This window comes from Schistocerca nitens, chromosome 1 (genome assembly GCF_023898315.1).
Source record: "Schistocerca nitens isolate TAMUIC-IGC-003100 chromosome 1, iqSchNite1.1, whole genome shotgun sequence".
Classification (NCBI taxonomy): Eukaryota; Metazoa; Arthropoda; class Insecta; order Orthoptera; family Acrididae; genus Schistocerca; species Schistocerca nitens.
The window spans coordinates 468,356,275-468,500,453 of record NC_064614.1 but is presented as its reverse complement, the minus strand read 5'-3'; the positions used below and the strand labels follow the sequence as shown (position 1 = coordinate 468,500,453).

At 42.0% G+C, this 144,179-nt stretch overlaps 1 protein-coding gene across 2 annotated transcripts; it reads left to right on the top strand.

Annotated features, from left to right (window-relative positions):
* The first annotated feature begins 49,811 nt into the window (after positions 1-49,811).
* Positions 49,812-95,408, top strand: LOC126236015 (fibulin-1-like). Of its 2 annotated transcripts, none has more exons than XM_049945040.1 (3): positions 49,812-49,938; positions 70,099-70,313; positions 92,336-95,408. In XM_049945040.1, the coding sequence occupies exons 1-3, from the start codon at positions 49,848-49,850 to the stop codon at positions 93,269-93,271; spliced, it is 1,242 nt and encodes a 413-aa protein (XP_049800997.1). In that variant the 5' UTR covers positions 49,812-49,847; the 3' UTR covers positions 93,272-95,408. The 2 variants fall into 2 exon arrangements, with proteins under 2 accessions (XP_049800997.1, XP_049800987.1); XM_049945030.1 differs by having other exon boundaries at positions 70,099-70,337.
* The last annotated feature ends 48,771 nt before the right edge of the window (positions 95,409-144,179 follow it).

Sequence of the window (144,179 nt, the reverse complement as noted above, 5' to 3'; positions counted from 1 at the left end):
GGCCTGTTACGGACCCGTTTGCGTGCTACGATCATACCTGTTGCATACAGTTGGCGGTAGATGTTTTGCAATGTGCGGCACGTTGGATGCTCTCTGTCCGGGTACCGTTCTGCATACACCCGCAGGCTTCAGCTGCATTTCGTCGACACTCGCCACAGATGAGTATCATCTCCGCCTTTTCAGAGTTCGAATACACCATGGTCACAGTTCCTACAACACTACACTATCACAGACGTCTGGTAACACGGTGTACTACAGTTGGTCTGCGTGCGGAGACGAATGCAGAATAACAATAGCAGCAAGCGCTACGTGCGGACACTGCGACAGCTAGACCAAACCACAACAGTGCACTACAGCCACACTCGTAAACACGGTCGTCATCGTAAACATGTCCCTGCAGATGCTGCTCGCCGACCGTGGCCCGTGTTTGTTACAACACGCAACTGAACGTCGGAGGTTTCAAGCGTCAACTTTGGGTTACAATGTCTCCGGATGTAATTAACATTTTACAATGCAACAAACGGCACTGATTACGTATTTGTTTATATGTTCAGATGTGCTAACAAAACTAACGTAGTTCCATTTAAAAAAAACGTAGGTTTGTGTTAAAAAACATACTTCCGTGCATTTTTGTATGGTTTGTATTAAACAATTACACTAGCCCCTCTCCTCACGTTCGGTCTGTGGAATCGGTTCGTCAGTATTTGATGTGGTTTACGAAATATATCCATCGGTAACGTTAGGTGACTCACCCTGTGTAGTGCCAGTTGCCTAAATCTTGATAGACTGTCTCTTACTTGACCTATTTTCACTAACGGGCTTCGCCCCGCCCGTCTCACCCCCACCCCTAACCCCCAGTTCGCCCGCCACTTCTCCAACTCGACCTATTTGAGAGTTCATTTGTCCAACGTTAAAATTTAGGGAGTCGCTCTCAGCCTCTGTTGTCTCTACCCCCCCCCCCCTCCCCCTCCTATCTCCCCTGTAAACGCACACACACACACACACACACACACACTGACGGAGAAAAAGGGTTATGCATATGCTTGTATCGGTATTCGGGTTTTTATTGATTCATCTCTCAGAGACTTTCGCTTACTTGCCTAAGTTGAAGTTAGGATCAGATCCCATTCGTACATTGACTGTAAGCTTGGGAGTTCCTTGGTTCAAGTCCTGAAACTTGCATTTTTAGTTACTTAAACTCTTGGCTCATTTAACATGATAGTTTCCTGGGTATTGTAAAAAAATGGTTCAAATGGCTCTGAGCACTATTGGACTTAACATCTCTGGTCATCAGTCCCCTAGAACGTAGAACTACTTAAACCTAACCAACCTAAGGACAGCACACAACACCCAGTCATCATGAGGCAGAGAAAGTCCCTGACCCCGCCGGGAATCGAACCCGGGAACCCGGGTGTGGGAAGCGAGAACGCTACCGCACGACCACGAGCTGCGGACCTTGGGTATTGTACCGAATCATCATTATTACTGAGGGAATCAATGTTACAGTCAAGGTTACGGTGGCCGTCTTCTGCGTCACTGTAACCGTGATAGAAGCACTGGGTTCATCAGTTAAACTTATTTACAATGTAACGGGGTACAATACGCAAAAAAAACTTCTGTTAATTGACTGTGATTAATAATTATATTACTGGAGATCACCCTAGGGACAACTTTTGCATCACATTTTTCTTCTCAATTTGAGCAAACATGGCATTTAGTGATGAGACAGACATCGATCAGCTCACTTGGATCACAATGCACAGGGCTGTTTACTGGGAACATGTAGCAGACTTGAGGCTATTTTATTTGGGCAGTGAGCTGCACCACAGTAATCTGTAGTTTGGCTTTCACAAACAAGCATTTTTCAATGAATTATTTACGAAACAACTTATCTCTGACACTGTTTCTCTTTACAATTTTAGTGAGGCGGTGTTTAAGAAACTACGTTAAACTAAGGAGCGGTTATTTTCAGGGGAGTTGTCTCGCAAAGCTGAAATAGTAGCCGAGCCGAATAGCGTAGTGAGGCTGTAGAATGTTTGACGAATAGTAAGCCCACTTTGAAAGACGGAAACGTAATTATGTAAAAATGTATTGATCACTGTGTTAACATATCTTCTCTTTATTCGTGTTGTCCATTTGCTCTACGACAGAAAACCAATATTTCGGAGGTCTTAAACCATAAATAAAAAAAGATAACTTCTCTCTGCTAGGAACAATGTTCATTTGAGGTACACTGAGCAGAGAAAAATCTACAGATATGAATTTTTAACGTTGAAATAACGTGGTAGTTCGCCTTTCTGGAAGAGAACACCCGTAAACCTGTCTCTGAAATGAAGATTTAGTGGAGACGAGAAACATTTCGCATCTGGGAAAAACGGGTGAAAGGAGAAACCGTAATCCATACATTCGTAACGTTTGTCTGTAGCAACGCAAAGTTTTGTCCTTCCTAAATGCTGGACTGCACGAGTTACTTAAGCGGCATTTTGGATAACGGTTATTTGACATAGTGTAGCAGGAAAACATTCCGTAGCCTCGTGTTATATTGTTTCTTGATTTACATAAGGAAAATACTGAAAACAATGGAACAATGGCACCGTCGCTTGTATCGGTCTCGGCTTCAAGATGACAAGACGCATCTACTTCCGATTATGAACCGATGGAAGCCCACGGTTTCTACGGTATGAATGATCAATAGAAGGAGCAGTTAGTGAAGTAGAGCATCTTTGGTGATGTTGAGATTAAGGATAGTATCAGAGAGCCGCAGACTCCATGCTAATTCTGAGTCGAGGCTACGATTATCCCTCAGAGTCGTTACGACAATGGTGACTCTTTCTGAAACGTGGTATTTTATGTATTCTAATTCATGCATTCAAGGTTTATACGTTGTGCAGTGCCGTGTGGCGGATATTGATGACAGGAAAGAAATAAACTCCAAGAAACTAGCGTAGACAATGTTTCCCACAAGTAGCATAAACTGTGTTAGTGAAACGTATTCAACAAATTCTTAATGTTTACAGTTCGCTGCCATTTCGTGGCCGTAAGACTTCCCGTAAACGAAAAAAAGGTGTCAAACTTCTCTTAGAAGATCTGCTGCGGGAAATGAAGATACTTCGCTACAATGGTAAACTCGAGACCCGTGTAAGTTCGCTTTTCAAATTTTGTCTCCATAATTCGTAGAAATTATGTCCTCATTTAAACAGACTTCAGAGATATTGATGTTATACCAGAATTTTCCATAAATAAAATAAAGAAAAATAAAGGAAAGAAAGAAAAGGAAAGGAAAGAAAGAAAAGGAAAGAAAATATTATTTATCTTTTGGACAGAAACATTGAGAGAACGTACACTGGACTTCCACATGATCTTTTGTTTGGATGTATTGGAAAGAAAATTTACGGTCTTCGTAATACACTGCTTAAGTGAAAACCGAAGGAGAGTTTTTTCTCAAATTGTTACTACATAACGTTCATACTACACAGCAAAAATCGCAAAAGCTGTTTATATTTAAACCCGCTGTCCGTTTCCAATAATTTATGAACAGTCATAGTGAAAGTATTCAGTGGTTGTGTGCGGGCCTTATAGATGGAAACAGAATAACTGCAGTTTGGGTAAGGTATCGTAGCAAAGGAAAATCGTATTTCATAGATACCAAATCTTCATCTCGATATCATCCACCTCGCATGGTACCAAGAAATCACGATATATAAAATGAGGAACAACTGCCTTAGAAGTGATTTGAAATACATAGTTCTTTGACTCGACAATCAGATAATTCACCCTCTTACAAGAGGAACTAAAGTGTAGGCATTCCTCATGTAATCGATGTTTCTCAAGCTTTCTAGTTCACCGAAACTTGATCATGGAGTACCAATGAAACAACGACGAGAGGCAAAACCGTCTCGTAGTTTAGCTTTCATAGCAAATGGCGCTCTGAAAATCGAGTATTACCGGTATAGCCGTAGGACTCGGAGAAGAGGAACTTCTGTACCAGTCCTCATTAAAGAGGGAGCTAGAATTTCAAGTTTGAATATTTGCTTCATCACCAGTGTTAACTGCTCTGTGCTGTAATTTATTTTCATTTGCGTCGGCTTTTGGTGTACATAGAACGTAGTCAGCATGACGTTACGCAGTTGGTAAATCTGAATATTAAAATGTATTTAATGTACAAAAGGTACGCTACTAAAGTAGCAGGAAAATCTAATTCTATCAAGCTTCGACGAAGTATTCCGTTAAAACAAATTTTTATAAGTGCATACAGAGCACATATTAGCTGCTAACAGTTCGTAATAACACATCGTGAGTAAAGAGAACAAGCAATTTAGTCCTTTTTCTGGGTACATCAAGGAAAAGGACAGTACGAATATTGCGACGTTATCTACTAGTTGCACGACGCCCCCCCCCCCCCCCTTTTTTTTGTAACAGCTGTGGATTAAGCGTTGTGTAAAAATTATTACTTGAAGTACAATGTACAATCCATAGCGTGGTGGAAAAGATCTCTGTGGCAATGGACAGTCAATTTTACATGTAGATTGCAATATCTTCTAAAATCCGTGAAGATTATGTGTTAATATTACATTTACAGTTGTACTTACAACACAGAAGAAAGCCTTAAACATACCCGGTGGGTCATACAGAATATAGAAATAGCGATGAAGTACACACGAAAATCGCTTTGTTCAACTCTTAAAATAGCTACGCTGAACGTGGAACAACATCAGATAAGGATTAAGTTTTATAAAAAAATATTGAATATCATAACAACAGAAAGAGAAACGAAGAGAAAATCCTAGGAACAAGTTTGGTCGAATTTTTAACTTGTGAAATAGTGCAATAAAAAGTCGACTTAGTATCCGTTGGGGGAAAAACCTTGTAACGCAAAACGTTTAGTTACAGCCAAAGTAATGTTCGAACAGAGACTTCAGGACGTCACGAGATAGCTCAGACAATGTTTCTAGTTTCTTGTGTTCAGTGGTAACTATCGCTAAATGCAGAAAAATGTAGTTAATACAGGTGAAAAGGAAAAAAAAATCGTAATATTCGGATGCGGCATTAGTAGTATGCTGCGTAACACAGTGACGTCGATTAAATACCTGGGCATAACGTTGCAAAGCGATAAGAACTGGAAGGCATCGAAGCAGTTCAGCGGTGGGCTGCTACCTTTGTTACCGGCAGGATCGAAAAGCACGAAAGTATTATGGAGATCCTTTGGGAACTCAAATGGGAATCCCTGGAAAACTAGAACAATGAAAAACACACCTATCACATTTGACAGACGCCCAGAGAAGCCTGAACAAAAATATTGTTCTGTATTTAAACGGTAAATTACCATTACTAATAATGACAAACTTTCGTGTCCAACCGGCCGCTTTGGTCGAGCGGTTCTCGGCGCTTCAGTCCGGAACCGCTCTGCTGCTACGGTCGCAGGTTCAAATCCTGCCTCGGGCGTGGATGAGTGTGATGTCCTTATGTTAGTTAGGTTTAAGTAGTTCTACGTCTAGGAGACGGAGGACCTCAGATATTAAGTTCCACAGTGCTTACAGCCGTTTGAACCATTTTTCGTGTCAAAACAGGGTACAGTCGAACACCACTATTTTTAACACTTATTTGGACAAAGCCTAGTATTTACGCTGATAGAAGCATTGCTTTAACCTGTTCGCTTTATGGAAATGGTGGCAAAATTTTGGCATCCACAAAACGTCACTTCAAAAAATTGTTAGGTCCAAGGATCTGTAAACTGGTAAAATAGGCAGTTTGGTAGGACGCTAAATCTGTAAATTGGTTAATTGGTTGACTAACTGGTAAACTGGCGTCACGACACGATACATACGCCACACACGCCGCAACAACACGTCAGTTACGCCTGACGTGCGCTCAGCTGCGTCCAAATACAGTGTTCATACACAGCACTTACGTCATACATAAGTCGTATATACTTTACGGTAAGATGCTTTGACAGTATAAAATAATGACGTCGTAGCATGGTCTGTAAAAATGTTAGTCATGTGGCGCCAAATTTGAAATTGGTAAAATTGGGTGTAAAACTGGAAATTTGGTAGGATGCCAATTCGCAAATCCGTAAAACTGCTAGAATAGACCAAAATGCTTATGCGGCAACCAAAAACAAAATTGGCATATGCGTAAATATAGCCATTCTTGCGGATGTGCATTTACATTAAATATTCTAATGCTGTCCGTTAATGATTGCTGAATCAGTGGCGTCCATACGCGCCTTAGTGAAAAGGAGAGTTTTAAAAAAAATGTGAGTTGAGATACTTTGACACTGCAGTGTATGTGACGTCGTAGCACACTGCGCCAAAAAATAAGATACTGTGAATTCTATGAAAATGTCAGTCCTCTAGGCGAATAGCATGTGACTGAACCTTAAAAAATGGTAATTCATTTTACCGTAATTAACAGTTTTCGTATCTAGCAATAAATTATAGGACATATTTGTATAAGCACTTGACAAATAATGAGATCGTGTAACGCTTTTATATTAAATATCTGTGTGCTATGAATATGAAACATCGATCAAGTATGATAGATTATTTGTCCGACATAATATCTCTACAAAGCAACAGCGTTTTTGCTACACACTTGCATTTCTACCGAGTCAGTGATGTGTTGACTAAATATTTTTGCAAGGCCCAGTTAGTCAGCCGAAAATTTTGTCTATTGCCCCATGTAAACCAGCACCTACATCACCTACCAATTATTATATTAATGCAGCAGTAGAAACATTTTTTTTACCACAATACCGTCAAGCAATATTATTTCTTAGTTAAGGAAATAAAAGAACCGGTGTATCAAACACAAAATATTATCTACCTGTCTGGAGTTTCAGTATATGGCTGATTATTTCGCGTGCTGAGCTTGCAACCGCAATATTTTCTCTAGATGATACTGTACTAGTGCACTGCAGTTGTACAGAAAATGACGATAACATATCCACATGTTACCCTTGTCAAGTGTGACCAGCCGTACAGAGTTCTGGAATAGACCAAAATGCGTCAAAGAATTGTAGAATTAACTGCCTGACGTTAAGAAATACATCTCCTTTTGAGCCATTGCATGGCTACTTCCTAAAAGATTAGGAACACTGTCTCAGCTATAATGTGCTCTAGAAAGAAAGACAAACATTTACTTCTCAGCAGAGTCGATTTGTTGTCTGTAAGCCCTAACAAGCATGATTACTGCCCATCTTTTACATCCTCACGCAGAAAAATGAAACCTATGGCAAAAAGGTATTACCTGTATCTACAACGTGAGTAGCCGTGTCTCACGCTGCTGACGTAATGATCACCATGGCTGACGAAATTGCCAGCTGAACCACCCACTGTAGATGGCCTTGTAGCCTTTCAGATGAGTTAGAACAAAACGTCAGTTTAGATTTCATTTTCTTTCCCAGGATACTGCAATAATGTGTGTCTTGCACCCATGTATGTGTGAGCATCACATCTTAACATTTTTCTGTAAATTAAGATAGAGAGAGACTGTGGGGCATTTCACGAAGTCCTGTCTCTCCCGCCTGTCTCATCTCGCCAGCCATGCTACACGCACACAGGGTTATCACCAGCCTTGACAGCACGTGTCAAACACAATGCACAACCGGTATGCATCTTGACCCATTGTACTCTCCATCCAATTTAGAAATGTGTAACACACAAACTATGAATCTTGGAAGACTAATATCAGAATTAAATCCACTGCTCGAATCAAAGCCTTTGATATACACATGATGTGGAGAATTGTAGTTTGTGGTATGCTTTTGTGGTGGCGCTGCATCTCAAGCCCCAAAAAACACGAGGAATGTTTGACATGTATGCAGAATTAGCTGGTGCTTCAGTATGATAATTATTTGTACATTTGCATATGCAAATAATGGACTAGTTCACCATCCCAACTGCAAATGGGCCTCCATTACATTACACAGTGATAATTAGACGCTACATCTATTAATCCAATCTGGTAAGTGCTCTTGTTGAGGTTCAAATCCCGTATTTTGCACATAACATACCACGAAAATCCGAATCGCATTATGCAGGTGATAAATAATTATAGACTGAATCTAACATGACGACTAATCAGGAATAGTTTTTACGTACACATATTGACACTACACTGTAGGAAGTTCTGCAACCAGCCACAAGTTTTCTTGAAGTGACTTTACTTTACCATTACTGGTTTCGGACCTGGGTCCATCGTCAGATGGTAGGTCAACTTCTTGCAAGCTTTGCATTTGTGTCTTCCTGAAAATCCCTCCTTTACATATTATAAGATAGAGGATTTGTCTTCTTTTACAATTCATACTGATTCATGAACTGAACTGCTAATAAAACAAACTTTCAAGAAGTCAACGCTACCATCTGACTATGGGCTCAGACCCGAAACCAGTTATGGTCTAATGAAATCAGTTCAAGAAAACTTTTGGCTAGTTGTAGTATTTCCTACAGTGTAATCTGCGAAAACAGCTGTGGTATTCTCCAACCCAAATGGATAATATATTATTGACATTAGCATAGCGTGGTGTAACTGTATCACATTTGCAGATATAACATTATCTGTTGTAGGACTAAGCTAACACAGCAAAAAGTGATGTGATGGTCATGTGATCAGCTTGTATGCCCTTAATAGGTAATGCGTTAAATCTGTTCGACGCATTGACTCCTTTAGGAATATTTTTGTCAGCAAGACAGTCAGTTCTGTAGAGATGTACAGATATTCTTTGCATTCCCACAGTTACTGCCACGGAAACAATAACACTTACTAGACTTTTTTACTTATTTTTAATACTAGCAAAGAAAACTGCATGGAAGGTGTTGCTTTTGCGCTGCATAGTAACTGGAAATACCCGTGCACTGGCGTACTGATTGTAATTCCGGGGTCACGACTGTTTAGTGCATTACGCAACATACAAAAGATCTGTTTGTAAAGCCCCATTTACTTATGTATCTGCTTAAAATGTATTTTTTGCATCGCATCTAAATGTACTAGACCAGATGTATGTAGCAACATAACAACTGTTAGCAATGTTTAAAACGGATGGAATAATATCTTCTACAGGCAATTCGCTTGCAAAATTTATACATGGCTATACGATGTTGGAAGTGAAAGCAGTCCACAGCAGCCTGCTGTCATATTCCAATATGTACAGTAAAATGCCAAACTGTGAGTTGTTTAACAGTGTAGTGTAGTTTGTCGAATGGGCTAATAAGTCATTAAACACGGTTAATGTGTTACGTATACGAAAAACTGCAAATGAAGGACATCAGGGTCAAGAAACGAAGAAACTGGGGTATATGGCTAATGAAACTAAGATAAAGGAAGAATATAAACTTCAGTTTTGGAAGAAGAAGAAGGTATTGGACATCCACAAGCAAGGTTTCCACATTGCTTCAAAGGCATGGAATAGAGGAATCTGGCTACAACTGAGGAATATAAGATACCGTATTTACTGTAAATAGCAAATGTAAGTAGCGATATTAGTCGAAAATATCACATTTAGGATCTTTTACTGAATTAAGGCACACACGTAAAAATGTTTTCCAAATCTTCATTCAAATCAGGATGTGCTTAAATAAAGGACTGTTACGTTATACACTACTCTGGAAATGCATAGATGTATCGGTGTAGCAAATGGATAGATACCTACTGGTTTACGTCAAAATACAACCTTATATCTGGGAACAGAATATATACTGTGTTTGACCCTGTATTTAGAACGTGCTCCTCTGTACTCAGTGCCAGTCACTTCCATATATTGTCAGTTAAATGACTTATGGAACAGATGCTCTGTGGTGTTTTAACAGCTTTAGGGTAGTTTTTCCGCTTCGGTGACAAGCGCTTTAGCACAGTTAATCTGTTGTGTATATAAAATAACTGGAGAAGAACATAAAAACAAGACACGAAAAAAGTAAAAGGAGAAAGCAATTCCAAATGCGCAATCAAGATTTACAGATTGCTGATATGGAGAAATTTGGCCTCAACTGGGGAATATAAGGTATCAGCATTTACTGTAAATAGCAATGGTAAGTAACGATCTTTGGAGTACTGGTGGAAAATGCCCCGAATCGAGACCGTTAACCGCATTAAGAGAAACATGAAAAGTTTGTTGACAAAAGTCCATTCACGCCGGGATCTGTTTGAAAAGGGATGATTCCATTCCATGTGGCGGACGAAATGTGGTACACTCACACTGTACGTAAAATTGGTTACATATGTTGAAATTATTTTTGTCCACTGTGTTGGAAATTTTGTCTCCAATTTTCAGAGTTTAATTCGTACTGGAAATGATGTAAAAGCCATCTTGTTTCAACCATTTCATAGGGCCACACCTTCTATTCTACACGACTCCGTCCTTGTTTGTGATTTTTTATTATTTCCTGCAGAGAAAGAAGCATCTGAAGAGTATAGAAGACAGTAAGGCAGTTTGCGATGCATTATCTTTGCCCGCCGTTAGTTGTCTTTGCCTGCTGTTATTGTCTGTGGTGTACAAATACAAACATTTATTGTTGTGGTGTTACTGCCGGAAGCACGAGAGTCTGTAAACTTTACGGCTGAACTATTGTTTAAAATGCCAAGGTAGAGCGATAAGGTGCCACACCTTTCATCATGGTGTTTCGTCAGTCATATCTTGATACTGGAAAAGTTTTGGATTTGCAGGTGATGAGCAAATATTGTACTACTTTTGGTTAAAGAACGAAATCAACTCAAAGGGAAAAGAAGAACGTGGAAAATGAAACACAAAATGATTTTCAGCATAAGAATTACGATGGATCTGCTGGTGACATGAAGCAGGCACAAATGAAATTAATATTTCATCAGAGTGAAATGAAGCGTAGAGTTGTGAAATATCATGGTGATGTTGATTTTAGTGCATTCAAGTCAGTTATTGGGAAGTAAGCCAGAATACAGAGGTCTAAAACTCAAAGATGGAAAGCCACTGTGTGGGCCGTAACATGTGGCTGATAGAGATCCACAGTTTGCATATAAGTTGTGGCAAAGATCTGAAGGCAGTACAGAAGGCAGTATGGGATTTTTTTTTGCAATTGCCAATTGATGAGATGCCTGTACAGGAACTCTGTGATCATCCTGGTGAAAATATAAGCAAGCTTAGCCAGAAAAAGAAACTTCTTCACATAAACACAGTCTTCCTCAAGAAGTCTGAAAAGTCATGAAGACAACATTTCCGTTTTTAGCTCACCCAGATTTATTTTTAAAAAATACACACGTGGTAAGAATCAAAACCCGAACGAAAGCTTTAATAAACTCATTTGGAAGAGATGCCCAAAGACAACGTTTCGCTAGTCTGCTATTGTTAAAATTACCTCATATGTCTGGTGCTCAGTGATGGTAACACTGGAAGAATCAAGACCTTTACGAGACTAGGATTTGATGCAAGTTGTCAGAAAAATCAGACAAGAAGAAAAGAGCTACATGAGAACTAAGAAGACCAAATGTATGGCTATGACCGGCATTAAGGCACCTGTTTATGGCATAAACACTAATAAAATCTTCTTTTTGCATTTCCCGCAACTTACATTTTTCAGAGTATAAAGAATTTTTTCTGTTAAACCAGTGCATATAAAAGGATGAGTTTGGTGCAGACTTAGTAAATACTGTAACATAACTTTATATAGTACAAAATTTTTCAAAGTGCATTACTACCAAATTTATTTAGAATTTTGTGAAATAAAATTTGCTATGCATTACACATAAGTTTAGAAATTGACTGTGAGAGTTCTAAGAATGATATTAAAAGACTGGCACAAATATTGTTTTGTCTAAGCTCTAAGAATAACCTATGACATTGTGAGAGTGATAAGTAAAATAATATTTGAGAAAATGTCTCTAATGTGGTAGTATGCGTTCTAAAAATATCCAGCATCATTATGGTCACACTGACAAAAAAAGAAAAAAAACTGCCAATTATAGCGAATACCCTAATGACTACATGTCCTAAATCTGGTTTACTTACCTCTCAAACAGCAAAAGTTACGTTCGCTTATAGCAGGGGCGGGCAGGAATCCCGCACGTGTGCAGTGCACTAGCACGCGTGCAGATAACATGTGTTCTGCGTGCACACAGGGGCAAGCTGGCCACCCGCTTCTCTCCCCTCCCCACCATACCGCCGTATCTCCGCTCCTTCCTGTGTAATGAGTTTTGTTTCCTAGCTTGCTTTATTGAATGAATAAATAAGGTTAGCAGGAGTGTTTGTAAGAAATCATGGTTTGAAAGAGTACCTATTACCTACCATACGTTTTATTTAATTATCACAGTTGTTTACAATACGTTTAATGTCTGGAACAAAATTTCTACGTACAGACAGACGCAAACAGTTACGTAAACTTTCATAACAGAAAAAATCTCTCACAAATGTATGTCGAGCCAAACATTGACATTATATTCGCGGCTCCACGATGGAGACGAGGAAATTCTTGCTGTGGAAAGTCGTGATAAAAGTCAATTACACGTCTTGCCGAAAGGAACTTGTCTCTCGGATGAGAATTACACTGTAGATTTATTAATTCCATTTGCAAATTGGGATGAATATCATCTGCAGAAACAGAAAATGGTCTCGAGAACCATTAAAAAGTTTGGGATAAATATGAAAAATCCCCAGATCGCTTGAGAAATTCCTCTTTTATTGCACTGAGCACGGAAACATTCTTTGCAATTCTGTTCTCGCACAGTAGAGAGAGACTAGGGAAATGCACTGCGTTCCCTGACGAGAGCTGTCCTTCCCATAGGTGAAGCTTGCTAGTGAAAGCTTGCAGCTTTTCAGCCATTTCACAAATTAGCTCATTTTCTCCTTGCAAACTTGTGTTCATTGCATTCATGTGTCCCGTAATGTCCACTAAAAATGCAAGGTCGGCAACCCACTCTGGATCTTCTAACTTGGGTCGCACCTTCCTTTGTCCTTTAAAAACTGATTTATTAGTATTCTCAGCTCAAAAAATCTTCTGAGTACATTACCGCGGTATTCTATGTCACCACACTCTTCCTCAATTTTAGCTAAAAATGTGTGAAACTGTCTATGTGTAAGCCCTTGGGCTCTGAAATAATTAACTGCCCGAATAACCACTTGCATGACGTCCCCCAGTTTTCCTGCTTTTGCACAGATTACTTCTTGGTGCAAAATGCAGTGGATGCTGTACAATGATTCTTCTGTACACTGTAGCTTTTTTCTTAGTAATCCAACAAATCCCATTTGTTCTCCTTTCATTGCGGGTCCTCCGTCTGTTGTCACTGACACCAAACGTTCCCAGTTTAAGCCAGCTAAATCGACAGCTTCTTCAACGGCTTTTAGGATGTCCGCGCCGGTGGTCGTGCTTTTTAAAGATATCATACCTAAAAAATCCTCTGTTATGTGCAGAGCAGTGTCCACGCCGCAGACAGAAATCACTAATTGCGCGGTGTCTGAAATATCTGTGGACTCATCAAGGGCGATGGAAAATGCAATAAACTCCTGTACTGCACTCCTTAATTGACGGTAAACGTCAACTGCCATGGCACTTATACGACGAGAAAAAGTGATAGCTCGAAACTGATTTGCAGCGTCATTGATGCACTCCATTATAAACTCACCTTCAGCAAATGGTTTTCCAGCTCTCGTTATATTAAGCGCAATCTTATGACTTGCACTTACCGCTGCGCTATCATTGTTGTAGTCCTGAAAAATTGAAAACAGTGCTCCATAAAATGTTAAATCAGTTAGATGAGAGATATGACGAAAGAAAGTCGCAGATCTCTCGTCACAATAGAAACTTACGTCAGATTCATCTAGTATCGTCCGATCGCTCTTCTTAAGCTCAGTCAATTTCCCCATCCGCTCAGAATCCGACAATAAATTGTACTCGTTCTTGTGAAATATATTATAATGGCGTTCAATACTAAACTTCCGCTGACCATAGAGAACACTGCCACATATTAAACATTTCGAATTTTCACGTTTTTGCACAGAGAAAAAGTGATTCTCCCATTCCCTTTTAAAAGATAGCAAATGTAGGAAATGAATCACTTTATTTTTTCCGGTTCTTGAAATACAACGTTCACTACGTAGTGGTCGCTTCGCATCGACGTCCGCTGCTTAGCCTGGCACTACACTGTCGGAACCTGCCGGCTGTCGCCACTGCCCCGGTCGACGATTGCACGCGAGCAGCACACTGCAGCGCTGTGCGCTCATGAGCCGCGTGCAACGTTTGCCCGCCCCTGGCTTATAGTTACCCATACATTTTCCCCCATGTCCCCCCTCAACTGTATTCTGCGGTTTGCCTACTTTCGTAATATGCCGCTAAGTTAGCGTGGCATGCATACAAAAAGAAAACCGAAAATGGAGGCTATCGAAGTCGATACGATAACGTGGAGTATAAGGCGCAGACAGCTGCCATATAGAAAGAATATAAACTGTCACATCTGGATCTGCTTAAAAAGGATGGGTCCTTTGGATCTAAATCCGGCAGACTGGTTATTGTACAATTAGCAACATGGTAACCGTTTCCAGAGTTTGAAATCGATGATATATCAGCTTTTAAGGGTACTTCGTTTGGAAAAAGTTAACAACTTGAAGTCCTAAACGACGACATGAGTACTGAAGCGACAGAGCTCCATGGCAACCTGCTGCCATAATCCATTCTCTATATACTGTAAAATGCCGATCATTCACTACTCGATTTGATGTACACTCCTCATGCAAGAAAGTATACTCCTTTTTCTAACCTCCACGTTCTACGCTGGTAGTCCGAAGTACGCGCAGTCCAAAGCACGAATGCAGATCACCTAATCTGCCCAGTTCCTCTTCCGCACGATACTGTAAATGCTGCACCCACAATAACGCGAATGCTGTGGCACTACTCCAGTTCCCCACATTATGCGTGAGCACATGGGTGACAGGTTGGCAGCTTCTGTGCCACAAAATAACTTCGCGCGGTCATACCTTTTGCAGGACCGTACCTGGCAACAGCTTGCATACGTGTAATTTCAGGAACTGGAATCACGCCAAAGTGATTACATTATTGACACTGTGGCGTATGCATTTGGCGTGGAAGTGGGGCAGGGTGTAGTCGGTCATCAACATTCGTGCTACATACCCAAACATACACCATACCCACGAGAGTGTAAAGCAACGAGATTAGGGAAAACAGAATACTTTCAAGATAAGGTGTGTGCGTCAAATGACATATTAAATGATCGACATTTTGCCGCACACAGAGAGGACTTGCAGTGAAATGTGAAAGGCTGCTATGGACTGCTTCTGCTTCCAACATTGTATAGCCTTGTAGTACTTCAGGTTAATAATTTTTTGCAAACGAAGTGGCTTTAGAGCTATTTCGGGTTTTAATCTCTGCAGATGGCTTTTACGTTAAAATTCCTGGCAGATAAAAGTCTATTCCTAAAGCTCCTTTCACCTATGGCTTTTTTTAAGCAAATCCACATGTGAATAGAGCTTTAGAAACAAATTTTTTGTGTGTTCCTTTTGCAGTAAAGGCTTTCGATATTGACATTTTCGACTAGCACTCCAACATATGGCCGCTTACGATTTCTGTTTATAGTAAATGCTAATATTTTATTTTCCTCAGTTGCAGCTAAATTTCTCCACTCCCCGTGTTTATAGCAATATGTAAATCTTTCTTGCGCATTTGCAAGAGATTTTTCTTTTTTTGTTTTCGTTTCTTGACTTGGATGTCCATCTTCGTTTTTGTTTTTGTATGCGTAACATATTAATCATGCTTAGGGGCTTATTGCAATAGCAGTGAAACTACATAATGATGTTAGAAACCACACAGCAGCTGCACCATAAGCTGTCCGTCAACTGAGAGTACATGGAAGAGATTAGCACTGCGTACATTGGAACATGTAAATACTGTTTTTTGGTCTTTGAGTAATGTCAAACACACGATCCATTCTGTTCGCAACTATAAGATTCTGTTTTGACGTAAATTGGCAGGCATCTATTCGTTTGCTGAACTAATACTTGTATGCTCTACCATATTTAGATGCAATGTATTTTCTTTTTAAGCAGATCCAGATCTCAATGGAGCTTTATAAACAGATTCTCCTTTCCCTTAATGCACTAAACAGTCTCAATTCTGACATTTTCGGCCAGCTTTCCAGCATATGGCTACTGGCCATTACCATTTGAGGACCAGCTTTTAAAACGCATAATGCTGCGAGGTAAAATTTTTAGGGTAAGCGAAACACGATGCAAAAAGTACTTTATTAGTCCTTTTTTTAAAAAATTTGCATGAAGGACTTATATAGGACTGACGACAAAAATGTGTTTATTAAAATATAAATACTTTCTTTTATTTTCGGGATATGAGGACTTTCATGGTGGACTAAATGCGGTTTGGGTTGGGTTGTTTGGGGCAGGAGACCAGACAGCGAGGTCATCGGTCTCATAGGATTAGGGAAGGATGGGAAGGATGTCGGCCGTGCCATTTCAAAGGAACCATCCCGGCATTTGCCTGGAGCGATTTAGGGAAATCACGGAAAACCTAAATCAGGATGGCCGGACTCGGGTTGAACCGTCGTCCTCCCGAATGCGAGTCCAGTGTGCTAACCACTGCGTAAATGCGGTTTGTTGTGGTCTGTTAGACAGTATGACGTTTGATGTAAACTATTTTGGACATCATGCATTTTGATCAGTGTCAACACATAGAAGTGGTAATTATGTTTTATTTTTTTAAAATTCACCATTTAGTATTGAATAAACAGTTCAACACAAGCAGTAAAAACAATAACGTAAATGTGCTACTTTTCCTATGACGATGTTCATAATATTTTTCTAAGACCCCTCTTCTTAAAATCACAAACAGTGACGTAGGCAATAAGTTCGTTACATGGAAGACTGATATCCTCGGTGAAACATTTAAGTACTTCATTTTCTCTCCAATATTTTAGAAATATGAGTAGTTTTTGTCTACATCGTCTTTCTTTTCCTGTTTAATCCTGCTCAGAAATGACACTTTCGAGCTCTTTGCCACTTCACTAAAGATGTTTCCACGTCCACCCAGTAGCAATAAACGCTTTGAAGGATCATCGGGAAAGCAGTTGAGTTGGTTTTTGATTTTCACATCAATTACCCTGTTGTCAACTATATTTTTGTTGAGACGAATCGCATTTACAGACTTCAAATTTTTACATAGTTCATTGTAATCAACTATTACTCAGTCTTTCCCGAAAGCAATTGTTTCATGCACTTCTGTATAAACTTTTTAGTATGTTTTTGGATTTAACATTCCTCTAATTTTACATTTCTTTTTTATTCGACCGAGCGGGCAGGAGTGGCCGAGCGGTTCTAGGTGCTACAGTCCGGAACCGCGCGACTGCTACACTCGCAGGTTCGAATCCTGCCGCGGGCATGGATGTGTGTGATGTCCTTAGGTTAGTTAGGTATAAGTAGTTCTAAGTTCTAGGGGACTGATGACCACAGTCGTTAGGTCTTATAGTGCCCAGAGCCATTTGAACCATTTTTTATTCGGCCGAGAATTCTGTCAGTGAGTAAACAGAAGTGTTTTAGTACTGGAAAGCAGAAAAGTATATAAATGAAGAATGAGCATCCATTCTCTGTTATACTCTTCATCTTAACAGAACTAAATTTTACTCCTATATCTCTAACAGTGACAATGAAAAAAAAAAAAGAATCATTGTCTGTTGGTTTAAAGGTTTCACTTCAGTCCAACTGTGTTATATTGTAACCAAAGTTGCTAAATAAAACGAAATAAATTAATAGAGGTTGATTGATTCATACATGAAGACAAAATGACATTTGAAGTATTTGTTACAAAACTCCTTTTGAAGCCATTAAAACGTGTTTTGATGAAATTTGTTTGCAGTAGTGTGTAGAGACCAGCTCAGGAAATACGTGATTACATGCCGAAGACAATTTTGTCCACCAGTGAACGTTTTGCGTTTTGAAAAAGTGCTGTACTTTTACAGTAAGTGGTAATATCTTATATTCCCAGTAGTAGCCGATTTCTCAGTACCTTGTGTTTAAAATATGTAAACCTTACTTGCATATTTACGATAGCTTCTTTTTTTCAACTTACGGTTTATGAGCTTCCTGTTTGGTAATTCTTTTCGCCATATACTCTCATATTTTGGTTTCTTGGTTTTAGTGTCTACCATTTACAATTATCTTTTAAGGGGACATGATATTTGAACCATGCTTAGGGGCTTATTGACACAGTAGGCAAACTGCAAACCACTTTTACACACCTTACACTTTGGCATTTTATTGTTTAAGAAGTGGCCCCAGTTGGAATGTGGCAGCAGGGTGCTGTGGACCAGTTCCGCTTCGACTGTCGTATAGCGAAATAGAACCCCAGATTAACAATCTTTCAAACGAGTTACTGTTAAAAGCTGGGACTACATCAGTTTTACAATCTGAAAGTGGTTATTATCTTGCTAGGTGTACACCATCTATTCTACCATATTTAAATTAAATATAACCATACTTTTGAAGCAGATACAGACATGTTCCAAGCTATATAGACAAATAATCTTGGTTTCCTGAGCTTGATGACCTCCATTTCCAGTTTTCTGTTGTAGTATAAGTAACACATTAACCGTCCTTAGGGGCATAGTACCCCCGTGGACGAACAGTTGAAGGCGCTTAAACACCACGCAGTAGTAAGTCCATAAAGTATTCATTAATTGCCACTACATGGAATTGATTACCACAGAGTACAGTGAAGCTCAAACACATGATCCATTCTGTAACCAGTTATACGATTCTACTTCAGCATGAACTGGCAGACTCCCAGTGGTTTGCTGAACTGCTATTTCTATGCATAGTACTAGGTGTACAACATATAAGTAGAGGAACAAGGTTCGCATCAGGCCACGCTGCATTGTTGCCAAATTTATTCAAGATGGCGGCCATGACGTCACCCAAGATGGCGGCAAATAGGCTTGGCAACATCGCATGACATCATCCAAGATGGCGGCTTTTAGGGGGAGAATAGTCCAATTGTGCTACGTCCACTAACCTAACCTCAAGAAACAATGGCGGGAAGCTTGACTTTTGGCGGGAAAATAGTCCAATTGTGCTATGTCCACTAACCTAAGCCTCCAGTAGGAAAAATGGTGGGAAGTTTGAATTCCAACAGGATAATGTAGGCAAAGACCGTACTCATCTTCATTATTATTGATTATCATTTATTAACATTCATTATCATTCATTGTCATTTATTATCATTCTTTATCATTTATTATTATAGGCCTACCTCCACTAGAAAATTGCGTCAAATTCAAATTCCAACACAATATTGTCTCGAAAACTATACTTCTATTTATTAATATCATTTATTATATATTCAAGATGTTCGATTTTCTCGGTGAGAAACCATTTTCCTTACATACCTTAACAAAAATCTATCACAAGTTCAAATCCAAACACCGTAATCGATCACACGTATGAGCTTTGTCTGTCACTTATCTTTTTTCACTGGTAGCCTATCATAATCGCCACAAATAATAAACTGCACTTATAGTAACGTAAGTCACGTCCTTTGATTTTGCAACGGGGAAAGGACTGAAGACTTTATTTCAAGCAGTACGGTCATCACTTGTTCTCCAACACTGTCAGCACACACATCTTTGATATCGCAGTGCAGTCACCACGACGTCCGTGCTCCAACTGAATTAGTTAAAATCCTCGCCACCCCCTGGCCAGTGCGCGGAGACACTGCCGACGCCTGTCATGTGGGACAGCCAGCCACTAGGGCTGGGGGCGAGCCCAGCGATTGCCCCCATGTCGTAAACATGTTTTCACTGGACATGCTGGAACTTGCCGAGTTTGATGTCACAGTGGCCCCTTGTCCGCTCACCACGTGTATTCATCGCCTCCACATGTTTCCCGCCAAAATTGTGTGACTCGGAGGTGAATCACACAATGGTCGGTCGTTCGCTTCCAAAGTTGTTTTCCTGGGCACGTTCAAACGTGTCGACGCCGACCGCTCACCGTCCACCACATGTCCGTGTGCGAGCGAGAACACAGTGCTACACTTTTGGCGGCAAAGTTTGCTTGACAGTGGAATCCGCCATGACTATATAACAGCACGTTTGGCCCGCACTAGAACGCCCGCTAATTGTCTCGCTCTTTCGAGCGCGTAATAACTGTACAATCGTTGCGCCGCCACAACGCTTACGTCACACACCCTCCATACACGTGGTGGACATAGCCTTCTGTAAATACCTGGAAAAGGACTCTTCATTTCAGACATTACGGTCATGCAGGTGTGTCTCAACTGACTTCTCCATGCCCACACATCGAAACTACAGAGCGCAGCTGACGTACGCGTAGCCAGCTGAGCCCGCTCCATCGGCAGCTCCCTGGCCGGCTGACGTCAAGCGGCCAGCGGTGCCCGCACACTCCCAGGGCCAGCGCGCCAGGTAGGCGGCGAGCGGCGCCTCACTGTCCAGCGTGACTTGGTTACATTTCGAGAACTGTGGTGCACTTGGATGGGTAAGGACTAGGAACGCTCTATTCAGTCAAGAGAGGTGGAGTGTAGCGGGAAGATAGGTCAATGCCGAGGTGAGGATGGTCTTTTAATGTAAGAGGACTAGATAGCTCTGTGACCGCCATACGCAGAGAGATTGATCGAGTACTATGCACAAGGTCTTAGAAATATCTATAGCGTTGTCTGGTATAATTTGATCATCTTCATATGTTCGAGAATTAAGTGTGAATGGACGTGCTGAGCAGTCATCTATGAATGGTCGCAATGATACTTGCAAAGTAGAGGATGTATGGTTTAACTATGATACTGAAATTAAGAAAACAAGCTGTCACATGATTGGTCAGTGTTGGACTTACTGTAACATTTTTCGCGATATCAGCTGTGATGGATAATATTACAGTAGATTGGTGGTGTCTTATCCATCGCATCCGTGCATTGGGTACGAGATAATGATTGACTGACAATGTTTGCTTGAGTTGGTGGAGAAATTTTGGTTGCTGGACCGCAACTTCCAGGGTTGCTAGCACAGAAAATGGTGATCCTGTACTTGTGTGCAAAAATGACCAATCACTAGAAATGGAATGCAGAGTTATAAACTATTCCGTCACTGCGACATATGAGTTTAAATGTAGAGGTGGTCAATCACTTTCGAGGGAAGTCGCTACAACGCCAGCAGGCTCTTCTATTTTCCTTGTGTTGTGGCTGTCCTTTATTTAAAATGATTCAATGTTATGCTATCGACTGTAAGAATATCATTTATAAGGAGCAAGGTATAGTTTCCTGTGAGAGTCCATGTTAATGTCTGTTTAGAATCAGACAATGACTTCGAAGTCGCAACAGAAAGACGAAATGCTCGGCAGTGTGCAAAAGCATGTTAGAAAACACTGTTTGAATAAGGGCCAGATGCAGCTTCTCATTCACTTAGAGTATGGGTGATCAAACTTTAAAGGGGTCTCTGCAGCGCGTGTGTATATTTAATATGATCTTGTTCATATAGGCATCTGTAGTTTGAGGTGTTGGATTTGGAGAGCTGTTAGGAATTCTCGGATGGTTGCACTATGAGATATTCAGGGGGAGTATTGTGAATTCCGTTTGTTCACGCTGGAGGTGCACCACATTGGTGCCTTCATGACTTTTTCACTGTTTGATGGTAGAGGATAAAGATGATAGGGTGTTGAGGAACTGTTGTACTTGTACCTAGTTTGTGGCGTACAACATTGCGCGCATTTCCGGCGAATGGTCAAAACAAGGTCCTGTTGTAGTAGCTGAGATCGTTCTGTTTATAGACAGGTTGCAGAAGGTAATAGGTATGTCTTTCTCCAACTTAAGTTGCAGGGATCAGATGGGTGAAGATAAATGCATTCTCATCTATGCTTAGAAAAGGAGAATGCTTTTTTATTATTAAGTGAGTTTTTGCAGGAGTGGATATGGTTTTATATATGTGAGTGGAAATTGTCAGCGAAGGGTGAATGATGTCGGGTTCGCTGGCTGGGGGAGGCACTGTTTACATGTCCTGTTGGAGATGCAAGGGGGAGATAGAGATCTACGCTAATCAGGAATCCATTTGTGCACTGTATGTCGTTAGACAATAGCTGGATAGCAGGTATAGGGAGAGCCCACTTCATCATTCTGGTGCTGGGGCTGAGTGGACAGCTGTTTAGATGGACAGCTATGTGGCTTTGACATGCCGCCGGCGGCGCTCGGACACTCGCTTTATAAGGCGCTATGGGATTAGTTTGAGCATTTAGTACTTATTTCTGTTGTTATTGGATTAAGAACTGTAATATTTAAGGTCTTGTCCTCAGTGGGACCGTTGTGTAATTGAGTAAGTGTGTTTACGTATTTGAAGATACGTTTCGCGAATGGTGATGTTAAGTTGATGGCAAAGTTTAGCTACCACTGTAAAAAAACAGCTGTCTGCTGCAGAAAGAAAGAAAGGGATGACCTTGCCCCCAGACCTGATGGATGAGTTATTAGATAAGAGCAAGTGATAGTTGAATGATACTATGTATTTTGATATAGTAGTCTCTAAACGGTGGGGCGAAATTTTTTTTATGTGGAAATTTATGCAATCTATAGATAGTGATATTCGACCTCTAGTGACAACAGTTAAGAGCGGAAAAATAGGTACAAATCGAGCGCTGGCAGAATGTTGCAGCAATGGTCATAATATTTAATTGAAGGTGGAGGTGGTAAATATGGACCAGGCTTTGAATATTGGTGTGAGTGTCTTATGTGCTTGATGCTCTGTATAAAAGTTTGACTCTTTAATTGCGTTTGGTATTTCTGGGTGTGTGTAAAATTAATTTTACTGTTGAAAGTGCGAGAAAGATGAGTTGATTGGTGTTTAGATAGAGGCTACGTTTGTAATTCGAAAAGAGGGGATGAGTATGGTAAATTGATTGATGGGCATGGTTTGTGGGGTGATATATGAGTGTCAAGATAGGGTTGAGGACGTTTTGGATGGGTGTGAGGTTAGGTGCGGTGGGAGGTGTAAATTAGACCTTATTTTTTTTAAAAAAAATGTTGTAAAGTAACAATAATATTGAGAAGGTCTTTAGATGGCTGGTAACACGACGAGGCGAGAGCAGGGATGTGTAGTTATGTTTAGTTAATGGGCCGTGTAATGTGGTGTGAGGAGCAATGTGCAGTTTGCTACAGTGTCATAGGAGGTGAAGACATGTGCTGCTATGATGTGTCTAGCGTATGGAGGCTGCGCTTTGGATTTATGCTACGTTGATATAAAGTTTACTTTCACCCAAGTTCGGTGGTCGCGGCTCGGTATCGCGGTCCTGGACGGACGTATGTGTGTGTGTGCTTTGACTGCTGTCGAGCGCGTTGACCGCGCCAACTCTAGCTTGCGGAAGCTGAGCAGGGGCTGTGCCAGGTCTGAAATCAGACGGATGGGTGACTTCACGATCCTGTGGGCAGGGTGAAGAGTGGAGGTACCTGCGCACGTCTGCTGAGCTATTTTGCGAGCGGATCAGCAGGCTCTGCTATGCGTTATAAGGATAGTTTACGAGTACTGAGCGTATCTACACATCTTTGTGATGTATTATTTAGTAGCAGTTTGCTATAGTGTGTACTGAAATTATGATTGGGTGCATGTCTGTGGGCTGTGCAACATGGCCCAGAGCACATCTGGGATTGGTGTTTTGTGATAGCGTGATAAATATATCTACATCTACATCTACATTTATACTCCGCAAGCCACCCAATTGTGTGTGGCGGTGGGCACTTTACGTGCCAGTGTCATTATCTCCCATTTCTGTTCCAGTCGCATATGGCTTGGGGGAAGAACGACTGTCTGAAAGTCTCCATCCGCGCTCGAATCTCTCTAATTTTACATTCGTGATCTCCTCGGGAGGTATAAGTAGGGGGAAGCAGTATATTCGATACATAATCCAGAAACGCACCCTCTCGAAACCTGGCGAGCAAGCTACACCCCGATGCAGAGCGCCTGTCTTGCAGAGTCTGCCACTTGAGTTTGCTAAACATCTCCGTAACGCTATCAAGCTTACCAAATAGCCCTGTGACGAAACGCGCCGCTCTTCTTTGGATCTTCTCTATCTCCTCCATCAACCTGATCTGGTACGGATCCCACACTAATGAGCAATACTCAAGTATAAGTCGAACGAGTGTTTTGTAAGCCACCTCCTTTGTTGATGGACTACATTTTCTATGGACTCTCCCAATGAATCTCAACCTGGTACCCGCCTTACCAACAATTAATTTTATATGATCATTCCACTTCAAATCGTTCCGCACACATACTCCCAGATATTTTACAGAAGTAACTGCTACCAGTGTTTGTTCCGCTATCATATAATCATACAATAAAGGATCCTTCTTTCTATGTATTCGCAATACAGTATATTTGTCTATGTTAAGAGTCAGTTGCCACTCCCTAAACCAAGTGCCTATCCGCTGCAGATCTTCCTGCATTTCGCTACAATTTTCTAATGCTGCAACTTCTCTGTATACTACAGCATCATCCGCGAAAACCCGCATGGAACTTCCGACACTATCTACTAGGTCATTTATATATATTGCGAAAAGCAATGGTCCCATAACACTCCCCTGTGGCACGCCAGAGGTTACTTTAACGTCTGTAGACGTCTCTCCATTGATAACAACCTGCTGTGTTCTGTTTGCTAAAAATTCTTCAATCCAGCCACACAGCTGTTCTGATATTCCGTAGGCTCTTACTTTGTTTATCAGGCGACAGTGCGGAACTGTATCGAACGCCTTACGGAAGTCAAGGAAAATAGCATCCACCTGGGAGCCTGTATCTAATATTTTCTGGGTCTCGTGAACAAATAAAGCGAGTTGGGTCTCACACGATCGCTGTTTCCGGCATCCATGTTGATTCCTACAAAGTAAATTCTGGGTTTCCAAAACCGACATGATACTCGAGCAAAAAACATGTTCTAAAATTCTACAACAGATCGAAGTCAGAGATATAGGTCTATAGTTTTGCGCATCTGCTCGACGACCCTTCTTGAAGACTGGGACTACCTGTGCTCATTTCCAATCATTTGCAACCTTCCGTTCCTTTAGAGACTTGCGGTACACGGCTGTTAGAAGGGGGGCAAGTTATTTCGCGTACTCTATGTAGATTCGAATTGGTATCCCCTCAGGTCCAGTGGATTTTCCTCTGTTGAGTGATTCCAGTTGCTTTTCTATTCCTTGGACACTTATTTCGATGTCAGCCATTTTTTCGATTGTGCGAGGATTTAGAGAAGGAACTGCAGTGCGGTCTTCCTCTGGGAAACAGCTTTGGAAAAAGGTGTTTAGTATTTCAGCTTTACGCTTGTCATCCTCTGTTTCAATACCATCATCATCCCGGAGTGTCTAGATATGCTGTTTCGATCCACTTACGGATTTAACGTAAGACCAGAACTTCCTAGGATTTTTTGTCAAGTCGGTGCATAGAATTTTACTTACGAATTCACTGAACGCTTCACGCATAGTCCTCCTTACGCTAACTTTGACATCGTTTAGCTTCTGTTTGTCTGAGAGGTTTTGGCTGCGTTTAAACTTGGAGTGAAACTCTCTTTGCTTTCGCAGTAGTTTCCTAACTTTGTTGTTGAACCACGGTGGGTTTTTCGTGTCCCTCACAGTTTTACTCGGCACGTACCTGTCTAAAACGCATTTTACGATTGCCTTGAACTTTTTCCATAAACACTCAACATTGTCAGTGTCGGAACAGAAATTTTAGTTTTGATGTGTTAGGTAGTCTGAAATCTGCTTTCTATTACTCTTACTAAACAGATAAACCTTCCTCCCTTTTTTTATATTCCTATTAACTTCCATATTCAGGGATGCTGCAACGATCACTGATTCCCTATTCTGCACTTACAGAGTCGAAAAGTTCGGGTCTGTTTGTTATCAGTAGGTCCAGGATGTTATCTCCACGAGTCAGTTCTCTATTTAATTACTCGAGGTAATTTTTGGATAGTGCACTCAGTATAATGTCACTCGATGCTCTGTCCCTACCACCCGTCCTAAACATCTGAGTGTCCCAGTCTATATCTGGTAAATTGAAATCTCCACGTAAGACTGTAAGAGGCTGAGAAAATTTATGTGAAATGTATTCCAAATTTTCTCTCAGTTGTTCTACCACTAATGCTGCTGAATCGGGAGGTTGGTAAAAGGAGCCAATTATTAACCGAGCTCGGCTGTTGAGTGTAACCTCCACCCATAATAATTCACAGGAACTATCCACTTCTAGTTCACTACAGGATAAACTACTACTAACAGCGACAAACACGCCACCACCGGTTACATGCAATCTATCCTTTCTAAACACCGTCTGTGCCTTTGTAAAAATTTCAGCAGAATTTATCTCTGGCTTCAGCCAGCTTTCTGTACCTATAACGATTTCAGCTTCGGTGCTTTCTATCAGCGCTTGAAGTTTCGGTACTTTACCAATGCAGCTTCGACAGTTTACAATTACGATACCGAATGCTGCTTGGTCTCCGCATGTCCTGACTATACCCCGCACGCTTTGAAGCTGTTGCCATTTCTGAACTTGCCCGAGGCCATCTAAACTAAAAAACCGCCCAGTCCACGCCACACAACCCCTGCTACCCGTGTAACCGCTTGCTGCGTGTAGTGGACTCCCTACCTATCCAGTGGAACCCGAAATCCCACCACCCTATGGCGCAAGTCGAGGAATCTGAAGCCCACATGGCCGCAGAACCGTCTCAGCCTCTGATTCAGACCCTCCACTCGGCTCTGTACCAAAGGTCCGCAGTCAGTCCTGTCGACGATGCTGCAGATGCTGAGCTCTGCTTTCATCCTGATAGCAAGACTGGCAGTCTTCACCAAATCAGATAGCCGCCGGAAGCCAGAGAGGATTTCCTCCGATCCATAGCGAAACACATCATTGGTGCCGACATGAGCGACCACCTGCAGATGGGTGCACCCTGTACCCTTCATGGCATCCGGAAGGACCCTTTCCACATCTGGAATGACTCCCCCCGGTATGCACACGGAGTGCACATTGGTTTTCTTCCCCTCTCTTGCTGCCATATCCCTAAGGGGCCCCATTACGCGCCTGACGTTGGAGCTCCCAACTACCAGTAAGCCCACCCTCTGCCATCGCCCGGATCTTGCAGATTGAGGGGCAACCTCTGGAACAGTACAAGCAGCCATGTCCGGCCGAAGATCAGTATCAGCTGAGACAGAGCCTGAAACCGGTTCGTCAGACAAACTGTAGAGGCCTTCCGTTCAGCTCTCCGGAATGTCTTTCGCCCCCTGCCACACCTCGAGACGACCTCCCACTCTACCACAGGTGAGGGATCAGCCTGAATGTAGGCAGTATCCTGGACAGCCAGTCGTAGTCCGATCGAGGGATGCGTGGGACGAGCTGGCCGTCCCCAACAATCCCCCATCCGGACCCCCAAAGTGATGCCCATTGGCAACAGCCTCAAGCTGTGTGACCGAAGCCAACACTGCCTGAAGCTGGGAGCGAAGGGTTGCCAACTCAGCCTGCATCCGAACACAGCAGCTGCAGTCCCTATCCATGCTAAAAACTGTTGTGCAAAGAATGACTGAACTAATCTACAGAGAGCACAAACAAACCGACACAAAATTTAAATGGTTATTAAAATACAAGATTGCCTAGTAAATATAGTAATGCTGCTACTCGCGCACTGCTGACACACTGCTCGGCGGCGGAAGGACACTACGCGATTTTACACTATTCAGGTACTAAAACGCGATGCTACAACTCTCAAATACTATAATACGACAGAAATTTATGAATTGAACAATGCAAGTACCAAAAACACACAAAGAAATTAAGAATTAAACTATGTAACAAATAAGTGAGCTAGGAGTATACGACTTTCTGCTGGCAGCTGCTTATCCAACGGCGACAGGGAGCACAATGGCTGTGACCAACCGACACTGGCCGTTCAAAACAAAAACAGAAGACAGACGACTACGTGAATTTACACCATTTAGGTACTAAAACGCGATGCTACAACTCTCAAATATTGTAATACGACAGAAATTTATGAATTAAACAATGCAAGTACCAAAAACACGCAAAGAAATTAAGAATTAAACTATGTAACAAATAAGTGAGCTAGGAGTATACGACTTTCTGCTGGCAGCTGCTTATCCAACGGCGACAGGGAGCACAATGGCTGTGACCAACCGACACTGGCCGTTCAAAACAAAAACAGAAGACAGACGACTACGCGAATTTACACTATTCAGGTACTAAAACGCGATGCTACAACTCTCAAATACTGTAATACGACAGAAATTTATGAATTAAACAATGCAAGTACCAAAAACACGCAAAGAAATTAAGAATTAAACTATGTAACAAATAAGTGAGCTAGGAGTATACGACTTTCTGCTGGCAGCTGCTTATCCAACGGCGACAGGGAGCACAATGGCTGTGACCAACCGACACTGGCCGTTCAAAACAAAAACAGAAGACAGACGACTACGTGAATTTACACTATTCAGGTACTAAAACGCGATGCTACAACTCTCAAATACTGTAATACGACAGAAATTTATGAATTAAACAATGCAAGTACCAAAAACACGCAAAGAAATTAAGAATTAAACTATGTAACAAATAAGTGAGCTAGGAGTATACGACTTTCTGCTGGCAGCTGCTTATCCAACGGCGACAGGGAGCACAATGGCTGTGACCAACCGACACTGGCCGTTCAAAACAAAAACAGAAGACAGACGACTACGTGAATTTACACTATTCAGGTACTAAAACGCGATGCTACAACTCTCAAATACTATAATACGACAGAAATTTATGAATTAAACAATGCAAGTACCAAAAACTCGCAAAGAAATTAAGAATTAAACTATGTAACAAATAATTGAGCTAGGAGTATACGACTTTCTGCTGGCAGCTGCTTATCCAACGGTGGCAGGGAACACTGTATGGTTAAATAAGTTGTTCGAAAAAAATAAATAGAGTGTTCTCAATGATACCACGCGCCTGCAGCGCAGATCAGAGTGATTGGTTTTCCGTTACCATCTCGGTTCCATGCGAGTAGTAAATGTTTTCCCGGCCGAGTTAATCGTGTGTGTCAACGAGCTATGAGCTATTCTGACAATAGACGTGAAGGCAGGTCCAGACCTGAGACGCCAGCGGTATACATGAGAAGAACAATGCAGCTTTCACATGTGTCGGCTGTCACGAGCGCTCGGAAGCTGAACTTGGCTGGAGACTCTGGAACCCCCTTCCCCGCCGACCGCACGCGCGCGCGGCCTGCCTTGGAGCGTAATCTAAGGTGCATAGGTGATATAAATTTCTCCGCTGTTAGGTGCGAATGTGACTGTGTTGAGGTCATGTTTGGAGGAGGCCGAGCAGAGACTTTTGGTCGGTTTGGCAGCTGGTGGTGTTTGAGTGCGTCTGTTGCACTATTTTGCGAGCATGTCCGTGCACTGTGCGGTGCTTTATTTGGAGAGTTTAAGAGTACAGAGCTCGTCTGCTGATATTGTGTACTGCATTATTTAAGAGCTGTTCGCTATTGTGTGGTGAAATTAGGAGTTGTTTACGTGTTTTTGGCCTGTGTCAGATGACCACAGTCGGATCAGTGCGGGTGTTTTGTGACAAATATACTCCACGACTAAATAAAAGGGCTCCAAATAAGTAGAGTGCAGCCCTTCCTTACTTCCCCGAGCAGCACAGCGCAGTCTGAGCTGTTTTTGCGCAATAACGGCAATCTGGTCAGAATGTGAGTGAGTAGACAAATAACTGGACAAATGTATCTGTAGGGGAGTTACAGGTATGGATTGGAATGAATATCTTGATGGGTGTGGTTGTGTTGCCAAGTGTAGTGCACTACTGGAGTTCAGAAACTGCCTTATGTCAGCCTTACATATCGAAACCTATGAGAAGTAAAAGTTTCAAAAAGATATGTAGCAAATAAATAAAGTACACTCGTTCTTCCTTCCATCAGCCTATGCACTATAAATTAATTCCAAAAATTAGCAGTTGTTTGGCAGTTTGGAGGTAAATGTTTTGCATTATTTACGAGCGATTCGCATGTCTGTAGGCTGTGCTATATTTTTAACTGTTTACAATTGGCAAGCTTGTGTCTAGAACATTATAAATGAGTTATGTAGGAGTGTTTTGCAGGTCTGTATGATGTGGGACAGGTAGGTGTGATAAATATACTCCATTACTAAATAAAGTAAATTCGTTCCTCCATCCATGGACCTAGTGCAGGGTGAGTCCGTTTACCAGAAACGTGTAGGAAGAGGTTGAGTGCTGGTGGCTTAGTTTGTAACCATTTTCTTAGGTTGGTGGCGGAAGCTCAAGTGAGCTTTGTTTACTGGCAGATTTCAAACTTGTTGCTGTTTCCTAGGAGGAGGAGGAGGTGGTGGTCTGGTCCCCGAAATGGAATTGAAATTAGGGGGTTGAACACGTTTGCATATGTATATGAAATTGTAAATTCAATTATTTAATATAGCGGGGTGGTGAGAGTGAATCAGCGAGCGTTTTCGTGACGAGCAAACGCGCTGTGATACGGTCATGGTGGATTCCACTGTCAGTCAAACTCTGGCGCCAAACGTATCCTTTGTCCGGCACGCGGTCGACAGGTTCCATCCTCTCCAGCGTTAAGTGCTTTCGGGCGCAGAAAGATGTTTACGTAGTCGGACTCTGAGGCGAGCGCAGCTGACCGTTTGTGGCTGGACGCTGAGGCGCCGCTCGCCGCCTACCTGGCACTCTGGCCATGGGGGTGTGCGGGCACCGCTGGACGCTAGACGTCAGCCGGCCAGGGATATGCCGATGGAGCAGGCTCAGTGGGCAGCGCGTACACCAGCTGCGCTCTGGAGTTTCGCTGTGTGAGCATGGAGAAGTCAGTTGGGACACACCTGCATGACCGTAATGGCTGATAGAAAGAGTCATTTTCCAGGTATTTACATAAGGCTATGTCTGTTGCGTATATGGAGGGTGTGTGACGTAAGCGCGGCGGCGGCACAGCGATTGTACAGTTATTATGCATGCGTGAGAGTGAGTCAGTTAGCAGGCATTCTAGTGGAGTTAAAACGTGCTGTTGTATAGTCATGGCGGATTACACTGTCAAGCAAACTTTGCCGCCAGAAGTGTAGCACTGTATTCTCGCTCACACAGGGACACGTGGTGGATGGTGAGCGGTCGGCATCGACAGGTTTGAACGTGCCCAGGAAAACAACTTTGGCAGCGAACGAGCGACCGTTGTGTGAAACAGCTCTGAGTCACACAGTTTTGGCGGGAAACGTGTGGAGGCGACGAACACACGTGGTGAGCAGACAAGGGGCCGCTGTGACGTCAAACTCGGCAAGTTCCAGCATGTCCAGCGAAAACATGTTTACGACGTTGGGGCGATTGCTGGGCTCGCCCCCAGCGCTAGTGGCCGGCCGCCGCACGTGACAGGCGTCATCAGTGTCTCTGCGCGCTGGCTAGGGGGTGGCGAGGATTTGAACTAATTCAGTTGGAGTGCGGACGTCGTGGTGACTGCACTGCGATATCAAAGATGTGTGTGCTGACTGTCTTAGAGAAGAAGTGATGACGGTACTGCTTGAAATAAAGTCTTCAGTCCCTTCCCCCTTGCAAAATTAGAGGACGTGACTTACGTTACTATAAGTGCAGTTTATTATTTGAGGCGATTATGATAGGCTAGCAGTGAAAAAAAGATAAGTGACGGAGAAAGCTCGTACGTGTCGTCAATTATGGTGTTGGGATTTGAACTTGTGATAGATTTTTGTTAAGGTATGTAAGGTAAATGGCTTTCTCACCGAGAAAATCGGACATCTTGAATAAATAATAAATGATAATAATAAATACAAGTACAGTTTTCGAGACAATATCGTGTTGGAATTTGAATTTGGTTCAATTTTCTAGTGGGGGTAGGCCTATAATACTAAATGATAGTGAATGATAATAAATGACAATGAATGATAATGAATGTTAATAAATGATAATCAACAATAATAAAGACGAGTACGGTCTTTGCATGCATTATCCTTTTGGAATTCAAACTTCCCGCCATTTTTCCTTCTGGAGGCTTAGGTTGGCGGACGTAGCACAATTGGACTATTTTCCCGCCAAAATTCAAACTTACCGCTATTTTCTCTTTAGGTTAGGTTAGCGGATGTAGAACAATTGGATTATTCTCCTGCCAGAAGCCGCCACTTGGATGACGTCATGCGATGTTGCCAAGTCTACATGCCACCATCTTGGATGACGTCATCGCCGCCATCTTGAATTAATTTGGCAACAATGCCGCGTGGCATGACGCGAACCTTGTCCCTCTACTCACATAGTCTACCAGTTTACAGGCAATGTAACCATCCTGTTTCAAGGAGATGCAGATGAGAATGGAGCTTTATAAACAGATTTTTCTTGTGTATCTTAACGCTGTAAAGAGTCTAGATTGCGACATTTACTACCAGTGCGTCAGTGTATGGCTATTTCCGCACACCATGACAGGCAAAATCACTGTGTTCCTAGCGGTTTTCTTTGCTAGTATTACAAAACAGGCCGAAATCTAGCAAGAGCCATTGTTTCCATGACAGTAACACCTAAATTTACATTTACATCTATACAGATAATTCGCAATCCACCGTATGGCGCATGGCGGAATGTACATCGAACGTTTAGTAATCATTTTCTTTCCTGTTCCGCTCGCAAATACAGCGAGGGAAGGACGACTGTCTATGTGCATTTGTTTGAATCTTAATTTATTGTACTTTATCCTTGTGTTCCTTACACGCAATGTATGTTGGAGGCAGTAGGATGATTCTGCAGTCAGCTTCAAATGTTGGTTCTCTACATTTTGTAAATAGTGTTCCTCAAAAAGAATATCGCCTTCCTTTGAGATATTCCTATTTGAGTTTCCTAGGCATGTCTGTAGCACTTGCATGCTGTTCGTGTTGTTCGAACCTACAAGTAACAAATCTAGCATACCACCTCTGAATCGTTTCGATGTCTTCCTTTAATCTTCCCAAACACTCGAGCAGTACTCCCGAATACGTCGCACTAACGCCTTATACGTGGTCTCCTTTACGGATGAACCACATTTTCCCAAAATTCTCCCAATTAACCGAAGTCGACCATTCGCCTTTCCTACCACAATCCTGATATGCTTATTCCATTTCATATCGCTTTACAGTGCTACGCCCAGGTATTTAAACGACGTGACTGCGTCAAACAAGACACTACTAATACTATATCCGATCACTACGGCTTTGTTTTTCCTACTTATGATCATTAACGTACATTTTTTTTAAAATTTAGAGTTAGCTGTCGTTCATTAACAACTGGAAATTTTGTCGAAGTCATCGTGTATCCTCTTATAGCAACTCAACTTCGACACCTTACCGTACACCACAGCATCATCAACAAATATCCGCAGACTGCTGCCCACCCTATCTGCCAAATCATTTGTCTATATAGAGAACAACAGCGATCCTACCACACTTCCCTGGTGCACCCCTGACGATACCTGTCTTTGATGAATGATAGGAATGCAAAAAATAGGTACACATCTCTAGATACCTGACTGTCTTGCTGACAAAGATGTATCTAAAGGAATCAATGTCTCGAGCAGCCCTATTAGGAGGTAATAAGCGGGTCACTATCTCATGACGTCACTTTTTGATGTGGTAGCTTAGTGGTGTAACGCTACAACAGATGACATTGTATGTGTAAATGTGCTAGCGTTGCATTACACTCCGCTAATGTCAATATGCATTCATAAAAAAATAACCGTCATTATCTGTTATCTTCAACCCAATCTATAAGTATTGTCTCCTACGTAACAAGTTACGGATATTCGTGGTCTGTTATGCGTAAAATACGGTGTATGTTCGTCAGCCTGGGACACTTACCAGGTTGGATTAATAGATGTCGGGTATAATTATCACAAGAAAATATAATGAAAGACTGTTTTACTGTGGGAATGGCAAACCAGTGTTTACATTGTAACCTTTTTTAATAAAAAGGTGAATTTTGTGAACTAAAAACCAAAACTGTAAATTAAAGGAACGGTCCTGTGGAATTCTGTATTGTGTAGTGCAGTGAACAGTGGTACAATGCATGACACTACAATAAGTGACTTGCAATGTATGTATAAATACATACAAAAGTAACAATAAAATTTCTATATCAAATAACAAAACAAATTTTGAAAGGATAAATAACAAAAAAGAACTTCTATAAAGTGCCCTGTAAATTTACTTGCACAAACTGGCTAAACAAAATTCCAAACGTTAGAAAATACACACGCAAATGTAATACTGCACTGTAAGGGCACTGCATAAGAAATAAAATCTGAACTGAACTTTACCTAAACTGAACCTGATATTAATTTTGAAATGCTTTGTATCCTAACGGATTTTAAACTGGCACCAATAAATTTTCCTGACTTACCTGTGGCTGAGGAAACTCCGTACTCCTCGAAAATGATGAATATAAAAATTTCAGTGCAGCAGAAAACCAGCTATGTGGAAGAAAATCACTGCACAGTGCAATGCAAGGACACGCCGTAATGCATTTCTTCAGAAATGCTTTTCTTGCAATTTCCAGTCTACTTTTTAGATGCTCTCCACTACGGCCATCATCAGTTATTTTGCTGCCCAATAGTAGTAGATGACTAGTACTGTAAATGTCCCTTATCCTAATCTAGTTCCCTCAACATCCCCTGATTTGATTCGATTACATTCCGTTAGCCTCGTTTTGCTTTTGTCCATGTTCGTCTTAAAATTTCCTTTCAAGACACTGTCCATTCCGTTCAACTGCTCTTCCATGTCCTTTGCTGTCTCTGACAGAATTAAAATTTCATCGGCAAACCTCAAAGTTTTTATTTCTTCTCCCTGAACTTTAATTCCTATCCCAAATTTGTCCTTGGTTTCTTTTACTGCTTGTTGTTACAGATTGAATAACAGCGGGTATAGGCTACAACCCTGTCTCACTCCCTTCTCAACCACTGCTTCCCTTTCAGAACGCTTAATTATTACAACTGCCACCTGGTTCCTATTCAGGTTGCAAATAGCCATTCACTCCTTGTATTTTACCCTACCTTCAGAATTTCAATGAAGTATTCTAGTTAACATTGTCAAAAGCTTGCTCTAAGTCTACGAATGCTACAAACGTAGGTTTGTCTGTCCTTAACCTATCTTCTAAGACAAGTCGAAGGGTCAGTATTGCCTTGCGTGTTCCTGAATTTCTCCGGAATCCAAACTGATCTTCTCCGACGTCGGATTCCACCAGAGTTTCCATTTTTCTGCAAAGAATTCGTGTTAGTATTTTGCAGCCATGACTTATTGAACAGAAAGTCATAAAATGTTCATACCTGTCACCAACTGCTTTCTTTGAAACTGGAATTACTACTTTCTTCTTGAAGTCTGATGGTTTTTTGCGTCTCATACATCTTGCACACCAGATGAATGTCGTATACCTCCAGGGCCTTGTTTCGACTCAGATCTTTCATACCTCTGTCAAATTCTTCTCGCAGTATCATATCTCCCATCTCCTCTTCATCTACATCCACTTGCATTTCTATAATATTGCCTTCAAATTCATCTCCCTTGCATAGACTTTCTACATACTCCTTCCGCCTTTCTGCTTTCCGTTCTTTGGTTGATATTCATACAGCTGCTTCTGTTTTCCCCAAACCCCTCTTTAATTTTCCAGTAGGCGGCGTCTTCTTTCACCTAGTGATACTTGCTTTTAAATCCTTACATTTGTCCTCTAGCCATTCCTGTTGAGCCATTTTGCACTTGCTCTCAATTTTTTAGATGTTTGTATTCCGTTTCGCCCGCTTCCTTTACCGTATTTTTAAAATTTTCTTCTTTCATCCGTTAAACTGGATATCTTTTGTGTTATCCACAGATTTCTACTAGGCCTTGTCTTTTTACCTATCTGATCGTCTTATGCCTTCACTGTTTCAGGTCGTAAAGTCACACAAACGCTTCCAAACACCATCAAAGTATTAAACAAAGTTAGCCAGTAGCTTACATTAATATCAGAAGTTGACAAGTATTTGAGTACTAAACTATAGAGCTAACCGTTTAGTGATTTGCGTTCTTCCTTGGTTTCATATTACGAAAATCCACAAATCGAGGCAATTAATAAATGGCAGACGCTGTAATTCTTGCGCTTGTTGTTCTTTAGATAGTCCAGACAGCACATTCAGCAGTGGAGAAACAGCTCGTAATCCCGATGGAAAACTAGCTTGCACACCAAGCGTAACACTTTTCTCCAATGTTCGGTTTGGACACAAGAAATAAGTTGAAGTCCTGCTTCATTTTCTGGTGACGCTGGGAACATAAAAATAATGCCACCGAGTTTCCGTCCAAGTAATATTACGGCGACCATGCGGTCAATTCCAAGTGCACACAGCCCCTTGCTGTCTCTCGTGAGTCACTAACACCTCCATTCGCTGGAGATGACAGGACCGTGCATGAGCCGGTCCGCGTGCAGCGCCTTGCATCCTCTCAGCCAGACACCCCTACCGCCCACCGAGACGCCGACGTAAGCGTTGCCTGGAGACGCGGCCTCGGTATTGGATATCGATAGCACACTGGCTCACCCGTTACAAACGAAATTATTTTTAAAGCGCAGTTTTACGTGCCCATTCGCTAGAGCGGTCCCAAACTAGTCTAGTGTGATGTTGGTTTTATCGATATGTATTAAGAGGGACAGTGAAAGACGATGAACAGCCAGGCTACTCATGCCGCGGCAACAGTACTCTGGCATGCACTGACTGCTACCGCCATTTAGCAGTGCTGCTCACTCGCTACTGCACTACTGATCAGTCTTTGTGTTTTACACTCGCTGTCAATACATATCGATAGTGGATACACCGGTTCCCATCATACACCGGCTCCCATCAGATCACCGAAGTTAAGCACTGTCGGGCTTGGGCGGCGCTTGGATGGGTAACCGTCCGGCCCGTCATGAGCTGTTGCCATTTTTCGGGGTGCACTCAGCCTCGTGATGCCAATTGAGCAGCTACTCGGCCGAATAGTAGCGGGTCCGGTCAAAGAAAACGATCATAACGACCGGGAGAGCGGTGTGCTGACGACAGGCCCCTCCTATCCACATCCTTAGTGAGGATCACACGGCGGTCGGATGGTCCCGATGGGCTACTTGTGGCCTGAAGACGGAGTGCTTTTGTAACGGGAAATAAACCGACACTTTCCATCGACACAGGGCGTCGCACGAAAGATGTGACGAGCAGTATTTCTTTGAAATGAATTCAGCTACACGTTGGAAAAACGAAGCTGCAAATATCTGCCTAAACATCAAAGAAAATACGCCTATGACACTTACGAGGGACACCCGGCATGCATCTATAGGGCGAAACAGAACTTCACTGACAAACTTTCGGAGGTGGCAGTACGGAGCATAAGGGACATTCATTCATAATTTTTTTGTCTAGGTAACATAGTTGAGTATTAACGTTGCATAATTACATGTGAATGTTAGCACGAGATAAGCCGTTACAAATGTGAAATACTGATACATTAATAACTGGTGTAACCACCAGAATGTTGAATGCAGGCATGCAAATGTGTGAGCATTGTGTTGTACAGGTCCCGGATGTCAGGTTTTGCGATTGAGCTCCACGCCTGTTGCACTTGACTGGTCAACACAGGGACAGTTAATGCTGTTTCTGGATGACGCTGGAGTTGTCGTCCGATGGTGCCTCATATGTGGTTGTTTGGAGAAAGAGGTGGTGTTCGAGCAGGCCAAGGTAACATGTCAACACTGTGTAGCGCATGTCTGGGAGAACGTTATACCGTTGTTCATGAATGGTAGCAAAAGACGTTGAATCAAAAGACTGACGTACAGTTGTGCACTCATGGTTCATAGAATAACCACGAGAGTGCTCCTGCTGTCACACAAAATTGCACTCCAGACCGTAATTCAAGGTTTAGGTCCAGTGTGTCTAGGCCCAAACAGGTTGAGTGCAGATTCCCAACTGGCCTCCTCCTAACCAACACATGGCCATCCTGACTGCGCTGGTGTGGGTGAGAGCTGGTGTCTCAGGATGGGGCAGGATAAGGCTACGATTGTGAATGGGGCAGTAATTAGTTACTCTCGGTTGCACAACAAATACGTAAACTTTATTTAAAGAAATTAAAATTTTAAAACAATCTCTTAACACAGTTGACTGTATGAAGGCTGAAGGCCTTATCACCAAAAATTCTTCAATTTTGGGGCCGACGCCCACCAGCAATAATCTCAAACACCAAACGGCTCAAGGCCTGAATTAGAAGTTAGAAGAACAATTCCATATAGCACATATTAAGATAAATACTTCATTTTAAAACAAAATGTAACACGGCTGAAGGCCTTATTATGAAAGACGTGAAATTATTGCTCAGCGGAAGGCCACACACAACTTCAAATAAGAAATATCTGTAAAACAAACAACACAATCTAATGAATCAGGACAAGTGGTTCTCAGCAAGTGTTCCAAGGGTCGGCCTGGGAAGGTAACTCAAACATACGGTAAGGTGAGAAAGGCAGCCAAGATGGCAACTCAAACTAGGGGCAGCTTAAGCGCCGACCGACCGACAAACCAATCCGTCTAACGTCCGATCACCGGTACAACGATGGAATACTGTTAGGCAAGGGCGAAGAGACAGTCAACACTAAGTCTTCAGAAAACACCCAAGGCCAAAGGAAACACAAGAACTAGAAAGACCTCCCAAAAAATATGCACAGTACAATACAAGAGGCTTTCGAACTACACGGACAGCATCAACTCAATGCGGAAAGGTACACTGTCAGAAAAGTATACTGACCTCCAAGTCAGGTAACTGGAGCGTTAGTCACCACAAGGAGGAAATAAGAAAATAAGAATCATATTAAATTCAATGATGAATAACGAATAGAGAAAGACGGCTGCAATATTTCACCACCTCCAAACACTTCAGTCGTTGCCGCCAGGCTCAGCGGCCTTGGGAGCAATAACCTGCCGACCAAAGGCGAGATCTCAGAATAGTCAGGGTTGCATTAGCAGTTAACTCCTCACTCAGCTTAAATGTCCAGGGTTCTGTGTGCAACGAAGTCGACGCTCTCGTAGCTATCCCTCCTCTATCTGGCAGTGGCAGCACGCACGCTGCCAGCGGCCCCGGTTTGCATAGCGCTGCACGGACCTGCTCGCTGCTGCACCCCAACCGAACTATAGTCCGTTCGCAACGCCCTCCAAATCCAGTATGCAGACTGCTCATTCAAACGCGCAAGATACACACGGATCCGGGAAAACAATTCCACCGACAACTCAAAATACTAAAACCAGTCACTGTGAAACAACACGGTCGAATTATAAGTCGACACAAACACAGAGAAGCCAGAAGCTGTCGGAAGACCAAATGCACGTCGACTGCTGCGACGACCGACCGAACGACCTACCAACGGTCGTCCCCACTCGAGTTAGGCACGGGAAAGATCCCAGTATAAATCGTCGACTGACAACTTATTGCCATGAGGGCACTTCGACGGGCGGACACACACACACACACACACACACACACACACACACACACACACACACACACACACACAAGTGAGAATTGCACTACTCAAATATAACGGTCCATTCAACCAAAACTCGCTGAATCCGGTCCTTGACGTGGTCGTGCACCCTCGTGACCACATCCTTTTGTCGCACAGTGCATGTGTCGCCAGCGGTTGGGCGTGTACTGGCTGTCCGGACCTCACTGCTGCTCGAACACACGACGAACCAGAAATATTAGAAGCCGCTCCAAAGATGGCACCACAGTACGCGCTCTCGATAAGCGCTGCTGCTGCCACTCACGGACAGACAAGGCGAGCAAACGTAGTGGCGCCAGTGAACACACTAAGAAAACGAGTGGCCACTATCACTATTACAAGATGTCAAGCTATGAACGGCATCAACGCGACCCGCACAGGCCTCAGGGGGATTAAATGAATGAGGCCCAGTTCTTCACCAACATCAAAGAAGCTAAAAAGAGAGATGTTACTAGACCAGGAAAACATCAAAAGGACTGAGAAGTTTAAGTATCTCGGCGAAAGACTGAACCCAACTTATCAAAAAAAAAAAAAAATCATTATCCATGAGAGTCAACAAGTTGGAACCAGCCTATCGACTGACTATGAACAGCTACAACAAAAAACGCCTGTCAGGCAACCTGAAACTCAAGCACTAAGCATCAGTCATACGACCAGAAACCCTGTATGCCATGGAATGTCTTTCCACGAACCGATGGAGAAATAGAAAGACAGAAAGAGGAGAATCCTCAGGAAGATCCTAGGCCCGGTAGAAGAAGATGGGGAATTCAGGAGGCGACATAACTGGGAGCTCTACGTACACATCGAGAGGGTCTGTGACTCTGCAAGAAAAAGAAGGAAAGGTTTCTATAACCATAACCATGTTGAAATATTGCCTCCAAACAGATTGACCAACCGTCTGTTCATCTTCGGGCAAAACAAGAAGGTTCGCAATGGAGAAAATATAAATAATGCAGCAAATGAAGCAGGCGAAAAGGAATACAAGCGTCTAAAAATGAGGTTGGCAGGAAGGGCAAAATGGCTAAGCATGAATGGGTAGGGAAAGATGTAAGAATTTAGAAGCGTACATAATTAGGGTGCAGATATATACTGCCTACAAGGAAACTGAAGAGGCCTTTGTAGAAAAGAGGAGCAGTGGTATGTATATCGAGAGCACAGACGGAAAACTAGTCCTACACAAAGAAGGGAAAGCTGAAAGGAATATATTGAGGGTCTATACAAGGGAGATGAACTTGCAGGCAATGTTATAGAAATGGAAGAGGGCGTAGTTGTGTATGAGATGGGAGACGTGATACTGCAAAAGGAATGTGACAGAACATGAAAGACCTAAGTCCATACAAGGTCCTGGGGTAAACGACATTCCGTCAGACCTACTGAAAGCCTTGGGTTAGCCAGCCATGACAAAACTCTTCCATCTGGTGTGTAACATATACGATACAGGCGAAATACCCTGAGACTTTAAGAAGAATATAATCACTCCAATTACAAAGCAAGTCGATATGGACAGGTGTGAAGAGTACCGAACAATCAGCTTAGTAAGTAATGAGTGCAAAATACTAACACGCAATCTTTGCAGAAGAATGGAAAAACTGGTAGAAGCCGACCTCGGGAAAGATCAGCTTGGATTCCGGAGAAATGTAGAGACACGCGAGACAGTACAGACCCTACGATATCTCATAGGCAGTGTGGGGGTAGGCGTTATCGTAGGACAAGATGATTCCGTCAGACGGCATTCATGGGCGTTTTGACTTTATGGCATGTCACAGTTTCTGCAGAATATCTTCATAGCGCTACGCATTGATTGTGGTTCCATGCTTTAAGAACTCGTCGAAGCAGATGGTCGTCATGGCTTCATCGGAACTTGTGTGACCAGCTTTGGATTTCTATGGCGGGGGAGACGTGGAATGATTCCTCTGTTGGCTTTGGCAACTGGGACTGTTGGAATGCTGTCGGACGGAATCATCGTGTCGCACAATAATACTCGTTCCCATCCTGCCAATCCGACGAAGGTTAAGCTTAAGCGATTCGGTCAGGGAACACTGCAACGTCCTTCGTACGGACCGGATCCTTCAACGTGTGATTTTCACAAATTTGGCGACCTGAAGAATGACGTGCACGGTCGTCTGTTTAAGTCGGACTAGGAAGTGCAGAAGTGGGGGCGGTTGTGGATAAGTCAGCGGTTGACCACTTGCTGCGAAACAGGAATTGATCGTCTCGTCTCTCAGTCGGATAAATGCCTTAACGCTTGTGGTGATTACTTTTGAATGAAATTACTCCATGTTCCCGTTGTGGCTGGTGTTCGATTTTCAGTTGACTGCCCCTCATATAGCGTTTGTTATCGTGGGTACAAATGAAAGGAGCGAGTAGACGACTATGAAACAACCAAATAATCCTAATAAACATAGGTATGGAAACCAACCGTTTTTCCGATACGACGTGCGCCGATGGACAATCGTGCCAATGTCTAAGGTAGGTTTCGCGCGTAGTTGTTTATGGCAATGGGATGTTTAAGTGGTACATGCATGATGGTGGACTCTTTCATATCGCTATCAAAGTATACGCAACTAAAATGTTCAACAGAAATTTTATGGGTGTGGTTCGCCAGTACCATAGCCTAGCAGGTGGCCCGACTTGAATATGTTGGATATATTTGGGTAGATAGTTACGAGTAAAACCTTTAGTATATTTCAACTCTGGTGATAGGGTTAATGAACTCCAGAATCACAGTGTGAACGGGTGTTAATGCATTCGGAACACCAATGGGATTTTTTAGCGTGTACGGGTACTGATAAAGAGACGTACTGAAGCCTGATTTCAAGTGAAAGGTCGCCATTGAAATACTTGTTGTTATGCATTTATCCTCAAGTACATACCTGACGTCTGGGCAATCTGGAACTCTATTGTAAGGTCTTCATGTAGTCAATCGTAATACGTCATATCAGGGAAACCATTGTTCTACATTTACATGATACACTGCAGGCCACATAATGATGTGTGGCGGAGGTAACTTTTTGTCTCCTTAACTGAGCCCTCCAACGCTGCTACACTCGCGAATGGCGCGTGTGAAGAATGACTGTCGGTAAGTCTCTGTATTGGCTCGAATTTCTCGAAATTTCTCCTCTCTATCTCTTTTGTCAGTCCTATCAGGTAGGGATCCCAGACAGACTCAAGAATGGATCGAACAAGAGCCTTATAAGCCACTTCCTTCGCGGATGAGTTACATTTTCTTATGATTCTTTCTATAAATATGAGTCTGGCACCTGCTTTTCCAACTATTTATTTTATATGGTCATTCCGCTTAAGATCGCTCCGGATAATTACTCCTAGATATTTTACAGTAGATACTGTTTCCAGCGGTTTGTCATCAGTAGAGTAGCTACACATTAGTGGATTTCTTTTCCTAGGTATGCGCAATATGTTACATTTATTTACGTTCAAGGTCAACTGCCGCAACCTGTACCAAAAATGGTTCAAATGGCTCTGAGAACTATGGGACTTAACATCTTTGGTCATCAGTCCCCTAGAACTTAGAACTACTTAAATCTAACTAACCTAAGGACATCACACACATCCATGCCCGAGGCAGGATTCGAACCTGCGACCGTAGCGGTCACGCGGTTCCAGACTGAAGCGCCTAGAACCGCACGTCCACATCGGCCGGCCCAACCTGTACCATTCATAAATTGTGTGGAGGTCATTCTACAAATCTTTACTATGTTCTGGTGTTGCTGCTTTGTTATAGACAACTGCTTCATCTGCGAACAGCCTTAGAGAGCTTCCGACGCTTTCTACGAGATCATCTACATACGCAGTAGCGGTCCTATCACACTGCCTTGGGGTACATCGGAAATTACCTTCATATATGTCGATTTTGTTTCGTTAAGGCGACGTGTTGAATTCTGTATGCAAGGAAGTTTTGAATCCAGTCGCAAATCTGCTGCGATGCTCTATAAGCTCTTATTTTTTTCACTAAACGTCAGTGCGGAACTGTGTCGGATGGCTTCCCGACGTCAAGGAACACGGCATCAACCTGACCGCCTTTGTCTACGGTATTGTGCATCTCGTGGAAGAACAGAGCGAGCTGAGTTTCGTAGGATCTCTGTTTGCGTAATCCATGTTGATTTTTACAGAGGAGGTTTTCCTTCTCCAAGAACATCGTAATTCTTGAGCATAAAACCTGTTCCATAATTATACAACAGATTGACGTCAACGATACAGGTCTGTAATTGTGTGTATCTATCCTACCACCCTTCTTAAAAACGGGAATGGCCTGCGCTTTCTTCCAGTCGCTATGTACTTAAAGGGTTTACGGAAATTACTGCTAGAAGGGAGCAAGTTCTTTCGCATAATCTTCGTAGAATCTTACAAGTATCTCATCTGGTCCTGATGTCTTTCCACTACTAAGCGATTGTAGTTGTTTTTCTACTCCGCGATCGGTTATCTCAATATCTGTCGGTTTGACGTTCGTACGACGATTGGAAGGAGGGACCGTGTTACTTTCTTCCGCAGTGAAGCAATTTCGGCAGACCGAACTCAGTATTTCGGCCTTCTCTTGTCATCTTCCGTTTCGGTGTCAGTGTAGTCACTGAGTGAATGAATAGTTGATTTTGAGCCACTTACTGTTTTACATACGACCAAAACCTCTTATGATTTTTACTCAGATCGACTGACAAAGTTTCATTGAACGTTTCCGTCATTACTCTCCTTCCGCTCATTTTCGCTACGTCAGCTAGGTTATTTCTCTTGAATCTGAGGTGAAGTTTGTTTCTTTACGTAGCTGTTTTCTAAGATAACTATTGTACAGTGGTGGGTCTTGCCCATCCCTTAAGACCTTACTCGGAACATTTTTGTCTGTTGCATATTGCATGACTCCTTTGAATTTTTTCCATTTGTTTTCCATATCCTCGTCCTCATCACCGAATAACTGATGCTTACTGCTCAGACACTCTGAAATTTACATCCTGTCATTCTTGCTAAGCAAAAATATCTTCTTACCTCTCTTAAGGCTCTTTGTCAGGCCCGTTTTCATAGATGCTATCACAGCCTTATGATCACTGACACCTTTGAATTAACTGATTCGATAAGTTCAGGCCTCTTTGTTGCCAGGAGGTCTAAGAGGTTACCTTCACGAGTTGGTGCTCTAACAATCTGCTCAAAGTAATTTTCGGACAAGATATCCGGAACAATATCACACGGATCCCTGTCTCTGGCACTAGCTTTGATAGCATGACATTTCCAGTCTATACCTGGGAAGTTGAAGTCATTCCCTACTACCAGGAAAATTACTGACGATATTCTGCTAGTTTTCTCTGAAGCTCTCTTCCACTAGAGCTCCTAATACAGGCGGTATATAAAAACATCCGATTACCATTTCTGACCGATCTTTGATACTTAACTCACCCAGATTACCTCACAATCGGAATACGTGATGAACTTGTTATATTTTATCTAATTCTTTCCTGCAGTTAAGACGCCGCCACCATTGGCCGCTAACCTATCCTTGCGATAAATATTCCAATCTGAACTTAGGATTTCGTTGTCATTAGCGTCCGGTTTCAACCAACTTTCTGTTCCTAATACTATCTGTGCTTTACAACCTTCGGTAAGCGACACTAATTCTGAGACATTTCCTTGGTTGCTCCTGTAGTTTACTAAAATGATATGGTCTGCGACGATGAACGTTCTCTAAGGACATTGTGACTAATTTATCAGGCAAATCGTCTTTGATCTCAAGTGAGTGAACGCCACACGTATTCCTGTACCCTAGTAGCCGCTTCCTACGTGTAGTGCAATACTGACCTATTAAAGAGAACTCTGCAATTCTGTACCCGATAGTGGAGGTGGAGAAATTTGGATCCGATACCGTCGCGGAGTCGTCTGAGCCTCTGGTGTAGACCTCCCACTCTGCCCAGAGTCAGAGGACCGCGATCAACCTTGGGAACGACGCTAACAGGCAGCTTAGCTTGCACCACCTGTGCGATGCTAGTTGCCTTCACCAAATCAGCCACCCACCGAAAGGAGCCGAGGATGCTCTCAGACCCCAAGCGTCAGGCGTCATTCGTGCCGACATGTGGCCCTATAAGCAACTGGTGACACCCAGTGGTCCCGATAGCTGGTGGCAGGGCCTCTTCCACATCACGGACGAGACCCCCCCCGGCAAATGTACCGAGTGCACGCTGGCATTCTTTCCCGCCTTGCCTGCTATTTACCAGAGCGGCTGCATCACCCGCCTCCCAATGACAAGTATACCCACCCTCTGCATTGTCCGGGATGGGCAGGAAAACAGGTCACTGGCCCAACAGGAGAGGCATCTCGTGATGGCTCAGAGTTATCGCCAGCACTGGGTAGCACCTCGTGCCTGTTGCTAAGGCGTAAGGAGCCAGCTGCGGACCTGCTCCCTCTTTCACCTTCCGTCCAGTGACAAGTGAACCCACCACTGTCTGCCACTCACTTTCTAGTGAGGACGGACCGGCCAGATGTTGCGAATTAGAAGATGCGTCGACATCCTTCGGCCGGCAGACAGATGGAGGTCTGAAGGTGCGAGATGGGACTGTAGGGTGGATGAGGATGAACAGTCAAGTTTTGGGAGCTCCTCTCACATGCGCACAGCCGGCCGCTGTGGCCGAGCGGTTCTAGGCGCTTCAGTCCTGAACGACGCTGCTGCTACGGTTGCAGGTTCGAATCCTGCCTCGGGCATGGATGTGTGTGATATCCTTAGTTTGGTTAGGTTTAAGTAGTTCTAAGTTCTAGGGGACTGACGACCTTAGCAGTTAAGTCCCATAGTGGTTAGCGCCATTTAAACCATTTGAACGTGCGAAGACGGTGTACGAGGCCTTGTGTTGTAGTTAGGAAGTAGAAGTTCGTTGGCATTTTTGTAACGACGAACACGTTGAAGTCGTTTCTTCAGTTTCCTGAGGGTAGCACAATACACTTCAGAGCTGCTCGTTGCATCGTGAGGGAGTACATCAACAAAATAACCCCTTCACAGTCCCAGAAGACCGTCGGCATGACTATACCGGATGAGGGTGTGCCCTCGAACTTCATCTTCGGAGGAGGGGTGGTTTAACGCAACTCCATGTATCGCCGTTTTGTTTCCGGTTTGAAGTGACCAAACCACACTTCTTAGCCTGTGAGAATGTCCGACAAAAAATTGTCACGATCAACCTCCTAACGCCTCAGCTATTCCGCACAGATGGTCCATCGTTGCTCTTTATGGTCTGCTGTTAAGCGGTGATTAACCCAGAAGGCACACACATTTCAGTGTCCCAACAGGTGGTCAACTTTGTCTGCACGTCGATAACCTCTAATGAGAATGTCTGCACATTCGAAAACTACAGAGTGACAGCTGCGTGCGGCCGTCCGGCACGTGGGAGACAGGATAGGTTCACACGTCCTTGCTGCATGGTGACAGACGACTCGCCCAACAACTCATGTTGCTTTTGTTCACTGCCAGATCTCCGTAGACATTCCGCAAGCGCTTATGAAAGCGATGCTCTGATTTTCCGCCAAAAGATACTTATTGAGAGCCTCTCGGACATCACGAAAACAGCTGCTTCGTCACAAAGGGCACACGATTTCCAAAGCGTACAAAGGCTGTCTACCAAGTCCCACCATTTCTCGTGCGCCGAAGCAGTTCCATAAAATTTTTTGACGGTTTCGCCTTGGAGCCGGTGTGGATTAGGAGGAGAATGTAGAATTTTCATTAGCCACTTCTTACGGCCTCTTATGTTCTTGTTGTTGTTGTGGTCTTCAGTCCTGAGACTGGTTTGATGCAGCTCTCCATGCAGCTATATCCTGTGCAAGCTTCTTCATCTTCCAGTACTTACTGCAACCTACATCCTTCTGAATCTGCTTAGTGTATTCATCTCTTGGTCTCCCTCTACGATTTTTACCCTCCACGCTGCCCTCCAATGCTAAATTTGTGATCCCTTGATGCCCCAGAACATGTCCTATTAACCGGTCCCTTCTTTTTGTCAAGTTGTGCCACAAGCTCCTCGTCTCCCAAATTCTTTTCAATACTTCATCATTAGTTACATGATCTACCCATCTAATCTTCAGCATTCTTCTGTAGCAACACATTTCGAAAGCTTCTATTCTCTTCTTGTCCAAACTATTTATCCTCCACGTTTCACTTCCATACATGGCTACACTCCATACAAATACTTTCAAAAACGAGTTCCTGACACTTAAATCAATACTCGATCTTAACAAATTGCTCTTCTTCAGAAACGCTTTCCTTGCCATTGCCAGTATACATTTTATATCTTCTCTACTTCGACCATCATCAGTTGTTTTTCTTCCCAAATAGGAAAACTCCTTTACTACTTTAAGTGTCTCATTTCCTAATCTAATTCCCTCAACATCACCCGACTTAATTCGACTACATTCCATTATGCTCATTTTGCGTTTGTTGATGTTTATCTTATATACTCCTTTCAAGACACTGACCATTCCGTTCAACTGCTCTTCCGAGTTCTTTGCTGTCTCTGACAGAATTACAAAGTCATTGGCGACCCTCAAAGCTTTTATTTCTTCTCCATGGATTTTAATAGCTACTCCGAATTTTGCTTTTGTTTCCTTTACTGCTTGCTCAATATACAGATTGAACAACATCGGGGAGAGGCTACAACCCTGTCTCACTCCCTTCCCAACCACTGCTTCCCTTTCATGCCCCTCGACTGTTACAACTGCCATCTGGTTTCTGTACAAATTGTAAATAGCCTTTCGCTCTCTGTATTTTACCCGTGCCATCTTTAGAATTTGAAAGAGAGTATTCCAGTCAACATTCTCAAAAGCTTTCTCTAAGTCTACAAATGCTAGAAACGTAGGTTTGCCTTTCCTTAATCTTTCTTCTAAGATAAGTCGTAAGGGCAGTATTGCCTCACGTGTCCCTCTTATAGTACTTCTGCAATGTGCTGCTTCACGGCAGTACTCTTAGAAATTTCTCAACCACAGGTGCTTATAACATCGGCCATTATGTAGAAAATACTCGCTCGTAGTATCAGCTGAGTGGGATTCATCAGTACCCTTTAGGAGAGTTACGGAAAACCCAGCCCATTATCATGAGCCCTATGAAACTCCTTTCCGCCTGCAAACGGAAATTGGGTGAGTGACTGCAAAGCAAACTGGTGTAGCACACATAGGCGGCTGTGCTGAGAAAATTATTTTATAATGGTTGAAGGGTGGTGAATCACGAATAGTGAGAAGGTGTGGGACATCCAGGTCTCATTACAGAACGTCGAGGTCGGAGGCCTGCCTGCTTTGTAAAGCACGATAGGCAGCGATCTGTAGCAGGTCTAACGACACAGTTGAATTCTGACGTAGGCACAAGTGTTCCGGGGCACACGCACATTGCTGAAAATGGGTCTTGCAGCAGAGTACGCTTAAGTGTTCACTAGTTGACCCAACTACATTGCTAATTTCGATTGTTGTAGACGCGCTGTCATTGATATTGCACAATGGATCAAGGGAAATGTGTCGACTGGTATTATGAACCACGTGCCTTGCTACACCAGGTCGATGATCGTGTCCGGATTCGCCATCGTCCAGGTTAACGTGTTCTCGAAACATGCAATGCGGAGCGGCCGCTGGCTAGGGGGAGGGCGGTGTCATGATATAAGGGACACTCACCTAGGCTTCCATTGAGACCTTCGTTAATAGTCGAAGGTCCTGAACAGCTGCAGACTACGTAAAGAATGTGGAGCACTTACGTGATGTCTTACCAGACAGTGATGTCATCTTCCCGCAGGATTCCTGCTGCTGTCACTAGGCCAAAATCATGCTACAATGATTTGAGGGAGCATGATAGTGGTGTCATATTGCCCTTAGTATGGTCCACAGCCGATGTTAATTGTTTTAGGGAAGCCATTTTTCTTGTTTTTCAGAGTTTTGTTATAGCACAAGCCTACAAGACCTTAAAATACGTCACTTAAACATTTCAAATATGACTACAGATGGTGTGGCTAACGTCATAAAATGAAATGCATTTGAGAGTGCCGGTCGTCTGCAAACCTATTCACCTGTGGTGTATTTCGTCTTTCACAAATTTTCAATAAAAGAACTGAAGTCTTAATGTCGTAACATTCAGATTTTATACTTTGTTACAATATGTTGTAGCGTTCAAGACTTATTGGATTTGAGGTGCAATCAGTAGAGGTGAAACTGTCACACTTTGCGCCGGCGGACAATGCCTACTACCTCGCCTTCAGCAGTCGCGTCGGTGCCGATCCTGGCCGTGGAGGGGATGGTTGTGCGCGCCCCTACCGGCCGCCTGTAGGCAACACGCAGAGCGCGCGCAGCAGCTGGAGGTTCCGGACCTGCGACGCTGCTGTCACAGGATGCTGTCTCCGAGCTATCTCGCGGCCGCCGTGGCGTCTGTGCTTCTCGTACTCGAGCCGCCGTCGTCAGAAGCGAAATCTCTTGCCACTGGTGAGTGAGTCGCATTAAAAACTTATATTTATGTCCTCTTACCAGTGCCTGAATGCTAAATTACAGTTTTACATGCATTACTATAGTATGAAAAATATTCAGTGTCTCTTTGGAAACTAGCAAGCTAAATTCACGACTGGTAAGTTGGACGTACGTTAAGAAGAACGTGTTTCAATTTCGTTAATTACGAGAAATTAGAAATAATTTGTTAAGTTCACTTTTTCATTAAAAATGCAGGATTAAGATATAGCAATGAAGCAGTTTTCTGATTAATGCATGATTAAAATCATTAAATAGATCCCACTGTGATGGAAAAATCTGCTAAGCCTTTCACTGTGGACTATAAATACTACTTATTCTATGTAGATTACCATGTCGAGCTACCTGTGCTTTCCACAATAACCACAGTAGATGTCCCATTATCAGTTACAAATAATCAACAACACAGCTGTTAAGATATCAAGTATTATAAAGCGATGAACAGTCTTTCCTTATGGGGGGATTGGGGGAGGGGGAGTGGGGAGGAGGGAGAGGATACTACGACATCGCGATGTCTATTATGTTCATCAGCCAGTTGTTATAGCAATTGTTGATTATTGTATTATATGAATCCAGGGACTATCTGGCATAACCTGCAGTAAATGTGATGAAATGGTCTTCGTACTTCAAATGAAAACTTTACATAAGAACTGCAGTGTAATTTTCTACGCTGAAGTATTTATAACCAACGTAATCTTTGACTATGGACAGCTATTAGATATGTTAAATTCCTTTTTATCAACTGACGTCTAGGTTGGCGACCAGCAATTATCGCATTATAAATATAAATAAAGCCATATTGGTATTTCTCAGCAGGTTATGAGTATTTCTATTTATAACTACAACTATAAACTGTTAACAACAGTCGAATGAAAAGACATTTCATAAAATTCTAAAAATCCAGTGCGTTTCAAGCATGGTTCGTATTTTTAAGATACATGGGAGACAAGACGATTGGCTCACATTATATGGATTCAGTAATTTGCTATTGGAGCCCTTTATAGCTTCTGCTGGCGTCTTTCCTTCTCTCCCTCTTCTTTTTTGTGTCGTGTGTCACTTTCATGATTTGACAGTCATTATGTTGTTTTAATCTTGTCACCAGAAGTATTTTCAGCTGCCGTAGTTGTTAGTTAAACCTAAGGGTAGAAAGCCTTGTATGCCATCTATCTGTGAATTGAGTGAAGTTTGGTCCCGTGTTTCATCGTGTTGTAACGTTGCGTAATCTGTTTGCTTCGTGTATCGTACCTCATGCGGCAGAGATTGGGAACTAGTTCGGTAATTACTTAAACGAGCGTGAGAAACACTATGAAAACACACTCGGTCTGGCCGGTGGCTAGACAAAGAGTCGTTATTCCGTCGCGCGGGTTCGAAGCGGGTCTGCTCACCTCGGTGCGAGCGAGCGCTCTACGTGTTGTACTACACCTTTAGGTATTCCGTTGATTTCATTTGGTGGACAAAATATAAATAAGTCGTGTGATGACGCAAGTGAGCTGTAGAGCAGCTGTCGAATGTAGTGCGACGGTTACAAATGTGAGCCTTAAGCGCCCTTTGGAATTCCGTAAAGGTAAAGCGGCCGACACAAGGACCGCGTACTCGGATGTTGAGCGTTCAGCGTGCCGAGTTTCTGGCGTCATAGCGTGGAGAAAGTACGATCGGGAGTCTTTCCGAACGTTCAGAGAAATATCTAGCATCACAGATATTATTGAACGTGCGTTTGGACGTCGATCAGTGAGATGGAACAACGCCACCTGTGTCACATGCACGCCATCTTTCTGCAGTACAGACTCTGGAGACGCCATATTGGCTTTCAGTTTAAGGCCCATATGTATGTATGTTACCGGCCAAACCAGATTTTAGGATGAACTAGTTTCGCCTATGTCAAATTCATTCATCCTGTTAACGATAGGATAAACAGTTTAGCCTAGGTCGAATCGGTTTATCCTAGTTAGAATTTACATGCCTTAGGATAAACTGGTATGTCCCAATCAGGACTAATTTCACCTAATTTGTATCTTCTATAAGCTTTTCAGAGTACATTGAATAAAGTAATAGATATAAAATAGTCAATTTGATTCATTAAAGTTATTTAGTAGCTAATCAGTAATTTCCCATCTATCACTAGATCAACTTACATATATCCATCCACAAAAATCACCTTTTCTGCAATTTGCTTATTTACTTATTTTTGCAAGGTTTTCTTTGGTGGCATTTAGAATTGCAGAGTACTTTGTTTTTCTTACAACTTCATTTGTTTGTTGTACGGTTTTTCATACAACTGCATTACAGGGAGTCTTGTCCTGATACAACAGAAAGTTTTGTAGCTGCAGTCCTTAAATATATTTTAATATCTCCCACATCTAAAAACCTCTGAATGCAGACGTCGAAATCAGTTCTATAAAAATAAAGAAGAAGTTAAAATAAATATTTCTAATATTTTATTACAAATAATAATGGAAAATTTTAATAAAATTATACCTGCAATAATGTTTTTGAAGTACGCCATGTTTGGTGCCAGCTTTGTACAGGCCCTCATCAGTCTTTTGAAGTATTACTCCAATTATGTTTCGAAGGTCACCTCTGCCTTTATCTACATCTGGAATAGGTATGGTTGAGTTGTCTCCAATGTTAGCTGGTTGATGAGATTTGTCAGAGAGAGCTTTCATTCTTTTAGCTTGGTTTCTTAAATTTTCTGTCGCAATTTTTCTAGCATTTTGAATGTCGTTTGTGTCAATTTTCACAATGTTATCATCATCACTGTATCACTGTCTTCGTACTGTTCAGTATTGCTGTCACCTTCGATTGCCTTCTTTAGGTTATCTTCATCCTGAATATCATTTATGATTGCAGTTGTTTCAAAGAAAATGTAAAAAGGACAAATCATGTAATATTTCAGGACACTCACTGAAGATGCCTTGTAAAAAAAAAAGCGAAACGCTTCTGGGTGCATAAATAAAAATAAAAATTTCGATGTGCAGCATGCAAAAGGTATTTTCTTTAAAACAACTGCAATTTATATATAGCTGCTGCGAAAATGGCCACTACAAGAAACGTGTCATTTATGATTTCTTGAGGCAACGAGGCAGTGGAAAGTCCTACTCTAGGTTCGATTCAGAATAACGCTTTGTAAGGTGATTGTTTTATGCCAGAGTGGTAAGCTCGATTTTTCATGAATTGGCCATACCTTAATCCTTCCTACCACGTCGTCGATTTTTGTCCTTTAACCAAGAACTTATCATATTTTCCATGTCTTGGTTGGCACGTTCAACAGAGCCCTGACTTCGGCTGTGCCTTGGTTTTCCATGTACAATTTTCAGTTCTGCCCAAAGCTTTGAGGGTTCACTTATAACATTATTGACAAATTCTCTGTCATTAGCAGATCGAAGAATGCAGAGCGCCCCTACAGTTCGGAATGTGTCATTCAAAGGATAAGACACTTCTTCAGCCCTCTTTGATGTTAACGCACGAAGGAGAACAAATTTTGTGAGATGGTCTTGGTAAACTAGAATGAATTTTAAATTCCCGTCTGGTTGTGTTTGGAAATCAATCAGATCGACTTGCCATCTGCTATTCATTTCCAAATGGAGAATTGGCTTTGAAACTAGCCCTCTTTCCTTTTTTGTTTCCTTTTGTTGACAAACATCACATATTTATAAATAGAGGCATATCATTTCCTTTGTGATATTGGCATATTTTTTTGATGTCTCGGCTAACATCCTATCGCGACCACCACGACCCACAGCTACATAAGCTGCGCCAGTCACATCAGCTGGAACAAAGTATTTTACATTCTCTTCACACCGTGCAATGAGTTTTTTCACATCACCAATTTTCAAAACAGCAGATCGTTTCAGTATTCTTTTTTGTAATGATGTTCTTTTTTCCAACTTTTACGCGTCTTCTACTTGTTTAACCAAATCCGCATATTCGTCTACTGATAACACATTATAAAGAGAAGACCTTTGGTTTCACTCTGTAAAATTTCCTCCAGAAACATTTCTCTCCATAGCTTTTGATTGGGTTGTATACTACACGAGGGCTCATCCATGATGAAACACCTGACAATAATTATGCTAGGATTATAATAAAATCTTTTGAAGCCAACCAGCAACTTAACACGCGCACCGTTCAAAACAAAGAACAGTACGAGCGAAGAGTGGTTGAGAAGCGCGAGGGGCGAGCCAGAGATGATTCGGGGATTCCCCGTTCGTACAGGCAGCGACATGCGTTCCGACTAGGCAAATTTAGTTCCGATTAGGACGTACCAGTTTATCCTAAAGCATGTAAATTCTAACAAGGATAAACTGATTCGACCTAGGCTAAACTGTTTTATCCTATCGGTAACAAGGATTCTACTGTTGAATAAGAACAGTTATCAAGTACGAGGTGCATTCAAGTTCTAAGGCCTCCAATTTTTTTTCTCCAGACTGGAAAGATATAGAAACATGCGCATTGTTCTAAAATGAGGCCGCGTTGATTGTCAATACGTCCCAGAGATGGCAGCACCGTATGGCAGATGGAATTTTACCGCCAGCGGCGAGAATGAGAACTGTTTTAAATACTTAAAATGGCGACGTTTTCCTTACTTGAACAGCGTGCAGTCATTTTCTGAATTTGCGTGGTGTGAAACCAATTGAAATTCATCGACAGTTGAAGGAGACATGTGGTGATGGAGTTATGGATGTGTCGAAAGTGCGTTCGTGGGTGCGACAGTTTAATGAAGGCAGAACATCGTGTGACAACAAACCGAAACAACCTCGGGCTCGCACAAGCCGGTCTGACGACATGATCGAGAAAGTGGAGAGAATTGTTTTGGGGGATCGCCGAATGACTGTTGAACAGATCGCCTCCAGAGTTGGCATTTCTGTGGGTTCTGTGAACACAATCCTGCATGACAACCTGAAAATGCGAAAAGTGTTATCCAGGTGGGTGCCACGAATGCTGACGGACGACCACATGGCTGCCCGTATGGCATGTTGCCAAGCAATGTTGACACGCAACGACAGCATGAATGGGACTTTCTTTTCGTCGGTTGTGACAATGGATGAGACGTGGATGCCATTTTGCAATCCAGAAACAAAGCGCCAGTCAGCTCAATGGAAGCACACAGATTCACCGCCACCAAAAAATTTTCGGGTAACCGCCAGTGCTGAAAAAATGATGGTGTCCATGTTCTGGGACAGCGAGGGCGTAATCCTTACCCATTGCGTTCCAAAGGGCACTACGGTAACAGGTGCATCCTACGAAAATGTTTTGAAGAACAAATTACTTCCTGCACTGCAACAAAACGTCTGAGAAGGGCTGCGCTTGTGCTGTTTCACCAAGACAACACACTCGCACATCGAGCTAACGTTACGCAACAGTTTCTTCGTGATAACAACTTTGAAGTGATTCCTCATGCTCCCTACTCACCTTACCTGGCTCCTAGTGACTTTTGGATTTTTCCAACAATGAAAGACACTCTCCGTGGCCGCACATTCACCAGCTGTGCTGCTATTGCCTCAGCGATTTTCCAGTGGTCAAAACAGACTCCTAAAGAAGCCTTCGCCGCTGCCATGGAATCATGGCGTCAGCGTTGTGAAAAATGTGTACGTCTGCAGGGCGATTACGTCGAGAAGTAACGCCAGTTTCATCGATTTCGGGTGAGTAGTTAATTAGAAAAAAATTCGGAGCCCTTAGAACTTGAATGCACCTCGTAAGATTAGCAATAGAATTTTTTTAATAAGTGAGAATGATGAAATAAATTTTATATTATGTGCAGAACTATTTTCTAAATTTGTATCGCAGTTTTTGTAATGGAACTTGTATAAGCCCATGTCCTTATTGACTAGACGTGGCACTTTCCTTTTTGCCTTATAATATGGGCATGGATATTGTAGTTCTTATTTACGTGTATTACAGACAGAATAAAATGACTAGGATATGGACAAGGGAGCAAATGTGCCTTTTAACAGAGATAACGTAGGACTTTACGCCCGTCCATTCTGTAAACAGTTTGGTGTGCGACAGCCGACAACTGCCGCTGGAGCACGCTGCGATCGCCTATACCACGTTGAGAATACGTACCGTATGTACAAGTTGCATCGTTTCTCAACGTTCAGCAGCACGTTGAACTCGGCACACTCAACGTTCAAGTTCAAGGCACTGTCCTAGTACCAGTGGCTTAACAATGAACTGTTTTCCACAAGTGATATCACAACACATTTCAATACTATTCCTAACAGACACGAGTACATAGGAGAACGACTAAAATAGGGTTGGCTTCTGAACTGGAACAGTATTTTCGTAATTGATATATTTTGGTGCGAAAGGTTGTGTGGTAAATGAGATACAGGCAGAGAACAGAGGGAGTATCTCAGAGCAACGTTAGCAGGGGAAGATGTGAAGAACGTTCCTGAAGCCGCGCAGCAATTGACCTACTTACAGGCTACCTTTGCAGGGGTTTACTCTGAAGTCCATATACTGAAATGAAGTACTCGTAGATGTTGCCAGGATCAACTGCCATGGACAGAATGTTGCCCACGACACGGAATGACGTCAGATACCTTGGAGTGTAACCGCAATAGAGGTGCTAATGTAACTGGGTAACCTCTTTTGATGCTAGTCAATTGTCAGGATGAGCATTACTGCAAAGGGCATTTGATTCTAAAGCATTATGTCAGGGTGAAAAACACTAAATAAATTACTTTTTCTCTCTTAACAATATGTAGGCAAGGTGGGTTCTTCCTTGGCTTGGGTATGAGGTAGAATGAAACAGCATTTTTCCATAAGGTAACTTTTATTGACAAATTTGTACAATGGTTTCCTTACTGGATTGTTCTGGCTGGAAGAGTGGCAGCTGTGTCGTTTGTGAAGCCTTCTGCTGCGTGAGCGGCGTCGTCTGATTACACCTGGCGGTGTATATCTCGTGTCGCTGTTTCGCCTAGTTGACTGGAGACGCACATCATGAGGTAGCCCGTTTAATTATTGAGAACGAAGTCGTGAATCGGTTGGTGATACCTTGGATGTGGCGTCCCAGTGTTTCTCTTCTCTATGCGGCCGCGTCTGTTGGTGTTGTGCGTCGGCCAGTGGAGCGGCGCGGTGGGGGAAGACCAGTGTCCCGGACTCAAACAACGGACTCCAGCTTGCCAGTCTTCAGCTGTGAGATATTCATCACCAGCTCACAGGTGACTACTGATGTGAGGCCATCTCCTTCCCATCGTCATGAGTCACCCGGGTACGTAAAAATCAGTCTTCAAGTACCTTCTAACTTCTGTCTTCTGCTGGCGAGGCTGCTGCTTGTTACTTCAGTTCACTGAAGGTGAACGACTTCACCGTCATTACCTCTTCTGTCACATTGAAAAGCTTCTTGAAGAATCTTCTTAATGTCGGTCATTGGCTCTTGGAATGTAGGCGAGGGCCTTGATCACATGTGACAATTGAGGAACACGTGAGACGGTCGGGCGATGCCCTGGCGACTGAATTGACAGCTTCCGCTTATGTGGGGAGGGCGATGGCTTCTCCTGAACATGCTGACTTGCAAGCGCAGGCCGTTGTCACTGCTGCTCTGACCGCTGTTTGCCAGTGTGTAACTCTTCTAAACTAAACTAAGTTTTTCATTTATTTTCTAATTTCTACTTCACTTCACATTGATTTCACTAATTTATTTACCTATCTTAAGTACCACTCAACACTACAGAAAAGTGTGTCATTCAACTTTTCGGTGTCTGACAACCATAACAACACTAAACACAATTACAACATCTAATCAGCTGTAGAACGATAACCATGCCCTGTTTAAGCTGTACAAACAAACACCATTCCATGCGAATACCTGAAATCATCACACGGCAAAAGGTCGAAGGTTCAAATGGCTCCAAGCACTATGGGACTTAACATCTGATGTCATAAGTCTCCTAGACTTAGAACTACTTAAACCTAACCAACCTAAGGACATCACACACATCCACGCCCGAGGCAGGATTCGCACCTGCGACAACACCAGTAGCGCGGTTCCGGATTGAAGCTCCTAGATCCGCTTGGTCACAGCGGCTGGCAAGGTCGAAGGACTGCTTGAAAGTAGAAAATCTACAATCGGAATCATTCATACTTCTGGAGGCCGCAACGGTAAAATGTTTTTACGAAAACAGGAAGCCTGTGGATGAGCAACATTTGGAGAGAAGTCTGGCGTCTAATTCCATGTGATCATGCCCGCTATCCCGGACACCCTACTACAACTCTTCAATGCTTCCAATATCTTAACTCCACGATAGTATGAATCGTTTACATTACCTACACCGAAGTTGCCATGCTATAAACGAAACGTCAGCGGCACTTAGTGACCTTTAAAAACCCTTTTCGGTGAATTGACTGGCTTTGACTCTACTGAATTACAACTGAGGATCAAAAATGGCACATCGGTACATCGAATATAACCATCATGCGAAAAATATTATTAATATCTTACTACAGTAGAAGTTCAAAAGGTGGTGTTGTTTCAAAAAACTGCTTAGAATTACTTACGAGAAGACGGATAAAGAGCGTGCCTATATTTATTCCAGACTACCACAATTGTGCACTTGTTGTCGTACCGCCTTCAGGTACTTGTAAATAACTGAGACAATGGTGGTTGTTCTAGTCTTACGGATTATGGCCATGGCGCTTTTCCTCTGGGACTATATAATAGCCAGCGCAGAATATAAGTACTCCTAACTTCCATTGTAACGGACAAAAGATGGACGGAGAGGATCTCGGCCTTGTGCTTCAATAAGCTCACAGTTCTCGGTACGGCTATTTCTCGCTGTTTCGCGGAACACAAGTTCATTCAAGTATGTGCCAACAACACTAACTTCTAAGAGATGAATTCGACTTTAGATAGCACAGAGAAACAAGTATTTTTACCTTGGGATCAGGATAAAAAGTAATTATTATATTTTTTAACGGAAACTCTTCCATTTGCGAGTTCCGCGTGGAAATTTTTATTAGTTAAAACTGTAAGAACGTGAGGCTGTAACTCCGCTAATACGTGCTGCAATGACACGTCCTATTAGTGCATTGTTTTTCGTTGTATCATAGCACGTACACTACTAGCGACAGAAAATATGTTTCGAATCCGATTTATTCATCTATCTACATCTGCGCACCTAACGGTGTGTGGCGGAGGGTACTTCTAGTACGACTAACTGTATCCAGTTCTACGTTCTACTCGCATATGGGGTTTAGGCATAATGACTCACAGTAAATCCACTGTATTAGTTTTAATTTCTCGTATTTTCTCGTCTTGGTCATTTTGTGAGGTGTATGTGGGAGAAAGTAATACGTTTCTCTACTCTTCCAGGAAAGTGCTCACTCAGAATTTCGATAGTTAACCTCTCCATAATGCACAACGTCTACACTGGAGTTCGTTGAGTATCTCATCGTGTTGACAACGTCTATTACTTCAGTCAGGGTTAATGTTATGAAACGTTCGGAACTTAGAAATGTTTTCTAAAATACGATATTTGAAGATACTATACTGAAAATATGGATACCCCCCACTCCCCACACACGCATACAAGTACATACGCCCGTGCGCGCCAACGCAAGTACATACATACACACACACACACACACACACACACACAGATAGACAAAAACATACCCACTGTATAACCTTAAACTTGCTAAAAATTTATGGTAGTTTGTGACTAAAGCCGGTGAATGATATTGCGATTAGGTTTTTTGTAACCGAATACTTAATCGGAGACAATAATTATTATACCATGACGCGTCAGTTGGAATAGAGGTATAATTCACAGGACTACTAATGTGACTGAGGCATCACAAGAAAACTAAAGCAACTGACAGTTTGAATCAGGATCGTCGCCGTAGTCTGTTACGAGCAGATTATTAGTTTAAGTCAGTTAGCTGTCGTCATACTCTGGTATGTTTTCGTATCAGGCCGTTCTAAAGACCAAGAAACAATATTTTATGGTGCTATTCTCCACAGGACAACATTTTCTAAGTATCGCAGAGCAAGTCGCGAAATGAATTTATTTATTTCCCTACTGCAATATCATTTGTTCTCTGAAGATATCTGAACCGTCTCTGAAATGAGTATCAAATCGCCGTCCCAAAATGACATGAAAACCGATATGGAATTTTCAGGCCAACACATTAAGTACTGAAAATGTCATATTTTCTTCGATAGCATTTACAACAAATAGCCACTTATAATTTGCAGGTCAGTTGTGTATGTAATTTTCGAACTGCACATGAAACCATTATCTACAGAGTGTGGTGCTCCATGGCAAAGTATACTCGCGTCATTCGTGACGACCAAATTTTGGTTTTCTTGTCCCTTTAGTCAAATGCGTGGATGGATGCGTTGGCTGAATCACTGTCGGTTTAAGTATCCATGCTATCCCAATTCGAACTTGTACTCCCTCGCTAATGACTTTCTCGTTGAAGTGAACAAAGAACTTCAGTGTATCTCCCTTCTTTTTTGAAACCATCATTTCGAATAGCTTTTGAATTTATTATTTCTGTGTCTTTTATAAGCGTAATGTTTCACATAACATGGTGATGCATGCGAAACTTCACATCATCTGGTTTTGAATTTGTTAATATGCTCCCGATTACATAAGCGCACATAAATAAATGCTTATGATGATTCACTTGGGACAGACAAACAAGAACACTTCAGTATTGCACAAAGAAATTATAGAATTTGACAGCATTTACATAACAGCACTGCGTGACAGTTAGTTTGGAAGCTTGCAGCTAATGTCTCTGAAAGTAATATCTAGAACTCGAAAAGTAATGTATGGTTCTTTTTTTATTTTTCGTTCATCTCGTAAAGAAATAACCGCTGATTTGCACGGATACACTTAATATTTTACTACAGATGGAAACACGCGTTTTCAAGAATAATTAATTTCTAGCTTCCCTGATATTTCTTCTTGGATGACTTTCTTTGCTTATGAACGATTACTGAACATCATTGCACTGGCAGTAAGCACTGATGTAATTCGGGTATCAATCGTGCACGTTTCTTCTAAAACGTACACGGAAATACTAAGATATTTTAGGAAATTATGGTGAATTGAAGAATAATGTTAATTTATCGCCAGCTACAGAGGCGGTAACGCTTCTATGCCCACAGTGAAGGAAGCACCTTATGGATAGAGTTGACGAAAACTGTTAGTTCTTTCAGTACAATGGCATCAAAAAGTATTGTGTGTCGTCAATCTGGAAAAGTAGGCCACCGCTAATTATAAGCATGGTGTTTCTAAATTCTAATCACTAAATTCTAAGACGGGTTGAGGGAACACAGTGACTGAATACCTCTAGAAATTGGTTGCTATTCATACAATCAGCTACCAAGCTTTCTTTAAATTTCCTAGCAGTAAGCTGAATGTAGAAACAGCCTCTAAAGGTAGAGAAGTTAACACGTGTACATGGATCATCGGCACGACGCATCGATAAAATTTGAGACTAGTCAATGTATTAGTTATTTAATATAATTGATATTTTCACGTGTGCGTTTTGACTATAGATGCTTATAGAACGAGTCTTATACGCAGACCTGTGACCACTCTGGTCAACCATCAGTGTCCATCTACAGGCAGCCTCATTATGTGGCACTTATACTGATACGTGCATGGTCGTAAGGAACTGATATTTCTTTTCATGTGGGTAGCTATAGGATGAAAGGAGCTTTCGTGAGTTGCCCACATGCTACGAAGAAACTGGCCGTTTATCCGAAGCATGAACTTGTGGTGTGGACCCAATATAAGGTCGCTACATCTGTTATAGACGGTGATTCTCTACAGGGTAGAAGGCAGCTGAGCTACTTGGGGGACGAACGGCTAGTTTAGCACCCAATGTGGTCTGCACTACACATTTTATGGTAGAATGGCATTTCGGCCTACATATATTGGTGTCGCTGTTGACGCAAAGGGCCGTGCGTCATTTGGAGTATAAGTGACTAGTAGAGGACCATAACTAGTAGCGACTAAGCGAAGGAGTTGCTCCTTCCACCCACTGGAGTAGACTGTTCTGTTAACGTAGCTATGTGATTGAGAATGAAGCACGATTTCCTTACTGGGAATTGGGATCCGCCACTGTAGAATGCTTGTGAGGTACGAGAATTTCAACACCACGCTAAAGAAGAGTGCTTGTACTTCGGACATATTATTTACCTTTTTATGTATTTTTTACTCATCTCATTTATGAATTATTACCTGTTTTATTACTTTTATCACATTTTGACAAATGTTCATACAGTCACTGTGTATTAAATAAGATCCGGTGGTGATGACACTGTTGTGCATCCGTTATCCTAATAACAACACCAATCTCTATATAAGCTGAAGTGACAAAAGCATGGGATACCTCATAATATCGTGAAGAACCTCCTTTTAACCGGCCTAGTGCAGTAACTTGACGTGGCATGGGCTCCTCAAGTCGTTGGAAGACCCTTACAGAAATACTGAGCCATGCTGCCTCAACATCCGTCCGTAATAGCTAAAGTGCTACCAGTGCAGGATTTTGTTCACGAACTGACTTTTCGATTATGTCAATAAACGTTCAGTGGGATTAATGCTGGGTAAAAAAAAAATATGTTGAAATGTGTGTGAAATCTCGTGGGAGTTAATTGCTAAGGTCATCAGTCTCTAAGCTTTAACACTAGTTAACCTAAATTATCCTAATGACAAACACACACACCCATGCCCGAGGGAGGACTCGAACCTCCGCTGGGACCATCCACACAGTCCATGACTACAGCGCCTTAGACCGTAATGCTGGGTGAACTGGAAGGCCAAATCATTCGGTAGAACTGTCCAGAATGTTCTTCAAACCAATCGTGAACAATTGTGGCCCAGTGAAATAGCTCAATGTCGTTCATAAAAATTCCATCGGTGTTTGGGACGTCCACGAATGGTTGCAAATGTTCTCCACGTAGCCGAGCATAACCATTTTCAGTCAGTGACACGTTCGGCTGGGCCAGAGGGCCTTGTCCATTTCGTGTAAACACAGCAAACACCATTATGGACCCGCTGGCAGCTTGCACAGTACCTTGTTGACAACTTCGGGCCATGGCTTGGTGTGGTCTGCACCAATCGTGTCATCGACTCTTACCAACTGAAATCGGGACTCATCTGACCAGGTTAGGATTCTCCAGTCGTTTGGGATACAGACCATATGGCCACGAGCCCAGAATAGGCGCTGCGGGCGATGTCGTGCTGTTAGAAAAGGTACGCGCGTCGGTCATCTGCTACCATAAACCATTAATACCACATATCGGCGGACTGTTCTATCGAATTCATTTGTCATACGTCTCACATCGATTTCTGCGGTTATTTCAAGCAATGTTGCTAGTATGTTAGTACTGACAGCTCTAAGCAAACGCCGCTGTTCTCGGTCGTTAAATGAAGGCCGTCGACCATTGCGTTGACTGTAATGAGAGGTAATGGCTGAAATTTGGCATTTTCGACACGCTTTTAACACTGTGTATCACGGAATACTGGATTCCCTAACTACAGCCGAAATGGAATGGCCCATGTCTCTAACTCCAACTACTATTCCGCGTTCCAAGTTTGTTAATTCCTGTCGTGCGGCCGTAACCACATCGGAGACCTTTTCACACGAATCACCTGAGTCCATATACTACCGTCACCTGCATCTGTTCATATCACTATCCCATGACTTTTGTCAGCTCAGTGTATTTGTGGTAGTAAAGGATGTGTGTAAAACTGCATATACTACTTTCGAAAATTTGGTTCTGTTGCAATCTTAGGATTTTTCCTGTGGCAATATCCTAAACAATGGATATGGAAAACAAATCCGACTCCCAGATATTCGATTTCTACATTGAATGATATGTCCTCCTCATTATTCGTTTGTTGGGCCAAATCACGGTGATTCTAAGTGTAACCTTCGGATGTCTCTGAGCACTATGGGACTTAACATCTGAGGTCATCAGTCCCCTAGAACTTAGAACTAATTAAACCTAACTAACCTAAAGACATCACACACATCCATGCCCGAGGCAGGATTCGAACCTGCGACCGTAGCGGTCGCGCGGTTCCAGACTGAAGCGCCTAGAACCGCTCCTCCACATCGGCCGGCTAACCTTCGGATGGTTGACAGATTACTTTGCTTGAGTACGTGTTGCCCAGTTTTAGATGGTAACATGTATAGCAAGGAAAAATAATTTTGTAATTAAATGTTGATGTACGTTATTGTTTTCCTCTAAGCGTGCTATTGGATATTCCGAATCTGGTCTAGGAAGTAAAAGAGATTTAAAGAACAGATATTTTTACTTATCATTCTCATTTAATTTAACTGCATTATTTTGCACCTGTAAATACATTTCTGCAAAAACAGAAGAGTTTCTACACTCTTTCTCATACATAGATAATTATAATGAAGATTAATATTATTTTCAACGTTAGAGAATAACTAAGGCTACACAGTTATCGTGCGTAAGGCCTTTCGGGTTACACATTTCCAGTTGCAACATCAGTTTTGCTTTTAAAGGATCGAACCATACATGAAACCGCTGAGTGTCGTGTATAGTTTCACCTTACCTTTCGGAACAAGGTATCGTGCATGTACACAATGTAGGCCATATGTAGAACAAATTAAGAAGTACTAACGACGTTTCTATGCTTCTAGTCATGTGTGCTGTTTTCTGATTTCGTATTCTCCAGCAAGGTAATTCTAAGTCATCACGTGACAACAATTTATACCGCAACCAAGACTCGTATGCCACGTCACAGTGGATTAGTGCTGTTTCCATTTGATACTACAGTAAACTTTGTGGAAATAGCATCTCACAGGAAGAACTATCAAAATAAATTCAGACGCTGAAGATATGTAGAACACTGTACCAAAAATAAATGATTTATATTTCAGACGCCTGGATTGTCTGTGGGCTCGACAACTCTCTTTTGATCTTGTGTGATTGAAAAGATGAGTGAGGAACATCAAAATAAGTGGAAAAGGAAAATAAGTGCTGGTTCCACTACGTAGTATAAGTGTGTGAGTACCCGGTGAAATAATTGTTTCCTTGGGAAAGCTTTCTCACATTGCAACACATTTACTTTTGCTTTGAAGGGTTACTCCACTCTTCAGCAGTTTTCTTGTATTCCAATTCGCCAGCATTCACGATCATTGCAGTCTTCCACTTTCAGTCATATGTTCCTCATCGTGACTGGGTCTTGTGTGACGTCCTTAGGTTAGTTAGGTTTAAGTAGTTCTAAGTTCTAGGGGACTGATGACCATAGCTGTTAAGTCCCATAGTGCTCAGAGCCATTTTTTGTTCCTCATCATTTCAATTAATCCCTCTCTCCTTGTTATTCCCGGCCGTCCGCGCTTCTTCATTCCCGGCACCTTCGTCCTTGCTTCCTTCGCCATGCATGTCCATACCATGGAAGAGCATTATTCTCAATTCACTGCATTACTGGTTCTTCCACATCCATTATCTCCCTATTTCCTCATTTCTTCTCCCCTCGGTTCTAGTTAGCCTGGTGCCCTCGTTATTCCATCCATTTCTACTGCTTGTACTAACTATACTTCTTTGCCGCTCCTCCGGGATCAATCCTTCTGAATCGTATATTAGTATTCATTCGACTACTGTTTGTAGAATCCTCTTCTTTGATTCTTTTGATATTATCCAACTCCACAGAACTCTATTTAGCATCGTAATTTCTCCTCTTTCTAGATGGATCCTGCTTTCCACATCTCCTTCACAGATTCCAGAGGTGTGGATAATAGATCTTGTTTAAACTGCTATACTGCTTTAACAGTTCCTTGCGACAGTCCGAAAGCTTTCCATGTTCTCCTACTACTAGGTACTCTGCTTTCCTCATATTTAATCTAAGCAAGCCTCGTTTAAATGCTTCATTTAACTTCTGTATCATGAACTTTACATCCTACCTACTTTATACTACAAAAACTTGATCATCGGAAAATAATGATAGATGGTTCCATTGCTGAGAAAGGAATTCTCTTATATCTGCAAGATTGATTCCACCACTCCATTATATACTGCATATACAGGGTGAGTCACTAACTATTGTCACCATGAATAACTCCGAAAGTGCGATAGGAACTGAAAAGTTTGTAGGACAAAAGTTGCATGGGACAAAGGAGGCCATAATATGACGTTGGTTTTTTGTTGCTAGGTGGGGTCGCTTCAGAGATATGAAGGTCAACTTTGTTTTTTTTTTTTAAATGGGATGCTATAGTCTGTAACTTCTTTTCTGACAGCGGCTATCGAGACGAATCCAATGATGTGTAACAGTAAGGTCTTTGAAGGTCAACGAAGGTCACAAAGGTGGCATAGACGTTCATGCCACCTTTTTAACTTCGTTGACCGTGAAACACGTTACTGTTACACGTCACTAGATTCGCCTCGATAGCCGCTGTCATAAAATAAGCACCAAACTAGCAACAAGAAACCAACGTCATATTGTGGCCCCCATTGCCCCACGCAACATTTGTCCCACAAACTCCTCTGCTACTGTCATTAATGGATTAATAGAAGAGATAGACATGATCCAGCGAAAAGCAGCGCGATTCGTCATGGGGACATTTAGTCAGCGCGAGAGCGTTACGGAGATGCTGAACAAGCTCCAGTGGCGGACACTTCAAGAAAGGCGTTACGCAATACGGAGAGGTTTATTATCGAAATTACGAGAGAGCACATTCCGGGAAGAGATGGGCAACATATTACTACCGCCCACATATATCTCGCGTAATGATCACAACGAAAAGATCCGAGAAATTAGAGCAAATACGGAGACTTACAAGCAGTCGTTCTTCCCACGCACAATTCGTGAATGGAACAGGGAAGGGGGGATCAGATAGTGGTACAATAAGTACCCTCCGCCACACACCGTAAGGTGGCTCGCGGAGTATAGATGTAGATGTAGATGTAGATATTTTCGTAGTTATTCTAGGTGGCAATAGTCACTGACAAACCCTGTATATATATATTGAATAGGGTCAGCGACCTGCAGCACCCCTGTCTAAGCCCTATTGATGTCGGGAATGGTTAAGTCAGCTTTCTCCCTACTTTAACTACTGTGTATGATTGGTGGTATACTCTCCAAATAACGGGTATTTACTGTGCTTCTACACCTATATACTCTGTAGCTTCCCATAGTGCGTTAATGCGTACAGATTTATACGTTTTTTCTAAATCCGTCTCACTTATTAGTCAAAGGCTAAAAATATGATCCATAAAAGATCGTTCAATCCTAAAACCTACCTGGCCTTCTTGCATCTTTCCCTCCATCTTTTTCTTCAACTAGCATGCACTTGGCATTTCTTCTTCTCCTTCTCCCCTTCCCTCCATCCCAATCTGAGTTGATGGTTTATATACAATTCTCACCATTTGAGGAGGCTCATATTTCCAAAATTCTATCACAACTCCGCCCAGTCTACCTGCCCACCCGTGTCTTACCTTTTTCAGCACCTATTTTACTTCTTCCTCTAATAAAGGTTCTACATTACCAAACATGCTGCTTCTGTTGAAGATTTTTTTTCATCTAGTCTCTTCATATTTCTACCACAATTTCTTCACAGTGATTTTTCAACTGTCCAGTACATATAGAATGTTTTGTGGGTGCGGTACTGCTAACCATTATCTTCTTCATCATGCTCCATGCCTTCGCTAACTCCTGTATCTAAACGAATGTTCTTTTTTCCCCATAGGCTTTCCCATGCCTCTTCCTTAAACTTTGTTGTTAATATTTTAGCCCTCTTTTTATATGGCTTGTGTCCATTCCAGTTTTCTTCACTCCCAGAACTAAACGATATTTAATTTGGTTTCTTCTTTTCCTCAACTACCTCAAACAATTCTGTGGTTGTCCATTCAGTTCTTGCCCTTTCCATTCCTAAAGCCTCCTCTGCTGCTTCTTTAATCGAATGTTCCAGAAAATTGTATAGTTCACAGGCACACCAGTCATCCTCCAATGGCCGGCCGTTGTGACCGAAAAAAAAGCGGCTCTAGGCTCTTCAGTCCGGAACCGCTCTGCTGTTACGGTCGCAGGTTCGAATCCCGCCTCGGGTGTGGATGTAAAAACTTAGTTGACGATCTTCTCACATATTCTTCTTGTAGTAGATGTATAATATATTTTGAATTCTGTATAATTGCACTTCCAACATTATCCTCCTTCTCCTTTTGTTTTATCTTGGTTTTGATAGGGAAATCAGTTTTTGAAGTATTTATGCAACGATCGGAGCTACAATCTGTTCCTCATTTTTTCTTACATCTTGTACCTTAATCCCTCTCTGTCTTTGTACTATTACATAATCCTACAATACATTTTAGGTTTGTTGAGGGACGTGCCCATTTATATTAATGAATTTCTTTGTCTGGAGCTGATCATCCGTAACAGTATGCTGCTGAATCCCACAGAAGTTAATCAACCTCTCAATTATCGTTCTCGACATCCTCTCCCATGGTTCTACAGCATCATTATTCCAGCATAGTATTCATATACGACAATAATGCGTCTGTGAAAGCGTAAATGGAACAGGGCTACACGCAGCGACTAGCGTCTGCTGAACCATACAATGTGACTGAAGCACTGGATGAAAGTAACTTTGTTTGCATGGCTCCAAAAAAGAAAGAATATCTCGGCTTACTTTGTTGCCTAGGCGCTAGAGCACAGTGACTTGTGTAGAACCGTTTGTATCGACGGTTCTCAGCTTCAGCTTCGTGTTGGACAATGTCATTACATCAAATTCCATTGCCTAGACACCACAGATACTTCAGACTGCATTGGGAATTTGAACGCCGTCACTGAAGTTCTAAGTGACAAAATTTAGTGTTTTCAGAAGAATGCCGTTTCGACCTACCCTACATTGATGACTGAATACGTGTTAGACCCTAGCGCAAACTGGTAGCTTGATTTGTTTAAGTAACATTGAAGAAAAATTTTAAGTGTGGCGATTTGGACCGCCGTTGGATGCAACGTGTGATGTCATCTGTAAACACAGGGAAACCGATGACCGGTATGTAGGCCAGGGAGCGCTAGATATTAGCGTTCATTCAGGCAACTCTGCATGTCAAACTGCATCAGAAGAATTCGCCGTCGTGTATGGCACGGAACGTATGAGGATTCTTTGGTAACAATACTTCCCTTTTTGCTTCCGTAACGATAGAACATGGTTGTTACGTCTCCTATAAAGACCGTAAATACTACTTATTCCATCATTTTTATTTCTTTATTCTCTCAGCTGTGTTTATTGTTCTACTGAATAAAAGCCGTTGATTTTTAATCTGTAAGGTTCCATTTTCAGGAACAAGGCTGCGGGAATGGATGTACTTCCGTAACGAACATGAGGAAGCTTCTCATTCAGTTATCCGTTCATGTGTCAGTATGGGAATTAATAGGTTTTATTTCCTCCGTAAAGTACCTCTCTGGCCTATAGAATCGTCTCAATTGTTGCCTACTGAACATGTCTAAGTTATGGTTAGTCGGCTATTAATTTACAATGAAGTCATTGTTGATGCTTTGTAGATTTGTACGCAATTTGTGTGGAAGAAGGGTTCCTAGAAAAAAATATTAAGGTACTTCTCGAATTTTGCAATCTCTAACTCGAGCATTTATACTTTCCACATCACTTTGAATTGAACGAGTCTGAGGTAGTATACACATTTCTAATCTGAATAATTTTGTGCTGTCATACAGCTAATATGTGGTATAAAATTAATTTATGTCAAGTGGAAGTTTCTTGGTTGCAATCTTCGCAAACGTTACACAACTTTTGCATGAAACAGTTTCGTTACTTATGGCTTATAGTGCTTTGACTGGTAACGTCTTAGAGTGTGGATGAATAGGAAAAACTCCTACGTACGTCGGTTTTTATTCCATCTACTTGCATCAATGGTGTTGATTTACAGTGTAGTTATAAATCAAAACACTGATGGAAACATGTTCGTTTTGGGCGAACAGAGGCATGTGGACGCAATAACAGAGAGTACTGCACGAAAACTCGGCTGATTAGCGTCACCTGCACAAGTCAATCATTTTAGTTTATTAACTGAATGTTTTCCAGCCATTTTTACAACTTTATTTTAATATGTGTAAGTATTTCAAGAATAATTTCTTAAAATGGTACTATTTACAAACTGATGGGTTTCAGGCAGTGACTGGTGGAGAGATAATTGTTTCGCCCCATCGGAGCTATGCGACGCATACGAGCAACAGAGGATGGATGGTTTGCTGGGTCCTCCAGGAATAAATACAGATCGGAAGCCATGGAAGGACCAGAACACGATGCAGTACGAGTGCCACAGCGTTTATGGACCGAAAAGGAGGGACTGCCTGCTGGCCTCTTCAGGTGCTCCAAGGGAAGATGTATGTCCTCATCAGTTTTCTCAGGTGACCAGCCTACTGGGTGAATATGTTGCAGGTTTATGTTGAATGTATATAAATATTGGAGATACCTAAAGTTTCAGAGTTTTTTCTGTAGGAGAATGCATGTAATATCCTCTTATTGTAAAATCCTTCGTATTTTGTTCTCTAATATACACTGACCAGACAAAAGTCGTACGATAGAGATATACTTACATGCAGATGATGGTAGTGTAGTGTACACAAAGTATAAGAGTCAGTGCATTGACGGAGCTGTCACTTCACTCAGGTGAATCACGTGAAAGGTTTCCGACATCATTATGGGCGCACGACGGCAATTAACAGACTTCGAGCTCGGAAGATAGTTGGAACTAGACGTATGGGAAATTCCATTTCGGAAACCGTTAGGGAAGTCAAGATTCAGACATCCACAGTGTCAAGAGTTTGCCGAGTATACCAAATTTCAGGCATTACCTCTCACCACAGTCAACGCAGAGGCTGATAGCCTCCATTTAACTATGGAGAGCAGTGGCGTTTGCGTAGAGTTGTCAGTACTGACAGGCAAACGACAATGCCAGGAATGACAGCAGAAATGAATGTGCATCGTAATCTTGTGTTAATGGGCTATGGCAACAAACGACCGATGCGGATACCTTTGCTAACAGCACGACATCGCGTGCAGTGTCTCTCCTCTGCTCGTGACCATATCAGTTGGACCATAGGCTACTGGAAAACAGTGACCCAGTCAAATGCGGGCCGATTCAAGTGTGGTGCAGACCCACAAAAAACATGGGGCAAAGCTTTCAACAAGGTATTGTGCAAGCTGGTGATGACTTCATAATGGTGTGGGCTGTGTTTACATGGAATGGACTGGTTCCTCTCGACCAACTGAATCAGTCATTGATTGGAAATGTGTTCGGCTACTTGGAGACCATCTGCAGCCATTCACATTCTTCGTGTTACCAAACAACAATGGAATTTGTATGGGTGACAGTGCACCATGTCACCGGGCCACAGTTGTTCGTGATTGGTTTGAAGAACATTCGGGACAGTTCGAGAGAATGATACGGCCACCCAGGTCGTTCGACATTAATTCCATCGAATATTTATGGGATATTCGAGACGTCAGTTCGTGCACAAAATCCTGCACCGGCAACACGTTCGTAATTATGGACGGCTGTAGAGGCAGTTTCTTTCTTTCGCTACCACCTGTATCCCGCATCATGCGCAGGGTCGGAAGGGTTAAGTATGGATTTGGCATGGTTAATTGCCACCCCATAACCCCCCCCCCCCCTCCCGGGATGAAAATAGTGTACACCAGCTGTCTGCGTCAAGTGTAAATCGTTAAATAGCGTGAACGTTTTACAAACGTCTGCGAGTCGTGTAACTGAGGCGGGACGGGGGGACCAGCCCGGTATTCATCTAGGAGGATGTGGAAAACCGCCTAAAAACCACATTCAGGCTGGTCGTCGTTAATCCGGAGGGCGGATTCGATACAGGGCCGGCGTGCCTACCCGAGTCCAGGAAGCAGCGCGCTAACCCTGTCGGCTACCCTGGCGGGTACGGCTGCAAAGGCAGTATGGCTCAATATTTCTGTATGGGACTTCCAACGACTTGTTAAGTCCTTGCCACATCGAGATACAGCACTACGCTGGACAAAAGGAGGTCCGACACGATATTAGGAGGTATCACATAACTTTTGGCACCTCTGGTATATTTCCGTAAGTGTAGCTTAAATGGAAACATAATGTCTAATTGATTTTGTACAGTACGTATATGTTTCATGCTACAGTTATTTCAGTTTGATGAGCGCTAATTTCATAGTATTCACGAACGAGTGAACTAATTTCACTACCTGTAGGATGTGAGTTAGGCACTGACTTCTTTAAAAATTTATCATTCAGGGGAACATAATGGCGTAAATCACACCAGGAAACTGTCGTATCATTATCTGTGCTGAATTAAAAGTTCTTGAAGTATCGCCTTCCAGCTTCTAAAACAGTCATCCTTTAGGAGACCAATCAAAACAGATTCACTACTCTCGGTTCAGTTTAAGGGACAGAAATTCTCTTAAGAAACAAAATTTGATTAACAATGGAACAAAAACTGCAGAACTGTTGACTGTTTCGAGATGGACCAATATCAAACGTAAAAATAAATTATTTATTACAATAAGGATAAAATAGTACCTTAGAAATGAATTTTCTGACGACTCTGCTATAAAAAGGAAGAAAGAAATGAGTTACAGCCTTTACCTACATAAAAATGTTAGGCCAGGAAACTGTGGTAACTTAATTTCTTCAATACGGTGTGTCTCAATGGCCCTAAAATAGAACTTGTATAATTTGTAACTATCGAGATCGTATTGATTGTGTAAGATGCTGTGCGAATGATTTCAGTTCCAAAAGAAGGAACAAGGAAAAAGAACACTATAATGGAACGAAGATGTACTTTTAATGTAAGCTTTCTCGCTGAAAACGGGCTTCATTTCCAATCACCGGTGGACTATAAAACTGAAAAAGAAACGCGAAATCGTAGACAAAAAAAAAGAATACTAGTGAACATGATGTACATAATACACTACTGGCCATTAAAATTGCTACACCACGAAGATGACGTACTACAGACGCGAAATTTAACCGACAGGAAGAAGATGCTGTGATATGCAAATTATTAGCTTTTCAGAGCATTCACACAAGGTTGGTGCCGGTGGCGACACCTACAACGTGCTGTCATGAGGAAAGTTTCCAACCGATTCATCATATACAAACAGCAGTAGTCCGGCGTGGCCTGGTGAAACATTGTTATGGAGAAATGTATACCATCACGTTTTCGACTTTGATAAAGGTCGGATTGTAGCCTATCGCGATTGCGGTTTATCGTATCGCGACATTGCTGCTCGCGTTGGTCGAGATCGAATGACTGTTAGCAAAATATGGAATCGGTGGGTTCAGGAGGGTAATACGGAACGCCGTGCTGAATCCCAACGGCCTCGTATCACTAGCAGTCGAGATGACAGGCATCTTATCCGCATGGCTGTAACGGATCGTGCAGCCACGTCTCGATCCCTGAGTCCCCAGATGGGGACGTTTGCAAGACGACAACCATTTGCACGAACAATTCGGAGACGTTTGCAGCAGCATTGACTATCAGCTCGGAGACGATGGCTGCGGTTACCCTTGATGCTTCATCACAGACAAGAGCGCCTGCGATGGTGTGCTCAACGACGAACCTGGGTGCACGAATGACAAAACGTCATTTTTTTTTGGATGAATCCAGGTTCTTTTTACAGTATCACGATGGTCGCATCCGTGTTTGGCGTCATCGCAGTTTCCTCACATTGGAAGCGTGTATTCGTCATCGCCATACTGGCGTATCACGCGGCATGATGGTATGGGGTGTCATTGGTTACACGTCTCGGTCACCTCTTGTTCGCATCGACGTCACTTTGAGCAGAGGGACGATACATTTCAGATGTGTTACGAACCGTGGCTCCACTCTTCATTCGATCCCTGCGAAACCCTACATGCACGATCGCATGTTGCAGATCCTGTACGGGCCTTTCTGGACACAGAAAATGTTCGACTGCTGCCCTGGCCAGCACATTCTCCAGATCTCTCACCAACTGAAAACGTCTGTTCAATGGTGGCCGAGCAACTGGCTCGTCACAATACGCCAGTCACTACTATTGATCAACTGTGGTATCGTGTTGATGTTGCATGGGCAGCTGTACCTGTAAACGCCATCCAAGCTCTGTTTGACTCAATGCCCAGGCGTATTAAGGCCGTTATTACGGCCAGAGGTAGTTGTTCTGCGTACTGATTTCTCAGAATCTATGCACCCAACTTGCGCGAAAATGTAATCACATGTCAGTTCTAGTATAATATATTTGTCCAATGAATACCCGTTTATAATCTGCATTTCTTCTTGGTGTAGCAATTTTAATGGCCAGTAGTGTACATTCGTGTGGAGGTGATATTCCTGCGAATAAGATACTTAGAAACAGATAAAACAAATGACAGGAGTGGGTTGCAGGGAAAGAAAACATTTTCTAGCTATTTCTTTTAGTATGATGTAGAACGATGGGAATAAAAGTGGTACACAACGAACGCCAAGACAGAACCCTCGCAAACTGATCTAATATTTTCATCATTGTGGGATATGTTGATTTAAGTTTCGTCCTTTTGTACATTTGTTTTCTGTATTTTCAGTAAAGAAAATAGACATTCCCATAGAAGAAGAATGGTGTGAGTACGTTATAGTTATAGGGTGTGTCTAAAACTACTCCAGTGTTTCAGATGCAGACTGCAACTAATGACGATGCAGACTGCAACTAACGACGTTACGTGTAGCTTATAGCCATCTATAGGATATTGACATGGGTCGAATCACTGCGATCAGGGATACGGCTGCATGATACGACAGATCGCACAGACAGTTAGCTGTCCGTAGTGCAGCGACTGCAGAGCGATTGATAATGAAATGGACAGAACACAACAGCACGGCAAAGCGTGTAAACATGGATGCATCATCCAGAAGGACTAATCCACTAGAAGATCGTAGATCTTTCGGCTGAATTTAATGGACGATAAAAAATGAAATACAGAATGAGATTATTGGAATTAAAATCAATATAACTGCTCTAGATCTCATTTAAGTTGTATATACCCCGAAGGGAAAAAAATTCGGAACATCAAAAAATATTTTATGTAGAGCAATGAAATTTCGAGAATACGTTTGTCTAGGTAATATATACGTGATAAACATTACAAGATCACAGGTTAATGTAAAGACGAGATAAGCCACTGCAAATATGAAAAGCTGGTACATTAATAATCGGTGTAACCGCCAGAGTGTTGAATGCAAATGCGCAAACGTCAATGCATTGTGTCCTACAGGTGCCAGATAGCAGTTTGTGTAAGGAGTTCCATGCCTGTGGCACTTACAGGGACGGTTAATGCTTTTTGTTGATGACTCTGGAGTTGTCCGATGATGCCCCGCATGGGCACGACTGGTGACTAATGTGTAGGTTGAGCAGGGCAAGGCAACACGTCGAGTCTCTATAGAGCATGTTGGGGTATAACAGCGGTATCTGGTCGAGCGTTATCCTATTGGAAAACACCCCTTGGAATAGAATGGACGCTTTCACGACCGGATGTCATTGCTGCTGGTAAACCTTACAGGGTATAAGGTCGTGGTCCACGAGACTGTTCCTGCTGTCATACAAATCGCACCCCTGACCATAACTCCAGGTTTAGGTCTCGTGTGTCTAGTATGCAGATAGGTTGGTTGCAAGCTCTCAGCTGGCCTCCTTCTAACCAGCACACGGCCATCACCGGCACCAAGACAGAACCAGTTTTCATCAGAAAACACAGCAGATATCCACCCTGGCTCCAGTGAACTCTCGCTTGACACGACTAAAGTCTCCAATGGCTGCTGTTTGGGGTCAACGAAATGCACGCTACAGGGCGTCTGGCTCGGAGCTCTCCTTGAAGTAACCAATTTGTTACGGTTCGTTGTGTAACTGTTTTACCAACTGCTGCTCACATTTCTGCTGGGGATGCATTACAATACGACAGAACCGTACGCCGAACACAATAGTCTTCCCTCTCGGTAATGCCAAGTGGCCGTCTGGAGCCGAGTCCTCTTGCTACTATACATTCTCGTGACCACCGTTGCCATCAATCAGGTAAAGTGGCTAAATTTCTTTTAAGTCTTTCTGCAATATCGCAGAAGGGACACCCAGCGTCTCGTACCCTATTACACGACTTCTTTCAAACTGAGTGAGGTGCTGACAGTGGCGTCTCAGTCGCCTCATAGGCGTTCTTAACTATCATCAGTTCTCCTCATCTAATCTCAAATTTAACTAACGCTCACGACGCTACAGCGTGTATTTAAAGCAAACCTCAGTTGCATCCCCAAGGAGGCGGTACTAGCTCCACTTCTATACGATTGGCGCGAAATCTGAACATACATCATCTTTCGGATGTAGAAACACGCCTACCAATATTAATTTATATCGCACAACTCCTTCTTGGCGTTTAGATATTTTTTTTTCCGTTGTGTGTTTCGTTTGACGAGAGGCTTTTGTCTTTTATAAGACCACCATCAGATCATTCATTACTCTGTAAAGAAGATTATTACATATTGTAAGTTGTCGGGGAATAACACAAAATAACAAAATAAATATATGTTTTAGCATTGATGGAAGCTGGGGGCGTGGAGGAGGCTGCTCTGGAACCGTGTGGAACACCACTAGTGGGTGTAGCTCTGTCGCTCGTGGTTTTATAGTGGAAGCTCTGCCCGCGGCATCCTACACCACGCTACCTGTCGTAGAGGACCGTTATTGTAATCTGCGAGAGCAGTTTGTGAAAGTATGTTATTGTAAGTTCAAGTCATACAAAAAACAATTAGCGTTGTTATGAATGTTCATAAAAGACATGCATTATAAACTGCTGTTAAATAGAGAAGAACGTCTCACGCAATGACACTGGCTGATTTCAGCATGTACTGCCCTCTGTAATTGCTTGTATCGACGTGAGTGTGCCGAACATGGTTCATAGGACACCACCTGATTACCAGGGCGACGACTGTGAGTCGATATGCTTCGCCGAGAACGAAAGATGTTGCAGTATGCAGTCGGGATCGACATGAAAGTCGAGCAGCCTGCGTTCAGTGGTCTTATATGCAGCTCTTTTCCATGTGTACATGAATTGTTAGTTGCGTGTTGTGCAGTTATGGTAAAATACTCCAGGGTAATAGTTTACAAGGTCCTAGAGTTTTTACAAATGCAATGAATGAGACGTAACAACAGACAATGAAACATTTATATGTACAAGAAAGACAGCCGCAGGTAACACCACTGGAGGCAGTCCTCATCGACTTCCATATCGTTCCCGACTGGTTGCCGCAACATCTTTGGCTCATAGCGAAGCATGTCGACTCAGCTAGGTAGCTTTCGTAACCAGTTGATGTTCTGTCAACCATCTTTAAGACACTCACTTTCATACAAGCACGTATAGAGGGCAGAATATATTCATATTGATCTGTGTCACTGGGCTAAACGTTCTTGTCTATTTAAGAACGGTTTGTATGAATCCAGAATGAGATATTCACTCTGCAGCGGAGTGCACGATGATATGAAACTTCCTGGCAAATTAAAACTATGTGTCGGACCGAGACTCGAACTCAGGACTTCGCCTTTCGCGGACAAGTGCTCTACCATCTGTGCTACCGAAGCATGATTCACATCCCGTTCTCACAGCTTTACTTCTGCCAGTACTTCGTCTCTTACCTTCCAAACTTCACAGAAGCTCTCCTGCGAACCTTACAGAACTAGCACTGGTGGAAGAAAGTTTCATATCAGCGCACTCACCGCTGCAGAGCGAAAATCTCGATCTGAAAACGTTCCCCAGGCTGCGGCTAAGTCATGTCTCCGCAATATCCTTTGTTACTATATATTACTCTCATTTACAGAGTAATAAATGGTCTGATGGTGGTCTTATAAAACAGCTGTCTTTCAAAGTGGGGGACAGCCCCCTCCCTTGGAAGGGGAGTAAAAGAAGGGGACACTGGCTTTCATTGAAATATTTATGCAATGAAGAGCCAAAGAAACTGGTACACCTGCCTACTATCGTCTACCCCCCCCCCCCCCCCCCCCAAGCACGCAGAAGTACCGCAACATAACATGGCATGGACTTGACGAATGTCTAAAGTAGTGTTGCAGGGAACTGACAACATGAATCCTTCAGCGCTGTCCATAAATTCCTAAGATTATGAGGGCCTGGAGATCTCATCTGAACATCACTTTGCAAGGTGTCCCAGACTGCTAAATAAATTTAATTTCTGGGGAATTTGGTGGTCAGCGGAAGAGTTTAAGCTCAGAAGAGTGGTCGTGGAGCCACTTTGTAGAAATTCTAGACGTGTGTGGTGTCGCATTGTCCTGCTGGAGTTGCCCAAGTCTGTGAGAATGCACAATGGAAATGAATGGATGCAGGTGATCAAACAGAAATGTTACGTGTTAGAGTCGTATCTAGGCATATCAGGGGTCCCATATCACACCAACAGCCCCCCCCCCCCACCATATCAGAGCCTCCACCAGCTTGAACATTCCCCTGCTGACATGCTGCTGGATTCATGACATTGTCTCCATAACCGTACACGTCCATCCGTTGATACAATTTGAAACGAGGCTCGTCCGATCAGGCAACATGTTTCCAATCGTCAACAGTGCAACGTCGGTGTTGACAGGTCCAGGCGAGGCGTAAAGCTTTGTATCGTGCAGTCATCAAGGTTACAGGAGTGGGCTTACGGCTCCCAAAGCCCGTATCGATGACGGTTCGTTGAATGTCCCGCATGCTGACACTTGTTGATGCCCAGCACTGAAATGTACAGCAGTTTGCGGAAGGGTTGCACTTCTTTCACCCTGAACGATTCTCTTCAATCATCATTGGTCCCGTTCTTGCAGGATCTTTTTCCGGCCGCAGCGATGTTGCAGATTTGATGTTTTACCGGATTCCTGATACTGACGGTACACTCGTGAAATGATCTTACAAGTAAGTCCTCACTTCATCACTACCTCGGAGACGCGTCCCATCGCTCTTGCGGCGACTGTAACACCACGCTCAAACTCACTTAAAACTTGATAACCTGCCTTTGTGGCAGCAGTAACCAATCTAACAACTGAACCAGACGCTTGTTGTTTTATGTAAGCGTTGCCGACCACAGCGCCGTATTCTGCCTGTTTAGATATCTGTGTATTTGAATATGCATGCCTATACCACTTTCTTTGGCGCTTCAGTGTATTTCATATTGTCTAAGAAAAAGTCTTCCCGTGAACAAATATTGCTAGCTTCATTTCCATAAACCAACATAAATCAAGTTCGGAACATGGTCTGCCGCGCGGGATTAGCCGAGCGGTCTAAGGGCGCTGCAGTCATGGACTGTGCGGCCGGTCCCGGCGGAGGTTCGAGTCCTCCCTCGGGCATGGGTGTGTGTGTTTGTCCTTAGGATACTTTAGGTTAAGTAGGGTGTAAGCTTAGGGACTGATGACCTTAGCAGTTAAGTCCCATAAGACTTCACACACGTTCGAACGTTTAGGAAGATGGTCTATCGTTAATCTGCTGTCGTATTTCACAAGAACTGACCAGCAGGACTTATCAGGAGGAATGGTAAGGACAATCATGAGTCGTACTCGTATTTCATCACACAGCCTGTGTCACTGATCCCCCGTTTTGTTAGCTTCGTACCAAACATTTAACAACCACTAATGTCAATAAGCCGCTTGACAGTGCGACTGCTACTTCCTTTCAACATTGGCTACAAGAACGTTAATCATAGCCATTTTCACTATCCATCCGATTTCAGTCTAGTCTGCTGGAAGGTAGTGAGTTAGCTAGAAGTTGAATTCCAGTGTGTGTTCAATGGTAGCAGTTAATCGGATTTGGAATGAAGTCATACAAGTACCGGGCTTCCCACGGCTGAGTGGCTGATTCGCAGTGCTAACAAGAGATCCCATGGAAGTGTTTCACCGAGTATTTCATCCCCTTCGAAAATATGCAATTATAACAAGGGAAAAGATTCGAAATTAAAGTACATTCTTCTTTCGCATCTTCCTCTGTTCCTATCAGCAATGTTAGCTCTAAAGACAAAATCAAAGTTTGTAAATATCTAGCTTTTACCAGTACGCTTTACAATAATGAGAAACGACCGCAATGTGTTCTTCATTTGGAGATTTCAACTAACGATAGCTGGAAGCCTATAAAACTAAAGAGATACCTGGAGACTGAACGTACGTTCCATGTAAACATACCCATAAAATTTCTCGTGCCTTGACAACAACTAAAGGAAATGTCAGACTCCTAAGAAAAGCTACCAATTCCTAAGAAAGCAGTGAGAGAATCCCATGTACCGATCGCGTGGCAGCATTTACTGGAACTAAAAAGGGATTCATGACACGAGTGTGTTCTGTTTCTTCTTCTGTAAAATTCACATGCTGCATGGTACACAGGGAGACATTGGATTCTACAGTAGTACAACAGGAAATCTATGAAGTGCCTAATGATGAAGTCAGTGCTGTAAATTTTTTGAAAGCTTTAAACAGCAGACTATTTTACATTGTTTGCGAGGAGGTTTGCTCTACTCTTCATTCGCTTCTATTACACATGGAGATACGCTGACTGTCTCGTGTTAAAGTTCTTCGTCGCTTTGTGGAGCTGGGAAATGAGCTTCGTCTTTTCAAACAGAACAGCAGTCCTACACTTGCGGCTCCTTGTATTGTGCTACTAGGCCGAAGTTTTAGAAATTGTTTACGTATCACTTCAAGAAGAGAAAACTTGGACAGATGAAGAAGGATAACTGCGAGATGTTTTCTTGTCTGAATGATTTCGTGAAGAAAACTGAGTTGGATACACGTAAAATTAATAGAATTAGTGTAGTACATCTCGAAAATCTTTATCAACAATTCAAGAATAAATTTCCAGAACCTTCATCTAAATATGACTAGATCTACACAATCCCTTCGATAAGGTTATCGCAGATCACTTGCCAACAGAGGAATAAGAGGCGCATTAGAACTCTCTAGTGATAGGGACTTCAAAATGTATTGAAATCGAAGTCTCTTGAAGATTCTTGGGTGCAGACGTAGAACTCTTTGAAATGCATTGAAATCGAAGTATCTTGGAAAATCGTTGGTGCAGACTTGGTATGAATATCCCAGTTTAACAAGAAGGGCGTTGCTGGTGTGAGTCAGCATTTTCTGCAATGGCATTAATCAAAATGAAACATCGATTTCGACTGCAGATGTAAGAGAATCTGTGAATTGCTGTTTCAAGGTCCAGTCACGAATGAATCTGCTTTCTTCATAAATTTATGCCCAAACAACTCGCTAGATGTACAAATGTCAAAAAAATTCCGAAGTTTCAATCGTCTGCATTTTTACTCTTGTTTTTTTCCTTTTTGGGTGCTCAGTTTGAACATAACAGTTTTTAACTGGCATTTAAATATTGAATATTGTTCTGTCATCATTTGAACACTATCATCTTTGAAATATTAAAAATTTATAAATTAACTAAAACCATTACGGTTGGAAACAGTTAAATTTTAACTAACTAAGAATTTGTGAACTAATTTAAAAAAACTGTGTAGCGGAATATGCATATTTGCTGAATTCCAATAATTGCACTCGCAGTGTCGGCCGAAGTGGCCGTGCGGTTAAAGGCGCTGCAGTCTGGAACCGCAAGACCGCTACGGTCGCAGGTTCGAATCCTGCCTCGGGCATGGATGTTTGTGATGTCCTTAGGTTGGTTAGGTTTAACTAGTTCTAAGTTCTAGGGGACTAATGACCTCAGCAGTTGAGTCCCATAGTGCTCAGAGCCATTTGAACCATTTTTTTGCACTCGCAGCATGAATAATACAAGTGTGTGACAATTTAAAACGAAAAAGTTACTTCTGATGTGCTCGAATGACACTATTATTATTATTATTATTATTATTATTATTAATATTGTTGTATCTGCTAGTTGCAGTAAATAGACAGAAGTAAATAGATACCACGTGTCATTTCTTTGCCAAGTATGAGAAGTGCTGAGGAAGGATGACAAGATGGGAGACAGAGCGCCAAAAAAATGTATGTTTCAGAAAGGGGACATGACGGGAAAAGTTTGCTAATCCCTGTTATAAAGGACCGTAACCAGTCACCAAACGAAATACATAGAACTTACATCTAGAAGGATTTTCTTATAAATAATTTTAATATAATTTTACCGATCGCTATTCTCCTAAGGAAAATGTTCCAGAAAATTCTTAGACTACTGGAAGCTGGGTCTAGATCTCGAGTTTCCACGCATCGTTTAGTGGTGATTCCATAACACAGGAAAGAGACCGAGTCGTAGTCAACTGGAACATTGTGTAACGGCTGATAGATTTGGGGTGCAGCGGGACACTGCACTAATCAAACAACCTGAAAATCCAAACTGCTGTGTCACAGCTTCCCACTGTGACTCAATAAAGGAAGCGTGGCTGAGGCATCCAGTGACTTCCTGTGTATTGTAACCCCGCAATGCTGACAGAGTGCAGCATCAGATGGGCAGTGGCTCGTGACACGTCTGCTTGTGTCAGCAGTGACTCAGGGTGCAGGCGGTCTTGGCTAGCTGTGTCCATGTGTGTTGTGGCACGGATCACACACGCTGCACTGCCAGTAGGCGTCAGGCGGATCACGTAATCACAATGATCCACTGCCTCACGCTGGAGGCCAGGAAGTTTCTTCCCAGAGATGGTGCTGGCGCGATGTGGTGATGTTACAAGTCCCGTGGTTTCAGAGCGGACAGCCCTAATGCAGAGTCGGACTGTGCTCCACGAACAGCACTCCAGAGGGCGCCCAGGCGTCATAGTCCCATGGTGGTAGCGTTGTGATGCTAACAGAAGTGACTTTAGTGTAAACTGGCTAGATATTTATATGATCGCGAGATGCATCTACTTCGGCTTTGCTGTGCTTTGCGGCAAGTGTACATTTCATGGGTCGCCTAAGTGGAAAGGCTTCCACCCTCTTCCGCTTAGGTATTGCTACCTATTTCTATTTCTCCCACACCTTACTAGACCAGCCCGCCTCACGATCTTGTGACGACTGTGTTATATTTTTTAAGGTTTGACACCTGCACCCGTGGTCCAGGGTAGCGTTTGCGACTAATAATCAAAACGTCCTGGGTCCCAGGTTTGAACGTCCCCAGTGCTGAAGTTTTTAATAAAAATCGTCAACAATAGCGAGCGAGGACCTCTGGCATAAGAAGTCACACTCGTTCTGCCAATGACTTTGTCCAAACTCGTGGAAGAGAGAGCAGAGTGTCAGGGCGCTTTGTTGCCATGAGTGTGGTGAACTTCCCCTAGAAGGTAGCAGATTTGGCAATGATGAACGGCATGAGGATGCAGAAGGGAAAGGAACCACTGCATTAAAGACGCAGAATGTGTATCCAAAGGATATGTGGCATGTAATTGAAAAGTCTCTTGATGAGCTCCCCATTGCCAAAAATTCCATACTAGTTTCCCATTTGGATCTCGGGGAGAGGATCACCATGAGGGAGGTGACCATGAGAAAAAGATCGAATAACCAACGAAAGGGTAATGTTCTACGAGTCTGGGGGTGGAGTGTCAGAATCTTGAACACGGTAGGAAGCTAGAAAATCTGAGATAGGAAATGGTACAGCTCGATCTATACATAGTGGGAGTCAGTGAAATGAAGTGGAAACAAGCCAAAATGCTGCTGCATTTTTACAGGTCAGCGCGTCCCCACAGAGCTAGCGAAGAGGGTGGTGTTTTGTCTCTCTCTTACGAGGTCAATAGCGGCTAGAACTCGTAAACCGCTACTTAAAGGACGAGATTAGTTGCATTTTACACCATCGACAGTGACGAGTGGAGCAGACGTTGTCGGCAGAAGGCGAGACAACGCAGTGCCTCAGCCCCTGCCGGTATATCACTCTCTGTATGCCTAGTCAGGAAGGACTGTTAGCTTCCGTCAGTCACGAAATCTTAGTCTGCATGACCTGGGTTTGAAGCCATATGCAGAACGAGGCGGATCGTCGTGTCACTTGAAGTTCATACATATTCTCAACTAGCTGGTAGTGAATAACGTAAATTTTTAATGCCATTTTGTGTTAAATAACAAGTATGGCATGTTACTTTGTAGAGGAAATCATGAATACGACGAACTTACTACGTGCATTACCTATCGGACGTAATAATGAGAGTGGTAACATTTCAGGTATGTCATTTATAGCAATAACTGTGAGCTTACAAGCCTTAAGGACAATCTTATCTGTAATAAGGTGCTCCCTGATATTTGTAGTATCGTGGTATTAGCTTACATCTTGAGTTATTGCGATACAGAGCAGAGTTTTCTAGTGGTGACTTGTTGGAACCATTTTCAATAGTCAAACGACTGTACCAAGAAGCGACTAGAGGACCTCCTAGACAGCTGCGTTATGAGGGTTGCATGCGAATCAGGCGAAATCCAATTCAGGTCGTTCGGGTACTTTTGAGCACGACTGTACAAAGATGGTAACGGTGAAGAAACCATGGCAACAGAAGAAAACTTCAGTTTAACATCTCATGCATCCGTGTTCCTGACAAGAATAATATACAGACCAATAGAAAAGAAAGTTGAAGACTTGTTAAGCTAAGACCATTTTGGCTTTAAGGAAGGTGAAGGCACGAGAGACGCAGTTCTGATGTTGTGGTTGATAATGGAAGGAAGACTGAAGAAATTTCAAGACACGTTCATAGGACCTGTCGACATGGAAAAAGATTTCGACAGTGTTGAACGGTGCAAGTTGTCTGAAGTTCTGTGAAAAATGAAGGTAAGCTACAGGGAAAGGTGGGTAATGTTACAATAACTGCAAGAACTAAGAGGGAATAATAAGACTGGAAAACGAAGAATGAAATGCTCAGATTAGAAAGGGCGTAAGACAGGGATGTAGTCTTTTGCCGTTCCTGTTAAATCTAGACATCGAAGAAGTAATAACGAAAAAAAAAATCCAGAATGAAGAATGGGATTAAAATTCAGTGTGAAAGGATGTCAATGATAAGATTCGCTGATGGCACATTGCTGTCCTGAGAGGTAGTGAGGAGGAAATACAGTATATTTTAATCGAATGGTCTAGTCGGTATATAGTACGGGTTGACAGTAATTCGAAAGTCGAAAGTAATGAGAAGTGGAAGAAATGAGAATAGCGAGAAACTTAACATCAGCACTGGTGATCAGGAAGTAGATGAAGCTAGGGATTCATCTACAAAGCAGCAAACTAACCCATGAAGGACGGAGAAAGGACATAAAAGGCAGACTATCTTTGATATTAAGGGGATTCCTGGCTAAGAGAAGTCTACAAATATCAAGCATAGGCCTTACTTAGAGGAAGAAATTTCTGAGAATGTACGTTTGGAGCACAGCATTGTATGACAGTGAAACATGGACAGTATCGGAACGGAGGACAATCGAAGCATTTGTGATTTGGTGCCTCAGAAGAATGCCTCAGAAGAATGTTGAAAATTATGTGGACTGATAAGGTAAGAAATGAGGAAGTTCACTGCAGAATCAGCGAAGAAAGAAATATATCGGAAACACTGACAAAAGAAGAAGGCGCGGGTTGATAGGACATCTATTAAAACTTCACGGAATAATTTCCATGGTACTAGATGGAGCTGTGGAGACTAAAGCTGTAGAGGAAGACCGAGATAGGTATGCATCCGGCAAATAATTGGCGACATAGATTGAAAGTGCTACTCTGAGATGAAAACGTGAAAACGTTGGCTGGCACACGAGAAAATTTTGTGACGGACCGCATATAAAAAGGAAAAAACCACCCGCACTTTCTTGCGGCTGGTGCTACCGAAAAACCACATCCTACGTTGGGCGTGTCTACCAAATGTGGTCGGTGCGCTACACTGCCCTCCTCTTCAACGAGATTTAGTCGTTTGGTTCACTTTCAACTAGATTATCCATATGGAAACTAGGCTAACAAGTTTCCTGGACGTTTTCCCAATTGGCTCTAGTCCGCTTTTTACTCAAGATTGCTCTTACCCTGACGTTTCCTTATGCACTACGTAGACTAATCTGCGTTAGCTTCCTTTTAGCTTAACGTACAGTTATATTTTTCGCTACTGCTCTTTCAACTTTTGGAATCGTGATTTTGACGGTGGCTGGGGCCGAACTTCGTCTTGTGTTTCGCATCTTTTACGCGAAAACAAGGACTACACTAAGCAGAGTAAGTGTCGCTGTAGTACCTGGTATGCCATCGGTCAAGACTGTTTCTCCCCTGTACTGATCCACATGCTGCATCAATGCCTCCAAGGAGATTCGCCGATTCACCCCTCCTGCTTGTTAACGAGTCTGTATATGGACTGAATCAAATCGGGTCCTAAAGTTGATTCAGTACAGTGAGATTCGCGGTTGGTAGTACTTCTATAGGCTCCTCTGGCAAATATTTGTACAACCGAGGCTGCGAAATGCTCAGATGAGTAATTCCCATAATTGTGTCAAATAGACGGTAAGTAGGTCCCACTACCTCACGTGATGTCACGTTTACTGGCAAAACTCTTCCGCCTAGCTCTAGTCTGTCTGGTTCCGTTTGCTTCCTCTGTTCATAGCAACTGGCTACTATTATAAATTTGTTTAACGTAGAGCACAACTAATGAGATTCAAGCTTCTGGAAGTACAACTCAGGCCTTCTCTTGGAATCCTTTTAGTTTTATGACCCAGTATTAACTTCACTGCGCAGCAGTTTTGACGATCTCTCACTATCGTAACTTTACCTCTGTAACACTTCTGTGAACCCACTTCTTATATTTCCGCATGCCCGCTCTTGTCGTCAGCAATTAGTAACAACTTCTGCATCGTTCCCTGTTACTGGAAAGGCAACTGAAATGTGCGTATTTGGTCAATCGGTCTTTGCTTCTACGTTGCTAGGTTAAAATGGAAACGCAAGTTTTTATGGCTAGGTTCCAAGACCAACTTTAACTGAGATGGTAGGTCTTTTCGGTCATTACCTTGGGCTCCTCCAGTTTCTGACCCGGAAATAAACAGGTTTACCCCAGGTTTACCACAGCCTGTTGCATAGCTCCCCGCAATTACGATAACGCACTGCATGCTTCCGACAAACTGTTCTAAAAAATCTGTAACGACTTCGTTATCCAATATTTCTACGTCGACTTGTTACATCTCAATGTTCCAGTTCACCGACACTTACACTGTTTTTGTATAATTCATTACTGTCCCTGTCAGCTGGCCTAATAATTCAGTATTATTTAAAACACCTTTCTCCAAATTTGTGACCTGTTTGATGAGCACTTCACTTGCTTCCTTGTTTCCTTTTATCCAATGCTTTACTACTCTCACCGTGTTGCTCAAACCCCTTATGTCCTCGTCGTCACCAGTTCCAAACACAGTTTGCGTTGATAAAACCTCTTCTATATGTAATCCCCAGAACATGTCATCTCGCCCCTCAATTTCTCGTAAGTCCATGTATACTCGTAACACCTTTAAGGAATTCGTGATGCTCTACATCATGTCAGAAACTGTTGAATGCTTCCTCTAGTCATCTCACCTCGTTCCGCATTTCACATGCATTAAACACAACCTGTATCACCCAGTGCTGACTGATGATCACCATATGTTTTTGCTTTACGAATAGAACTCCACCTTCTAGCTGCTGATCCTGCTAATGAGATGCTAATGAGATGCTTTTACACTGACGATGACCAGTAGCGCGGCTAAGGTCCACAAATCCTTCATCTTCTCTCCTGATGTACGCAATCGCTTTCTCCCCATAAAAGTTGCCTGGTGCTCTGCAGCAGTTCAACCCATCTACACTCTACCTCATGATGTATTTACACCGAAGAAAATCTACTCTGATGTCCTCTCATCGGTACATCTAAGACTTCTTGTTCGTTCCACCACACCTTCTCTTTCTCATTTTTCTTCCGTTCAAACCGTACAATTCCTGGAATAACTTCTAGTCTCCCACAAAATGGTTTCTATAGTCCCACACGTACAATCATTATCCTCGTCAGTAACTGGATCTTGGCATTCACTGGTGACGTACTTTCCACAAGTTGATGTGATCGTTGATATTTTGTAAACAATTTCTTCGACTTCTTATTTGAAGAATACGAAGTCGGTAACATTATCCATTGACCACTTGCTGTATGAAACACTACTTATTTTCGCTTTTCTAGCGCTCGTGTATTAGATGGACACCGTGCTACATACTTACCTTATCACTCTTGCGAACTCCTTAACAGATTCCCCTGTCTTACCATTCTTGACTATTAGTGTTTCTAACGGCGATGGTATCCTACGACCATATGTAAACGGAGCGTGTTAGAAGGCACAGGACTTCACTGCCCGTCGCCAGATTCGAACGTGGGTTCTCTGCTGCTCGTGAGGAAGAGGATGGTGAAGGTGTGTCCACGGATGGCTTCTGATGACAGAATAAAAACATTTATTGGTCAACTCAATACATTGGTAGTGGGCCTCTGAGTGAGGTTTGCTTCCTGTTGCAATATCCTTGGTGACGGAGGTGATCGACGGACGTTCACACGAACGGCCGCTGCTGCATCTGGAGCTGTGCTGGCGTAAATCGAATCTACTGCCTCGACAGCGGCGCTACGACCTTGCAAAGACTTACTGCGGCAACAAGAACCGCGCGCCAGGGGCCTCTGTTGTGCTGGCGACTGGGGAGGTGGCAGTGGGACGGCGGCAGCTGTCTGGCGTTGGCGGGCCAGGGTCCTCAGCTCCTGGCCCTGTCAAGGCGTTCATGCTGCCAGCGTCCCAGAACGATGGTGACAGTGCGGAAAAAAAAGAAAAAACGAGCGATGACTCCCATCACAGGCGGCTGCCTGTTGAAGGCACCCGACGATATTTATGGCGGTGACGTTACTCTGGTGCCTCCTAGGCAACGACCTGCATTCAACAAAAGCCCGTACCGAGCTACTGAGCGTCTCTCCTGCAAAGTCTTCCACTGGAGTTTATCTATCATCTCCTTAACGTTTTCGCGATTACTAAATGATCCTGTAACGAAGCGCGCTGCTCTCCTTGGATCTTCTCTATTTCTATCAACTCTATCTGGTACGGATCCCACACTGGTGAGCAATATTCAAGCAGTGGGCGAACAAGTGTACGGTAACCTACTTCCCTTGTTTTCGGATTGCATTTCCTTAGCATTCTTCCAATGAATCTCAGTCTTGCGTGCCGGCCGGAGTGGCCGTGCGGTTCTAGGCGCTACAGTCTGGAACCGCGTGACCGCTACGGTCGCAGGTTCGAATCCTGCCTCGGGCATGGATGTGTGTGATGTCCTTAGGTTAGTTAGGTTTAAGTAGCTCTAAGTTCTAGGGGACTGATGACCGCAACAGTTAAGTCCCATAGTGCTCAGAGCCATTTGAACCATCAGTCTTGCATCTGCTTTACCGACGATCAACTTTGTATGATCATTCCATTTTAAATCACTCCTAATGCCTACTACCAGATAATTTATGGAATTAACTGTTTCCAGTTGCTGACCTGCTATATTGTAGCTAAATGATAAAGGATCTTTCTTTCTATGTATTCGCAGCACATTACACTTGTCTACATTGAGATTCAGTTGCCATTCCCTGCACCATGTGTCAATTCGTTGCAGATCCTCCTACATTTCAGTACAATTTTCCATAGTTACAACCTCTCGATATACCACAGCATCATCCGCAAAAAGCCTCAGTGAACTTACAATGTTGTCCACAAGGTCATTTATGTATATTGTGAATAGCATCGGCCCTACGACACTCCCCTGCGGTACACCTGAAATCACTCTTACTTCGGAAGACTTCTCTCCATTGAGAATGACATGTTGCGTTCTGTTATCTAGGAACTCTTCAATCCAATCACACAATTGGTCTGACAGTCCATATGCTCTTACTCTGTTCATTAAACGACTGTGGGGAACTGTATCGAACGCCTTGCGGAAGTCAAGAAACATGGCATCTACCTGGGAACACGCGTCTATGGCCCTCTGAGTCTCGTGGACGAATAGCGCGAGCTGGGTTTCACACGATCGTCTTTTTCGAAACCCATGCTGATTCCTACAGAATAGATTCCTAGTCTCCAGAAAAGTCATTATACTCGAACATAATACGTGTTCCAAAATTCTGCAACTGATCGACGTTAGAGATATAGGTCTATAGTTCTGCACATCTGTTCGACGTCCCTTCTTGAAAACGGGGATGACCTGTGCTCTTTTCCAATCCTTTGGAACGCTACGCTCTTGTAGAGACCTACAGTACACCGCTTCAAGAAGGGGGGGGGGGGGCAAGTTCCTTCGAGTACTCTGTGTAAAATCGAACTAGTATTCCATCAGGTCCAGCGGCCTTTCCTCTTTTGAGAGATTTTAATCGTTTCTCTATCACTCAGTCATCTATTTCGATATCTACCATTTTGTCAGCTGTGCGACAATCTAGAGAGGGAACTACAGTGCAGTCTTCCTCTGTGAAACAGCTTTGGAAAAAGACATTTAGTATTTCGGCCTTTAGTCTGTCATCGTCTGTTTCAGTACCATTTTGGTCACAGAGTATCTGGACATTTTGTTTTGATCCACCTACCGCTTTGACATAAGACCAAAATTTCTTAGGATTTTCTGCCAAGTCAGTACATAGAACTTTACTTTCGAATTCATTGAACGCCTTTCGCATAGACCTCCTCACACTACATTTCGCTTCGCGTAATTTTTGTTTGTCTGCAAGAATTTGGCTATGTTTATGTTTGCTGTGGAGTTCCCTTTGCTTCCGCAGCAGTTTTCTAACTTGTTTGTTGAACCACGGTGGCTCTTTTCCCTCTCTAACGCCCTTGCTTGGCACATAGTCATCTAATGCGTATTGTACGACGATTTTGAACTTTGTCCACTGATCCTCAACACTATCTGTACTTGAGACAAAAATTTTGTGTCGTTTCTCTGCCTCGTGATGGCTGGGTGTTGTATGCTGTCCTTAGGTTAGTTAGGTTTAAGTAGTTCTAGGTTCTAGGGGACTTATGACCACAGCAGTTGAGTCCCATAGTGCTCAGGGCCATAGCCAATTTTGTGTCGAGCCGTTAAGTACTCTGAAATCTGCTTATTGCCACTTTTGCTAAACAGAAAAATCTTCCTACCTGTTTTAATATTTCTATTTACTGCTGAAATCGTCGATGCAGTAACCGCTTTATGATAGCTGATTCCCTGTTCTGCGTTAACTGTTTCAAATAGTTCGGGTCTGTTTGTCACCAGAAGGTCTATTATGTTATCGCCATGAGTCGGTTCTCTGTTTAACTGCATAAGTCATCACGTCAGTGAGGCTCCACGTTCAGGAAGGCCTTGAGGTTTGATGAAGATCGCTTAAATGCATTAATCCACAATAATCCATGTCAACGCATTCGAGAACTAGCAGATGTGATGGACTGTGATCATCTCACCATCGCACGACGTTTGATGAAGTGGGGAAAGTTCAAAAACTGAGTGTGTACGTACCGCACGTCCTGAGCCACAATCACCAAAGTCAGCGGGTGGCCCTGTGCGCGTCTCTGCTTGCTTGTAATCAGCCCGCTCGTGAACAACGTTGGTCATTCCTATTCTTGATTGTTACTGGTGACGAGAAGCAGTGTCTTTATGCGAACATACACATAAGAAAGGAATAGTTGAAGCCAGACAAAGGAACAGTTCTCCGTACAAAGTCCTGTGCTCATCCACTAGAGATAACGCACGCATCTGGTGGAACAGGGACGGTGTGGTGTACTACGAATTGCTTTCCGAGGTGCAACCATCACTCCTGACATTTATTGTCAACAACTGAGGCGCCTCACAGACGCAGGCCAAGAACAACGACCAGGAAGACTATGTGGAGCGGTGCTACTTCTCGATAAGACACACCGGCGTTGTGTTAGACTGACAAACAACATTGCACAGTAGTTGGATTGCGAACATTCCGCACTCACCTTATACACCTGATCATGTGCCCTAGGATGTTTACCTTGTTCGCTCTCTATTTATTCAACCTCAAGGAACTTCCTTCTCGAATGAAAATGCGCTCCGAACATGGCTCGACGAGTTGTTCGCTTCAAAACCACGTAATTTCTAGAGCCGAGGAATCGAAAAATTATTCCAACGTTGACAGACTATTGCTAACAGTGAAGAAGAATATAATTGATGACGAAAGTATCTGTTACATGTATCTGTTATTTTTATTAATGTTATGGAAAAATGCTACCAATTTATGCAGCAACTGCCGGCCGGGGTGGCCGAGCGGTTCTAGGCGCTACAGTCTGGAACCGTGCTACCGCTACGGTCGCAGGTTCGAATCCTGCCACGGGCATTGATGTGTGTGATGTCCTTAGGTTAGTTAGGTTTAAGTAGTTCTTAGTTCTAGGGGACTGATGACCTCAGAAATTAAGTCCCATAGTGTTCAGAGCCATTTGAACCATTTTTTATGCAGCGACTCAGTATGTATGCTATGTGTCTAAATGAAGGTTCCTTTTCCAGGTACTGTATGGTGAACAAGCAGCTGTCAACATTGAAAATATTAAACAATTCCAAGAAGATACAAGATCCAAACAACATCAGATGTGGGCGGATCGAAGAGTTTGTGTATCTGGAATGAGTTTTCAATTTGCAATGAAGGATCAAATCCATAACTGTTCAGCAATGCTTTCGAAGCCGGTGAATTGTTATTCAGATATAAATTGTAAGAGTATTGACGAGGTTGTGTCTTCTATATGGAGAAATGGTACAAGTCGTAGTGGTGTGATTAAGTCGGTAGGTAATAATACTTCCTTCAACGAATCTAGCACATGTGGGGGCGGATATCTGAAAGGGTTTTATTTTGACGTTTGTAGGGACATGTGGTTTGACATAGACGAATGCAGCGAAAATATTTCAGGGTGTGCTCACGAGTGTGAAAACACAATTGGTAGTTATCGCTGCAAATGCAAACAGGGTTATTCGCTACAGGAGGATCAAAAGTCATGTCAGGATATAGACGAGTGTGGCCGGAACGTGTCTGGATGCGCCCAGGAATGTGAGAACACAGATGGCAGCTTTAGCTGCAGATGCCGAGACGGCTTCTCTCTGATGCCGGATAAAAAGTCGTGCGAAGATATCGACGAATGTCAGCGAAATATGTCTGAGTGCTCTCATAAGTGCGTGAATACGATCGGTAGTTACAAATGCAAGTGCAGGAAGGGCTACTTCCTCATGGACGACCAGAAGTCCTGTGACGACCACGACGAGTGCGCGCGCGACAAGAACGGCAGGAGGTACGCGCCGTGCACCCACCTGTGCGTCAACGTCGCGAACGGCTTCATGTGCGGCTGTCCGGAGGGTTTCGTCATCGATATGCGCAACGTCGCCACGTGCATAGACGTCCGCAACGTGGACGTTCCGCCTCCTGGTACTAGACCCAAGTCACAGGGGCAGTAGGCTGCCGAAGAGGTTCCTTCCGTGCGTCGATCAGTTAATATTTTTTAATATCAAATGAGCTGGAGATGATGTAACACGGTACTATACTTCCCACCCCTTTCGATGGACGCGTTGCGGAGAATTCGTGAAGACAATGTGGATATGCAGTTGGTTGGTAAAGATCGCGGGAATTTGGGAACGAACGAAGGATGGTCAAGGTTTGACACCTCGTCGTTGTAAAGTTAATTACAGTCACAGAAATAGCTAGTCGGTTCTTTTTTATTTCTGCAACCATCTTAAGATCGTTCCACATGTGAAAAAGAAGCATCACATTAATTCGTAAATATCAAGGCAATAACATTACGTAGCTTAAAAACATCACCGTGAGCAAGCCAGGTTGTTTTTAAACTACGTACTGTTATTGTCTCGGTGTTTATGATTGCATGTTATTGCATGAACACAGCTAACGAAGCTTTCCAATGCTTTTTCACGTGTGGAGCGATCTGGAGGTGTTGCAGACAGCAACCAAAACTAGTTATCGTACTTTAATTGCAACAGCAAAATTGCGGTCTAGGCAATGAAACTTGTTTTTACATAAAAATAAAATTATTTAATGAACCACATTAACACCGCCGTCTCCTCCCAGACATTGTCAGGCTTCACTAGTAATCTTTTAGGATGGTTTCGTGGCCGAATCTGTGAAGTATTTTCGTATTGGTCAGTGGTAACAGAAAATTTCACGCAAAAATTTCTCAGATCATAGCTCAAAAATGTTTTGTTACAGAAATTGTCTCAGAGATTAATATCAGATGTCGTAGAATGCTGTCCTTTTCAATCAGCAACATCCCAAATTCGGCAGTCCCAAGTAAATCGAAGTCATTATTATCATGGATCCAGACATCGTCTACCACCTTTGCAGATTTGTTATAAGAGAATTCGCGGAAACACCAGGAAAAGTAAGAGCCTGCTTTCCTTTCGTTATTCACTACGTCATTTGGCCTTCAAAACTATTTAATCTCCTCTGGTAGTCCACTCTCAGAGATTAATGGAACGTGGGTTTCTGGTCACGTTCTCGAAGAGTCGTGGACTGACCTTACGTGAAACATGTTGTCGATGATTTAATTCCATTGAATGACACTAAACGATGTCGCAAAGAAATTAGAATTGTATTCAGCAGGTGTTGTTTGTTTCAAATTTCTATCTGGACCACAAAGATTAAAGTTATTCGTGATTGCACTAACTTCAGATCAGTGCTAGAATAATTGTTTACGCTCAGGGAAATTTTCTTACGCTCCATTGTTCAATCAAGATTAGTGTTCTGTCTCTAATTACCTCGATGTCGACTAGTCGTTAAACTGAAGCCTTTTGCGAATGGGCTTTATCCGTTTTTTTCACTAAACTGTCGCAACTTAATTCACGTAATTTGTAGTAACCTATCAGAAATTAACAGGTCGGTGATGAAAACATGAATTTGTAACTTATTAAATGATCAGGAATATGAAATATGCACGAACAAGTCCTTATATTGTTTTCGCTGCCGTAAAAACGAGCTACGACACACGAAACTCGACGTCTCTCTTAATGCAATTGTTAAAGTACATTCTGTAGGTGGAACGTTAATTTTTTACGCAAATTTATTTAATCTGAAAGATTAGAAGAAATGAAAAAAAATATGATGTATATTCTGCTTTAATGTGTATTGCAGATATGACTTCAGTGGAATTTCGAGGAGCTAATTCGTCTGAGATAAACAGCGCCTAAAAAACGTATGAGGCGTTTTAAGGGTGGATACGTGCAGTCTACATAAAAATATTTGAAACTTGATTAGCTTTGAAGTAATGTTTTCAGGACAACTTCAGAAATGAGAAAGATATCCTTCCAGGGCACTATCTAGTCACCCCATATCAGTGTGATGTTATTTTTCTAGAGTCACTTCCGTTTGTCACCAACAACAATTATTTCTTCTGGTAGGTGTTACATCATCAAACTCACAACTACCCTTACCACTTAGAGATGCCCATTATAGATAATATTTGTGTGGATTAAGAATTTCTTCTGCCTGGCGTAATGAACTCACCATTTCATTCAGTTCTTATTTATAATCTTCTCTCACATGTGCTAGATTTCAAATGTAATGAAGTGATGGTGTATACAAGTACTTAAGAACATAAATAAAGTATTTTAAAATAAAGTAAACCCATTTTTATTTTATTTTTATGAGTTCTGGTGTTTCTAGATTTTTTTCTGAGGTTTCTTTTATAATTAAGAAAACATTTAATTTCAGTTATTTTCTATATATGTACTTACAAATTAATTAGAAAGTAAATGACACGATAATGAGATACACAATTTCTGAAATATTATACTGCTTAATAGATAATACAACCAACTGATCATTGTTTGGAAATAACAAGAAAACTGTTTTTAAAAAAAACCCTCTGCAGATCAAAAGCAAAAACGTTGTTCCGTTTATACTTGAAATTATAATGAGATAGCTCTTAATGAATCCTTCCGCCGTCTTTTTGGCATATAAATCGATCTGACATGATTACCTATCACCTACACTACCCATTAACAGCAGGTTTTCAGAACATATGATCAACTGGTTGAGAAAATAGAAATATCAGGCACGTAAAGCACAAGGATATGAAAATCATATCTGTAAAAAGATAATAACACCAGAAAAAAATATAAAAACTGTTGCATATAATTACGTTGGGCAGTAGTGCAGAAATGAGAAAATATGTAGTCAAAAATTGTTATGAACGATGGAGCTACGAACTGCTGAAGAATTCACGAGCAGATAGCACACAAAAAAGGAATTTATGTATGGACCTGTAAATACTTAAATTTGTAATGATGAAATGTGGCAACTAATGATGGATGACTCACAAAGAGGAGTAAGGCAGGTATGTGTTGTTAACGCCTGAAAGAGTGAGAACATATTACAATAGCTCAACAGATGTTGGAGGTGCTCAGAGAAACAACTTGTGCACGACCCTTATGGTCTAAGCTGTGGCTGCTTGTACTGCTTTGTAAACAACTGCCTCAGAATTCGTACGTGTTTAAGTCGTATAATAACATGTATTGCCACAAGCTAGACGAGTCTATATGACTCACTTTAAACGGACTGAGGATTTCTATTCAACAGCTCAAATCTAGATCTGCAATAAACTACAGATGGGATTTTCGACTGAGAGCTGAATTCATTATCTTTTTTTGAAACTTGCGCATATATTAGATATTATAACGAGCCTTTAGCCTTCTTTCCCATACTCAGTTGTAGTGTCCCACTTACGTTAGTTTTTTCGAGAGTAAAATCTCGTCTGTGAAGCAGCATGACCTTGCTACGACATCGTCTGTCTGTCGTAATTGCGAGCCCACATAACAACAAAATTTGCACTTTGAACAATTAACTTAACAACCACTGCACTCTGTAACTAATCTTGACCGCGTGTTAGTTTGGCTATCGAATTTCTTTTGAACCGTGTAGCTGACAAACGATTGGGGCATAGTATTTAGCAACAAAGTATTCGACGAACTTCGCTGCTCATCCTTATTTCGGTTCACAACTGAGACAGGAACTGTGACTACCTCGCACCTAGAAATTCCTCCTGAAATTTAATGCTTCTGTTCACTAGATACGGTCGCCACATTCTGAAGGAACGAATTTTGAACGTTAAGTGTGTTCAGGTTGGTACAGTTATTCAAGTTATATTTAATAAAATTGAAACTTACAGTTGAGAACCAGAACTCCAGTGACAAGATATTTATTGACTTTCTTTCAGTATTTTCAGATTTTCCACAATTCAGTTAAAGGTAATTAATTTGAAGTTCTATTTATGCTAATCAGATTCACTCAAATGATGTAGCAAAGCGACCCATCAAAACTATGTAACGTTACGACTTCTAACGTTTAGAAACACTTCAGCTACTGCATCTGCCGTTACAACTATTTCCGTTACATTTGAAACTAAGATTTAAGAAAACTGATGTAGACTCTGAAATCAAAAACTAATACTCTGTAGCTATAAATGACAATATATTGAACAAAACACTTGATCACAGAACGATTGGAATTGTCTGGCTCTGTTTTACAGTAATGACAATAAAAAGAAATTGTAGCTTGGCTCATTAATTGCAGAGCAGTTGACAATGTGGTAGCAAAAAACCTTTCTGAAAATTCTTCATGTGTCTGCTTAAAACATTAGGACAATGGCATCACCAAGGCTGAACAGATTCAACGTCCTAGAAGCAAAACTGCGCAATCGTTACAAACCAATAATAGAAGTCATGGCTAATAATTACCAGAGGCGACTTTTTAATACAGAAATATTAATAAATAACTTCCTCCAATATTTTGTGCAGACGTTAGCACAAAGAATGATATTTTGTGGAACGCAGTATGAAACACGACTGTTCGCTGACTGGTGTCTAATTATTTGTGCCTTGCTCAGTCTGCCTGCGGTCAAGTTTTAATCCGAGTGAACTGTGTTACCAAAACGGAATGCGACAAGGCCACCTGTTATTCCTATCTCAAGACTGTGTCTCGCGACTGCCTACATCGCGGTCTCTCTTGTAGAATAAGGGTTCTCGAAATGGTGACGATAAGAGCAAAAGGTGGGACTCCTACAAGCCTAATGGCTTCCTTCTTTCATACGCATATTTTGTTACCTTTTGAAACAATAAAGAATTTTAAGTAATTAATGTGCTCAAACACTATAAATTGTTGGTTTTAGCATCTTAGGTCTACAACAATAATTTAACTGTGTATTTATCATTGTAATTAAAACTTACACATTTCACGAAATAAGTATGTTAGATCTCAACAACACACTATGTACAAGAACAATAATACTGTTTCATTATAATATCATAATACAAATGATGTTTTGGCCAGTTCTTGAGTAAAAAACGATAACTCTCAGTATATTGAAAGAAAAGTTGAATAATAGTAATAATAATAAAAGCATAGGAAGAATACACTCTAAGTCTACTGTAACTGAATCAAGGGATGGCGTCAGTTAGAAGACGACTTTCGTTTTGTGACATGTAAAATTATATGACCTATCAGCATTAAACAATGGGCAGAATACCTTCTAATAGTCGAATTTCAGAAGCTTGTCGGAGGGGTTGGGTTGTTTTGGGGAAGGAGACCAGACAGCGGTCTCATCAGATTAGGGAAGGATGGGGAAGGAAGTCGGCCGTGCCCTTTCAGAGGAACCATCCCGGCATTTGCCTGGAATAATTTAGGGAAATCACGGAAAACCTAAATCAGGATGGCCGGAGTTTTCGGAGGTATAGTTATTAGTAGCACACTGTAACTGACGAAGAAAACTATCTTCAACAATATTATCTGTGAGACATTATTATAAAGGTTAAGTATACATTTCTAGTCGTCGAATTTCTGAAGTTGAAGGTGGCATTAAGATCACAAATAAATGTTTTTGAGGTAACATTCGTAAGTAGCACACTGGAACTGGCAAGAGAAGGGATCTTTAACAAAATATAATAAGTTTCTTAAACAACAAATGTAATATTATACGAAAGTTGATGAAACATGAGGTATTTCAAAAGGGGTGTCTCAAAGAACAGGCAACATACACACACAAATGTGATGAAGTACCCAAGAATTGTTAAACTGACACTCGAAGGAGTGTTACCGGGAACATATATATATAGTTAGACGCAGATTAGAGTAAGTAAAGCCTATTACTGTGTATACTGCCTGCAGCAGATAGTGTAGATGAACAGACTGGCACACGGCAGAAAGAGGTGTATGGTGGAGTCAAACATCGCGTCACAATTATGATACAACAAAATTGGAAAAAGTGAAACAGTAATAAATGAACAATTTATTGGTCAACATATGGAGCATCTTGATACAGATTCCAACTGTATTAATGGTTTTTAAGAAAATATAAGCATCAGATAAAATTAACAGCTAGTCGCTTGTTTTGATGTGAAACTAATTCTTTGCAATTTTAATGTTATTTGGGTTCTTAAAAGTGCAGATTCGCCGAGCAGGAGAATCTGGAGAATCGGATAGGAGTACTTACTGCTGTTCGCGAGTTAACAGCGACATTGTGATGCCCCTATGTCTGGCACTTGACGCACAAGATAAACGGCGGAATTTATACCACAGGAAACTACGTGCACGACGACTGTTTCTTCTAACATACCAAACTACCGAATTAAGGAAGTTCCATGTATGGCAGATATGTTGTGTGGTGTATTTCGATGGTGTAATATGTCATGTGCTCCTGTATGTGAAACCAAAGTACTTCCTTACTTTTAAGTGCCTACGGAAAACTGTACATCGTATGAAATACGTATGAGCTGTTTCTCGGCACGATATTTTCTGTTTAATGCCCTGTAGTTTTACGATTCGTGTATAAATTATTCTTTTAGGTTTTTTACACGATGCGCCCCATCTCAAACATGGTATGTGTATGGCTCTGTTTGCACTTTGTAGCGTAAAGGCACAGTAGCGTTTTGTTATTATAACAGAAACTAGTATCCGAACTACGCGTTACACAGGGAATGTGATATGGATCTTTGTCTTTCGTTGGATGCTAGTGAACTACCTTAGTGAGATTAAATCTGTAATCTTCTCAATCCTATCATTTCACAAGGTGTTTTTACTCAGTGAAATACGCACAAATGGTTATGACTCATTGGACATGAACTGTTGATAGTTCGGGACACAAAACTTATTCATGAACTTCAGTGCGATCTATGGAGCTCATATATGAGAGGTTTGTCCGTCTGCCTGTTTGGGATTGACACGGTTTGGTCTTGATTAATCTCAAACACTTCCCTTTTTATTGTTGTGATTAATCCAAGACAGGAGAGTGAAGCGTATATTGACTCAATACGACCGTAGTATTCCTGAGGAAATACTCTCTGTGATACTGCAGCAATAAAATATATTCCCGATGAGGTCTGAAGTCGTAAATATCACACAGAAATAGGGGCTGTAGCAGTTAGAGAATAAGGATGGGCTATGCCCTCAAATATCCGTAACTCGTAGCACACACTAGGAAAACTGGTAAGTAATTCGTATAACAAAGTCACAAGGTTATTTTAAAAAGAAAGATAAGTCCTGCTACCTAATGAAGCTGATACTGTTTATCGTCGAAGTATTCCATTGATTAGTTTTGTGAAACAGACATTTAAAGATTCCAAACAGCCTCTGTTTATGAATATTGAGAATGAACGTGCCACGTAAGTATGGATCGCCGTTTAAAGCTTTCAATATTATTTCGGTCAGTCGTGCATTACATTCAATAAATACTCATTAGCGGATGACCTAATTCCTTCGAAATCAAGCATAACGCTGTGGCGTGCTGGGATATTCGAGGCTTGATTATGTGTCGTGCTATTATCAACGTAACAAGTCGTTTGATGTCAACATTGCTTTTCCCGGTTGATAAACGTCACTTTGTAAAGAAATCTTCACCTGAGATTTGTGTAGTCATGTTGTCTGTAAAGTAGTGTAAATGGCATTTAACTGCAGATCATTTATCAAATTTAATACTACTGTTATATGAGGTGGAAGCACTTCTCTTTAGCAAAATGAACAGTTTGTCACAGAATACTACACGCACATAACACTGACGTATTTTTCCTGTTAAAATATTTCATGAAAGTAGTGCGAATAATCAGGCTACATACATCAGCAGGTAAAAATTTATATAACGTAACGTGCTACTGCACTGTATTTAACGATTCAATCTAAGTTGAAATTGTCTTTTCAAAGTAGGTTTTGGGCCACTAATCCACAGTTATTATAATAGTTATTTATAACCAACAACATCTGCGTCTGATAAAATTTCTATTCAAAGCTGCCGCTGCAATATTTTACTAAGATGGCAGCTGACACGAGACAATCACTTATCGATTGTCGCTCCAGATCCTATTTTACCACAAACAAATAATATGTATTAAATCATTTTGCTTTAGCCTCATTATGCATTAACATTTGAAAATATTCTCAGTGAAAATTGCTTATTAATTTTCTACCATTTATTAATAAATTGCGCTTAAAATCACTAACGCTAATGGCGGCGCTCCTTAGTAGCTGAGCGGAAAAATTAACATTATATAGGATGAGAATTACAATGGATTAGACTTTGAAGTAAATAAAAACCATTTTACATCCAAAGTAACTCTATTTTGCAATTATTAATTAACAACACATTACAGTTCCTTACAGACCTCAGTGTTACATCAATCGGGTCCAGTCAGTTCAATGGTTCAAAGAAGAAGTGTCCTTGATCTACAAATGTCACAGATAACAAAGATGATTTGCATGGCCTGTTTTCCATGAACATTGTCTGAGATATTATTGACACAGAAAATTAAATTATTTCACAAATAATAATTATTTATTATTATTTCCTAGTGTCGATGAAGTCCTTTTGACTGATAACACGATAACGTTCGATCAAGTTCCACACATAATTCTGTCGTGAATCTTATTCGGAGTAAAATATGGGCGTGGATATTACAACGCTTAATAAAACGTAATTTGGACTGATTTCTACATTAAACTCTTTAGTGATTTTAAAAGTCTCCTTAAAATTTGTGGCAATAGAACATTACTGGTCTAATTCGTAAGCAGCTCAGAGGTCACTTCCCTTGAGGTTTTGCTTTTCGTGACATTACAGTTTTAAGTCAAATTACCATATACTTGTATTTAAGTGTCTCGATTATATACACGTGAATTATGTAAAATTACTTCAGTTATTATATTAGAAAAGAGAGCTGCAACTTGGAACACTTTTCAGATTTTCACCTCCAGCCAGGCCTGTAAAAGAAGTTAAATACGTTTTGCTATTCCATTTTAAGGTGATAGAATACAATTTTTACGTGCTGCAGTCTTCTTCTGAAATTACTAGAATTACTCTGGAAAAGTAAGGTTTTTCTAAACGCGAAAAAATATTCCTAGGTACAACATGGTTTTGATATTGAAAAGCTTTGCAATTGAGAAAACGGTATCAATAGTGTGATTACTATTCTTTTACATTATTATTCTACAGCACATCAACAATCAGTGAGATCAAAATTAAGTAGGATTTTTTCAAAAATCTTTTACAAATATAATACATTTTGAAATCGAAAGTTTTGGAAACTAATGCAAATTTTCAAGGCAGGTAAACAGTTATAAGATTGAAGAAAGTCGGGGCTTTTGCAAACATCACATGTTTCATGGCAAAATACCTTCTGTTTCAAGATACAAGATGGAACACGACCAAAGAAGTAACGTTAACCACCCACACCTTATATTTAGATCTAAAAACACACCGAAAGTCTTCCAAATAGTTTTAATACAACATACAGCACTGAAGGGTGTAGAATTCAATATGTTTACAAATGCTCCACAAACACAGCCTCATGTGCCACAAAAACAAAATAATAGAAAATGCCGCAAACTACTTATGTTGGTCTCTATTGCTTAGTCGTCACTAGACTGAAACATCGATCAGGAAACTTCATTTGTTCCTAGGGGGACTCTCCTCTACTTGATAAAACGCGATAGACATACGATATAAAATGCTGCATGTCGAGTTAATTATTCACGAATGGCGTCCTTTAATATGGGTCCTCCATAACCTTCTTTCCTGACACAACTTTTTTATATCTCCTTAGTTTCCATTTCATCCGTCTACCTAGTTTTGACCTCCCTCTGCATTTTGTTACTTTATTTAAGATTTTCTATTAGTGAAAGTTCCACCGGTATTCAATAATACCGTGCTCAGCTGTGCAGTTTCTGGAACTTCTCCCGCAGTTTCATATGAGTCTTTGAAACCAGTTCATCTGTTTCGTTGAATAAATCTTCCATCCACTATATCAGATACTACTGATAGCTTTTGTTCTTCTATCACGTCAACGTATACAGAACGGAAGAACACAAAACTTGTTCCTTTTGAAGGAGAACTGTTGTACCTTTGACGCAACTTTGTCGGTGTGATCGCCCATTTGCCAGACCGTGCCAATCCGGAGAGGGAAACATCACGTCTCTGTTACACCCGAAGCGAGGAGTGTTCAGGGGAATAGATTATTCGGTTGCGAGCATCGGCAAGGTGTGGTCCGGCTGTGCTTTAGAGACAGATAAGATACCGGAGTAATCCTGAGGAAATTACCCCAGAACGAGGTCAGGAAATACGCCCAACAACATTCTGATTATAATTAAACTTTATCTTAGTAATAGGGACTTCAACTTCCTTTCAGAGTGATAAAAGTTGAATAATACTAAGGAATGAAATAAAACTCAAGTGTTCGGTAAATTTCCTACTGGCTGTTGCTAATTATTTTTGTAAGCCTATGCACATCGAGTCATGCATCCAAAATCAGTCGGTTCCGCGATTTCACTCTCATTAGTTAGGTGGATGAAATCTTCTTTCACTCAATGTTTTTCCTCATAACAGTGTATACTCGCAACCGACACGCCGGTAATTCAATGTTCAGTGTTTATGGAAAAAGTTCAAGGCAATCGTAAAATGCGTTTTAGACAGGTACGTGCTGAGTAAACTGTGAGGGACGGGAAAAACCCACCGTGGTTCAACAACAATGTTAGGAAACTACTGCGAAAGCAAAGACAGCTTCACTGCAAATTTAAATGCAGCCAAAGCCTCTCAGACAAACAGAAGCTAAATGATGTCAAAGTTAGCGTAACGAGGGCTATGCGTGAAGCGTTCAGTGAATTCGAAAGTAAAATTCTATGTACCGACTTGACAGAAAATCCTAGGAAGTTCTGGTCTTACGTTAAATCAGTAAGTGGCTCGAAACAGCATATCCAGACACTCTGGGATGAAATGGCATTGAAACAGAGGATGACACGCTTAAAGCTGAAATACTAAACACCTTTTTCCAAAGCTGTTTCCCAGTGGAAGACCGCACTGCAGTTCCTTCTCTAAATCCTCGCACGAACGAAAAAGTGGCTGACATCGAAATAAGTGTCAAAGGAATAGAAAGGCAACTGAAATCAGTCAACAGAGGAAAGTTCACTGGACCTGACGGGATACCAATTCGATACAACACAGAGTACGCGAAAGAACTTGCCCCCTTTCTAACAGCCATGTACCGCAAGTCTCTATAGGAACGGAAGGTTGCAAATGATTGGAAAAGAGCACAGGTAGTTCCAGTTTTCAGGAAGGGTCGTCGAGCAGATGCGCAAAACTATAGGCTTATACACTCCTGGAAATGGAAAAAAGAACACATTGACACCGGTGTGTCAGACCCACCATACTTGCTCCGGACACTGCGAGAGGGCTGTACAAGCAATGATCACACACACGGCACAGCGGACACACCAGGAACGGCGGTGTTGGCCGTCGAATGGCGCTAGCTGCGCAGCATTTGTGCACCGCCGCCGTCAGTGTCAGCCAGTTTGCCGTGGCATACGGAGCTCCATCGCAGTCTTTAACACTGGTAGCATGCCGCGACAGCGTGGACGTGAACCGTATGTGCAGTTGACGGACTTTGAGCGAGGGCGTATAGTGGGCATGCGGGAGGCCGGGTGGACGTACCGCCGAATTGCTCAACACGTGGGGCGTGAGGTCTCCACAGTACATCGATGTTGTCGCCAGTGGTCGGCGGAAGGTGCACGTGCCCGTCGACCTGGGACCGGACCGCAGCGACGCACGGATGCACGCCAAGACCGTAGGATCCTACGCAGTGCCGTAGGGGACCGCACCGCCACTTCCCAGCAAATTAGGGACACTGTTGCTCCTGGGGTATCGGCGAGGACCATTCGCAACCGTCTCCATGAAGCTGGGCTACGGTCCCGCACACCGTTAGGCCGTCTTCCGCTCACGCCCCAACATCGTGCAGTCCGCCTCCAGTGGTGTCGCGACAGGCGTGAATGGAGGGACGAATGGAGACGTGTCGTCTTCAGCGATGAGAGTCGCTTCTGCCTTGGTGCCAATGATGGTCGTATGCGTGTTTGGCGCCGTGCAGGTGAGCGCCACAATCAGGACTGCATACGACCGAGGCACACAGGGCCAACACCCGGCATCATGGTGTGGGGAGCGATCTCCTACACTGGCCGTACACCACTGGTGATCGTTGAGGGGACACTGAATAGTGCACGGTACATCCAAACCGTCATCGAACCCATCGTTCTACCATTCCTAGACCGGCAAGGGAACTTGCTGTTCCAACAGGACAATGCATGTCTGCATGTATCCCGTGCCACCCAATGTGCTCTAGAAGGTGTAAGTCAACTACCCTGGCCAGCAAGATCTCCGGATCTGTCCCCCATTGAGCATGTTTGGGACTGGATGAAGCGTCGTCTCACGCGGTCTGCACGTCCAGCACGAACGCTGGTCCAACTGAGGCGCCAGGTGGAAATGGCATGGCAAGCCGTTCCACAGGACTACATCCCGCATCTCTACGATCGTCTCCATGGGAGAATAGCAGCCTGCATTGCTGCGAAAGGTGGATATACACTGTACTAGTGCCGACATTGTGCATGCTCTGTTGCCTGTGTCTATGTGCCTGTGGTTCTGTCAGTGTGATCATGTGATGTATCTGACCCCAGGAATGTGTCAATAAAGTTTCCCCTTCCTGGGACAATGAATTCACGGTGTTCTTATTTCAATTTCCAGGAGTGTATCTCTGACATTGATCTGTTGTAGAATTTTAGAACATTTTTGCTCGCGTATCGTGTCATTTCAGGAACCCAGAATCTTCTCTGTAGGAATCAACATGGATTCCGGAAACGGCAATCCTGTGAGACCCAACTCGCTTTATTTAGTTCATGAGGCCCAGAAAATATTAGATACAGGCTAACAGGTAGACGCCATTTTCCTTGACTTCCGGAAGGCGTTCGATACAGTTCCGCACTGTCGCCTGATAAACAAAGTAAGAGCCTACGGAATATCAGACCAGCTATGTGGCTGGATTGAAGAGTTTTTAGCAAACAGAACACAGCATGTTGTTCTCAATGGAGAGACGTCTACAGACGTTAAAGTAACCTCTGGCGTGCCGCAGGGGAGTGTTATGGGACCATTGCTTTTCACAATATATAAAATGACCTAGTAGATATTGTCGGAAGTTCCATGCAGCTTTTCGCGGGTGATGCTGTAGTATACAGAGAAGTTGCAGCATTAGAAAATTGCAGTGAAATACAGGAAGATCTGCAGCGAACAGGCACTTGGTGCAGGGAGTGGCAACTGACCCTTAACATAGACAAATGTAATGTATTGCGAATACATAGAAACAAGGATCCTTTATTGTATGTTTATATGGTAGTGGAACAAACACTGGTAGCAGTTACTTCTGTAAAATATCTGGGAGTATGCGTATGGAACGATATGAAGTGGAATGATCACATAAAATTAATTGTTGGTAAGGCGGGTGCCAGGGTGAGACTCATTGGGAGAGTCCTTAGAAAATGTAGTCCATCAGCAAAGGAGGTGGTTTACAAAACACTCGTTCGACCTATACTTGAGTATTGCTCAGCAGTGTGGGATCCGTACCAGGTGGGGTTGACATAGGAGATAGAGAAGATCCAAAGAAGAGCGGCGCGTTTCATCACAGGGTTATTTGGTAAGCGTGATAGCGTTACAGAGATGTTTAGCAAACTCAAGTGGTGGCAGACTCTGCAAGAGAGGCGCTCTGCATCGCGGTGTAGCTTGCTGTCCAGGTTTCGAGAGGGTGCGTTTCTGGATGAGGTATCGAATATATTGCTTCCCCCTACTGATACCTCTCGAGGAGATCACGAATGTAAAATGAGCGCGCAAGGAGGCCTTCCGGCAGTCGTTCTTCCCTCGAACCATACGCAATGATAGTGGCACATAAAGTGCCCTCTGCCACACACCGTTGGGTGGCTTGCGAAGTATAAATGTAGATGTAGATGTAGAAGTCTCTTTTAACAAAATCTGTTTTCAGTGCACTGACTTCGAGGAGACCGATGAATCGGTTTTGGAATCCAGGCATTTACTTGATAATTTTCCAAATCAGGAAAATACTTGCTAATAGACTTTATCGCTTACCACAGTTGCTGACTAATATTATAGTATAGACACCAACAGAAATAAGCAGAAGATTTTAGTAAATAAAGATTTCAAAACGGAGCTACCAATTTTATAATCAATGTGTATTACCCGTTTTTATTTACAGCAGTGAGACATTTAATGTGGAAACTGTAGGTTGCTTAGCAAGCAATAGAGAGGTGCATGATGAAAATTACCTGGGCAAGTAAGAAAACGATCAAAACGATCAGCAACACACAGGAGCCTAAGACTTAACTGTGATTGTTATGAAAATGAAACGGAGTTCTTCACTGGTTTCTAGTAGAAAAGAAACTACCAAGAGTATTACCTAATGGTAGGTAGCTTACGTTACAGAGCACCAGCGCCAACATGCATGAAAATCACTAAAGACTGGGTAGCGCTTTATTCAGTAGTGGATGTTTTGATGTTTATCAAATGAAAATGATGTAATGATAAGATTGATTATTGAGTATTTTAGAGTTACGGCTGAAAAATAGCAAATGTCATTTAACCCCCGGAGAGCAATCGTCCCCAGACTGGATACCAATGAGTCAGAGCCACGGGAGGTCCTAATTTTCTCATTCCATGGCGTCCGCTGTTCATTGAATGTAGGTAAATTTTTCGATTCGTTACGACGACCTCCACTAACAGTGATTCAAGGGTCAGCTGTAGCTTAAGTACCAGCAAAGGTGCGTGGCTTAACAACATTTTTGAGGCTTCTGGGAGAGGGGGGCAGGACACCACGGAACCTGGATCATAGACGACTTTGTATTGAGCGTCATGACGTGGGATGTGTTTCGTATTCAACCATTGACGCATACATTACACTTGTAATTGCAGGATGATCAGTGATTTCTATTCTTTTGCTTTCTTTTTTTTCTGTTGCCGGTTTTTTGTATATAGTTAAAACTACTTTCGTGTCTAACTACGGCCTGTATGTGAGGGTAAAAATGGCATATTGTTCCGTTTGTACGGATTCAACATTACCCTCTCTCTTGCCTGTAACTGCAGGAGTCGGGCGGCTGAGACGTTGGAAGCGGGGGGGAGTAGGGCATACTGTAATACGGCCATGTATAATCAAATAGTGAGGAAAGAGATTATATTGACAGGAAACATTTACCGCTGATATGCATATAGGGAAAAGTGGGATATAAAGTAGCCAGGATGGGAAAGTGGACATGGCATATTTTTTTCCCAGAACAGTGCTGCTGCCTGCCGAGAAGTGGTCAAACTAGTTGTAGTATACACTGTCATTGTTGTCAGTGAGCATAGAAGATGCTTGTTCCGTTGTTTTTCAATAAAAGCTTTAATAATTTTCAGTCGTCTGATGTAAACCATTTATATTATTCTTGTTACCTCACTTAAACAAAGAGTAATACTTTCTTTACAGTAATAGTGTTTAAACAACACATTTTAACTTTCGTTTTGATAGTTTTATTCTGAACCATTGACGCCGACATGACTTCCGTTCGGGAAAAGTGGCCACCCTACCTGGTGGGTAAAGTGGGAACTTCCCAAAACTTCATCTTTAATCTGTTTACCCCAGTAACAGTTAGTTACTTCCATGTATCACACACAATACTACAGTCTTACTTTTAAATCCCCTTACATGCTACGCCACCATCCACAATTTTATCCCTTTATGATGATACTGAATTAACTAATTTTCACGACATTCATATATTGGCGGATGAGAATCTTTCTGTACTTGTGGAAACAAGCCATAACAACAGTTTAGCGTTAATGTATGGGTTGGCATAACTGCCACAAAATAATTGGACCTTTTGTTTCCCATGGAACATATACTGAATTTTTAAATAAATATTTAAAGGTTGTGCTGAAAGGCATTCCACTACACTTAAGTGAGAATAAGTGATTTATGTACGACAGGACACCACCTCATTTTGTTCTGCAAGGAAGAACGAATTTATATCAGCGTTTCACAAATAAATGGACAGGTCATGGGGCAGCCTCGTCTTGGACTGCTTATTCTTCTGATCTCAGCTCATTGACATTTTATTTTGGGGGACACTGAAAGGACGTACTGTATCGAAGACCTACAGCTGATGTTGACGTTCTGCGCCAGCGTGTTCAAGAAGGATTTCAGCAGATGGAGCAGACACCTGGAATATAGGAGCAAGTATGACAGTCTGTGATACGGCGTGTAGCAGCTTGTGTTAGAGCTAATGAAAGCTATTCCAAATGGTTCAAATGGCTCTGAGCACTATGAGACTTAACTTCTGAGGCCATCAGTCCCCTAGAACTGAGAACTACTTAAACCTAACTAACCTAAGGACATCACACACATCCATGTCCGAGGCAGGATTCGAACCTGCGACCGTAGCGGTCGCGCGGTTCCAGACTGTAGCGCCTAGAACCGCTCGGCCACCCCAGCCGGCTGAAAGCTATTCTGAATATTTCATTCATCCATCAGAATACAACACCTGAAAAAAGAAAAAAGAAAAACCTGCAGAGGCACCTTGAAATATGAAAACAAAATGACAGAAACGATACAAGCATACAACAAAAAGGTGTCTCCAACTAAGAAAAAAATACCATATCTATATATGAATGTTTTGCTTCTTTTTAAGTCCGCTATGCGTTCCCCGAGGTTTACCACATGTTAGTTAACATAACACACACTTGTTCTAAGTGACAAACCCATTCACTGGAACGGATTTTATGGTCTTTCCCTCCTCTGCTCCTCCAGCTTTTCACACTGTCTGCTCTTTCTCTCTCTCTCTCTCTCGCTCTCTCTCTCTCTCTCTCTCTCTCTCTCTCTCTCTCTCTCTCTCTCACACACACACACAAAAACGGCTGACGACCGTTGTGGAAGTTTCCGGCCCTAGTTTGCCAATTTTTTTGCTATTTTACAGCGTTAAATTTAGATCCACAAATCTCTTTTTTTGAAAGAAATAGGCAAGTATCTTTTTACTTGTAGTTGTAAGGGAATAGAATAATAAATCAAAGTTAAATGATAATTCAACCGCGAAGTAGTCAAATTTGATTCTATTCATGATACAGTACATTTAAAAATACAGAAAGAACAACAAACACAAAGACATATGGCGTGTAAACGTAATTGCTTGCAACGTACCACAGTAGCGTAGGGGAAGCTGAGTGAACAATTTTCTATAGATATGTGCGGTCTATAAAGCCGGGGAAAAAGTTCAAACTGGCCTACAGAAGCACCTAAGCTACAGCTCATGCGCGGCCCTGGAGGTTTTAAATATCCTCTCGCTCTCATACGCCAACTGCTTAGAGGGCTATTTCGTTAACATTATTAAGTTATACTTTCCGGTGAGGGAAATTAAAGAAAAAGGGCTTTTATACATTTTATGCAAAAAGTAGTTAAATTTACAATTCGATCTAAATTTAAACTTTACAAGTAACCTCGTTTCTAGTAAAAAGGCCGAACAATGATTTAATTGTTAATTTTATACAGTTAAATTTCAAAATATTTAGAGATAAATTTTACGTTTTGTAAATGTAATAATGAGACGTTTACAATTCGATCTAAGCTTAAACTTTACAAGTAAACTCATTTCTAGTAAAAAGGCCGAACCAATACAATGATTTAATTGTTAATTTTATACAGTTAAATTTCAGAATATTTCGAGGTAAATTTTAGATTTTGTAAATGTAATAACGAGAGATTTTCGATAATCAAGGATGGTTTTCGGCAAAATCTTGCATGCCGCGCATGCACTGTAACTTAGGTCGACTTGAGGCTGTTTCCCTTATGTCCTTAAACCATTTTTTCGTCTCGACTTCACCTACTAGTGTGGTACTTTGTAAACAGCTACAGTTTACATTCTTTGCAATATTAATGTGTCTGCTTTGGCGTTTCATGATAGCTATACCTTGACAAAAACGAAAGACAATTCCAAAAGAAAGTGGAAGAAGACATTACTGCGCTGTTGGATATTAGATCTCACAGTATGAAATGTCTCCTGTTACCAGAACCGTTTGACCACCTATTCAAAGTGCTATAAGAAACATGTATATCAGAGAATATTTTCTCGGACTGAGCTCCTGGAAACAAATGCACTACAGTCCTGCTCAAGGCACCGTATCACCATTGTCGTTAAAGATATCAGGAAACAGCAAAGAAGTTTTGACGATGAACCCTATGATTAATGACGTTTTAAATTTTCTCCAATTTACCGCAACCCTCTTTGTTTATGGATGATGACGATCTGAATGACTCTACTGAACAACCGTACTTGTTATGTTTAGTTATCATAAAAGTTTTCTAGCGTCAGTCTCTTGATCGAGTAACGTAGAAGTGACACGAAAATATGGCTCAGTCTAACTAATTTCAGATTCTCCTCAGCTTTCCTATTCACTGATCAACGCACCCAACAGAGAAATGATTTCAAAGCGCGAGCCATTTGGCTAAAAGCGACCTGGTGGTGTTTCCCCTTTCTAGAATATAAATGAGCTTTGACAATAGCACATCATTCTCCTACTGTGAAGGGAACAGATGAGGCTGAATCGACAGGAAATTACTGTTGTACGTTCTTCCGCGGTTAGGAGCAGACATCAGTATGCAACTCTATTCAGCCGAACTCTGTTTCATTCATTGTTTGGGATACTAACTGTTTTTTGGAATATGTGGTCTCAATGCCACAATCTTTGTGCTGATGCACTTATCTGCATCGTCTCATGGGCGTGCTCAGTATTTACGTCATATGTCCACATTAATTTTCTAGGTGAGAATCAATTGTTTTGGTAAAAATGTAGGCGCGCTATAATTCTCTGTAGTAGCATAGGCTACTGCCAGCTTCATCATCTTTCTTCCATACGTGATCTTTTCTATAGATTGTGTTCACTAGAAATCATCAGTTTTTTATCGTGAAACTAACAGCCATTCATGATATAGGTATATTATCATTGTGGTGCTGCATGGTACCTTCATTACATTAGCTCAATCAAAATCGGAAAAAGAAGCATTTTCAACAATTACAGAAGTAATTAGTATTTTTAACATAGCTTAATACATCTACGGGAAGATAATAAATGAAAAACTCTTAAATATCTCTGAAGATATTTTGAACGAAGGACAAATAGTTCTTGATAAGGGCGGCTCTGTGTTCGTAATGTTTTTACAACAAGAACGTGGTTAAAACAATAAGGGAATGAAATCTGATATCCCATCTTACATTCACGAATTTATAAAGATCGTTTGATCGGGATGACGGGCAGAAGTTATGGGAGGTAATGTGAAAAGTGGTTGTCCAAGGAAATTCATTCATGTGATTCGGAGTCTTTATACCGATATTGGAACCGTCATAGACGCTGTAGAGTGCTAACGTCAGAGGAAAACGTAAACTATGTTGTGAGACAAGGTGAAGAATGTCTCCACCGCCGTTTAATATTTACAGAGATGCCTTGATTAGAACATGGAAAGACGACAGTGCTGCTTCCGAAATCTTACGCTTTGACGAGGTTCAAGCAATTTTTCAAGAACGCGAAGAAAAACAGCGGAAACCAGTATACAATCTACGTCCCTTAAGCTTTGCATATAAATTTAGGATTTCAACAACTAACGTAACAGGTCCTACCAACGTAATAGGTTCTACAAGCAACAATCCAGAGAGGTTATAGAAATGTGTCGCTGGTAAAATATTGACGTGCCTCATTTCCAGTACATGGCCTGCGACATAATCTACGAAGAGCATTAGCGCATAAAAAATAAAAGAAACTACTAATAAGATATTTGTGGGGCAGTTTTTACAACCCTCAAACGGAAAGTGAAAAAAGAGACACAAATTATATTTTATATGGTAATACAGTCTCTACCTGCTTGTAAAGAGCCCAAGAGAGACATATCGTCGGCAACTGAAAACATCAGAACTGACATTCCCCAGATACTTAATACGTTACAACAGATATTTTAACTTACCATCTGCCTCCTACTATAGAACAAGATATGTTTCAGTTCTGATGTTACCAACTTCCAGGCATCTAAATAAAGGCACCGTGTGAAATCCAGAATAGGAAAGGTGCGGCGAACAATTAAACGAAATGTCATGACCTACAGTTTTCGGGGGCCAGGCTCCCAAATGAAGCCCTGTATTATAAATATCTGGCGAGAAGATCGGATGCCAGACTGAGAGGGTAATGTAGTGAAACGGAAACAGGTTTATCCTAGACACGACAAACCAGAGCGAGGAGGCTATAGAAGGAAATGAGTCACGACCCGTTCATACAAATTTCTTACAATTGCATTTATAATGAGGCATGGAAAACGTGAATACCAGGGTTTGCATGATTGGGCGTGGATTCCGAATTTTGATCCTTCATAACATACAGGCTGACAGTTATTGAACTGTACGAAATAAAATCGTCATAACTTCTGAACAGTTTGCATTAGGACATTCAAACTATACGGTTGGCCGCAAGGCATGATGGGAATTAGTATGCGCATGTGCCATATGGTTTAGCAGCTATGGTTGGATGGGTTCGTCAGTAAGCAAAATTGGCGCATTTAGGGGACTGAGAATCCGAATTTTGCGATCGAGAAGTCTCTTCACCCTCAACTGGTGACTGTGTGGTGTGCAATTTCCAGTCATGGAATAATCAGTGCGATATTCCTTAATGGCATGATGACTATCGAACGGCACGTGAAGGTTTTGCAAGATGATTTGGTCTGCATTACCCAAAGTGACCCTAACTTCGACAAGATGTAGTTCATGCAAGGGGGCCCTCGACCCTATCGAAGTAGGAGAGTGTTAGACGTCCTGGGGGAGCACATTGGGGCCCGCATTCTGGCTCTGGGATACCCAGAGGCCACTGTCATGGGCCTCGATTGGCCACCGTATTCTCCACATATGAACACATGCAACTACTTTTTGTGGGGCTATGCTATTAACAAGATGTACGGCAATAACCCCAAAACCTTTGCTGAGCTGAAAACAGCCATGCAGGAGGTCATCGACAGCATCGATGCTCCGACACTTCAGCGGGTCGGCAGAATAAGTCGCCAATGATGGCAGGCATATCGCACATGTCATAACCTAAATCCGAAAATCCGTAGTGACGTATACATGTTGAATAAAGTGTGTGAACGCCGTAGTTTGTAACCAGTTTACGTTTTTCTTCATATAGTTTAACAATTGTCACCCCATAACTCCAGAGTATTAAAGGCATCATTATCTGACTCAGCGTTCTTGTATTTTTTCGTTAGTTACTGTAGTTTTCCCTCGTGGAGGAACTGGTCATAGTGTAGATCTGTTACAAAGATCTTCTACATCTACAATCTGCACTTCCTCTCCACGATCGTACTCAGTACACACTCAACACTTCAGCGCGGCATGTGGTGCTTACGGTAATATGCACCTCAATTCGTACTCACGACTGTTGTGCTTTGCTTAACCCTTTCGGACCATAATTTTTTTTCTGGAGGAATGACGACATTTTTTACGTAGTAATGCTCTTAGGTGATTTTTTAACTATTTTAAATACAAGATTTATAGAAAAAAAAGTACCCGTTTCCAAAACATACTTTGTACACTTGGCTTCATTTTTTTGACTAAAGTAACAAATTACGAAATATTCTCTATTGTTATAAATAGTAAAATTACCATTCAGTAATTGCGATGCAGAGTAACAATATTCAATTACCAGAATGAGATTTTCACTCTGCAGTGGAGTGTGCGCTGATATGAAACTTCCTGGCAGATTAAAACTGTGTGCCGGACCGAGACTCGAACTCGAGACCTTTGACTTTCGCGGGCAAGTGCTCTACCAACTGAGCTACCCAAGCACGACTCATGATCCCTCCTCACAGCCTTAGTTCCCGAGTTCGAGTCTCGGCCCGGCACACAGTTTTAATCTGCCAGGAAGTTTAATATTCAATTACACTGTGGAATATAGCGAACCTATCACGTGTATATTGGCGGTCACGAGCTGTTGTTCACTGCTACATTGACTTGCTGATATTTTCATGATGATGCCCAACGGTTGGCAGTACTTGCGCATGTTGAAAAGACTCAACATTCACAAATGTATACCTCAGGTTTCCGCTTGGAGAAAGTACTTTTGTTGCAGCCAAGACACAGTAAATAGTCTTTGAACCTTCTCTGCTGCTGCAGTTAATCTTGTGTGGTAGTATGTAAGGCTAAGGAACAAATATCGAGTACGGACCAGGCGAGAGTTGCGTAACCGAATATGTTATGTTTGTCAAACATATTTGCAGTTAATTTCAGACTGGTATTAGTTTCCAACTGGTCGGCTAACGTAGTAGTTGTTTCGTCTAAAGTTCTACATATGGTAAGTTCTAAATAAGCTATTTTCTATGACTGTTGTTTTGTGTGGACTAAAAAGGTACGACAGTTCACGGAGCTCTCCCTTTTAGCTTCACTGTCTCTTATATAGGAGCCAAGGTAGCCCCTGAGGGCTGGCAACCTATATCACACCACAGAGGATGAGGTTGTCTGTGCCCAAGTCGTACCAAAAGCACTATGGTAAACACTGGCTATTTACATACACGATAATGGAAACAGACATTCTGAGCGCTAGTTCCTGCAGGGGGAACTCGAGCCACAGCCTGCAGGAAGTATCACTACGCCAAAACCTGATTGGCTGGAGACAGCTATTTAGGGGCTAGAACCAGCCCCGAAGATTCCTCACCCCCCCCTCCTTTCCTCTGTCTTTTCCCTGGGCTCCCTCTTCCCCCCTCCATCCTGTTTTCTCCCCACCTAACCTCTCTCTGCCTCCCTTCTCCCCCCCCCCCGAGTCCTTTTGTATTCCCCTCCTTTGCCTTTCCTCACTCCCCACTCCCTATCTCCCTGTCGCGTCTGCCCAGCCCACCGCCCCCCTCTTATGGATCCTCGTCCTCCATCGGCTCCTTTCTCCCCTCCCCCCCCCACTTCGTTTTTCCTCTCCTTTCCCCCTTTTCTTTTCCATCATCTGTCCAGGTTTCCCCGTCTGCCATCGGCTGTGGTATGTCATATTTGTGCCCACTTTTTAGTGCAGTGTTCATGTGATTGTTCAGTGTTGTTCGTCTTTCCAAAGTGCTGCGAACAGAAATCATGCTGTCGCTGGGTGTGAATTTTATATCTCTTGCGAATGGAAAACAGACTGTCGCCATGTTTTTTAATTGTCTGTGTATTATTTTAGCTGTCTGCTTCATATATATTTTATTAGCATCATCAACTCTTTGTTTTACGTTTTAAGTTCCACGATTTTCGGCCGTTTTACCATTGAAGTCACCGATTTTATCGCCTGCTTTTATTATTTATTATCTTCATCTTTTTAAAACAAATTTCTGTAAGCTGAAGAGCGGCGTACTAAGCTGCTGCCGATAAAGGAAAAAAAAAAAGAAACCGAAGTTCACGCCAGATGCCGACCTCGCGTGGTGAGACCATTGAAGATTACGTCTTAGTCTCTGAATTGGACTGTTACTAGTGTGTTACCACGAACGTTTGTGGAAAATTATAAGTGAACTTTTGTTTGCCTCGATTAGGAGACTATTACTGGCATCGTTATTGTTACCTTTTATTTGTTGTTCAGTCATAAACCTTGTTAACTTACATCAATAAAAGTTGTGTTTGTGAAAAATTGCGAATGGTCAGTCACAACACTAACACATCCTCATAAAGTCTCCACACTACTGAACAATGGCTAGCGACGGGTGATGTGTATATAGTTTCTTGAAAATGTGAAATACATTTCGTTAGTATTACTCAAGATTGCTGTAGAATCAGGACTCTCCTCAAGCCATATTTACGTACATTGTCTAATCAAAATTATCCTGACACATGTCAGTCAACATTAATATGGAGTGTGTCCACTCCCCAAATTTATGGGCTTCAACTCTGCTTGGGACACTTTCAATGAGGTGTCTGAATGTCTGTACGGGAACGGCACTGCATTCTTTCTCAAGAGCGGAAACCTCACAAGTGGCTAGGTCGGACTCTGGGGTCTGAAGTGGACATTATAATTCACCCCGAAGGTGTTTCAATGGCTTCAGTTTCAGCCTGCGGGCAGGCCATTCTGCTTCAGGAATATTTGTCCACAAACGATTGCCTCACAGGTGCTGCTTCATGACACGGTACTTTCGTGATCAGACGGTCTCTGGACCATTCCGCTAAGTACGCAGTACACAAAGCTGTAAAATATATTCACATCCTTCTGTATTGAAAGTTTTCTTAATCGCAAAGTGGGACCACGCCCTAACCACGAAAAACATCACTTCCTCTGCACTTCAATGTTGCCACTGACATGATCGCAGGTAACGTTGTCCAAATATAAGACAATGACAAACCCTTCCATCAGACTGTCACAGATTGTAGCATGATTCATCGCTCGAAATCATTGGTTTCCGGCCATCCTATGCCCAGTGGTGTCTCCCTTAATACCCCATCAAGCGTCGTTTAACAGTGTCTGCAGAGATGTGTGGCTTATAGGGAGCTGCTCGACAATTGCTCCTCATTTGTTGTACCTCCTACGAGCTACCTGGATTTCTGGTTGCACTTGGAACTCACGAGTGATTCCGCCCTTAATTTCATGAGATGTTATACGACGACCGTCCGCAATACTCGACGGCCCGTTACCGCCAGTACTTCAGGTCTGCCTGGTCGTGCTTTAGCTGTGGCTGTTCTCTCGCATTTCCGCTTCACATCACCAATAGTAGTGCTGGGAAGCTTTGGAAGCGTTGAAGCGTCGCTGATAGATTTATTACTCAGATGACGACATGTAGTGCCTAACCCACGGTTGAAGATGCACTGTGTGTAACGAGCCATCGATTTTAATTTACATACACTCAGAAAAATATACTTTCCTATACATCGGTGTTTCAAGTTTTTTGTTGGGGACATACTGTCCCAGAATTAAATTAAAAGCGGTCCTCTTATAATGGCCCTAACCAAAGATTTCGGGAGCTTTCTGTAGGTTGTAAGGCAAATGTCGAAACTAGACCCTCCGCCATACAGCATAAGGTGGGTTGTGGAGTATGTGTGTAGATGTAGATCTAGAAATCCCTTCCCAAATGTTCCCAGTTGGATGCTCATCTGACCAGTTGCCGATAGTTCGCTGAAAAGTCTCTGTCTCCATATGGGTCTTTAACAGCTTGTTCCATCTGGGAGAATGAATTACCAAAAATGTTCTTCAAGACTCAATGTGATGGTCACAAATTCCATTGACTGAGCTCTGACCGTATTGTCAAACGATGTCGGATCCTCTCGTGTCTTGCCAAGCATTTTTGTATCCCGCCTGGATAGGCGGCCCGTGGCTCTGCTCCTGTGAACTGCTTCTGTAATATAGGCCGATAGTGAAGGAAGCGAGTGGGAGCAGGAGAGGTGAAGCACTTCGGTACTGCATGTAACGTTAACACTTTTAGTAGAGTCAAAAACATAAGTCAATATCAAATGCATACATAACTTTGGCTAGGATGAGGACGTAGGTGTGAAGCCGTAATCAGTGTCTAATCCTGTGAAGTTAGAAGCTAAAAAATACTCGTTGCTGTCCAAACTTTAACTCAACGTAACTAATACAAAGTCTCAATAGCAAGCTAGCCCACTCCGTAGTAGAAGCGATATATCCAGACCGTCTGCTCTTGATGAAAAGGGCCGAAATCAAGACGGCACTCCCTGAGCTCCACAGCGTCGGCCAGAGGGCGCTGCAGTTGGCGTAGTTACTCTTCTCTCGCAGCGCGAACTTACGAGATCGTGCACCTACGTTGTAGCACTGTAACTATCGACGCCACAAGCATCGCAGTAGTTTTATTTGTCATAGAGTTCTGAAACTATCATACATTATCGTAGACTACCATAAATAAGCGTAGACTACGTTTTTCCTAGAAGCTTTGGTCAGTTATTGTCATAACCATGTTACCTGTACGGTAGGTGGCTTGCATACCTATCGGGCGTTACCTCATGTCTATCGCTTTGTTTGCATATATAATGAGTGTCTTACGTGATTAGAAAAAGCAAGCGTCTCGAAACTGAGTGAGGATGTATAAAAGGCTGCATAGGCCATGGAATATTTTTATTCTACACATTTATCCTCCTGTCAGTTACCAACAAATCAAGAAAAGGGTAAAATCAAAAACATCAAAGCAAATACATAGAGCCATCGCATCAGTACTTCAACGAGCTTACACAATTCTGTTTTTCATAAACGACTTTCACATTGATCAATAACAACAGGAAACTCTTGCTTTTTGATCATGATGAAGAACGTTCTATTGACTATACAATAACAACATTAGTTGTAAAGATTTTTTTAAATGTTTGTGTGTATAAAGTGTACTTGTATGAAATTTAATTGCTTTGGGTACATTAAAAAGCACAAGTTACGCTATCAATTAATTTTTATAACTTACGAAATTTTGTTTGGATATAAAATACTCAATGTACTAACGCTTAATTGTATGCTTTTGTAATTATGTACAAAACAAACAAACAAACAGAAAAGCAAAACGAAGTTGTCGGCACCCAGTTTATCTCCTACCGATAAACCTCCCATTTACTACGTCATCTATGTACTTACTAAAATTACCTAACCTTAGTTTTGGTATATCACAACTTCAATTTATCTTGATGGCAGGAGGAAGGGTTTGCACCAACGGCAAATCAACTATTAGTCTTCTTGCCAACGTTCTAATGACATGACTGGACAGAGCGGTGAAAGTAGTTTGTTATGTCACAGTTTACTACATATTGTCAGCAGTAAACGTTCCAGTACTCTTCCTTGAGGTATTGTGGATGGTACTTTTATTTGTGAATATATCTTTTCATTAGAAACAAAGTAATGAACTAAGTTTACTTGGCATTCTTCAACTGTAACGAATACCTGTTCTGAAGATTTGAAAAACCTAATACTTAATGGCATACAAAAATTGAACAAAATATAGTCTTCTTTTATTTTTGAAGTGTGATAATCAGAGTGAGGGCTAGCGACCTCCTGTGTAGTTGCTGCAGGCTTCACGTAGCTTGCTCCACGTGGTGAACGTACGTTGTTAACGCAGCCAGAGTTTCCCGTCAGGTGACGGTCACCGCTTCATTACCAATTCAGCATTAGGTGTTACGCGGGTGGGGCATTGCTCTGGCAATTAAACGGCTTAGCGCCAACGCTTTGGAAACAGTCATAAAATTAACCTCGATGCGGGGTTTTGTGCGCTAACATTCGTTAGCATTCTGTTGAAACATCTATATTTCTAATGCAAAATTATTGTTCAGAAGCTTTAAAATGCCTGCCACTGGCCACGTTTATTTCTACCTCTCATCTAGATACACTATGTGATCAAAAGTATTCGGACATTGTGCTGCCACCTACTGCCAGGTACTCCATATCAGCGACCTCAGTAGTCATTAGACATCGTGAGACAGCAGAATGGGACGCTCCGCAGAACTCGCGGACTTCGAACTTGGTCAGGTGATTGGGTGTCACTTGTGTCATACGTCTGTACGCAAGATTTTTACACGTCTAAACATCCCTAGGTCGACTGTTTCCGATGTGATAGTGAAGAGGACACCTGAAGGGACACGTACAGCACAAAAGCGTACAGGCCGACCCCGTCTGTTGACTGACAAGAGACCGCCAACAGTTGAAGATGGTCGTAATGTGTAATAGGCAGACATCTATCCAGACCATCACACAGGAGTTCCAAACTGCATCAGGATCCACTGCAAGTATATGACAGTTAGGTTGGAGGTGAGAAAACGTGGATTTCATGGTCGAGCGGCTGCTCATAAGCCACACATCACACCGGTAAATGCCAAACGACGCCTTGCTTGGTATAAGGAGCGTATACCTTTGACGATTCAACAGTGCAAAAACGTTGAGTGGAATGACGAATCAAGTTACACAATGTGACGATACGATGGCAGGGTGTGGGTTACACTATCACATCACAGACCTACATTGATGTTTTAAGCACCTTTTTGCTTCTTACTGTTGAAGAGCAATTCGGGGATGGTGATTGCATCTTAAACACTACCGAGTACCTGTTCATAATGCACAGCCTGTGGTGGAGTGGTTATACAACAATTATATCCCTGTAAAGGACTGGCCTGCACGGAGTCCTGACCTAAATAATGTAGAACACCTTTGGAATGTTTTGGAACGCCGACGTCGTGCCAGGCCTCACCGACCAACATCGATACTACTCGTCAGTGCAGCACTCCGTGAAGAATGGGTTGCCATCCTCCAAGCAACCTTCCAGTATCTGATTGAACGTATGCTTGCGAAAGTGGAAGCTGTCATCAAGGCTAATGGTGGGCCAATGCCATATTGAATTCCAGCATTACCGATGGCGGGGGCCATTTTCAGCCAGGTGTCCGGATCTTTTCATCACATAGTTTATTTATACCACACCCAAATATGAGAGTACGGTGAAAACATCCGATAGTCTTAAGTAAAGACGCTTTTATTTTCCAATGTGGTCCCCATTTAGGTGAATCTACATTGTTCCAGAGTGTGTGTTCTTCCACGAAGTGGAATTATGGAAACTCTGTAAATTATAGTTTCCGTAAACACGTCGTTAGACGCAGAACGTATTACAGCTAAGTATTCCTTTAGCTGTGGACATAGGAGTGAGTCAGAGGGTATCAAATCTGGAGGAGCACAGTTAGAAATCTTTTGGTACCTCGTCCTTCAGAACACTCAGTTTCCACATTGTGAAGCCGCCTTTGTTGGTTGTTTTTGTTGTGGTCTTCCACCGAAGAATGCTTTCATGCAGTTTTCAATGTTAGTCTATCCTGTGAAAGTCTCTTCATTACTTCATAAGGTGTAAGAACCTGCTTACTATGACCAAACTTCGCTTTTCTCTCTTATTTTATCCCCACACTTCCCTTTACACACAAATTGAATGAAACGGGACAAAGAAACACAGTAGAAGAAAAGAGGATTGTTTTGGATGATGAAATAGTGATGGCAGCAAAGTATTAATTAATCTAAATGACAAGATCCAATAAAAATGGTTGGATAACACATGTGATATTGAATTTGGTGACAGAAAAGAAAAGAAGTAGAAAATAAGTACGAGAAACGAATTACGCAAATCGAAATACAGAAGTTAAAAATCGAACTTAACCGCTTAATTACGCTGAAGGGAAATGATTTATTTCTTGTCAAATAGAAACCAGAGGTGCATTCTGTCAAAATGACGCAGTAAACTGTAGGGAATGACGATTTCTCTTTCTTTTTTGTTTATTGATTTGTTTGTTTTGCACATAATTAGAACCGCCAATGGTTCTTTACAGACGAATGGAGAAACTGGTAGGAGCGGACCTCGGGGAAGATCAGTTTGGATTCCGTAGAAATGTTGGAACACGTGAGGCAATACTAACCTTACGACTTATCTTAGAAGAAAGATTAAGAAAAGGCAAACCTACGTTTCTAGCATTTGTATACTTAGAGAAAGCTTTTGACAACGTTAACTGGAATACTCTCTTTCAAATTCTGAAGGTGGCAGGGGTAAAATACAGGGAGCGAAAGGCTATTTACAATTTGTACAGAAACCAGATGGCAGTTATAAGAGTCGAGGGGCATGAAAGGGAAGCAGTGGTTGGTAAAGGAGTGAGACAGGGTTGTAGCCTCTCCCCGATGTTATTCAATCTGTATATTGAGCAAGCAGTAAAGGAAACAAAAGAATAATTCGGAGTAGGTATTAAAATTCATGGAGAAGAAATAAAAACCTTGAGGTTCGCCGATGACATTGTAATTCTGTCAGAGACAGCAAAGGACTTGGAACAGCAGTTGAACGGAATGGATGGTGTCTTGAAGGGAGGATATAAGATGAACATCAACAAAAGCAAAACGAGAATAATGGAATGTAGTCGAAAAAAGTCTGGTGATGCTGAGGGAATTAGATTAGGAAATGAGACATTTAAAGTAGTAAAGGAGTTTTGCTATTTGGGGACCAAAATAACTGATGATGGTCGAAGTAGAGAGGATATAAAATGTAGACTGGCAATGGGAAGGAAAGCGTTTCTGTAGAAGAGAAATTTGTTAAATCGAGTATAGATTTAAGTGTCAGGAACTCGTTTCTGAAAGTATTTGTATGGAGTGTAGCCATTTATGGAATTGAACCATGGACGATAAATAGTTTGAACAAGAAGAGAACAGAAGCTTTCGAAATGTGGTGCTATAAAAGAAAGCTGAAGATTATTTGGGTAGATCACATAACTAATGAGGAGGTATTGAATGGAATTGGGGAGATGAGGAGTTTGTGGCACAACTTGACCAGAAGAAGGGATCGGTTGGTAGGACATGTTCTGAGATTTCAAGGGATCACCAGTTTAGTATTGGAGAGCAGCGTGGAGGGTGAAAATCGTGGGGGGGAGACCAAGAGATGAATACACTAAGCAGATTCAGAAGGATGTAGGTTGCAGTAGGTACTAGGAGATGAAGAAGCTTGCACAGGATAGAGTAGCATGGAGAGCTGCATCAAACCAGTCTCAGGACTGAAGACCACAACAACAAACAACAATCTTAAATCTTTATTGTTTTTCGTTTATTTTTAGTACAATATTCCTCTGTGGCACGTTAAAAACCAACAATTTTGGAATAAACCTGAATTTAACATTAACACTTGCTATAAATACTGTTCCTTTTTAAGCAACTGACAGGAGGATAACTGTATAGAATTAAAATGTTCCGTACGTTATGTAGCCTTTTATATATCTTCAATCAGTTACGAGATTATTCGCCGCTTAAGGTTTCTAGGGCAGTCTCCTAAGACACTGAGCACATGTAACAAAGCAATCGAAATGAGGTAATCTGCCGATAAGTATACAACACACCTAACATTGGTAACGTAGTTACGATATTAACTGAAGAAGGCTGCCAGGAAAAATACCTTAACTTGGTCTTACTTGCGATACTTTACGGTAACCTACGGTAGTTTTACAACTGCAATTGAAACTAAGGCATAATTTTATATAATCTGTCAGGAAGTGTTATGTGGCATTTCCTGTTTACTAGTATATCTACTCCAAGGCACTCGTTAAGGAAAACGATTTGGATCCCAGGAAACACTGAGTTCGAAATTTTGGGAGAGTTCAGATTTATTACGTTGTGCCTCTGATTGCTTTAATTTGTCTTCTCTTTAGCGCGTGGAGTGGTCTCAACTTCCATATATAGTCTGTTACCTAAATTAGCTTCATTTTTTGTTAAAAGTTCAAATGTTGCTTAGAAATTGGTTTTTAAGTTTTCTTATCGTTAGCACTGATCAAATATCGTACCCTTCTTGCATAAAACTATGGTTAATTATACTTGTAACAAGTGTCACACATTTTTCTAATATAGCCTTGGCATCTATTTTTTTAGTCCTTGGATCAAGAACGTAAATAAAGCGATTAATCATACGCACCTGGTGAGATTGTGTCTAGAACGCTTCTGGCTGGCGAGAAGACAGCATGCAGTAAGTGACTGACTCTTACTCACAAAACGACTGCTTCTTGGAGAGCCGCGTGTCACTTCATACCACCTCCACTGCCACCAGTCTAGTAATGAAGTGCACTGACGCGCAAGACTGCCAGTCTGTCAATGTACCAAATTTTTTTCCTACTCAGCTAATGACTCTGACATCATATACAGAATGAACACTCTTTTTGCAAAATAATAACTTACAACAACAGAGTTTTAAATTGTTAAGTATTATAAGAGTATCATATACGGTTTTTTTTCTGTGTCACTAAACTATGGTGTTAAAGAAACTAACGTAAGCGTGGTGTATTCGTATTTCATTCATGCATTCTCCGAACCTACCCTGTTTATGTAGTCAACTATTAAACTTAAGACGATATGTCTGAATAATTATTAATTAATATTTGTCAATGGTTAATTAATTTTTGATAATCTCAAACATAAATGCTCTGCTAATTATTGCCATGCTAATTATTGTCATGCAGATATTCTCTACAGTTACGGATAACTCTTTATATTTGTACAAAGCAGCGATTTATGTATTTGTTATAACATATTAGGGAAATAAAACCTTAAGTTCTGATATAAATTTCAATCCATAATTGCAAATACAATGATCATGAATCACACGAGGAGATGGTATACTTCGGAAAAATTAGTAGTTTTAATGCGGTGTGATACATTTTAAGATTCCATTCTCAAATAGCTTTTTACAATGTGAATATTAAAACAGTATTATTCATACGTGATTTCTTTCCAGTGTAATATGCACCTTCCTTAACGTTTGTGAAGGCTATTGTTAGGCTAATGGTGACCTTGCTTGTCAGGAACCGTTTCACAATATAAATAAACGCTCTAGACCACAGAATATTGGTTGTAATATTGTTGCAACAAGCTTCAACAACCATTTAACCCAAACTTAATTTTAATAGTCTATACTTACCGAGTGCAGAGCAGAGCCGATGGCAACATAATGAGCTCTCTAAAGCAGAATCAAATAGCTTCAGAAAATCGATCATTGGATAGTTCTCCGAACTGACGTCGAAGATATTCTCACTTAAAGAGAAGCTAACTATACAGGCATGTTTCTCACTAAGAGAAGCTGATTACCGAAAGAAATAATATTAAATTAATATATTAGGTTGGTGCATAAGTTCGTAGAGTTTTCCAATAATAAAAATAGCAGATAATTTAGTCATCAGCTGAATACTATGTAATCAAAAGTATCCGGACACCTGGCTGCAAATGATTTACAAGTTCATGGCGCCCTCCATCGGTAATGCTGTAATTCAATTTGGGTTGGCTCACCCTTGGCCTTAATGACAGCTTCCACTCCCTCAGGCATAAGTTTAATCAGGTGCTGGAAGGTTTCTTGGGAAATGGCAGCTCATTTTTCACAGAGTGTTGCAGTGACGAGAAGTATCAATGTCGGTCGGTGAAGCCTGGCACGAATTCGGCGTTCCAAAACATCCTAAAGGTGTTCTATAGGGTCAGGTCAGGACTTTGTGCAGGCCAGTCCTTTACAGGGATGTTACTGTCGTGTAACCACTCCGCTACAGGCTGTGCATTATAAATAGGAACTCGGTCATATTTAAGATGCAATCGTCATCCCCTAATTGCTCTTCAACGGTGGGAAGCAAGAAGGTGCTTAAAACATCAATGTAGGTCTGTGCTGTGACAGTGGCAAACAAAACAACAAGGGGTGCAAGCCCCCCCCCCCCCCCCATGAAAAACGCGATCACACCATAATACCACCGCCTCCGAATTTCACTGTTGGCACTACACACGCTGGCAGAAAACGTTCACAGGGCATTCGCCATACTCACATTCTGCCATCGGATCGTCACATTGTGTAGCGTGATTCGTCAATCCACACAATGTTTTTCCACTGTTCAGTCGTCAAAGGTTTACGCTCCTTACACCAAGCAAGGTGTTGTTTGGCATTTACCGGTGTGATGTGGCTTACGAGCAGCCTCTCGACCATGAAATCCACGTTTTCTCACCTCCCGCCTAACTGTCATACTGCTGGCCGAGGTGGCCGAGCGAGCGGTTCTAGACGCTACAGCCTGGAACCGCGCGACCACTACGGTCGTGGTTCGAATCCTGCCTCGGGCATGGATGTGTGTGATGTCCTTAGGTTAGTTAGGTTTAAGTAGTTCTAAGTTCTAGGGGACTGATGACCTCAAAAGTTAAGTCCCATAGTGTTCAGAGCCATTTGAACCATTTAACTGTCATAGTACTTGCAATGGATCCCAATGGAGTTTGGAACTCCTGTGTGTGGTCTGGATAGATGTCTGCCTATTACACATTAAGATCCTGTTCAACTGTCGGCGGTCTCTGTCAGACAACAGGCGAGGTCGGCGTGTATGCTTTTGTGCTGTACGTACGTGTTCCTTCGCGTTTCCACTTAATTATAATACCGGGAACAGTGGACCTAGGGATGTTTAGGAGTGTGGAAATCTCGCGTACAGACGTATGACCCATGTGACACCCAACCATATGACCAAGTTCGAAGTGTTGTGGAGCGCCCCATTCTGCTCTCTCACGAAGTCTACTGAGGTCGCTGATATGGGGTATCTGGCAGTAGGTCGCAGCACAATGCACCTAATATAGAAATTTGGAAATTTGCGGTGAGTTCCTGTGGGACAAAACTGCTCAGGTCATCGGTCCCTAGGCTTACACACTACTTAATCTAAGTGAAACTAACTTACGCAAAGGACAACACACACACCCATGCCCGAGGGAGGACTCGAACCTCCGACTTGGGTAACCGCGCGAACCGTGGCAAGGCGCCCTAGAGCGCACGGCTAACCCGCTCGGTGCACCTAATATGAAAAACTTACGTTTTTGGGGATCTCTGGATACTTTCGATCACATAGTGTAAATTCTCTTTTACCGTTTACAATAGTCTGTAAACGCTGGATAACTTTTAGACTCTGCGACTGTAGAGATCACGTGGTTTTGAGGTGAAGAAGTCGTCGAGCCATGTTCGAATGCGCATTTTTTTCCCGAAAAGTAGGTCCTTGAAGTTTATTAGGCAGAAAGTGGAAAAGGTGAAATCTGAGGGCGCAAGATTAAGTTAATACGGTGGTTGCGGAATGACTTCCCAATCAACTCCTGCATAGTGTTTTTTGTCAGTCTAGCAGAATGCGAGCGATACTTATCGTTGAGTAACATCTTTTCATAGGGTCTTTCTGGCCGTTGTTCTTGGATTGCGTCTGCAAGACGTCTCAGTTTTTGACAGAAATGTCAGCAGTGATGGTTTCATATCAGGCAAACTGTTCGTAATACACCAGGCCGTTGTCATCTCACCATATGTGTGACATTATCATTTACGGATGCGCGCAGGTCTTTCTACGAGGAGTTGCTGCTTTGTTTGGGCTCAACCATTCCTTACTTTTCCTTATGTCGGCACAAGACACCATTTATCATCACCATTATGGATACGTAACTCCATGGCCAACAAGCACAGATTCACTTATGGCCAACAGTTGATTTTTGTGACTTTGGCTTAGTGCATGCGGTACACATCCACCAGATTTTTGAACCTTCCCCGTTCCAAACAAATGTCTCACGCTGGTGTAATGATCACAGTCCATCACATCTGCCAGTTCTCGGCTACACTGACATGAATCGCTGTGGATTAATGCCTTTAAAAGATCTTCATGAATCCTCGAAAGTCTTCCTGAACGTAGACCCATTAATGCCGAAACTATCTTCCTTGAAAAGAAAAAACTTTTTTCTTGTCGTACTGTGTCCAATGACGTTATCCTCGTATCCAGCGCAAATGTTTCTGGCTGCCTCCGCTGCTGTCACCCTTCTACTGCATCAGACAGAAGAATACGTCGCAGATGTTACGATTTCTTCACTTGGCAATCTATGTTCTATCATCCGCAGTTCCAAATGAAAAAAATAACAATACGTAAACTCATACAGCAACAGTCAACTACAAGTAAAAAATGAGAATAGAAGGATAAACCATAGGAACCACACTACCAACAAGCAAAACATTAAAGTTGGCATTAAAACATTAAAAAAAAATCTCTACATTATACTGGTTATGACGAGTGAGTCTGTTTTGCCAGGATTTATTTTCCATTAATGTTGATATCATCTACACCAACTTATGCACCAACCAAATTTTATGGATGTATGTACCACCACTTATTACGTCTATAAAGCTGGCATTAAAATCTTGAAAAAAATTCTCTATGTTGTACTAGTTATGATGTACAAGACTCTGTTGTGTCATGATTTATTTCCGATGGATGTTGATATAATCTCTAATTATCCGATTTGACAATATTTTGGAAATGATTAAGCGCATTTTTCATTAGTGTTTCCCTGTTACTATTTGCAAAATGAACGTGAACAGAGCTGGACGTAGGTAAACTCTGGACTGTCAGAGAACCTGGCGGCCAGTGTCTTTGTGTTGCTCACTGGCGTGGAAGGAGCCTCCGGTGATAAACTGCCGCAGGAGGGGTCGTATTTCTGCCGGCGTAAACATCTGCGGACGACTGCGGTCTGTTTATACAGTGGGGACCGCCACATGGCATGGGAACAACGCAGTCCCCCCTACCACACTAGTGTCCATCATGGCAGCCATGTCCTCATACTGCGGTGGAAACAAACGTGAATTCGGAGAACTCCAAACAAACTTCTCTCTACGTCGAGTGCATCAGTTGCCGCACATTCAGAAGCGTATATCTATGAACTGATTTATTTTACTTTAGCACTGACAGTAATCCAAGACCTAATCAAGTGAATTGTAGCTATGAATCGTTTAAATGGAGTTTAATTTGAAATACGAAGATGTTAACTACTGCCCTCTGCCGAATAGTGTAATTCTAGTTTTATTGACGCAGTCGTTACACGTATTATGCAAACGCGAATGAAAAAAGAATACAGTCTGAAGATGTGCTTTCATAGTAATTGTAATGATACCAACAATTCGGTATTATTTTTCGTCTTCTCGAATGTAGAAGTTCGTGTCATAGACGGGAAAAGACACAATAATAGTTTATGAACAGTACAGTTTGTCACTATTGTTGAAACCTGTAACAAAAAACGAAGTGGTACAAATGTTGTGTTATTATTTTTTGCTGTTATAAGGAAAAACATTAACAGCTCTAAACGCATTGCTTAATACACATGGCGCGCGAATAACAGAAGGTGATAAATATTCATCCTTTCAGATGAATAGAAAAAAAAGGCTATCTACGTTTTCTGTTATCTTATTGGTATATGTGTGGTATCTCACTGTTCGATTTTGAAGTAAAGGAAGTAGAATAACTCTCAGTACCTGTAAAGATTCCTTCCACAGCACAAAACAAAGACAGTTTCTGTTATAACACAGTGGAAAATTATTTTGAGTGTATCGTCCACAAAGTGGTACCTTATACACCGGCTAAGATGGTTCAGCAATTCATTGATCATGTCAGCCTAATGTAAACACATTTGCTACTGTGAATTTTATTGTATATTGTGGTTTTTATGAGGTGACAATCATCTGTGAGCGCTACATACATGACATGGAAATGTTCACAACGTACTTTTTGGCTATAAACGTTTTATTAGTGACAAACCTTTGTATATATTGTTACAAGTTACACACTAACGTGACAACTTGGCCTGAGATTCCAACTCGCAACAAGCACGTCCTTAGTTAAAGTGTTGAAGATCTGAAGATGACAGAAAAGTTTGTCGAAACCGGTTATTGTAAATAAAGAAGTATTTATGCGATCTTGCCATTAGAGAGTTTTTACTTAGTAAAGCAAATCGCTCCTTCTCGTTTCTCAACATGACAAAATTCAATAGAATTAGTTTGTGTTATAGGGTTCATTTGTGAACGACGGTAAATTTCTTGACAGATTGATTTTAACTATAGCCTTTAGCTGTTGATGAACCTAAATATGTCAATACATCATGACTAAAGAATCATTTGTTGAATAAATGTGAATACAAGACTTTTTTGTAATTTAAATTAATTTATTTGATCGCCACAAGTACAAGGAAGTGTTATACAACAGACCGATTTTGTAGGTAGTTACCTAATTAATCTAGATTTAATTTTACCTAGTATCAAATTACATATATACACATAATGAAATCCAAAATGACACGTAGACTAATGAGACAGTTCACTATAAGCTGAAAAGGTAACGTCGCAGATATAAGATGTTAAAAAAAGTGTCGAATATTTTGAGAGGCGATAGTACCAATCGGAAAAAGAAAAAAGAACTCGAGTAAACACGGGCTCGAAAATGGGTATCTTTAGAGCTATGGTCACATGTTTATCTCTGATACTGCGAACCACATCTCTTCTACTGCAAGCTCTTCGCTTTCCATGTTTTGGAAGGAGATAGTATAGATCAAAACAACAACAACAACAACAACAAAAAATGTTAAGTAAACATAGTTGAGAAGTGCACAACTTAAGAGCTATGATCACTTTTTCAGTAGAAGAGATGTGTTTCATTGTAGTAAGCTCTTAAGGCATGCATTTTAGAGCCGAGTTTACTGGACTTAGGTTTCTTGTTTTGGTGGGGAGCACCACTTCTCAGAATATTCGACTCTTTTTTTGATACTCAGTGTATTTACAAAAGATTGCCTCCTTATTCATAGTCTGCTGAATAACAAAAAGAGCTATCTGGTTTAAAAAACGGTTTTAATCCAAATTTTATGATACTGATACATATAATCACTGCTGCAGTACTAGTACTGCACACCCAGTCGTTTGTTAACATTGAGTAATAATAATCACTCAAGTTCCTGCTGTGTTGGAGTAACATCCACAGATACATCCAAGAGACAGCCTGTTGTATTGACAGTTGTCGAATGTTGTATTACTGGCATTTGCCAGCACCATAAAATCTTTCTAGTCGTCCGGAACGATGACAGAACTACCGGCTACCAACAAGTAGGCAAGCCCGCAGTACACGGCAAGCAGTACACGACGTCAGACAAAGTAAACTTGGTGAATATATACATGGTGTGACATCATTTTTGATACACCGGCCATAATATATATAAATCAAGCAATGGAAAATCCAGAAAGGATTTTCCATATTATGAAAAGGAAAGTTGCTACTCACCATACAGCGGAGCTACTGAGTCGGAGGTAGGCACGACAAAAAGGTCTTAATGGCCTAAAGCTTCTTTTGTTGTGCCTATCTGCGACTCTTAAAACATGACTAGATTCAAGAGGACTACAAATCTCATTCGCAATTAGGCACTAAATTACTGAATTATTTTCGGTTGTGGCAATTTATGCCAGACCAGGACTTGAACAGGGATTTCCCACTTCATGCGAGCGGTCACCTTAACCACTTTGGTTATTCAGACACGCTTCCCTGCACACCCGAATTCTCAACTTGTCGCACACTACACATGTAGCCTCTACAGTAAATTATCCTCGTTGCTCACTGCTGTACCTGATTCCTGCAAGAGTCCGGACATCGTGGGCATCTGCACTAAAGTTGTCATTACTGCCAAGAAGCAGATATGTGTGGTGTATGTTCTGTCAGACATCTCCGACGAACAGGTACCATTCATACAATTAGAAGCTGGATATTAAGATATTCTTTTTGCGAACCAGGAAAATATTACAACATTTGGACAGAAAATAGTCTTCATATATATTAGTGACGTAAAGTTAGGAGGAAAGAACAGTAGTGGCATTTACGTAGGGGGGATAGCTACACGCTGACTAAGAATAAGGTCTATACAACACTAGGTGGATGCCATAAAATTGGTTTGCTAAGTGAAATGATAAATTTTCTCAATGCTCATTCAAACATTTGATTGTTGCAGCCACAGTCAGATTTATTTTTGGAAAACAAGGTACCGTCAGAGGTGAGTAGAAAGTTTTTCCAAAGTCTAGTGGAAAGATTAGAAATTAGTCATAAAAACCAAACCGTATATGTGGACGAATACTGCAAAAAAACAAAAAAACAAAAAATGAAGTAGGAGTCTTTTCTCTTTCAGATTCAGAATTATCATCCATTAAATAGCTCTTGGCAGTCTGGGTGAAAGGCGTTAAGTGCTGATGTTAGATATTTTACTTCTGAAGATACCAAAATTGTTAGCGTGCTGATTAAAGTAGTTAACAAATACAGACGTTGTTGAAATATATACATCTGGAGTAAAGTGTCTAGTGGTAGTTCTCTAACCACAAAACAGGTGGGTTTATCAAGGCAGCAAACGAGATGCAGTTCTGAAAAAAAAATTTCGTATTGTGAATACAGTAATGAAAAACTGATCACTCATGCAGACGTTGAGGAAACCTCAGTGGGTAGATATGAAACGGCTTCACCCTGTGAGAAAAAAACGCCTTATTTTTTTTCCTCTTACGATTTGTACGACTTACTACTATCGATATGTTGTCCCAGAAGCCATTTTATTACCTCTCTGGATGGAAACTTCGGTTGATGGGAACTTGTATTTTATCAGGCTATCTTAAAAACACACCTTACCAAAAAATTCTACTCGTCTATGCCACTGGTAATATAGACATTCAAACAGCCTCATCAGAGACTCGTTTAAAAAGAAATACAAATACGCACCTGAAGTAATCTGTTCCTTCAATATGATAATGAAGAACAATGTAGTTACAAGAATCAGAGAAAAATTGTGAATATCAATTGAAACTCACTAATTGGTTAACGAACTGTTTCAAAAGCAATAAATTTAACTAATGTGTGAAATATACTATAAAATAGCCACAAAGAACAGTTTAAGGTATATTTTAATATTAGGCCACTGATCATACTTCGGGGACGAAAATCGGAATGCATATGACCAACAACCCAATTGCTTATTCTATTTGACAGTACCTAACAGCAAATTGAGGGCTAAATAGGTCATTTATACACGACAGTTACTTGCCGGCTTATACATTGCATATGCGTAACTTTGGACAGCCTTTACTGCCATTGACAGAGCTCGCTGATCTACATCATTACATAAAACATGTTGTTTATGCAACTAATATCTCACACCTCGTCTGATGTGAAACAGTTCCAGTTATTTACTTAAATCTAATACTGTGTTAGTGTCAGGATAAAAGCTCAATATGTTTGTAATTTATTAATTGAGATTTGCATCAGTGAATAGCCTCGAACATTTTCATTCATTCTCAAACGATTACCTATATATAAGGTACAATGTTAATAGTAGAACACGAAGTACAATATTTTCAAATGTTTTGTGTTCACAGCTTACAGCAGCGCAATAAATCTTATATTACACACCTGCATTAGCAATGTTTCACTATAAGTAATATATTTTTCTCTAGATCAGATTAATATAATGCATCAAGAGAATCATAATACAGTCGAGTAACATTTGTTACATTGATTTGATGTAGAAACAAATGTATTAAGTACAGTGAAACATTACAAATGCAAATATGTGATAAAACATGTATTACACTGTTGCAATCTGTGCACACAAAATATTTGAAAACATTGCATTTCATGTTTTGTTGAAAACAATGTACCTTCTAATAAAGCCAATAGTTTGAGAATGAACGAAAATGTTTGAGACTAGTCAATAATAATATTCTCATTTGCACCTCTGACGGAATCCATAGTTAATAAATTACAAGTTTTATTTATCTTCAACTTCCATTCATGCAAACTCACATTAAATGTATTGTTACACGTATACGAGCATTTCCATTCAAATCAATTCTCTTCCCTCTCACACTGGATTCCCAGTCCACGTGTTTTTAATGGCATTAAGGAAAATGTTTTCAGTCGTAAGAGTTGACTTTTATTGGGGTACGTACCTTACGGACTCAATGGTGGGTGCGTTCAGTTGGATAATTTCGTCGATATCAATTAATTCTGTTGAGATAATGCCCCAAGGCTCCATCATGCGTCCAGTTTATAGCGAAAGCACAATTCCTTGTGCGCAGTAACCTCAAAGTTTTATCCAAGTGCAGACAGAAGAGCCGTAACGTATGAAGTTCGTCAACAGTGAGCAAAATACAAGAACATTTACTTCATGGCTGTTTCACTAATGCGACAACGAAACTTGCTGATTTGAGCAGGAAGCAGTGAATTGTGGCACGGCAAGCCAAGAGTGTGGACGCTTTTATTCGAAACATTGGGTCGGGAAGTTTCTTTGTCAGCTGCTTGACTAGAGTGCAAGAATTTAGTGAACGTGATTTTGATATTAGGCAAAATTCTTCGGAAGAGCTACTTGGAAAGTTGCCTCATAACCCGCTTATCTTCTTTTGTAACAAGGCAGACTTTAATCCGTGTGTGTGCGTGAATAAATATTGAATGTGGCACTGGAGTGCTAGGAATCTCAGAGAAATTCATGATAGCCCCTTCATTCAAAATACACTCCTGGAAATTGAAATAAGAACACCGTGAATTCATTGTCCCAGGAAGGGGAAACTTTATTGACTCATTCCTGGGGTCAGATACATCACATGATCACACTGACAGAACCACAGGCACATAGACACAGGCAACAGAGCATGCAGAATGTCGGCACTAGTACAGTGTATATCCACCTTTCGCAGCAATGCAGGCTGCTATTCTCCCATGGAGACGATCGTAGAGATGCTGGATGTAGTCCTGTGGAACGGCTTGCCATGCCATTTCCACCTGGCGCCTCAGTTGGACCAGCGTTCGTGCTGGACGTGCAGACCGCGTGAGACGACGCTTCATCCAGTCCCAAACATGCTCAATGGGGGACAGATCCGGAGATCTTGCTGGCCAGGGTAGTTGACGTACACCTTCTAGAGCACGTTGGGTGGCACGGGATACATGCGGACGTGCATTGTCCTGTTGGAACAGCAAGTTCCCTTGCCGGTCTAGGAATGGTAGAACGATGGGTTCGATGACGGTTTGGATGTACCGTGCACTATTCAGTGTCCCCTCGACGATCACCAGTGGTGTACGGCCAGTGTAGGAGATCGCTCCCCACACCATGATGCCGGGTGTTGGCCCTGTGTGCCTCGGTCGTATGCAGTCCTGATTGTGGCGCTCACCTGCACGGCGCCAAACACGCATACGACCATCATTGGCACCAAGGCAGAAGCGACTCTCATCGCTGAAGACGACACGTCTCCATTCGTCCCTCCATTCACGCCTGTCGCGACACCACTGGAGGCGGGCTGCACGATGTTGGGGCGTGAGCGGAAGACGGCCTAACGGTGTGCGGGACCGTAGCCCAGCTTCATGGAGACGGTTGCGAATGGTCCTCGCCGATACCCCAGGAGCAACAGTGTCCTAATTTGCTGGGAAGTGGCGGTGCGGTCCCCTACGGCACTGCGTAGGATCCTACGGTCTTGGCGTGCATCCGTGCGTCGCTGCGGTCCGGTCCCAGGTCGACGGGCACGTGCACCTTCCGCCGACCACTGGCGACAACATCGATGTACTGTGGAGACCTCACGCCCCACGTATTGAGCAATTCGGCGGTACGTCCACCCGGCCTCCCGCATGCCCACTATACGCCCTCGCTCAAAGTCCGTCAACTGCACATACGGTTCACGTCCACGCTGTCGCGGCATGCTACCAGTGTTAAAGACTGCGATGGAGCTCCGTATGCCACGGCAAACTGGCTGACACTGACGGCGGCGGTGCACAAATGCTGCGCAGCTAGCGCCATTCGACGGCCAACACCGCGGTTCCTGGTGTGTCCGCTGTGCCGTGCGTGTGATCATTGCTTGTACAGCCCTCTCGCAGTGTCCGGAGCAAGTATGGTGGGTCTGACACACCGGTGTCAATGTGTTCTTTTTTCCATTTCCAGGAGTGTATATAACACTTTCGTGTGCACTGTCTAATATAGAGTGCAGCAAATGCAGTGTCTAATATGAGTGCAGCAAATGCATTCCCACCTATTACCAGCATGATTTAGAACATACTTTTTGCAGGGTCTTGGAAAAATTGTGGTTGGGGAACAGGGGTTTCGTTAAGATGGACTCGCGTCACTCACACCGCGAACTGCAGTCCGTGTTTTTAGGGAAACGTTCCCCTCGACGCCTGATGTAGATGGACGATGTCCCGCAAAAGATATCTACAGTACATTGTCTACACTTGTTACACAGAAACCCTGTTCCTGTGTGCACTACTGGATTTTCGAAGCTATTGATCGGCAAATAAGGCAAAAGAACCAAGTCCGACTCAGACCATGCGTCATATTCATAATTCAGAGCACGTGAAGAGTTCCAGTATTGCAAAAGCAGGGCAAACTCATTGCGAGGCAGCGAGGAGAACTATAATACCGAGGAGAGAGTCGTACAGTACAGTATGACGGTATCCAGGACGCCGTTCTGTGAACTCTGTAGTACAGAGTTACAACATGCAATGTATGAGCTCCACCATTCCAAGATGTTCTGGTACTGATGATACATGCAAAGGAAGGGAAGACCGTTGTAGGGAAGCAGCCTACTCACGCCGTATAAAATTCACATCAGTTTCTCCATTGTGTGCCAGCCAGTCCGCTGTAACTAGCTCTGACGTCATAAATGTTGTGCAATACTTTAAAAATCAAGTAAATAACCTGAAACCTTTCTAGCATGTCAGGAGTAATACTAAATCAATATGTGTTGAATATCAGTTCAATAACTTTAACCATTTTCGAAATTTGGACGTTTTTCTGTAAAAATCATTGGCGCAACAGAAAAGAGCTAGAAACTTAAAAATTTATATTTAGGTTCCTTTTTCATAATAATTTAGTAGAAACAGTATTCTGGATCTCACAAATTAAAATTTTAGTTGAAATTTTTGATTTTCTGGTTTTTGTCTTAGAAATTAAGGAAGCAAGATAGATTAAATAGGCGAATAAATAAGGCTAGGATGTTTAAATTTAAGTAGAAGGGAGATCCGCTATAATCATAAAGATATGAGATGTTTCAACAGAACAACTATAAAACTATAGCTATAGAGTATCTCCAAAGGGCAAGTTCAGAGCTCGTCTACTGCGTGTAGTGTAATTAAATTAATTCTCTCGCCCAAAATATTTAACTTATCCACGTCAGACTTCTATTATGATTACTTACCTGTGTGCTGATTGCACATTTAAACTGAGAGCTTCATTGGCCATCAGCAAAGGAATCAGCGATTTATTCGATAACTTAAAGTGGTGCATTACTAGCCCAGCGGCTAGTCGGGAGAGCGGATTTGATCAGGCGTTCCCTTAGCCGTCCACACCGCGGCTTTATATATAAGAACGCTGCGTGAGAGAAAAAGGCCCCAGTTCTCTCCAGACGCTGATTAGCGCACCACCTGTGCCGGGAGTCGCATCGCGTCGCGTCGGTATCATTGCTACAAACAGCCTCGGATGCCGTAATAAGTTACTCGGGATATGCGTAACTATGAAATCGTATTCGAGTGAAGTGTTATTTCTGGGATGACTTTAATGATCTATCTTCAGTTTGCGTATGTCGTATTTTCACATGCCGTCGCGGGACAGACATTCTGCCATTATTTAGCGTGGCGTTTGATGAACATTATCATCAAAGTATGGCGAGCATTCACTTAAACATTTAATTTGAACAGTTATAGTAGCATCAGCGCGTTAGACTCTGAACTGCTCCGGTAGTTGGATTGTTTGGATTCTTTTTTGGTCTGTGACTTTCAGAATATAGTGAACATTTTAGAGAGAATCGTTTTTGATTATGAATCCCAGACAATCTCCTACTTCCTCAGAGCTATACGCTGTAGCAATAAATGTGTTTTCTCAGATGAAGTGGGCACTAGGAATTCTAATTACAGGCTTCACATTTTGCTAATCACTTTCTGGTTGCCAATATTGTAGTTAGAGAGCCAGTGTTGAGAACGGCAAACAACAGCATTAAATAAATAATACAAAGATTTTATTAACAATAATTTCCACCCGCCACTCCACATATGGTGCATCGGCGGGAAAAAGCAAAACATTTATTCAATTAACCCACCCGCCATCCCACACCGTCTGTACTTGAGACACATCTAATTAAACGAGGGCAAATAGCCTCCTACCCTGATGCAATGATGTGATATCTGGCTTGACATAATCTTGTAATCTTGTTTCAGACATGTCGTCCTCAGCGGCTGGTCATTCTGCCTGCATCACCGATCTCCATGGAATGACAGTCTCGCTAGTTACAAGTTAACTCTACTGGTGAACCGCGAAGTTCCGCTCAAAACCTACCCACGCTACCACTACCGACGATCACAGCCGTGACTCATAGAAGACCCGAACCTGCTGGGTCTTCTTTGGTGAAGGGCCAAACAGACTGACAGAAAGCTGCCATCTTCCACTTGCTGTGTGGACACTTGAGTGCCACCTTACACGCTGAAAGCCTACTGCTTTTCTGGCTGTACACGAAGTATGGTGACGGAGCCCTGGGCTTCCGCCACCACAACAACCACCACCCGGAAGATGTTCAGATCTGAGCACAAGACCATCCTCGAGAGCGCTGAGGCACATCGTACCCACAGGGGCGCATCAGTGGGCTACGCGGGTGCTCATCACTGTACTCCACAGCGTCTCGATGTCGGACAGTGCGCCTGACCTGCCACAAAATACAGTAGCTGCCGGAGTGCTGTGCCTAGCACTCCACGGCCACACCTGAGTGAGCAACCCTGCCTGATTCCCGAGAGCCGGCCGGTGTGGCCGTGCGGTTCTAGGCGCTTCAGTCTGGAACCGCGTGACCACTATGGTCGCAGGTTCGAATCCTGCCTCGGGAATGGATGTGTGTGATGTCCTTAGGTTAGGTTTAAGTAGTTCTAAGTTCTAGGGGACTGATGACCACAGATGTTAAGTCCCATAGCGCTCAGAGCCATTTGAATCATTCGATTCCCGAGAGCCGGAGAAGACAACATTCGTTATAGAAATCACGCTAGTAAAATGTTATTACAGATACCGCTGTTTCACTGACGCCTTGAGGTGTAAGACTAAATCTCACCACAGTCCTCACAATTCAGCCTCTGACACTTGTAACATCAACACCTTTTCGTGGTTCTGCAGTCACGTAATCTGATGTAAAATAAATACGTTTTCACTGGATCTGGATTACTTATTTTACTGTTTAATGCACTATGTAAACGGCTTATGAAAACAGAAGCACTTGTAGAAGTTCGGCAGAATACACTTCTACAATTTAGTAATTACGTTGTTGGAATTCCCCGTTGAGCAATTACAAAAGGGCCAGAGGACTGTGCTCACCACAACCTGCGCAAATTTCATTTAATCCAACGGTGTTCTGTGATATGACGGTGGGGATATGGTGAAAAAATTAATTGAATATCCTCACCATACAAAAATATTGCTACAAACAAGAAATAGATTAGTTCCTCGTTTTATTCTGTATGGACGTGTATATATTTTTTAAAGAATTATCCAGTCGAAAATCTTCAATTTAATAATCTCTTTACACCGTACTCCTTACCGCCTTATATTGCAACACTTATAAACTCCTATATTCTCTTTCTTCAGTTACCGTGATCCATATTTCACCTTAGTTTAACACTGTGCACCAGATATACAGATCCAGGCAGCTCCCCACGAAAATACTTCACACGAGTAAAGGTCTATTGTTAAAGGAGTCCACTTAAAACGTATTTCTTGTTTCGCTGTTTTTATGATATAGCTTCCTAGGTAAAATAATAGTTCCGCTACCTTGTAGATTCACAAATTTTGATGTTATTGTTAGTAATCTTATCTATTCATAATTTTCACTCCTATGTACCTGTCAAATAAAGTTTGTGTACTCATACACTGTCGTCACAGAGCACGAAATAACGTCCTGACTAGTCTGTGAACCTCCCTCTGACACTAACTCTGTATTAACAGACCACTGAAAAAATCATTATCTTACGTTGTCCACTGTATGATAATTAACGATATTCATATATCTCTAAACTGAAAACAGTCTATGGAAAAAAACACTAAGATTTCATATTTTACCAACTTCACGTACACCCTATCAGTTAACATTCCCTGTAATTTCGAATAAATTTCATAACATCGAATAACTATCTAACATCATACAGATCCAGGCAGTCTGTTTTTCCTTTTGACGTTGTTCTTGGTAAGAATTACGGAATGTCATTCCTTCTAGTCTGATTTATTGACATCTCATACTCCTCCTCGGCAAGTATGATTGTATTGAGACTGCGACGTGTGTTCGCAGCCACCTTGCATACGTTCCATGTTACTTAAGGAAGCTCAAACCCCGATACAAACAGCCATTGTGAGCGCTATATTTATGTTTTCGTGACAGTTAACCTCAACTTGTGCACAAGTGAACTAATTTATAATTTTTCCACTTCACATAATAACTCTATACCACAAGATCAGAGATGATAAATCCACTGCATAGAGGCATCAGAATCCTTTGTTCGATTGACCGGAGAGACATTTTTTAAAACCGGAGAAAAAAATACATGAAATTTTTATTGCAAACGCCAATTCAAAATAGAAATAAACATTCCCTACTAACAGTAATCTCTGAAACGAATATATGCTGCTATATGGTAATTTGTATATCGGTGAATGGGAGTAACATCATTTTGAACTGGGCTGAAGTTAATTAGTACTGACTAGTTGTGGAAACTGATGCGGTGATTTCTGAGTGAATATATTCACTACACGAACTGCAAAAATGTGAAATGCAGTACGTCCATTTCTGGTCGATAACTCGCTGCCTGTCCAAATACGACAGCTGCTATACACTGACTATCTTCATTTCATTGTCAACTTAGGAAAATGCGTAAAATTTTAATATGTATTCAATACGAGAAGTATGCACTTGTACTTGAGGCAGCGTTCTTTCTGCAGTACCGGTATGCATACGACGATACAATAGCGGTATGTACTGAATTTTGATTTAGCTTTCAAAGTTGTAGGCTATATAGCAAATCATTGGAAAGTTTCTAATTTAGTTGAAGCCAAAAACTTCAATGTTTTTTCTTTTACCGTCAGTTCGGCTAAGTTATCTAGATGAGGCTCAGATACAGCAACATAAAGAAAAACATGTGGTAATGTGTATCAAAAACCTCAGCGGAGAAGAAAATCTTATTGAACATGTCTGAAATTTTTAGGATAATAACGACAGACTATTGTCTGAGACGAAGATTTAATAGTCGTTTGTCAATATTCAGATTTTTATTGCATTAAACATTTGCATCAAATTTTTCTATAGTCTCTTCGAGATTCTTCTTGTATGTTGTACAACGAGAAGTACCACCGTGGACAGCTCGCAGGAAATTGCGTGTTATTTCTTCTCAAGGTAAGACCTACAAACGTCATTGTGGAGAGCATTTGTTTGCTGTGAAACAAAAGCGTTTTGCAAACACCTGCGGCGCAGTTATTGCTCAATCAAAAGCTTGCGTCCGTGATTTTTCGTTTCCTATCACTTCCCACCTTTGTTTCTGTATGCCCAAACAAGAAACTTTCTTAATTGTTCAAGCGTTACATAGCTTGCATCTTTTGTGGATTTTCCCTGACACTAACATGTTACCAAAATGTTAGAAATGGGTAAAGATGCAGCTGCCCACAGAAGTACGAAATTTTTTTGATGATCTCATTCCTTTTTTAAAAGAAATAAAAAGAAAAGGAAAACACAATACTTAAAATATGAGGTTTTGTTATATTATGGGTGCAATTTTGTCAAATCGTGTTTCAGAAAATTATAATATACACTTCATGTAGCTGTGAAGTATAAATGATAACTAGTGCCTAGAGACTTTCTCCTAATTTTCACAAAATTATCGCTTTTCGAATTGATGGATGGAAACAAGACCACTACCTTTCGTGATAATTCTATACCAGATGAGACAGACAAGTACACATTACCCTCTTACTCACAGGTTTAGTACGCCAGTACATTTGCCCTACTTTTTCGAACTCACAGCAACTCAGTGGCGTATCATTACGAGTAGCGTTCTCCCGTTCTTGGAAATAGCTTATGGCGCAAGCCATAGGTAAAGGAGAATTGGCGGTACAGGTACAAAATAATTCTTTTGACAAAGAGCCACGCCAAAATTTCCAGTTGGATGGTCCGTTGCTTGCCTTTCCGCAGATACACGTGCCAGAGTCGCTTCTTTTTACCTGATCGAAACTGGTACAGCTGCTGGCAAAACGAAACAGAAGCAAATAAAAGAAGCAGCGATGTTATTCACGGAGAAACAGGAAAAAAATATTACTTCAAACCGAGAGAGATTCCCCTCACAATTTTTCTCTCCGGTAATGACACTGGAAACACCAACAAAAAATTTCCTGCTTGCAATAAAGGGTCTCGCTAAGTTCCTCTGAAGCGGATTACTATTTTTCTGCGACGCTTTTGTTCTCGCGAACGCTCTCTTGTTCACGTGTAGCTGCAGGTCTTGTATGAGGTTTACTGTGTCAGGGGTTGTAACTCGATGCTAACGTACAGAATTCACAGTCGGACGACATTTATGAGGTTTCATATTCTGTGTAGCGTTGGCAATATCCAAAGGATTTTGTATACCTACGTGGAATGCTTAGGGAGCGTAAAGTTTGCTTACCAATATTTTATTTCCAAAAACAGTATGCCAGGTGCCACACTAATTGAATTAGTTGGAATTTTACTTGAGACAGGAAGAGGATATCCGCTGTCTTCCATAGAATTGCATTCGTTGGTTATCTATTAATGAGGACTGACTATTTTTCGCTAGATAATTTCTCGTAGCAGTGATGCTGTGCATCTGTGAAAGATGGTCTTTTGAATTTGCTTCTAAAGCAGAACAACCATGAATGCGGAGGAGGGAAAAATTTTTTCACTCTTCATTGTTTATGGGCTCATATTTAGCAACGCTATGGCAGTAAGTATGGGTTGCTGGGTGATGGGGAGGAGCGTCGATGGAAGACTAATTATGAGTAGACCTCTCTTGTGTATAAGGAAATGTTTAGAGGAAATGGATTCCTAATGTAGAAGAGCGATACGTGGTAGAACTGACGAAATAAAACTAAACAGAAACTACGTACATTTTGTACCCGGTAAAAGAATCCAACAGTCCAAGCTGCGACCCGAAGCTCAGATTTGTCTTTTGTGATAACATTATCGTGGGTAATCCCCGCCAGGACAATTGGGGCCTATTTTGCGACCGAAATATTTTACCAAGGATGACGTCCTCGTCGTCCCCTAGCACTTATATCTCTATCTTAATGTAGCCACATAATCGATCCAGAACTGTCAGGCAGTGAGCCTCTATAAAAGTTCTCATAATTTACTCACTACCGTTTTGAGTCAACAGCAGCCGTGCTGGGTAGCCGCGCGGTCTGGGGAGCCTTGTCGCTGTCTGTGCGGGTCCCCCCGTCGGAGGTTCGAATCCTCCCCCGGACATGTGTGTGTGTGTTGTCCACATCGTAAGTTAGTCTAAGTTAGATTAAGTAGTGTGTAGACTTAGGGACCGATGACCTCAGCAGTTTGGTCCCATAAGATCTTACCACAAATTTCCAATTTTTTTCCAGTCAACAACGTAGAATTTCTTTCAAGTCACTTGAGCAATTCTGTTACACACTGTTCTTTGGCTATATTGATCCTATAAATCCTAACAGTGCATCTCTGAATTTATTCATTG

Excerpts from the sequence above, each read along its gene's own strand:
- LOC126236015 (XM_049945030.1), top strand. The coding sequence starts at position 49,848 with ATGCTGTCTCCGAGCTATCTCGCGGCCGCCGTGGCGTCTGTGCTTCTC. Across the intron at positions 49,939-70,098 it reads AGCGAAATCTCTTGCCACTG|GCAGTGACTGGTGGAGAGAT; the intron begins GTGAGTGAGTCG and ends GATGGGTTTCAG. Across the intron at positions 70,338-92,335 it reads GTCCTCATCAGTTTTCTCAG|GTACTGTATGGTGAACAAGC; the intron begins GTGACCAGCCTA and ends TTCCTTTTCCAG.